General features: G+C 34.6%; 13 protein-coding genes and 3 pseudogenes across 14 annotated transcripts in view; 6 read left to right on the top strand and 10 right to left on the bottom strand.

Annotated features, from left to right (window-relative positions):
* Nucleotides 1-1,821, top strand: part of LOC120216564 — a gene marked incomplete at its 3' end in the record, with an annotated part of 4,901 nt that extends 3,080 nt beyond the window's left edge. The window contains exons 6-9 of the mRNA XM_039213935.1: nucleotides 56-713; nucleotides 820-901; nucleotides 1,333-1,380; nucleotides 1,627-1,821. Of these exons, the coding sequence (XP_039069866.1) occupies nucleotides 56-713; nucleotides 820-901; nucleotides 1,333-1,380; nucleotides 1,627-1,821 (983 nt within the window). The remainder of the gene's footprint in view (nucleotides 1-55; nucleotides 714-819; nucleotides 902-1,332; nucleotides 1,381-1,626) is intronic.
* Nucleotides 1,822-2,922: 1,101 nt separating this feature from the next.
* LOC120216603 lies at nucleotides 2,923-5,591 on the bottom strand. 2 transcript variants are annotated; one of them, XM_039213968.1, is made up of 7 exons: nucleotides 5,268-5,590; nucleotides 4,849-5,022; nucleotides 4,555-4,635; nucleotides 4,120-4,202; nucleotides 3,494-3,582; nucleotides 3,189-3,266; nucleotides 2,923-3,112 (listed from the first exon to the last, which is right to left on the bottom strand). In XM_039213968.1, exons 1-7 carry the CDS (start codon nucleotides 5,273-5,275, stop codon nucleotides 3,062-3,064), a joined length of 564 nt encoding a protein of 187 aa, XP_039069899.1. In that variant the 5' UTR covers nucleotides 5,276-5,590; the 3' UTR covers nucleotides 2,923-3,061. The 2 variants fall into 2 exon arrangements, with proteins under 2 accessions (XP_039069899.1, XP_039069898.1); XM_039213967.1 differs by having other exon boundaries at nucleotides 2,923-3,266; nucleotides 5,268-5,591.
* Nucleotides 5,592-25,366: 19,775 nt separating this feature from the next.
* Nucleotides 25,367-26,656, top strand: LOC120216563 (cyclin-D5-1-like). Its single transcript, XM_039213934.1, has 5 exons — nucleotides 25,367-25,640; nucleotides 25,743-25,829; nucleotides 25,920-26,205; nucleotides 26,297-26,430; nucleotides 26,516-26,656. The coding sequence occupies exons 1-5, from the start codon at nucleotides 25,401-25,403 to the stop codon at nucleotides 26,654-26,656; spliced, it is 888 nt and encodes a 295-aa protein (XP_039069865.1). The 5' UTR covers nucleotides 25,367-25,400.
* Nucleotides 26,657-53,704: 27,048 nt separating this feature from the next.
* On the bottom strand, nucleotides 53,705-55,353 carry LOC120216602 (U-box domain-containing protein 4-like). The gene is made up of 2 exons (XM_039213966.1): nucleotides 54,207-55,353; nucleotides 53,705-53,855 (listed from the first exon to the last, which is right to left on the bottom strand). The coding sequence occupies exons 1-2, from the start codon at nucleotides 55,188-55,190 to the stop codon at nucleotides 53,778-53,780; spliced, it is 1,062 nt and encodes a 353-aa protein (XP_039069897.1). The 5' UTR covers nucleotides 55,191-55,353; the 3' UTR covers nucleotides 53,705-53,777.
* Nucleotides 55,354-60,326: 4,973 nt separating this feature from the next.
* LOC120216601 (mitochondrial outer membrane protein porin 2-like) lies at nucleotides 60,327-66,969 on the top strand. The gene is made up of 6 exons (XM_039213965.1): nucleotides 60,327-60,501; nucleotides 60,576-60,643; nucleotides 61,661-61,771; nucleotides 61,893-61,979; nucleotides 66,009-66,217; nucleotides 66,456-66,969. The coding sequence occupies exons 1-6, from the start codon at nucleotides 60,453-60,455 to the stop codon at nucleotides 66,760-66,762; spliced, it is 831 nt and encodes a 276-aa protein (XP_039069896.1). The 5' UTR covers nucleotides 60,327-60,452; the 3' UTR covers nucleotides 66,763-66,969.
* A 1,853-nt stretch (nucleotides 66,970-68,822) lies between these two features.
* LOC120216600 (F-box/kelch-repeat protein At5g43190-like) lies at nucleotides 68,823-70,065 on the bottom strand. Its single transcript, XM_039213964.1, has one exon. It carries the CDS (start codon nucleotides 70,026-70,028, stop codon nucleotides 68,931-68,933), a length of 1,098 nt encoding a protein of 365 aa, XP_039069895.1. The 5' UTR covers nucleotides 70,029-70,065; the 3' UTR covers nucleotides 68,823-68,930.
* Nucleotides 70,066-75,838: 5,773 nt separating this feature from the next.
* Nucleotides 75,839-76,877, bottom strand: LOC120216551. The gene is made up of 3 exons (XM_039213927.1): nucleotides 76,701-76,877; nucleotides 76,130-76,235; nucleotides 75,839-75,880 (listed from the first exon to the last, which is right to left on the bottom strand). The coding sequence occupies exons 1-3, from the start codon at nucleotides 76,805-76,807 to the stop codon at nucleotides 75,866-75,868; spliced, it is 228 nt and encodes a 75-aa protein (XP_039069858.1). The 5' UTR covers nucleotides 76,808-76,877; the 3' UTR covers nucleotides 75,839-75,865.
* Nucleotides 76,878-79,560: 2,683 nt separating this feature from the next.
* Nucleotides 79,561-81,700, bottom strand: LOC120216599 (F-box protein At3g12350-like). The gene is made up of 2 exons (XM_039213963.1): nucleotides 80,584-81,700; nucleotides 79,561-80,136 (listed from the first exon to the last, which is right to left on the bottom strand). Exons 1-2 carry the CDS (start codon nucleotides 81,487-81,489, stop codon nucleotides 79,687-79,689), a joined length of 1,356 nt encoding a protein of 451 aa, XP_039069894.1. The 5' UTR covers nucleotides 81,490-81,700; the 3' UTR covers nucleotides 79,561-79,686.
* A 361-nt stretch (nucleotides 81,701-82,061) lies between these two features.
* LOC120216572 (exocyst complex component EXO70I-like) lies at nucleotides 82,062-84,631 on the bottom strand. The gene is made up of 2 exons (XM_039213939.1): nucleotides 83,728-84,631; nucleotides 82,062-83,375 (listed from the first exon to the last, which is right to left on the bottom strand). The coding sequence occupies exons 1-2, from the start codon at nucleotides 84,511-84,513 to the stop codon at nucleotides 82,062-82,064; spliced, it is 2,100 nt and encodes a 699-aa protein (XP_039069870.1). The 5' UTR covers nucleotides 84,514-84,631.
* A 3,209-nt stretch (nucleotides 84,632-87,840) lies between these two features.
* LOC120216574 (NADH dehydrogenase [ubiquinone] iron-sulfur protein 4, mitochondrial-like) lies at nucleotides 87,841-89,471 on the top strand. Its single transcript, XM_039213941.1, has 5 exons — nucleotides 87,841-88,025; nucleotides 88,153-88,241; nucleotides 88,613-88,742; nucleotides 89,130-89,159; nucleotides 89,260-89,471. Exons 1-4 carry the CDS (start codon nucleotides 87,858-87,860, stop codon nucleotides 89,139-89,141), a joined length of 399 nt encoding a protein of 132 aa, XP_039069872.1. The 5' UTR covers nucleotides 87,841-87,857; the 3' UTR covers nucleotides 89,142-89,159; nucleotides 89,260-89,471.
* A 568-nt stretch (nucleotides 89,472-90,039) lies between these two features.
* LOC120216561 lies at nucleotides 90,040-90,792 on the bottom strand. Its single transcript, XM_039213933.1, has one exon. It carries the CDS (start codon nucleotides 90,790-90,792, stop codon nucleotides 90,040-90,042), a length of 753 nt encoding a protein of 250 aa, XP_039069864.1.
* Nucleotides 90,793-113,609: 22,817 nt separating this feature from the next.
* On the top strand, nucleotides 113,610-125,040 carry LOC120216598 (annotated as a pseudogene).
* Nucleotides 125,041-126,827: 1,787 nt separating this feature from the next.
* On the bottom strand, nucleotides 126,828-131,529 carry LOC120216597 (peptidyl-prolyl cis-trans isomerase FKBP62-like). The gene is made up of 13 exons (XM_039213962.1): nucleotides 131,107-131,529; nucleotides 130,918-131,004; nucleotides 130,575-130,832; nucleotides 130,380-130,460; nucleotides 130,204-130,284; nucleotides 129,903-130,097; nucleotides 129,413-129,502; nucleotides 129,152-129,327; nucleotides 128,113-128,235; nucleotides 127,875-128,021; nucleotides 127,363-127,490; nucleotides 127,151-127,271; nucleotides 126,828-126,983 (listed from the first exon to the last, which is right to left on the bottom strand). Exons 1-13 carry the CDS (start codon nucleotides 131,309-131,311, stop codon nucleotides 126,858-126,860), a joined length of 1,818 nt encoding a protein of 605 aa, XP_039069893.1. The 5' UTR covers nucleotides 131,312-131,529; the 3' UTR covers nucleotides 126,828-126,857.
* Nucleotides 131,530-132,234: 705 nt separating this feature from the next.
* LOC120216575 lies at nucleotides 132,235-132,980 on the bottom strand. The gene has a single exon (XM_039213942.1). The coding sequence runs from the start codon at nucleotides 132,933-132,935 to the stop codon at nucleotides 132,471-132,473; it is 465 nt and encodes a 154-aa protein (XP_039069873.1). The 5' UTR covers nucleotides 132,936-132,980; the 3' UTR covers nucleotides 132,235-132,470.
* Nucleotides 132,981-135,228: 2,248 nt separating this feature from the next.
* Nucleotides 135,229-136,533, bottom strand: LOC120216560 (annotated as a pseudogene).
* A 3,707-nt stretch (nucleotides 136,534-140,240) lies between these two features.
* On the top strand, nucleotides 140,241-141,726 carry LOC120216559 (annotated as a pseudogene).
* The last annotated feature ends 2,453 nt before the right edge of the window (nucleotides 141,727-144,179 follow it).

The raw sequence follows: 144,179 nt of genomic DNA, 5'->3' as shown, positions 1-144,179 counted from the left end.
GATCTTATCCTTGTTATTTCTTGACAATGTTGTATGTTGACTAACTGTATTTTAGGTGGTGTTCCTGTCTCCGGTGCCTCCTCCCAAGTATGGAATTATCATAAACCTGCAAGTGATCTGCATTCTGCACCTGGGAGCATGCCATGCATGCCTATAGCAACACAAAGTCTTGTTCCTCCTCCACCACCACCACAACTTCAGGCACCTCCATTTATGCGACCTGTTTACCATCCTTCAAACAGTTCCTGGGATCCCCGAGGTTTTAATCATCAGGTCACTCAGAATCCAATTTCACCTGGTGTAGTGCCTAATACTTTTCATTGCAGTGCTGTTCCATCTCCCTTTGTTTCTGCTTCTGTGACTCCACTTTCTCAGATGCAAGGACCACCTATGCAGCATTTTGAGCAGGGATTTTCGCATCCTGTTATCCCGCCACCTTTATCATCGATGCCACCCCCACCACCAGTTCCACCTCTATCTCCGCCGCCATTACCTCAGTCATTACCACCTCTGGTTCCCCCTCCGCCTAATTCACCTCCTCCGCCTCCTCCACCCATAACAGAATCAACTGACATGGGTTGTTCTGAACAGTGTATAAAGTATCAGTGGCAGGGCTCATTATGTAAGAGTGGGGCTCAATATTGCACAATTTATGCTCAGAGACTAGATTCAGATCTTTGCAAATATTCAAACGCCAGTTCTGAACCCGCCGAGTAGGAACTTTGTTCTCCTTTCCCTTTAATTTTTGACCTTGTCGTGATTTTTGTCAGGAGTAGAGAATAATTTCTATTGTAACTAAGCTCTGTTGCATGTTTACAGATGGCCTGCCAAACTAGACATGACCAAACGCACGGATTTCCGGCACGTCAAATCAACTTTCACCAACACCCCACCACATAAAGTGCGTCAATAATGTTCCTCCCATATTTCAAGATTATTAATTATTGTGGAAAGAGCTGAGATTAATGTTCCCCAATATCTTCCTTTTCTATTACTCCCTCCGTCCCATTAATTTTGGCCATTCTTAATTTTTTTAAAAGTAAAAAATTTTAAACTTTCACCATGATTATTTTAAATATCTTAAACAATTAAATTTTATAAAATATATATTTGAAAACTACTTGATTTAAGGTTTTTAAAATATATTTTTATCAATAATAAATTTTAAAAAATAATAATAAATTTTAAATCATAATGAGTTGAATTTAAAAAATTTAGACCAGAAAAAAGTCAACAAGGAACATATTTAATGGGACAAAGGGAGTATTATTGTTTATGACAGATTCTTCTGGTTTTAAAATGTAATCACGGGTGATGTTTTCTGTGGTGCAGAGAGAAGTTTGTTGTCTGATCCCTTGTTCTGCAAGTGACTATAAAGGCGTAAGTCATCTTATGTTTAGAAACTTTACCCTAATTAAAATATGTGAATTTGTGTTATTTGCGTATTAGATTTCGTGTTCATGCCTCTTGATGTTTTTCTGTTCTCTACTACTACCTCTAGGCTTCAGCTTGAAGCAATCTTATGTTTAACCAAATGCTCCCTTCTGAACAATTTATTCATGCCGAAATGTTAGAAAATAATGATCTGGCATATTCTTGAAACTTTCTCTCTCTCTCTCTCTCCAGTTTCAGGATTTTATTTCGTACTTGAAGCAAAGGGATTGTGCAGGAGTGATTAAGATTCCAGCAATGAAATCCATGTGGTCCAGGCTTCTATTTATTCTTCCATACTCGCAAGAAGCATGTTCTATGCTCTCGGTTGTACCACCTAATGCATCTGATTGCCTCATTGTCCTGGTTTTGCCCAAAGAAACAAAGCTTCATGGCTTACTTCTGGAGAAAACCTTGTTCCAGTCTAGATCTTCGGGGATGGCATGATACCCCTGCATCACCTGCAGATTGGTTAGAACCCAGAAAGTAGGAGAAAATCACCACCAACAATGAAGCTGCTTATCTCCATGTACAAAAGTCTTTTTTTTGCCGCCTGATAGGTTATTAGTTTTGTCAGGTACATAACAGAACCAACGTTTTTGTTTTAAACTTTATTCGATAAAAAAAAGGTCAACTGTAATTTTGTTAGTCTCATTTGGTATGTTTGATTCCTTTATAGAGGAAATGCTTCTCGTGTTTATGTGGAAAAAGGCTGAAATTATTTTAGCGCTATTCAAAATTGAATTTTTGTTATTGTATTAACATGCTTTGAGTTTAGTTGGTTAATGGAAATTATAAACAAATTATCTCTTTAGCCTTCTCTGATTATGGCAAAGGGATCGTAGTTGCATGTCTAGAAGTTTACGAGGTTATTCAGAAGATTATTGAACACTACATGAAGATGTGCTGGGCTTGCGCACTACTTCCCTGGAGACAAGATCTGCCGTGCCAAGTCTTCTACTGTGAGAGAGATGGAATGGTGTTGGTCAAGGCCAAGGGAAAAGGTAACTCGTTGCGAATTGTGAATAGAGTGTGCCCCCCCCCCCCCCCAACACACACACAACAAAAGAAATAAGGTTGTTCGAAAGTAAGTACAGTTAAATTTGAGTGTAGACATATCCTGTTTAGTCAATTATTGTAATTCAGTGCAATTGGAACCTTTAACTACACTTTAATTTATATGAAAGAGTAAGAATTGGATAATTATGTACATAATTATACTTTCCTTTTATTATTATCATCATCATCATCACTATCACAGTTTTAAATAATGTATACAACTAAAATAAATAAATGTTTTGTATATATAAATTGTTGAATACAAGTATTAATTGTAAACATTAACTGAGAACCAAAAAGGTCATCTCACTAACTTCTATGAAAGACAAATAGCACCGTGAGCCCAAAACACAGCGAGTTGATCAAGTCATGAATATGCCTTTAAAATAATCACATAAAAAGTACAAGAATATTGACATTTTATCTGTTGATTATGGAGTCATTTCCTCAAGATGGTTCCTAGTTTCTCAGTTACACATATTTGAATTTCAATATATTGGCGTACAAAGAATATAAAAAAGGCGAGCATGTTAACTATTGGTGGTCCTGCCTTGGCTTGGCAGGCAGCAGCTTAAGAATCTTCATCACCTCCATTAACGGAATAGTGCCCAATGTTTCTACCCTGAATACACAGAAGCATTCACAATGAACTTCACTAATACAGCATTTGGAAAATCAACTTCAATGAAGATACTTACTGCAGATAGCATCCGCTGCTTGTTCAATAGCTGGGTTCTTGCTTTGTTGAGGGCAGAATTTGGAGACTTGTACATTCTCTGTGCCACAGAATCGGAAGCAAACAGATATATTAGTTTCATATAGGGATGACAAAATTCAAACCGTCCGATGGATTCCGAAACACCCCACTCCGAATGGAGCGGATTCTTTCTACTTTTAGAAACGTGGATGTGAAGAGGAACGGGATGGAAATTTTTTCATTCCAGACAGTGGGTACAGAACGGTCAGGATAAAAATGATAATAAAGTAGAAAGTACGAACCAACCTTTTCAACATTGGATATGTTGTCAAAAGAAATGACCAAGCAGACACAACTGCTGTTATTACAGCTGCAGAAGGCTTCACAAAAACAACCTACAAGTCGAAAAGAAACGATCAATCCACAAGTAAAGAAAAAGAACCAATAAATTACCTTATATGGCCCTTGATAAACTATCATATCCATTTCAATCAGTGAAAATCAGGCATATATACTTACATTAGAACCTAATTGCCACATAGTTTGCATTGATTTTTCTGTTTGCTCTGGATCAATGCCCCCAACAAACGTGATGATAGCCAAACAATCCAGTAACTAAAATAAGAAACCAGATCGTGTGAAGCCAAAATTGGTAGAGCATCATAATACAAACAAAATATTAGAAGTAGAATGAACTCCTATTCAATTTCTTACTCATCGAGGCTGTCTTAGAAGATTCAGAACCAGATTTAAACGGCTGTGAAAGAGGAATTATTGATTCTTCCAATATTTCCCGAGCTTTATCTCCCGGACCCACAGTTAAGGCCAGCAACCCTACTCAGAAAAAGATAACAGCTTGAGCACTTACTGAAGCCTTGTGTTTTCTTATCTGGCATGTGTGCATGATCATTTGAGAAAGTATTCAAGCTAACCAATGCTATGGGATGCCAAAGATATCTCTTTGCTTGACCCCTTTTTGATGGAATTCAAACATTGATGCAGTAATGTGGCAAATCTGGAAAACAGCCAAAAGTAATAATATGACCATTAGAAGAAGCACATGGATACAATTATTCAAACCATATATTGCGTATCATGAGAAACATTTTCACCTACACTTACCAATGTGCTTAATAGTAGAAAATCACAATCTAACAATATGGAATTTGAACAACTAATTGCTCAGTCTCACTATAAAATGTTAATCCTAGCTTTTTGCATGCCCATTTTTTAGGAACCAACTAAGATATACTATCAGCTCATCACAGATTAATAAAATTTCATAGAACCGTGGCCTTAATCCTCTATACAATTCTTCCAATAGCAAACTACAAGCCAGATAAAATATTTAGAAAAGAGGAACTCACTTCTTCTCCACGAACTGGTGCTGCAAATTGCTATTGAAAGCCTCGATAATCACGGACAAGGCCTTCTCACGTGTAGAACCCCTTCACCAACAAGAGATAAAAACACCAATTCAGCTACAATCAACTCAGTAGCCTAATCATTCTCAAATTTTTACTAATTTCGAAACCTAGCAAAGTATCTAATTTTGACTAACATAATGGCGTTCATTTCACCACAGAAAACAATTAAACCATTCAAATGCATCAAATCACATGCAAAAGAAGTTACCGGAAAAGTAAACTACTAATTCTAACCTCTTTTCATACAGAGCGTCAACAGCTTCATCAAGTAAACTATCCTTATTAAACTCTACTTCTTCGATACCAGCTAGCGACATTCGATCAGAACGCATGGCTGACGATGAACTTACGCTGCAAGTATCATCGTCACTATCTAACATTGCCGCATTCTTACGCTGAGTTTTACTTGCCAAGTTAAAAAAATCCTTCTATTTAGGGGGGGGGGGACCTTTAACAGATGAAACTAAAAATTAACGACAAACACAATCCAAAACGAGTAATATAAAACTCATTATGTGAGCTTTGACAAAGACATCAACAATCAACAGTTATATCATTTAGGGAAGACAATAAAATAACTTGGGGAAAAAGAGTTAATCAAATCATTCTACCCAAATTAAAGAGAACAAAAAGAAAAGAAAAGCAATCTTACTTTACCCATGCTGGAACGACTTGTGTTGTACCTTTTTACTTTTTATGTCAGAAAAGGGTAAAAGGTTGACTAAGAATCTGATGATGAGAAGGCATTGAAATTAAAAATCGATTAACAAAACAAAACTGAAGCGAAGAAGAAATCAACAAAAGAGAATCCAATGAGGATAAAGCCATTAAAATTTATCTTAATTTACTTTGGCGGAGCGATTTCTTGAAATTTATAAAGCAAATGGGAAAATCCTAGCCAGTAGTTCGTGATCGATGAGCTGGTATGGTGGCTGTCGATGCCTGGATTGGATTGGAAATCCCACGCGCCGAATGGGCGACGAGGCGGGAATAGGGATTTTTGGGTTGTTTTTTGTTGTGGGGGTGGAGCACGTGGAATTAGGATTAAACACGTGATTCATAATGTGTACGCGGATGGATAGGAATCTGTATTTGTAGATTTTTAGAATTTGAGGTGAAACAAGCGGCTGTCGTATCGTAATTCAAAGCAAGTTTGAGATTTGAGAAATTAAGGAACTACTTATTAATTAATAACATAAGGGAATTTACTAAAGAATCCCAACTCGGCCCTTTGTACACTTTTATGGTAATTGTGTCGGAATCGTCATTTGATTGAGTCTTGAAATTGGACTTCGACTTAAGAAAATAGATTAGGAATCGTAACCGATCATTTATTTTAAAGCAAATGGGTTGATCGGATACTTTATTTCTTACCTAGTCTGTGTCTTACCAGAGATGTGTTGGATTCGGGATTCGGTTACAGTCAAGAAAGGATTATCACCCTTAAACTTCCCTTTTGGTACTATATAATTTTCAGTTGTCTTTGATTAAGAAAGTTCAAAGCTTAAATTAAAAGGTAAAATAACGATCCAAAAATTTACATCTGATTAACTGAAATACCCTTAAAGGATAAAAATATTAGAAGAGGAAAAGAAAAAAATGAAAATGAATAAAATAAAAAAAATACAAGACAAATAAAATACAACAAAAAAATAAAAAAATAAAAAAAATAAAGAAAAATAAAAATAAAAATAAAAAAAGAAAAATAAAAATAAATAAATAAATACGACAGAGAAAATAAAAATAATAATGGTAATATATATAATTATAATAAAAAAACCAAAAAAGAGAAAAAAGTAAAAAATAATAAATAATAAATAAAAATATATATAAAATAATAATAATAATAATAATAATAATAATAATAATAATAGATAAGAGGAAAAAAAATAATAAAAAAACAATCCTAACCTAATACATCACTTCACCGAAAAAAAAAATGAAAATTGAGTTAGAACAATTTGTCCAATTCCATGGTGGCCACGGCCAAGGAGAGAAAAAATAGGAGGGGGCCCTAGGAAGAAAAAAATAATCTGAAAAAAATATGTTAGGTAATATCTACATATATGTAATATAGTACTTAATATAAAAATAAATAAATAAATAAAAACAATAATATATATAACGATATTTAAATAAAAAGGAAAAAAAATAATGATAAAAATAAATATATATTATGATATTAGTAAAACAAATAAATATATAAAATTAAAATATGTATATATATATACATAAATAAAATATCTAAAAATATGAGAAAAATATATAAAAATAATAAAAATAAAAATAATAGATATATATATAATATGATGTAATAAAAATGGTCAAAATAATTAAAATATATATACAATAATGATAGAAAAAAAATTAAAAGTATGTATATATATAAATAACGATAGAACATAAAAAATAAAAAAAAATAGCCAAATGAAAATAATTAATATATATATACATAATAATAAGAATAATAAAAAAATATTCATGTAATAAATAAAGGACTAATATAAAAGAAAAGCTAGAATTGGGGCCAAATTTGAAAGACAATTAGCGTTGGTATTACGCATTAGGGGAAAAATTAAATGTTTTAAAACACGGAGTGACCAAAAAGAGATTTCTCCATTTATTTTAAAAAACACGTGGATCCCTATGAGGGTATGGGTCGGGTCGGTCGGGTCGATGGGCTTAGTATTTAAGTTACTTTCTCTTTTAATTTCTCATCTCTTTCATTTTTAAAACAAAGAAAACCCCATATGCTCTCAATTGTTCTTCGGCCATGAAGAACACAGACCCTGTTTCCAGAATCTGACTACCCTACGCCGCCAACACGAAAAAAATTATTTTCTAAAAGCTTTTCCCCTCCTCGTTTCGAAAATCCAAATTTTTTTTTAGATCAAGCCTCGAGAAGAGTATATCTACGAACGAAGGTTCGAAAAATCCCCTCTTCCTCTGTCATTGGCTTCTTGTTTCGAATCAACCAAAAAAAGGATATGAACATCACGCATGCAATTTAAAATCAAACCAAAGGTAAAAAAAATATTACCTTTTTCTTTCTTTACTTTCGAAGGTTTATAAGGTTTGCTTCGATTTCTCGTATTTGCTAGTATAATCGTAGGATTTTTTTCCTCTAGTAATTATCCCTGATTTTCTGTGAGATTACATTTATTTATAAGTAAAAATAATACTATTTTAGACTACTTTGAGTCCTAGTAGAACTCTGACTCTCGTTTGTTGGTTGTTTTGGTGTTGTTGTGTTCGTGGGTTGTTGCTGGGTGAGGAAACCGACGAAAGACTCGGCCTTGTTGAGTAGGTGATGCGGCATCGCTTGGAGGAAAGGTGAGGAAACCCTAAAATATGGTATGTTGTGAACCGTTGGATCTCATCTAGATCCAACGGTCATCGCGATTGGCGGCTGGGACGAGAGAATGGAAAGCTAGGGTTTCAAACCCTAGCATAGTGGGCTGTTGTACTGGGCTTGGCATGCTTTTGGGCTGTCGGGTAGCATTTTACTTGCCTTTGGGCCTTTACCATGTAAACCAAATGAATAAATATGTTATAATTATAATAAATAATATGATATGTATACATTATGTAATACACATAAACCATATATTATAAATAATAACACATAAATGTAAATGTAAATGCCACATGGATGAAAATATGTGTCGACAGCTGCCCCTCTTTTCCCATAGTCGTGTAACGGGTGTAGGGCAAAGATTAAAAAACACATTTTTCGTCTAACATGAATATATCAAACACCATCCATATAGGGGTCAATCCCCATCGAATATCCTCTGTTGTAGAGTTGAAATCCGATGCTGAGACTGATTTGTCAATTTGAATTGAATCCTGAAATGACTCCCTTATCGTGAGGTTGAGTTGTAAATGGCTCCTTAGTTGCGAAGTTGGGTCCATCTTGAAATGGAATTTAAGCAGTAATTCAGAATTTGAATCGGAATATGGTTTCTCGTTGCCAAATTGTAGTCAACTACGGTCTTCTTCTCGGTTTAAAGACCTTGGTTTGAAAATTTGACTGGAAAATAATTCTTTGACTCCACCAAGTGGTTGATAGGCACTCAAGCTGAATGAGATCGAACTTGAAAGGTCTTCGTTGACAGATAGCTTTTCTCGACTTAAGCTATGCTGTCGGAAAACAGTTTCTTGTCACTAAGGCACGGCTAAACTAGGTCTTCTTCTTGACTGAAAAACCTCAACTTGAGCTATGCTACAAATGATGTACCTTTGAGCTGAGCGTAATCGAACTCAAAGGTCTTGTGTTGGCAGATAACCTTTCTAGCCTTGAGTTATGCTGCAAATGATGCGCCTTGAACTGAGTGTAATCGAACTCGAAGGTCTTTTGGTGTTTCAAGAGAAACATTTTCAAAGGTTTTTTTTCAAGAGAAACTGTCTCAAGGAAGACAAAATTTTATTTCAAGAGAAACATATTCAAAGATTGGTGTTTCAAGAGAAACTGTCTCAAGAGAGACAAAACTTTGTTTCAAGGGAAACTGTCTCAAGAGAGACAAAATTTGTTTCAAGAGAAACTGTGTCTAGAGAGACAAAACTTAGTTCCAAAATAAATTGTCTCAAGGGAGACAAAATTTGTTTCAAGGAAAACATATTCAAAGATTTTGTTTCAAGGGAAACTGTCTCAAGAGAGACAAAACTTAGTTCCAAAAGAAACTGTCTCAAGGGAGATGAAATTTGTTTAATGTAAAACATATTCAAAGATTTTGTTTCAAGGGAAATTGTCTCAATAGAGACAAAATTTGTTTTAAGGGAAATTGTCTCAAGAGAGACAAAATTTGTTTCAAGAGAAACTGTCTCAAGAGAAATAAACCTTTGTTTTGAGTAAATTAGTCTCAAGTGAGACGACCCCTTGTTTCGAGAGAAATAATCTCAAAGGCGATCGACAATCTGCTTGTTCATGTATGTTAAAGAAATCCTTTCAGAAGTTCTAATCGTTGACTTAAGGAAGTCAAATTTGTGGATGACATGTTTGCTGTGACACTAAATCACTTTATCGGGCATAATATCCTTCTTTGTGAAGTTGAAATCGTGGATTTGTGGATACGATATCCTCCATCGTGGAGTTAAAATCGTGGATGGCTCCTTCGTCGTGAAGTTGAAATCCAAGTATTGTATGTTGTTTTGGGTTGGATATCATTCGTTGTGAAGTTGAAATCCAATCTCGAGAAAGTTGGTTTTGAGTTGGATATCCTCCGTCGTGGAGTTAAAATCCAATTTCAAACAAATTATGTCGCTTTGAGTTCAATATCCTTCGTTGTGAAGTTGAAATTGACTCTGAACGAGACTCGGAAAGTTGTTTGTTGACAGTCAATCGCCCTTTCACTGTGAAGCTGAGCTTGTGTTGTCTCGAGTCCAATATCCTTCGTTGTGAAGTTGAAATTGACTCTGAATGAAACTGAAAAGTTGTTTCTTGACAGTTAGTTGCCCCTTCACTGTGAAGTTGAGCTTGTGTTGTCTCGAGTCCAATATCTTTCGCTGTGAAGTTGAAATTGGCTCTTAATGAAATTGAAAAGTTGTTTGTTGACAGTCAGTCGCCCCTTCGCTGTGAAGTTGAGCTTGTGTTGCCTCGAGTCCAATATCCTTCGTTGTGAAGTTGAAATTTACTCTGAATGAAACTGAAAAGTTGTTTGTTGACAGTAAGCTTTTCTCGACTTAAGTTGTGCTATAAATTTCCTCTAAATAAAAGGATGACCCCCATTCGCGGGTCTAAACCGATCATAATTCTTTGGATGGCCCCCTTCACGGGAAAGCCAAATTTTGTCAGCCGGATATCCTCCGTCGTGGAGTTGAAATCTGGCTTAAAACGTGAACTGGATTCATTCTGAATTAGATCTCAAACTCGTCTGAAATTGATTTTAAGATCTGTCGATCTTTCAATATGTCAAATTAGTTGAGGTGTAGCTCCTCGCTCATGAGTTAAGCAACTACCATCGATTTTTTACAAACTGTTTTGAATCAAGTATCTTTCGCCTTGAAGTTGAAACTTGACTCTAAAGCTGCAAAAATTATGTATGTGAAAAAAATGATAAATGTGATGCTCTAAAATGTATGCATAATGAATTAGTTATTGTGTTATTCCTCGGACGAAATCTCATTTTTTTTGTCTGCTGGTTCCTGCATGTGGAGGAAATGTCTTCAGAATGTTTGATAATTCGCATCAGGATGTTGAATCCCCAAATATGCCCTAATATTTGATGTTGAATCTCCAAAAATGCCACAATATTTTATGTTAAATCTTCAAAGATGCCCCCAATGTTCCTCATTTCTTGCTTCAATATTGATTCTAAGCATGAGTTTTGTGTCTAAGAGCCACATGTCATTTACCAAGATCCACTCTAGAGAGATTGTCTTGTTTGAAAAAATGTTTTTCTTTCTCTTTTATTTTCAAAGTTATGAAAATATCAATTAAAAGAGTTTCGAAAAATGTTTAATCAGAAGTTTTGAAAATATTGCCCCTTTCATGGTTTTACAATTGAGACGAATCATAAAACTAGAGTTCATTGGATATCAAAGAATTAATTACATTGTTAATCTTTCAATAAATTATAGCTATTTGACATGTGCCAAATCAAAGCTATTTTTGGGAAATGGTTAAGTAAGGAAAGGATAAAAAGTCTCAGGTTATCGTGTTTGGTCAAAGGTTTGACATTTTTGTTTATTTAATGCTCAAAGGTTTGATGGGGTAGCTTGTATGCTCCTTTACTGGAAGTGTTCTCCGACTCCCAGCTTTCATGGTTACGTTCGGATTGTGCGATGCCTTATCAAGGAATTTGTACGATCGCCTCAGCTGCTCAATTTTTTATATTCGAGCCACCTTTTTAGGTTTTTAACTTGAATCCTCCTTTGGTTTCAAGATATCATTCGGAATTTACATCTTGAATCCCCCTTTGTCATTTTTCTCTATCATACATTAATTATTTTAGAAAACGTTTACAAATAAAGATTAATCCTGATGGGCGGGATGAAATCTGAAGATAGTCTCTTCTGTTCAAAAATCCATGTATGATTAGAAGGGACTTTTAAGGCACGTAACGTAAGCCATGGTTTATGGTTATGAAAGAAAATGATAAATAGGCCCAAACAAGTGTTTCAGGGTATTGAACCAAGGATCAATTCATTCTGATGCCTTCAATCCTGTCTTGCTCAATTTGAATCTAGTCATATGTGTTTCTCTTGATTTTCCATGATCTTCGAGTGAAGTGATTCTGGAATGATTGTGCTTGATCAATCTCATAATTTGAATCTCAACGCGTCATTTGAATCGAGTGAATCTTTGCATATGCATCTTGTATTCTCTTTTCTTCACTTTTTCTTTTGTTTTTGTTTCTCTTTTTTATTTTCTCTTTGTTTTTCTCTTTGTTTTTTCTCTTTTTCCTTTTTGATCGGATTGGATCTTCGCACTTGGCATTTGACATCTTCTTTGGATTGATGTCTTCACTCACGTGAGCAAATTTCTTCCACTTTGCCCCCAGTGTGGAGGGTGATACTTGGTTAGGGTTGAATCAGAAGAAAAATACTATAGGATCAAAATGAGACACAAGGGATATAAATTTTCTCCTGTTATGAAGCGATAAAGAAAGAAAGTCGTCCATCATTTCATATTTGGAAGTCTTCACAGAAGAGGTATCCCCAGGGGGATAGATTTTCAGGATTAATTTTATTCAAATGAAAACAGTGTAATTAATGCATGATAGAATTATTTAGAATGAATTCTTCTTTCTGCTTCTTGCTCTCAACATTTCTCAATGTTCAGGCTCCCTGCGAGATACCCCGAGTTATGTCTTAGAAGAATGCACATGTTCAAATGAACAACTCAATGCCTTAGGTTTTAATGGTATAAAAATGTAAATTTTGAGTTTAAAAAGACAGTGGTGTGACTTTATTGACTCAAAGAAAGGTTCAAAAGTTTCAAAGGGTGGTAATGTCAAAATCTGGTCTTGTGGTAATGATCATGAATTATTTTGCCATATGTCAAAAATTTATAATTCTTGAAGAATTAAAAGAATCCTTAATTCATTTAATATTCGAAGAACTAAAGATTAAAATTTGTTTAATTATTCCACCTTAGAAGGTAGCACAAATTCAATCGTTTAAAAGATTAAGTAAACATGAAAGATCAAAGACGTGTTCAAACAAAACAATGCTCTAAGTACAAATGGTATATGCAATGCCTCCTTTTTTGACTGTCCATGCCCTTGAATCTATCAGGTTTTGGATCTTACGCTTCGGTGCCTTATAGCTCTTTGAGGAGTGTCTGAAGCTTCGTATGTGGTAACTGCACACAACTTCAACATCGCAGCCCTTAGGATATGGGGATTCTGTTCTCAAATCATCCTGCAAGCTTTTTCCTACAATCAGCTGATCAGGCTCCCACTGTATTAATTTCAGTTTTTTTTAATTATTAAAATCTCGCTTCCATGTGGTGTCACGTGATTAGGACCACTTCATCGAATCCTCCATGAAGAAATTTCATGTTTATGGAAATGTTTAAAAATGAAATGTATATGCAAAAATGCGTGAAATGCTCGAGGCATTGATCCGAAAACATGTATGTTATTATAAATAATCCTTATTAGGGACAAAAATGTTTTATCTTTTAAGAGACAAAAATATCCTGACAAGTTGACTAGTCTTCTGCCTTCGTCTGTGACAGGTTGAATAACCTGTCGAACCGCTCCGACTTCTCTGGATGAACCGTGCAAATTTTGAGTTACTTTTTGTACTAGTTCAAGAAGTCTCAAATGACTGCATCTTTGGCATTTATCTTTTGTTGAACTTGTTCCCAACAAATACGTCATTGGAGCCCTTAATTGATAGGATCTATGTGAAGTTCATTTGTCTATATCTTGATTTCGTCAGCAATGGTCTCCAATTTCAGCTATCGTTTTTCCATTTTTGTCTTTGAAGGGACTCCCAAGATCAGTAACCTTTATCTTTCCCTTGCAACCTCTGCTAGTCAGTTATTCAAAGATAGACTTTCATTGTGCTTGATATAGACCCGGTTCATTCTGAGTCATTTATAATGCAACAGAGTGATATACTCTTCAATTGAGGGCACCACGTCTTCTGGATTAAATGTGACACATAGTCGCCTTGTAGACTGTCCTCTGCATTTTCATCTCTTGTATTACAACCCCTTTGTCCATTAATGCAAATTATTTATATTTAACAAACATGTTTTAGTGGATCAACACCCTTTTTGAATGATATACATGATAAAAAAGAAGAAAAAAAGGAAAATGAAAGAAGAAAAAAATTAGTGAGACAAGGATAATTAAAATAATAATAATGAAAATAAAAAGTCCTACCCCACATGATATCTACCCAACATGCTTATTATTCCTACCCGGATATGATCTCTATCCCGTAAGTTGATTTTGAACAAGTCTTAACCGCATAAATTTCTTGTTCACATGCTTTGAACATAAAATAAAACAGGAAATGAACTCAGGCATCTTAGGGTTTGAAATGAGATTTTGGGGTGGGCTCTAATTCCATGTACTCTTTCGGTTTAGGTTCTAACAAGGTACCCGAGTTCTCCTTGTTGGTGCCCCTTGGGCTTTCCAGACCCTTAGTCCTAAGCCTATTACAAGCTTGTGTGAACTAAGTTAAACTCGAGAGGACACATTCTCTTTTGTCTGTGCGGTGAATAAATTCACACGAAGACATAAGATATATGAATCCCGAAGGCTACTTGCTAGGCATGTGCGGTGAATAAATTCACGTGAAGACGTCGCTTTTACCCCCCACTTAAATAGGGTTCAGAGCTCGAGTTTAGAGCCTTAACTGAAAAACAAGCTCGGAAGGCTGAAATCATTAGAAAACAGTTAGTACAAATATTTACTCGAAATTATAATCAAAAGTAAGCAATAAGAATCGAAATGTTACCTTAAAATTTAAACTTACATTTTTCGTTAAAAAGACAACTGGAAATTACCTTAGCCTGACTCACTTATATGTCCCCAGCAGAGTCGCCAAACTGTCGAAATCATCTTTCGGTTGGGCCCCGGAATTGGGCTTCGACTTATGAAAATGGATTAGGAGTCGCCACCGATCATTTATTTTAAAGCAAATGGGTTGATCGGATACCTTATTTCTTACATAGTCTGCGTCTTACCAGATATATGTTGGATTCGGGAGTCGGTTACAGTCAAGGAAGTGTTAGCACCCTTGAACTGCCCTTTCGGTACTATGTAATTTCCAGGTGTCTTTGATTAAGAAAATTGAAAGCTTAAATTAAAAGGTAAAATAACGATCCAAAAACTTACATTTGATTGACTGAAATACCCTTAAAGGATGAAAATGTTAAAAGAGGAAAAGAAAAAAATGAAAACGAATAAAATAAAGAAAATACAAGAAAATTAAAATATAGCAAAAAATAAGACAAAATAAAAAAAAGTAAATAAAATAAATAAAAGAAAATAAAGAAAATAGAAAAAGAAAAAGAAAACAAAAACAAAAACAAAAACAAAAAAGGAAAAGAAAGGAAAAAAGAAAATAAATAAATAAGACAAAGAAAATAAAGAGAATAATGACTATATATATATAATTATAATAAAAAAAACCAAAAAAGATTAAAAAAATAATAGATAAGAGAATAAATAATAAAATAATAATAATAGATAAGAGAATAAATAATAATAACAATAATAAAACAATCCTAACCTAATACATCACTACACCGAAAAAAAATATGAAAATTGAGTCAGAGAACAATTTGTCCAATTCCATGGTGGCCACGATCAAGAGAGAAAAAAAAGGGGAGGGCCCTAGGAAGAAAAAAATGGTCTAAGAAAAATATGTTAGGTAATATATATATATATATATGTAATATAGTATTTAATATAAAAATAAATAAAAAAATAAAAAAACAATAATATATATAATGATATTTAATTAAAAAAGGGAAAGAAAAATAATGATAAAAAATAAATATATATATTAGGATATTAGTAAAACAAATAAATAAATAAAAATAAAATATGTATATATATACATAAATAAAATATCTAAAATATGAGAAAAATATATAAAAATAATAAATAAATAATATATATATATATATATATATAATATGATGTAATAAAAAATGGTCAAAATAATTAATATATATATAATAATGATAGAAAAAAGAATTAAAAGTATATATAAAACGATATAACATAAAAAAAATAAAAATAGCCAAATGAAAATAATTAATATATATATATATATATATATATATATATATATATATATATATATATATATATAAGAATAAAAAAATATTCATGTAATAAATAAAGGACTAATATAAAAGAAAAGCTAGAATTGGGGCTAAATTTGAAAGACAATTAGCGTTGGTATTGCACATCAGGGGCAAAATTGAATGTTTTAAAACACGGAGTGACCAAAAAGAGATTTCTCCATTTATTTTAAAAAACACGCAGATCTCTTTGCGGGTATGGGTCGGGTCGGTTGGTTCGATGGGCTTAGTATTTAAGTTACTTTCTCTTTTAATTTCTCATCTCTTTCATTTTCAAAACAAAGAAAACCCTATATGCTCTCAACTGTTCTTCGACCATGAAGAACACAAACCCCATTTCCAAAATCCGACCACCCTCCTACACCGCCTCGCCATACGGTGGCAAAACACGAAAAAAAAATTATTTTTTAAAAGCTTTTCCCCTCCTCGTTTCGAAAATCCAAATATTTTTTTGAGATCAAGCCTCAAGAGAGTAGATCTACGAACGAAGGTTCGAAAATTCTCCTCATTCTCTGTCATTGGCTTCTTGTTTTGAATCAACCAAAAAAGGATATGAACATCACGCATGCAAGTGAAAATCAAACCAAAGGTAAAAAAATATTACCTTTTTATTTCTTTACTTTCGAAGGTTTACAAGGTTTGCTTCGATTTCTCGTATTTGCTAGTGTAATCGTAGGATTTTTTTTCCCTCTAGTAATCGTCCCTCATTGTCTGTGAAATTACATTTATTTATAAGTAAAAACAATACTATTCTTAGACTACTTTGAGTCCTAGTAGAACTCTGACTCTCGTTTGTTGGTTGCTTTGGTGTTGTTGCGTTCGTGGGTTGTTGCTGGGGGTGAGGAAACCGGCGAAAGACTCGAACTTGTTGAGTATGTGATGTGGCGGCGCTTGGAGGAAAGGTGAGGAAACCCTAAAATGTGGATTATTATGAACCGTTGGATCTCATCTAGATCCAACGGTCATCGCGATTGGCGGTTGGGACGAGAGAATGGAAAGCTAGGGTTTCAAACCCTAGCACGGTGGGCTGTTGTACTGAGCTTGGCGTGCTCCTGGGCTGTTGGGTAGCATTTTTCTTGCCTTTGGGCCTGTACCATGTAAACCAAATGAATAATTATGTTATAATTATAATAAATAATATGATATGTATACATTATGTAATACACAAACCATAAATTATAAATAATAACACATAAATGCAAATGTAAATGCCACATGGACGAAAATATATGTCGACAAATTGAGAGAACAATGACCTTCTGGATGCGGGAGTTCGTGGCCCAGTATTCAATTGAAGTTGTATCCATGAACAATGTCATCTCTCGATCTTTTGGTAATAAAATTTTAAATTTGTAAGTAATTCTAAAAACAAAATTTAATATATTTGTTTTTATTAAGTGTGATGATCACAAAGTAGTATTTGTTTTAAATAATTTCAATCATTTGAAAATTACGTTCAAACGCCCTACTATATTCATTGGTTTTTTAACACATGACTTCCAAGAACAACAACGATTCCTTAAATCACTAAGATAATTCGATTTGTTCAATTATATTTGTACATTATAAAAGTGATTCTTTGTTATATTCACAATATTAGATCTAAACATTATTTAAAAATTAATATCTTATTTAATTAAATAAACTGATAATAAGAATATCATTACTTTAAACAATATTCTTATTATCATTGGTTCGCCTACATATCTTAATTTCCCAACCATACTCGTCTCTATTGATTTAGACAAATCATTTCTATCCATTCCATCTCATGTATAGGGCTGTAAATGAGACGAGACAGATCGTGAGCTACTCGAGATAGACTCGATCAAGGCTCGATAAATACTCGGATCGAATGGACTCGACTCGAGCTGGAGCTCGAATCGAATTCTTAACGAGCCGAAACGAGCTACTTGATACTCGACTCGAAAAGCTCGTGAGCAGCTCGAAAATATAATATATAAGATTATATTTTTTTAAAAAAAATTATTAAAAATATTAATATTTATGTATTGATTTTTTTAAAGAGAATACATTAAGATTTTCATGAATTTAATGTTCAGGTTCGAGTTCGAGTTTGAGGCTTCAATCGAGTTAAGCTTAAGAATTTTTTTTCTTCATTTCGAGTCTTTTCGAGTTGCTCACGAGCTTCAGTTCAGGATTTCGAGTTCGAGTCGAGCTTGAAAATTTTAAGCTCGTGAGTTTTTGAGTCGAGTCGAGCTCAATTTCAGAGTTTTCGAGTTGAGTCGAGCTCAGCAATACTCGAACTCGACTCGGCTCGTTTACACCCCTACCCATGTATGTGTGCCCCAAATTCGGACTCGAACACTGTGCAAAGTGCAAAGTGCAAACTGTCTTGTTACAAAGCCGGTTGTTTTCACGGGTCGGAAACGCCTAAATACTATTGGATTCAAAGGCCCAAAGCTTGGAGCTGGACCAATAAAGCCCACTTTTAAATAGAGTTTGTATGAGACTCTCTCGTACTTGGGCCCTCTTTTGCTACAATCGGCATTGCGTTTCACCGATTTCTATGAAAATATTATTGGTTATTCCTTTTCAGTGGCACAAGAAATGCCGTTTGGGTAACAACAACGAGAGTGTCTCACCCCGACGCACCTTCATTTTGTCACTGGTGATTTAACGTCCAGTTGGAGAAACGTGTTCAGTGAAAGAACATTTTTCCTTTTACACCGCCTTAGCCATTCACTCTTTTACTTAAAACTCGTTCTATGTTATTTTGTTGGTGGACCATTTCAACAATACTAGAACACAAGCCGAACAAAGATTATAAAATTATTTTTATTTTTATTCATTTTACTTTCTTAATTATATTTGACGTTGACTGTATTTAACCTCTCCAGTTAGTTTTATTTTAGAGGGTTTAAGTTGGTTATTAAATTTAAATTAAATTATATAACCATAATGAAACGCATTTCCCATCTTAGGATGCCTTGGAGCATGGGGTAATAGAGGGGAAATATAATATTGGAGGCAAAAGCGAAGAGGCATGTGAGCACGCTGCCAAGAGGCCAGAGGGTGTTTTGGGAGTGGGATAAGTTGAGACCAGTCAAAACTTTGGCAATCCCAAACTCCTTTACCTAATCCCTCACTGACTTGACTGTCATTGAAATATAAGGTGAGAATCACAGGCACTTTTGTTGATAGAGATGGCATCAAAGTTTGTGTTTTTTTGAGTTATTTGACTGACACCAATTTTCTTTAATATTCTCTTTCTGACATCGTTTGACTAATATTTCTTGAAGTAATACATTTTCTGCTGAGCTGGTAAAAGCGGATCCCCGGGGACGCGCTTTACCCGTGTTTTCGCTGAGTTGGATGCCACGTGTGGAAGGCGCATCCCCGGGGACGCGCCTTTCGCCAGCTCGACTGCCACGTATTTTGTTTAATAATAAATATTTTATTTTTATTATTATTATTATAAATTAATAATATATTATGTAAAATATTTCGATTATAATGTAAGAATTATCAAATGTATTTTGTTAATGTGTGTTAAAGGTGGAGTGAATTATCTATATTAAATATGATATAACAATATATGAAAACCAGTTTTGACTTTATTGTAGTTATAGGAAAAATGTATGAAATTATAATATTACACATATGGTTATATTATTATTTTTGATTTTGATTATATTATTATTTATGTATTTAAAAGTTAAAAATAATTATTTAGGTGTACATACATTGACAAATTATATAAATGCAATAACATTAAATTATTAGAAACAAAAACATTCATTTAAATACAATATTAATTACATAAGAGTTAACGGTTATATGATGATAACAGAGCTGGACATTTTTTTCTATTGTGTCCGATGTTTCTACAATGCCCACATCGTTTTTGATCTGTTGACTTCTCCCGAATATCCATATCACAATGTATTCTAGTAGATTTTGGACGACCTGAGTCTCTCAATAGCAATGGATCTGGTATAATTGTAAGCCAAGTTTGAATCTCATTTGGGTCTCTTTCGTTTCCTATGGGCGGAAACTCAAATTCATATACCTTGAATACTTGTGAAAGTTGGTATACGGGATCAACATAATTTTTGTAGTCCAAATGCGAATGTGAGCAAGCAGCAATGACATGAGAGCATGGATATTTGAGTGCTTGAAAGAAACCACAATCACACCACCTCTCTTGCAGATTAACTCTGAAAGAGTTAGCTTCAATTCCTTGCAGCGGACGTGGCATTTCGGTTACACGAAACAATTCACAGGTGCGAGAAAAATTTGTAACTAACATCCCATTTGATGCAGCCACTTTTTTCTGTAAATCAACTACTAGTCTTGGGTGGTAAATATGTCCGTTTTGCATCCAAGTAAGAGCTTGTCCACCGAGCTTTGCAAAGAGTTGACCCAAACGAAAATAAGTCGTTTTAACCAACGCCGTGACTGGTAAATGACGCGCCCCCTTTAAGGTTGAATTTATTGCTTCAGCCAAGTTTGTTGTCATATGACCATAGCGATACCCCCCGTCATATGCATTTGTCCACATTTCTTTGTTGATGTCCATAATGTACTCGCACCCCTTCTTATTTTTGCCAAACAACTCTTGTAGCATCGACTTAAACCTTTGAGGTAAGAGTTCGTAACCTAAGCCATTAGGAATATGTAATAGTTAATATGAAGTATAAATAAGTAATAAGAAATTGATAGAAAAATTGGGAAAAAGTAACATACCCATCCGCACGACTAACTGACGTTCATCGTTCTTCTTGTATTTTCCGTAATAGTTTGCAGCAATATGACGGACACAATAACGATGTTGAACATGTGGAGGTCTATACATTGTACCCAAAGAGTCCATTGCTGCTTTTATCCCGGCTCCTCGGTCTGAAATAATGCATACTCGTTCCCTGGTGACAACATGTAAACGTAAATTTTTAAGGAAAAAAGCCCAAGACTCAGTGTCTTCTCCTTGAACGATGGCAAACGCAACAGGAAGAATATTGCGGTTTCCATCTTGGACCACAGCCAATAATAAAACTTGCTTGTATTTCCCATACAAGAAAGTATCATCAATTTGGACAACTGGTTTACAGTACTTGACTGCATTAATACACTGAGGGTAAGTCCAAAAGACACGGTAAAATTGGCAGCGATCGCGAACCATTCGATCATTCACGTAATGATGTTGAGTTTCGAACTCAACAATTGTCCCGGGATTAAGTCTTTGCACAACATGAAACCAACTGGGCAGCTCGTTGTAAGAGGAATCCCATTCGCCATGAAGTTTGCAAATGGCATTCTGTTTTGCCAACCACGCTTTTTTATATGAGACAGTGTACCCATATTGTGACTGTATAGCAGAAATCAACATTGCAACAGCTATATGAGAGCTTTGCTTCACAATGGGCATGATTGCTTGACAAATAATGTTGGAGTCCAAGTTGGGATGATCCTGGTTTATACCTATTGTACAACATGTATGAGGACCGTTGTATCTGGTTAGTTCCCATAAGTTGTTCTTCCTCTTCCTCTTTGATACACGGACCATCCATTGACATCCGTTGTCACGTTGGACACAGTAGCAGACATATTTCTCCGTGTTAGATCGATCAACTCGGGACTGAACTGAGTTACGAATATTGTAACTCTTTATTGCCATCATTGCTTCCTCCTTCGATGCGAACTCCATTCCAATATGTAAATTACCGTCATTGACTGATGATTGAAGTCCATAGTTACCAACATCAGGAAGATCTGGAAATTCAGGCTCATACATTGCATCATAATCAACCTCATACATATGTGCAGGAAGTTCGGCTGATGTTTTATTTATCGGAACGTCATCCTCATCATCATCAGAATGTACGTTAAACTGTGGTGAGTCAGGTTCAACGAATAATCCCGTTTCAGCACCATCTGCACCTGGCTCCCGAAGAGGTTCTTCTGGTAGAGATGAGGGTTCCTCTGATAATCCAATGTTGAGGTCAAATAAGTTCCCGCTTGCGTGTCCTCCCCTTGAACTTGAGGCCATTGTATCATGTGGGATGTGAATAGACTGTCGTCTCGTTGGCGTTTTCATATGTAAGTCGAAAACATTGGCAGATGAATGTCTGCCCCTTGAAGTAGAAGAGATGTTGCCATATGGATTATTGGTGAAGCCACGTGGGTTGAGATCATAAGCAGTTGCAGATGAATGCCTTCCTATTGAACTTGATGGCATGGTATATGGCGTTGGATCCGCCATTAATGATGTGAAATCATTACAGATCAGTTGTGTCGGGCTATCAACTTGATCAGTTTGATATGCAATGCCAAAGTGAGAGGAATATGAGAGACCACGAGTTACACGAACCTCAATAAAAGTGGCATACATTTCAATAAGAGATTGTGAACTCCCCATATGAGCATCAACCATCATAGAAACATCATCATCGTTTGAAAGCTGAAATGATGTATACGTGAGCGGAAAAAGTTCAGTAGGAAATCTGTACTGAAGTGAAGATAGTCTTCTCTGGCCTGCTACACGAATCTTTAACAAAATTTTTGTGATTAACTCCTCAATTGTGATGTTTCTCTTCAAGGTTAAGGGGATATAATGATCTGACTCAAAAATAACCCCCTCTTCAGCTTCCTTAATTAGTCCATCATACAAAACAACAGCAGAAAGACGACTCATTTTCAGAGAATTTGAGAATTTAGATCAATACCTAAATAATATAAATTATAAAAAATATAAATTAATATAAATTCATAATAACTTTAAAATAAAAATAAATTTAAATATTAACATTAATTATAAAAAATATTACCATATCGCTAAAATGTCTGGAGATATGATTAATATCCAATCGCAACAGCATTTCGTTTTCCATTATAACTGTAGACAAAACAATATAATTAGCAAAAAAAATTAATAATTCTAATAAATAATAATTATATAAATATTATTTTAATAAAAATAATAATATTTACATAAATATATTAATATAAAAAAATAATAACTATTTAAAAAAATAATAACATAAAAATAAATTTCTTACCACTAATAACAAATTTAAAACTCAAATAGTTAGAGAATTTGAGTTATATAAGAGAGGAGAATATGATTTTGGTGTGAAGAATGAGGGAGGGTCGAGGGGGTTTATATAGGGGAGTATGAGGGGTAGTTAGGAAAAACGGATGGGGGCATTTATGGCATTTAATTGAAGGCGCGTCTCCGGGGATGCGCTTTCCACACGTGGCAGTCGAGCTGGCAAAGGCGCGTCCCCGGGGAAGCGCCTTCCACACGTGACATCCAACTCAGCGAAAACACGGGTAAAGCGCGTCCCCTTTGCCAGCTCAACAGAAAAGATGCTACTTCGAGAAATATTGGTTAAACGGTGTCAGAAAAAAAAATATTAAAGAAAATTAGTGTCCCGTGTTTTTTGTGGGGTACAAGTCTTGTTTGTCAGAAGGCACCTACCCCAATCATGCAGGCCAGGGCTCCCCTTCCTTTCCGTTTTTAGCTTTTTCTTGCATTATTATTATTATTATTATTTGCTAAATTTCGTCCCCAACATTCAATGCCAGATCTTCAAATCACTAGGATTGCCAAAGCTTTAACTGCCGACTTGAATTGATCTTTCCAGTTAAATCTTGTTGGATTAAGGAGACATGCTCGTTTTTACTGCCATTTTTTTACGAGTTGGATTTGCTATTATTGTTCGCTTGTTTTAGGTTTCCTCGCATGGGGTTCTCTGGGGTTCCTGAGGTTCAGCAGTGGGCGCTGGATGCCTTATATGTCAACTGTTTATCACACAAGCATCTGTATGGGCTTAAATTTACATTAAATGATGCCTGGCTACAAACAAAAGGGTTTAATTAACTTGGCAAATTAAGGTCCACCCCAAACATAGGGGCTGCATGGGAAAGTCCACAACATTCACCAAAAAGATTGGCACACGGCATAAATCCAACTACCCAGCAAACACTGCCTTTGTGCCAATTAGGCGGCAACCTTCTCTTCAATCAACTTTTTTAAGGGAATACCGATAAGTACTAGTGCTTTCCTTTTCCCAAGCAGTGTGTGAGCCCATTTTTAGCTCACTCTATGTATGAAGTGGATCAAGGGACCCATCTTTACGCCATGTAGCATCATAGTTGGAAATCATTGAAAGATTTTCGGATATATGATCCCATAATCAGATGACCTCTTTGCTCCAGCCTTCAATGTTACTGTTTTGACCTGGGCAATTTCATGCGAATGACGTTTCGGTGTATGCATCGTCTTTATTGCATCTAAGGGCCACCTTGGACGGACGAATTTAACCATTAAAATTGACTCAAGAATGGCAGATGGGAAACCCTGGTGGTAAACATAATTAATTACAATCACACGAAATCCAAGAGAAGATATTGGATTGTAATGGGTGTCTAAGTTGAAGAGTTTTGATGTCATGTGTGCATGTGCCATGACTTCCATGATTCCGTTTTATAAGGCTAAGCTCGTGTATGAACTGGAGAGTTTTAATTTGTTTTGGATTACATGATGTTCCTAAAATAGATAAACCCCCATAACAAGCTTCTCTCTCTCTCTCTCTCTGTCATATTGAAAACTAGAGAATGATACAAATGACTTCTGTTGAAAGGATCGCTTTCACATGCATCCAAACATTAGTTCTACACTTTCTCTGTCAATATTCACTTGCATACTAAAAATTGAAATTTATAAGAGTTAGAATTATTAAACTAATCAATGGATAGTTTGGCGTTGGATTTGTCATAACCATTCTAACTTTTAAATCTGAAACGATGTATTTTTTTTATTTTGATTTTAAATGGAATCATATGAGATAAAAATGTTATAATCATTCTATTACGTTGGATCTTAGAAAAAATAACATTCTCTTAAACCATTTATATTATTTGATGAGTTTATTTTTATTGTTGAATTAAAAACATTTAATTTTAACTAAATGATATATTGATGTAATATAGTTCGCTAACTGTATGATACATTAATCATAACCTATTATTTAATTTTTATTATAAATTAAAAAAACGAAGTCCATGATGTATGATATTGACAAATGTCGATGGGTCCTAAAGTTACTAACTCCATCTGACATCATTATTCCGTGGTCTTATTGGGCAGTGAATTAAACGCTCTTTTAACCAGCGTAGCCCAACAACCGTTCGTTCTATTCAATCGTCACTCCCAGTTATACCTCTGTCCTCAATAATAACAAAAGCAACCCGACATTTTATTTAAGGCGGGGAAAAAGGGTTGGATTTAAAGACAACATACGATGAATATTGCCCAACAATTCAAACTTCTTTTCTTTCAGTCTCTAATCGCTAAAATAGTAAACATTTCTGCTAAATTATAGGGCTTCAATCAAATATCATATCTTCTTTTCTTCTGGTTGTTGATCATAATTCGAGATTGGTCATGGTGAACTGTATTTCGTTATATCATGCAAGTATTAGCTGTTGTTTAATTTGATACCGATTTCCAGATTCTTTTCTGGAAAGAAAAGCAGGATCTTAAGAAATGCTTTCTAAAACGGAAGGTGATGCTTCGTCGTCTGGTCTTCTTTGCTTAGAAAATGAGACCTTTTTGAAAGAAAAGGTAGAGTCAGTTGACGAGAACTACATTGCTGACTACCATGAAGAGTGTCTGCAGATGTTATTTGATAGAGAAATGAGCTTTGGGTTTAAAAAAAGTGAACCTTTGGTGCTTTGCAACTACCTCAAACATGTTCGTTCGGAAGCTATAACGTGGATCCTGAAAGTCGGTTATTTTACACTCTATGCCTTTTTGCTTCATTGATTTTTTTAGAATGTTTAATTAGTATTGATATTCTGTATTTGATTTTTTTTTAAACTAATCCAGGCAAGAGCAGCATTTGGGTTTCGTTTCCAAACAGCTTATTTATCTATGATTTATTTTGATCGATTCCTTTTCAGATATTCCATTGATGTAAGTTCACATACTTTTACATTCCCCCAGTTTTTTATTCCGTAACATTTGTTTTCTTGTTGCTATTGTTTACTTGGTGTTGTTTTGCAGAGTGAAAAATCATGGGCAATGCGGTTATTGTCTATAGCATGCCTTTCATTGGCTGCAAAAATGGAGGAGATGGAAGTTCCTGCACTTTCAGAGTTTCAAATAGAAGGATTCAACTTCGAGACCAAAACTATTCAGAGAATGGAGCTTTTAGTATTAAATACTTTGGAATGGAGAATGAGTTTAGTCACCCCATTTGCCTTTCTTCATTTTTTCATTACGGAAATGTGCAAATCATCACCACCAGATATGAAAGTGATTATACATCTCATTTTGTTTACAATGAAAGGTAGTTCTCATTCAAGCCATCAATATTTTGAATCCGTTCAGATCCTGTTCGAGTTGATGATCCTTTTTTGTATGTGTGTTTTTGAATATAGAGGTCAATGTAATGGAACACCGACCTTCTGTTGTTGCTGTTGCCGCTATACTGAGAGCATTGAATCAAAGATTATCAAGGAAAGCATGGGAGTGCAGGATGAATTCTGTTTCTTTTTCTGGATTTCTTGAAATTGTGAGTCTTTTTATTATTTGTTTTTTAATTTATTTTGTCAGTTTTGGGATTACTTGATTCATAGTTTTGGGTTGTTCTGTCACAGGAAGATGTGTTTACATGCTACAATTTGATGCAGAAAGTAGAGATGGGAAAATCTAATATGCAAAAAACTGTAAATTTGCCAGACTTATCATCAACCAGGGTAACCGATCCCTTGGCCGATTCTTCAACTTCTGCCAAATGAGCACCGATTAGCTCTGTCTGGAAAAATACCATAGATTTCGAGTAAGATACACAAGTATTTACTAGCGGACGGCTACTGATAAGTAGTGGTCTCTACTCTTTAATGAGTGTGTTGTTTGTATTGATTGCTTCATCGACATGGTTTCAAGTTGATCGAATGCTCAGAGAAAGGAGAAACGGAGATGAATAAGAAAAAATAAATAAATAAAGAATTGGTCAGAAAATGTGGTCTTGAAAGCTGCCGGCAACAGTCATTTGAAGCTTACTGTTCTCCCCCCTTCTTTTAAATCATTATTTTAATCTTTATACCCATCTTTTTTGGCTTTTTTCAGTATGGGATTTAATATAATTTCTCTGGCAACCCTACCTTTTGATGGGATGCTTTTGTTTGTGTAGTTGGAAAGTCTGATAACAATGTGGGATTTCCTGAGAGTGAGGAAGTTTGTTTGATTCTATGCATGATGTTGCATGTTGACCTATGGAGGAAGAAAAGTACTTTGTAAAGTTATGTAATTGAATTTTGCATGCAATGGGCTAATTTTTTTTGCCAAGTCTTGTTACAGTTCCATCTTTTTATAAAATGCCTTACCCTTTGATGTTACTTTATGACCAGCCAATAATTTGAATTGTTGATATATACTATACAGCTGATAATTAAAAGGACGATTGTCCCCTTGATATGACAAACCTTTTAGCATTCACTTTTATTCCCTAAAATTTCTGTTTCCAACAAAAAAGCTTGGAATGATACTTTGAACTTTGAAACCAAACCGGGGCACATAGCAGGGCAATTGTTCCTTCATATAGACCGTAAATAGATAAGTAGAAAACAAAAAGAAGCCATTTCCTAGTAAGATTATTTGACTGAACTAAAAGGATCCGAGGAGAATAGGTTGGCTTTTCTGCAGATGGTTGTGAAAGTGAAAGTGTGATTTTTTATTATTTTTGAGTAAAAACTGTTCCATGCGCTATCCGCCTCATCATCAAACATCAAATCTGGAACAGTGGAAAATCTTGGTCATTTTGGGCTTACATACAGAGCTTCAACATCAAAACAATCTGGTTGAGCTGATGGTTCGTATGTATATGATCTTTATATGCCAAAATTGAACAAAAAAGCATGTATTATTGAGCTTTGGGTCCGCTGCAAATCCGATGATCAACCGTATTATACTAGGCAATAATATTGTACATTATGTATTATTAAGTTTAAAGCTTAGCTATCTGTCGTAACCGGTTTTCGTCCGGACACAAAATTTTTACTTAGCGGGAAAAGTGATGTGAATAAATGGTTTTAAAATGTTTTGGGAGTCGTCATCGGCCTTTTGGGTCAGGTAGGTCGAATACCTAAAATTATCTTTTAAAATAGTTTTTAAGAAAACATCAGTTAAAAGATAAACTGGTCTGTGTTTTAACCAAAAATTCATTTTTTTAATAATAAAATGAATTCGTGGTCGATTACGTTTGGGGAAGGATTAGCACCCCCACAACGCCCAAAATTGGTACTCATTAATTATAAATTGTCTCTATTATTGGAAATTTAAAAATTCAAAAATATATTTAATTTGTAATCTTGTTATTTCAAATTTATAATTTTAAGAAAACATTTCTATTAATATATATATATAATTGATAAAAGTAAAATATTTATCTAAAAATATTAGAAAATGGACATCCATTTACTTTAAGACTGTCCTTTCTTAATATTTAAATAAATATTAAAAATAATAATTTTCTCTAATAAAACAATATGTTTTTCTGGCTTTTATAAGTAAAATATTTATTTATTTTTTAAATATCAGAATAGGACATCTAGTTGCTTTAAGACTGCCCTTTTCTTTGATATTTAAAAATAAATATTATTATAAAATTATAATATTGTATTTCATGTAAATATTAGTGAATAAAACATAAATAAATAAATACAATACTATATTTAAAGTATAGGATCAAAATAAAATTAATACTATATGGTATTTTATTATTAATATAATATTAAGTAAAAAAAATAATGATCAAAATAAAAGAAATTGAAAGCAATAATATTAAATTGCAAAATATTAAAACTTATGGTTAAATTAAAAATATAAGTGACTAAAATATAAAACTCAAAATCCTAATTCGAAATACATAAAATATGGGTATTAAAAGTATAATTTAAACATAATAATAATATGTGACTAGAATATAGAAAATTAAAACTATAGGTGTAAATAATAAAATAAAACCTTATGGTAAAAATAATTAATGATTAAATTATAAGCTATAAAACTTAAATGGACTAACTCGAAATATTATAAAATTTGAGCGCTAACAGTGTGATTTAACCTATATTAGTTATTCGGGATTGAAATATTAAATATAAAAATATGAGGGACTAAATATGATATTTATCCTAAATATATAAATATTTACTGATTAATGACTAAAACATAATATATTAAAATTCGAATACCAAATTAAAATAAATAAAAATAACTGGTGGTGACTATTTTGTAAAGATTACAAACATGGAATACCGCAGAAGGGGTTTACCCCTTAGGAAATTACAGAAACACCCTCCCCCAAAACGGCGTAGATCTATAATAATACCTTCGGTATTTCGAAGGTTTTGTTGGCCTGTAGCGTCTCCGATCACTGCGTGGTCTCTTCGGTAAACTTCTTTCCTCTTTTCTCTTTTATTTACTGTTGTAGGTTGTTGTTGGTTGCTCTGTTTGCTATCTTTGGTATCTGTTTCGCTCTCCGTGGTTGCTATCTTCTCTCGGGTTTTCTGCTTTTTTTCTCTTTTGCAAGGTTCGGTGGCTTTTATAGCCACCATGATGTTCTGTTTGGACCGGTCCCGAGAGGAAAACCTCGGTGAGTCACCAAAGCTAGGCTGGTGACTCATCGTAGGGATGGTTATGGGTTGCCATCTGGCGTTCTGGAGTCTTCCTTGAGACGGCGGCGTGGCAGCAAGGCGTCGTCAGCAGCTGGTTGGACCATCTGGCTTGGGAGGTGTCGGCAGAGGCGGCTGCTGAGAGTTCTTGGAGGAGGCGACATCAGTGCTAGGGTTTAGAAACCTTAGCTGAAACACTAAATGTTTAGGGTTTATTTTTGGTTTGGACTAATAAACGGGCCTTGTAAATGGGTTTAGGGTTTTGTAATATTTAATTTAATAATATTAATAATATATATATAATAATAATAATATAGTGAAAAATTAATGTCCACAGCTGCCCCTCTTTGCTCATTCTTGTGTTAACAAGAATAGAGTAAAGACGAAAAAGATAATAATTTTTTCATTTGACTTCTTTTGAGTAGGATGGAAAGGTTGTAAACATTCTTTCCAAATGTCTTATCATCTTGCACTGTATGTCTTATAGATGACCCGGAGACTTTAAAAAACATCAAAAAACTCCCGAAGGTTTTAAAAACATCATGCACTGAAGGGCTTACAGATGACCCGAAGGTTTTTGATAATATCATACACTGAAGGGCTTACAGATGACCCGGAGGTTTTGAAAACATCATGCACTGAAGGACTTACAGATGACCCGAAGGTTTTTAATAACATCATGCACTGAAGGGCTTACAGATGACCCGAAGGTTTTTGATAACATCATGCACTGAAGGGCTTACAGATGACTTGAAGGTTTTTGAAAATATCATGACTTGAAGGGCTTACAGATGACCCAAAGGTTTTGAAAACATCATGCACTGAAGGACTTACAGATGACCCGAAGGTTTTTGATAACATCATGCACTGAAGGACTTACAGATGACCCGAAGATTTTTAAAAACATCATGCACTGAAGGGCTTACAGATGACCCGAAGGTTTTTGAAAACATCATGCACTGAAGGGCTTACAGATGACCCGAAGGTTTTGAAAACATCATGCACTGAAGGACTTACAGATGACCCAAAGGTTTTGAAAACATCATGCACTGAAGGACTTACAGATGACCCGGAGGTTTTGAAAACATCATGCATTGAAGGACTTACAGATGACCCGAAGGTTTTGAAAACATCATGCACTGAAGGACTTACAGATGACCCGAAGGTTTATGAAAACATCATGCACTGAAGGGCTTACAGATGTGGGAAATAGTTTACAAAGTAAAAAACTATGAAAATCATTTTCTTACTATTCAACAATTTCATTTTTAGAAAAGATTAAATGAGAAATTTTAAAAATCGTTTTCTCATTGAAATAACTTGTTGATTGGGTAACATGTCCCAAGATAATGCTCATTCTTGTGGATTGTGTCCATCTATTCTTCAGATGTTTGCGTGATTCTTGCATTTATGGTTTAGAATACCTTTTTCTTGTAAGGTATTTTCATCATGAATCTTCTTGTTCATACGAAGATCTGTAAAACTTCATGTTTGAATGCACTCAGATGTATCAATGTAATGCATTGTCTATTGTGTAAATGATGTTCTTATGAATGCATGAATATTGATGCAATCTTCATTTGACTTCAAAGTGGTGAACTTGGTCTTCTTTCATTTGATCATTTATTTCCAGGGTTACCTTTGGCTATCAGTTTAGCAACCTATGTCATAAAGTTGAAGAACCATCTGATCAATCTGTATATTTGTGTCTTCTTTGCTTGATTTAAGTCTCAGAAGAAATGTTTCATTTATGGAACTCTTACCGTAGTCAAAACTATGATCTTGTTGCCCTATTTTTTCATGAATAAAACTGACTTTCTTAATCTGGACTTGTGTAGAAATCTAATAAAGCTTTCATCTTTGAAAAGAGAATCTATCATCTCTGAGAAAATCTATCATCTTTGAAGAATGTAGATGTAGATGTAGATATACCTGACTCAGTAGGGATTAATTAGGAGATCAACATCTGTTTTGATTTGACTTTTGAAACATATCTTAAGGAGGATTTATCCTAATTCCTTTCATGTCTCCACATATAATTGGATCTCGAACAAGGCAGCTTGGATTATATCATGTCGAGATGCTTAACAATAATCTGTTGTTCGACATTAGTTGACTCAACTAATTTCTTGTTGTTCAAATTTCTGCTTCCCTTCTGTGGAAAGAAATCTTCATCATATCTCACTTCTGACCTTGGGGTTGAAGAATACAAACTTCATCTTGGATCCATAAATAGAAATACCATATGATTGCAACATTGGTTCAGTACCAGAATAACTGGTTTGTAAAATATTTGACAACACATTCATCATCTCATGTGGTTTCTGCTCAGATGTTTATAAAGTATTTGACAACCATTCATCCTTTCATATGACTTCTGCACAGATTTATCATCCATGAAGCTCTTTGCATATTTGTTTAAAGCTTTTGTATGATGTCACAAGACCTCTTGAGAACAAAACTCAGGGGGAACACATGTGAGGTTGGTGTGTCTCATGACCAAAAAGTTGGTCAAATTCACAAAATATGCTAGTGATGAATTGAATAAGAGATTCCAATTGATCTTGATATCATCTCAGGTAAGTACCAGTGTGATACTGGTCACATTTTCTTTCATTACGAGTGTTGTAGGAAGTAGAAGCACATCAACTATAGGAACCATGTACAGAAGGATGTTCATGGAATTCTTGCCGCTGGGGATAAAACGCACAGGATAAACCAAATAGATGAAAACTCAGTTCACCCTGGCTGGTAATGATAACCCTGGTAACAACGGGAATAAGAATAACATAAGCTGAGCCTCTTTATTTGTTCAATATCATCAAGTAAACAAACACTAAACAGCTTCATGATCTCAACAGCATGATTGAAACTAACTGTCAGGAATCTCAAAGAAATATTTCCATTCATCACCGACACACAAAATACAAAATTCAAAGCCGAGATTTTGAGAAACTGAACCCTGGATCAAATGGTTTGCCTAGGGACCATCCTTATTCATGCAACCGTGATGTAGCTTAACAAAGAACATGTTGTCGTGTGACACATGATTTAAGAAGATTGAGTATTTGAAACCATTCTTGCTGAGTAGATATTAGTTCAACAATATGATCCTGATGTAACTGTCTGATGAACGAAGCAATCATGTATAATCAGCTCGACTGTCACTGCTTCATCATTTTCATTCTTCATATATTTTTGCCTCAATGGAAATATTTGCCCAAATTAATGATCTTTCTGTAAGATGATATGGGGTTTCAGCATACCCCAGCATTTGCTAATACAGACGTTCAAAATGCGACAACATTCTTGATTATGATTGAAAGGAGCTCTCAGCATGCCTCACTATTGGTTTCTTATTAATCCGAGCTTTCAAAATGCCCCTTTATGGATCTGATTGAAGTAACCTTTAAAATGCCCTAACATTTGCTGATACAGATGTTAAGAGTGTGCTCAACATTACTTCTTGCTGAAATGAACTTCCAATAATGCCCAAATATTCATATTACTATGAGCCTTCAAAATGCCCCACCATTCTATTTCTGGTTGAAATGGGATTTCAGGATGTCTCGCATGGATCTGTCTGAATTGGGTCTTCAAAATACCCCAACCTTCTAAACTGTAAGGCTTATTCTCAATGTCTTTTTGACTTGAATATCATGATCCCCACAAGGTCTAATTTTGCTAATGCCCCATTGCGGGTACTCGTGGCTCTATCCGTGCCCGAAATCTGTTAATCTTGAATGCTCTCATTCTAGTATTACAAAACATCATTGTAATCAAGTAATTTGAGGAATTCTCTTTATGTTGTCACAAACTTAAGAAGTAATCAATCATTCTGACAGAAATGTCTGAGATATGTGCCTCTTCTGAATGAGGTGCCCATTCTTTGGATCTGGAGGGATCTAATTGGACAGAATGGTGTAAATCGCTTGGTAATTTATTTCAGGTTGACACGGTGAACCTTGTTTTTAGTGAAGGCTCTTGAAAAGTCTACACCCATGCAACATATTGATTCTGATAATTACTCATCTGATTATGAAGCGATCTTTCAGGATGATTTCACAGATATTGATAGTTCTTCTGATACCGAGGAAATCCTAAATTCTGATTCTGATGAGGAGAATAAACTGTTATACTTGAAAAAAATGGGGTACTCAGAGGCTGAGGCCTCAATAGTCATGGAGAAATATGGTCCGGATTCATCAATTGCAGAGTTGACAGATTTTATATGTCGTGCTCAAATGGCTAAAGTTATTGACGCATTTCTTCCAGTAGAAGGTAGGAAGTCTTTATGTAATGACCCCAATTACAAGAAAAGGCAAAACCGAGCTATGATTTTTTTGAAAAAGAAAAAGTAGAGGAAGCTTGGAAAAGAAGCATCTTAATGAAGACAACCATGCATTTCATCTTCTAAATCTAATGATTGGTTTGGGGTTCCTATCGAATCTGATCAGATAACACAAAGAACACTTCCAGAAGATGCTATTGGGCTTCCTTATTTCTACTTCGAGAACGTGGCACTTGCTCCAGTTGGTGTTTGACCAAAATGTCACGGTACTTATACGATGTAGAACCAGAATTTGTAGATTCAAAATATTTTTGTGCCGCTGTACGAAAAAGGGCTATATTCATAATATGCCAATTGATAACATATTTCCTCTTATTTCGTTTCCTCCACGCACAATACATGATGTTTTTCTATTGACAACAAACTGGTGACCTTCCTGGGATCCAAGAACAAAGTTGAACTGTTTACAAACATGTACAGGAAGTGTCAGATTGATAGAAAGGATCCGTAAGGCTCTTGAAGTTTATGAAGATGAGCCACTTTCGAGTGTCCAGAAATAAGTTCTTGATGAGTGCTGAAAATGGAATCTGGTATGGGTTGGAAGGAATAAAATTGTTCCACTTGAACTTGATGAGGTGGAAATGCTTCTAGGTTTCCCTAAAAACCATATACGAGGAGAATGATCTGGTAGAGACATATTCTCCGGTGATATCAATATACTGTCTCTTTTTTTCTAGGATCATTGATGTAGAGGTTGTCCTTTACCGGCTCAGCATACCGAAAGAAATAAACATCATCAGGATGAACTAGAAGTTTTTTTATTGGCACCTTTTCTTGCAATGGCTGCTAAAGTGATTGTCTCTTCTGCTGCTTCAAGACATGTACTGCCATATCCCAATCTTTCCAAACCATGGAAAGGTTTTTTTGAAATGGTCTTTTAGTATCTCCCTTTAGAACAAGGTAATCATTCTTGATAAGTTGCTGATAATGTCATAGGAAAGCATCATAAGTTCAATTCTCTAAACTTTCTGGCTTCTTAGACCACTTGATTTCAAGAGTGTTTCATCATTTTGGTCTGACTTATTCTTTCTCTTCAATAGAGGTAGAATAGGCAACAACTTGCTTCAAGGACCTTCCTCATTTGAGACTGTCCTGTTTGAAAATGTTTTTTCTCCCCTTTTTATTGAAGAATGATAGAATTTTGTAAAGTATTGCCCTTTACAGGTTCACAATAGAATGAACTCATAAGACATGAAATTAATGAATATCAAATAAATCAACTACTCTTTTAACTCATTCAAAAATCATAGTCCTATGGCAAGTGTCAAAACTATTGACTGATTTAAGGTGTAGGTGGATTCTGGTAAAGTAAGGTCTCTCATATCAGTCCAGCATATATGTCTCTTTGGGTTAACTTGAAGAAATGATTGTTATGCTCATCTTGTATAGATACTTCTCGTTGTTATGCTCATCTCGTAGAGATACTTCTTGTGTCTGACTCTCAGGAATATCTTTGGGATGTGTGGTGCTTCATTAAGAGCTTAAGATCGTCTCTTAGGTCATTGTTGCACCATTCAATATTCGAGCCGCCTTTTCAGGTTTTCAACTCAAATCCTCCTTTGGTTTCAAGATGTTATTCAAAATTTACATCTTGAACCCTCTTTTATCATTTTTCATATCATGCATTAAAGATTTTAAAAACCAATTTTTGAAAATAAAAATCAATCTTGAGAGGCGGAATGAATTCTGAAGATACTCTTTTAATTAGATTCCTTCAATCTTGCTTTGCTTGACTTGGATCTGCATTGCTGGGAATTTTCCCATGAGATTCATTCATTTCCAGTATTTCTGGCATTTCTTGTTGAATATGAATCTTTGAACTAATTGTACTTGATCAATCTTGTAACTTGAGGCTTCATGAGTCATTCATCTTGGTTCAATTTTTTCTTTTTTTCCTTTTTTTTCAAGTATAATATTTCTTGACAGAATCTGAGTTTACTTGGTTTCTCAGAACTTTCCAATTCATTTCTGCCAAAATCAATGCTCCTCCGGAAAATGCCCATTTTTTACAACATATGACCCTTCCCAATTAGGCATCCATTTCCCATGGAAATCTTTATGTATAGGCAAGATGTTTTTAAACATTAGATCGCCCTCTTGGAATTCTCTCGGATGTAATTTCTTATTGCGATCTTTCATCATCTGTTTCTGATGCATCTGCCCATGGTAAATAGCTTTCAATCTATTCTCATTAATAAGGTTTAATTGATCAAATTGAGCTTGGATCCCTTCAGCCTCCTCCAATTTTAGCTCCTTTAAGATACAAAGTGATGGTATCTCAAATTGGTAAGACTGAACAATAAGGTGTTGCCCCAGTGATGTTCGAACAATATTTCGATATATAAGGCAAAAGGTAGCTTCTCGTGCCTATCCTTGTAAGTTTCAGTAGACATTGTAATGATTCTCTTAATGTTCTTATTTGCTCCTTCAATTGCTTCATTCATCTTTGGGCGATATGTCAATGAGTTTGCAAGCTTAAACTGTGCACAAAGTTCAGTCGTCTCATACATAGAAGTCTTTGTGAAAAGATGTATTTCTAGGGGGATGAATATTCAAGATTAACTTTCATTTACATGAAAACAATGTAATTAATGCATGATATATTTATTTAAATCAATCCCTTTTTCTTCTTTGAGTATGCCCCAATCACTCGAAATTATATTTGATAAGTTGGTCCATAATGCCTTATCTCATCTCTTCTTGCAGGAATATTCACGGATAATTGAAAGTTTGGTTCTTTTGAGGTCATTTGGTTTATGGTGGTTTTCTATTTGGAATGACAAAAGTGTAACTTTTGAAGTCGTGTATGCGGTGGAATGTAGTATCATAAACCAGTAAACATCTGGATTTGGTCTCTAAAAAATAGGTAGAGACATTCTTCAGAGTCTCAGATAATCGTAGTGTCAGGATTTGGTTTTGGTAAGGATCAAATAATTGGCGTTGGATGGGATATGGAAGATATAATTTTACCACATTCCAAAGATCTATAACTCTTGAAAAATTAAAAGAATATTTAATCTACTTGATACTCAAGAATTTCAAGATTAAAACTTAATTCTTTTCTCATAACCATAAAAGCAACACAAATTTATTTATTGCACAAAGAGCGGAGAAAAGGAACAAAAAACAAGTACAAACAAGATGCTGAAAGTAGAAAGGTACTACAGTGGTAGATATCAACTTCCACTTGTTTATCTATCATGCCTCATTATAATATTAGGTGTGTAATATGACTAAGGTTTTTGTCCTCATTTGCCCCCATTTCTTGATCATCTTTTGTGTCAATTTCTTTGGATAAACCCTTAAATGCACAAATCTTTGCTTCTTCCTGATCAGTCTCTATCATCATCTTTTTCTCCCCCCGAGTGAAAATTGGGCTCAATTTTATATTCAGAACAGCTTCCTTTGGTGATGAAAGTTTTGTTCTGATTCTGAATGCATCTTGCAGCTGTGATTGGAGTAGTATTCACCATACTCTTTATATTGCCCACTGCTTCACTTGTCCTCAGAATATCTGATACAAATGTTTGAGGTTTCTTCAGATTTAAATTTTTCCCATTCATTCTTAAACCGGTCGGCCAATCTCGAATTACCTCTCTTTTTCATTTCTTTCTCATTCTTTAGTATCAGAGAAGTATCAGGAGTTGAATCTGTCATACATACTTCATATTCCTCAACTTTGCCTTTTTTCTTTTCAATATCTTCTGTTGTATGATCTTCATTTGCCTTGATCGTGTTAACTTTATTTTGGGGTTTGAATCCCGATTGTTTGATCAAAATGGATTGACTGTTAACATCCACTCTTATGATTTTATGAACCAAAAGGTCTTGAACTTGTCTTTTGAAGTTATCGCAATTCTCGATGGAGTGTCCTCGGATTCTAGCATGATATTCATAAAAGACTTTCTCATTATACCATATCGGGTAAGGAGGCAACAAAGGCTTAGCCTGACATGGGCCAATAAGATGGGCTTTGAGTAACTCAGGATATAACTTGGTGCATGAAACTGAAGGTAACTTGGGTAGAATTTCCCCTGACATCACTGTCACTTTACAATTATTTTCTTTGCTTTCTTGAAGACCTTGTGATTGACGATCTAGATGTTTTCTTTGTTTAGATTTCTTCAATGGTACTGAAATTTCTTCTATGCTTCTCTTCAACTTGATCTTTGTCTCATCTTCTGGGGTCATACCCGATTTTTGGAGATTTATCGAATTTCCACATTCCCTGGCAAAGTTCTGGTCATTTGTTTCCATTTTATAATCTACATTATTCATAATCCCATTCAAATCTTTCACAACAGGATCCTCTAAGGGTTTCTCTCCATGGATTACAATATTCACCAGGTCTATCAATTTGGTCAGTTGTTCCTTTGAATCATCCTGTAACTTTTTTACTTGATCAGTAATCTTTTGTTGTGTCTCGATAAATTGCTCTTGTAGTTTCTTGATTCTACCAACCCTTGCTAAAATCTCATTCATGGCTATTATCCTTCTTTAGGAAGACCAAGTTAACTCCACTTTGATTCTGTCATGGAATTCTCCACGAATTATTTCACGTTGTCATGATTAAATGCATGTAGAATAGTTTGAAATAAAATGAAATTATGCAAATATGCAAATGCAAAAATGAAAATATAAATATAAACATAAAAATGAAAAAAAAATGCAAAATGTAAATGCAAATGTAAATATGTGAATGTAACAATAAAAATGCAAATTGTGCAATACAAAAGCAAACATAAAAGTATAAATACAAAACGAAAATGCAAATGCAAAGATGTGAAACGCAAATGCATGTATGAAAAGGTGTTACTCAAGAGTGATAATCTTAGAACAGATTTCATTGAACAAAAAAGTTTATGTGCATTAAACAAAACTTTTACATGTAGGGGATAGCTTTTACTCCTAATTTCTCTATTTCCCTTAAAAACCAAATTAACTTCCACTCATGCTCAGTTGTGGAGTTATCAATCTACCTTAACTCTCTCGTGAAGCCAGCTAAGTCCACCAGCTTATGAGCCACATTGTTTGCTTAAGCAGTGGCTTCCTTCATGATATTGTCTTTTTCCTTCATCTTTTGTGTTAACTCTCGAAGTTGTAGACAATGTTGTTCATTTTTTCCTGTGAGAGAATATTTGTGCTCAAGAAGTTCTCGTACAAGATCTCCATAATCATCTAAACATTTCTTCAATGTCTTGTTCTTGTCGATATTGGCTTTTAATTCAGTATCAATCTCATGCTGATGGATATGATATGATGCTTCCATATTGGTCATAGCACTATTCAACCTTTGATTGTCGACTTGATATTTTCTCGATTCAATGATAGTTGTATTGAGTCTTTCTTCTGCAATTCGTAAATCATGAGAAAACTTCTTGGCTCGTCCTTCATTTATGTTTCAATTATCCACTCTTCTGGGGTGTTTCCTATGCCAACATTCTGAAATGATTGACTGACCTTCTGGAAATCTTCCTGTATGGTTTCCATTTTGGTGCTCAATTTATCGTTTTCAATCTTCAAATGACGTATTTGAGCCTCGAACCTCGGCAAATCTTCTTCCTTCTGGACATATCTACTGATACTTTTACCTTTGAAGACTTTTGGTATTAATCTAGCAGGACCTTCAATTATCAAACTTGGTCGATCATTTATCATAAATTGTAAGGTTCCATGATCCAAAAGACTTTGGACTCGACGTTTGAAGGTAAGACAATTCTCAATAGTATGTCATTGAGCTCTGGCATGATATTCACAATAAACGTTGATGTCATACCAATTCGGATACGGAGGTTGGAATGGTTTTATGTAGTACGGAGCCACTTCTCGTGGTTTAATTAGTTTCTCATATAATTCTTTATATGATATAGGGATAACATCAAAATGATAACTGCCTTTTGTCTTGGATTGAACCTGAGTTTTAGACGTCGGGAGCAGACTAAACTTCGACGATTTCAAATTGCATGATTTCGTCTTATCTCTGGGAATTTTTACAGTTGTCACCATTTCTTGGGTATCTCCAGACGATTTGTGAATACGAATGATGACTGTCCGTAACTTCTCCAATTGGTTAAGATCCGAAGTTCCTTGCATATCTGAGATTGCAGGATTATGTTCATTGACCTTTATTTGTGCAGGAATCTCTTTTCCTTTGGCCAAAACAAATATTATTCCCATCATCTTGGATATTTGCCTCTTATTTCTCGTATCTTCTCTTGCTCCTTAATGAACACATGATCTTTAGGTGCATACCTCTCCTCTATCTTCGGAGTTCCCTCAGGATGCCATTCCATGGTTGCGTCATATTTTGTTAGATCATAAAACTTTTTGTCCATTTATGATTTCTTTCCAATTTGATGAACAGTCTTTCAAGTCAACACCTTTTGGTTATGCCATGATCATGCAATGCAGACAAAAGAAAATAAACAAATTAGATCAATGTAACATGCATGGAAAAAATAAGAAAAAAATAGAATAGTTAGTACCAACTAATGGAAGAAAAAAGATTCTATCTATCAAACTATAAATCCTAACTTCATGCTTTCTAGTTCCATGCTTTGTTTGGAAAAATTAACTTAACCCATGATTTCTAGTTTGCATGCATTTATTTAGGAAAAAGAAAAGGAAATAAAATAAATTAAAAGCTAGAGCTTATTTCTCCTTTGTGTACAACTACGGACAGAGGTTCAGTACAGTCTTAGATCAGGAGAATTTCTAGGGTTTATTATATGCAGGGTTTCAGTTCTAGGAGTAAAGGTACTCGAACTGTCCTTGTTGGTGCCCCTTAGGCTGTCAAACCCTCAATCCTAGTCCACTACAGACTTAAGCGGATCGAGTTCAATTCGAGGGGACACAATTCTCTATGCCTGACACGAAGAATAAATTCTCACGAAGATATAGAGCATATGAACCTCGAAATTTACTTGCTAGGTCTGACACGGAGAATAAATTCTCACGAAGACGTCGCTTTCACTCCCACTTAAAAGGGACAAGCTTAATTATAAAGCTTTATGTTATGCAATGCAATGTGTTATGTGTGAGGAGAAATATTCAAACCTTTGACAAATAAATAAATAATGAAATTTAATACTTGAAAATAAAAAAATAATATACATATAAATATTATGAAAATAATAAGTATATATAAAAATTATGAAAAGAAAGAATTATAAATTTAATAAATATGAATTTTTAATTTCAAATTGATAGAGACAATTTATAATTAATTTCAAAGCTTGACTGCTCCCCAGCGGAGTCGCCAAGCTGTTGTAACCGATTTTCGCCTGGGCACGAAATTTTTACTTGGCGGGAAAAGTGATGTGAATAAATGGTTTTAAAATGTTTTGGGAGTCGCCATCGGCCTTTTGGGTCAGGTAGGTCGAATACCTAAAATTATCTTTTAAAAGAGTTTTTAAGAAAACATCAGTTAAAAGATAAACTGGTCTGCGTTTTAACCAAAAATTCGTTCTTTTTAATAATAAAAGGGATTCTTGGTCGATTACGTTTGGGGAAGGATTAGCACCCCCACAACGCCCAAAATTGGTACTCATTAATTATAAATTGTATCTATTATTGGAAATTTAAAAATTCAAAAGTATATTTAATTTTTAATCATGTTATTTCAAATTTATAATTTTAAGAAATATATTAATTTATATATATATATATATATATATATAAGATATTTATTTATTTAGAAATATCAGAAAATGGCTTCTAGGTGCATTAAGACAACTCATTTCTTAATATTAAAAAATAAATAAATATTACTAAAACATTTCTATTAATATATATATAATTGATAAAAGTAAAATATTTATCAAAAAATATCAGAAAATGGACATCCAGTTGCTTTAAGACTGCCCTTTCTTAATATTTAAATAAATATTAAGAATAATAATTTTCTCTAATAAAACAATATGTTTTTCTGGCTTTTATAAGTAAAATATTTATTTATTTTTTAAATATCATAATAGGACATCTAGTTGCTTTAAGACTGCCCTTTTCTTTGATATTTAAAAATAAATATTATTATAAAAATATAATATTGTATTTCATGTAAATATTAGTGAATAAAACATAAATAAATAAATAAATAAATAAAATACTATATTTAAAGTTTAGGATCAAAAATAAAATTAATATTATATGGTATTTTATTATTAATATAATATTAAGTAAAAATAATAATGATCTAAATAAAAGAAATTGAAAGCAATAATATTAAATTGCAAAATATTAAAACTTATGGTTAAATTAAAAATATAAGTGACTAAAATATAAAACTCAAAATCCTAATTCGAAATACATAAAATATGGGTATTAAAAGTATAATTTAAACATAATAATAATATGTGACTAGAATATAGAAAATTAAAACTATAGGTGTAAATAATAAAATAAAAACTTATGGTAAAAATAATTAATGATTAAATTATAAGCTATAAAACTTAAATGCTCTAACTCGAAATATTATAAAATTTGAGCGCTAACAGTGTGATTTAACCTATATTAGTTATTCAGGATTGAAATATTAAATATAAAAATATGAGGAATTAAATATGATATTTATCCTAAATATATAAATATTTACTGATTAATGACTAAAACATAATATATTAAAATTTGAATACCAAATTAAAATAAATAAAAAATAACTGGTGGTGACTATTTTGTAAAGATTACAAACATGGAACACCGCAGAAGGGGTTTACCCCTTAGGAAATTACATAAACATCCTCCCCTAAAACGGCGTCATTTGGGAGAGGGTATTTAACCCCCAAATGGCCGACCATATGGGCCATTTTCTTTCTTTTCTCTATTTTGCTTCTCTCTAATTAGAGAGAGAAGCTCTAGATATTAGGCCTTCAGAAGAAGGTCGGCCACCACTCATGGTGGTCGAAAAATTACAAATACCCCTAAAACGAAGCCCTGATCCTCCCAAGGCCAAATCTGGTTTTAGTTTTTCCTAAAAAGTTACATATCGGAGTAGATCTATAATAATACCTTCGGTATTTCGAAGGTTTTGTTGGCCTGTAGCGTCTCCGATCACCGCGTGGTCTCCTCGATAAGCTTTTTTCCTCTTTTCTCTTTTATTTACTGCTGTAGGTTATTGTTGGTTGCTCTCTTTGCTGTCTTTGGTATCTGTTTCGCTCTCTGTGGTTGTTGTATTCTCTCGGGTTTTCTGTTTTTTTTTTCTCTTTTGCAGGATTCGGTGGCTTTTATAGCCACCATGATGTTCTGTTTGGACCGGTCCCGAGAGGAAAACCTCGGTGAGTCACCAAAGCTAGGCTGGTGACTCATCGTAGGGATGGTTGTGGGCTGCCATCTGGCGTTCTGGAGTTTCCTTGAGGCGGCGACGTGGTAGCAAGGCGTCGGTAACAGCTGGTTGGAACATCTGGCTTGGGAGGTGTCGGCAGAGGCGGATGCTGGGAGTTCTTGGAGGCGGCGGCAGCAATGCTAGGGTTTAGAAACCTTAATTGAAACCCTAAATATTTAGGGTTTTCTTTTAGTCTGGGCCAGCAGTAAACGGGCCTTGTAAATGGGTTTATGGTTTTGTAATATTTAATTTAATAATATTAATAATATATAATAATAATAATAATAATATAGTGAAAAATTAATGTCTACACTATCTTTGCTCCCCCTCTGAAGACTCACAAAGTACGCTTTATATCATTCAACAGAATAGGCCAAAAGAACAAGTTTGTTGCAATTTAAACAACCAATAATTCTGATCTGGTCGCTAGCACCCAATGTTGTGGCTTGATTCCCATGATGTTCGCTCTTTTGCTTGCCGACCATTCCTTTGTTGCGATGCCTTCGTATTGGCTCTGCTAAAGCCATGAATGTCCAATGTTTTCACTTTCTTATGGAATGAATTTCATGCTATTGAAAAAAATGATAATTGACCTAATTGGAGTTTAAATGCAATCGAGGTTTAATATATAATTATCTTACAGGGAAAACATCAGACTCAATACTATGCTATATGTTTGTGGCTTAGACCATTACATGTGTATTGTGAAGAGATCTCTTTGTTACGAAATACGGCTATCGGATAGAGCAAAATCGCAACTGATAATTTGAGAAAATAAAAATGAAGATAAAAGATACACAAAATTTACATGGAAAACCCCTAAATAATATAGAGTAAAAACCACGGGCAACGGTAGAAGAATTTCACTATGAGAAAATAGGGATTACAATTTCTCTCGATCTACCAAGGAGAAAACAATGATAATTCTCTCTTTATAAAAAAATGAGAAAACAACTCTCAATAAACTCTCTAAATTCTCTAGTATTAGAAGAAAGCTAGAATGCTTTAGGATGATTTTGAAGCTAAATGAGCTAGGGTATTTATAGTTGAAGCTTAAGGATTAATCTTATAAATACCCTAAATTGTAATGGCTAAATTTGCCATTTACCCATTACATAAATTCAACAAAATCAAGCTTGAATTTTGACCATTTCACCTTTCTATCTTTCGGTGGAATTATATATGTATATTTTCCCAACTTTCGGTGCTTTTATATCAATTTTCAACAATCTCCCACTTGAAGATTTGATTGGAACAATCATATCTTCACACCATTCTTTCTACCTTGTATTATCATGTTGCTTACGTTTCTGACAGACCACAAGAGGATCGAGACCAAGTAAATTTATCGGTATTGATCGTCTTCGTCATGAAATCTGCTATATTGTCTTTGGTATGGATCTTCTGCATATCTACCGTCCCTTCTTCCACCTTTTCATGAATGAAATGATACTGAACTCGTATGTGCTTTGTCCTTGAATCAAATGCTGGATTCCTTGCTAGATGCAAGGCGCTTTAACTGTCACAAAACAAAGAGACATACTCTTGATTGTGCCCAAGCTCCTCCAATAGCATCTTCAACCAAATTGCTTCTTTACTGGCTTGTGTAGTTGCTACATATTCTTCCTCTGTTGTGGATGTAGCCACAACTGACTGCAATTTTGAAACCCAGCTTACAGCTCCACCAGCAATTTTGAACACATATCCTGTAGTAGATTTGCTTTTATCCAAATCCCCTGCCTAGTCAGAATCTACATACCCATTGATTAGTAAGTTTAATCCTCCGTAATATAATGCAACATTTGAGGTCCCTTTGATGTATCTTAGGATCATTTTTATTTTATTCCAATGCTCTTTGCCTGGATTCGCCAAGTACCGACTAACCACTCTCACTGTTTGTGCAATGTCTGGTCTTATGCATATAATAATGAACATTAAACTTCCCACTGCTGATGCATACGGTACTTGAGACATCTCCATCATCTCTTCTTCACTGCTAGGACTCATACTGGAGGATAATTTGAAGTTAATAGGAAGAGGGGTAGAAATTGACTTATAATCTTGCATGCTGAATCGTGACAAGATCTTCTTCAAGTAATTCTTTTGTGAAAGCTAAATCTTCTTATTACTTCTGTCTCGGTGAATTTGCATCCCTAGAATCTTGTTTGCTGATCCCAAGTCCTTCATTTCAAATTCCCTAGCCATTTGTGCCTTCAATTCTTCAATATGATCTTTGTTGGGTCCTGAAACCAACATGTCATCCACATACAACAGCAATATAACAAAATCGTTATCACCAGACCTCTTGAAATAAGCACAAGGGTCTGAATTAAGTCTGTGGTATCCAAGGCACATAATGAAGGAATAAAATCTCTTATACCAACACCTCGGCGCCTGCTTTAGACCGTACAGAGATTTGTTCAACTTGCAAACCAAGTTTTTCTTTTCGACTTCTTCAAAACCTTCAGGCTGGAGCATATAAATCTCTTCTTCAAGATTTCCATGAAGAAAAGTTGTTTTAACTTCTAGATGCTCTAGATGTAAGTTCAATGTAGCACACATTGCCAATACTACTCGAACTGTTGTTAGTCAAACCACAGGAGAAAATATTTCATTGAAATCAATACCTTCTTTTTTAGCATATCCTTTGACCACCAGTCTTGCACGATACCGCTCCACTTGATCGTCACTATTTCGCTTGATTTTGAAGACCCATTTGTTACCAATTGGTTTCCTTCCTTTTGGTAGTGGCACAAGGTCCCATGTATTATTTTTATGAAGGGCTTCAATTTCTTCTTGCATCGCCATCTTCCATAGTGAAGTATCTGAGTTGTTTATTGCCTCCTGGTATGTTGATGGCTCACCATCCTCTGTTAAAAGGCAGTACGCAATATTTCCTTCTATAACATAATCTGAGTGCCAATTGGGACGTCTTCTCACACGATCTAATTGATGAGTTGTTGGAGCTTCAGAACTCTCTGGTTCTTGTTCATCATGTGTTGGTTCTGCTTCATAAGAATCTCCTTCTTCAACCTCCTTTTCCACATGTATATGTGTAGTCTCTGACTTTTCAGTGCTATCATCATCTTCTTTTCTTTGTAGTTTATCTTCTACAAAGATAACATCCATGTTGATTATCACTTTGCGGGCAGTGAGATCCCACAAACGATACCCCTTTACACCATCAGCATACCCCAAGAATTTTCATTTCCTAGATTTTGGATCCAACTTTGAAATTTCTTAGGAGTTGTACATCACGTACACAATACTTCCAAATACATGGAGGTTTGAATAATCAGTTGGTTTACCAGTCCACATCTCCATTGGTGTCTTCAGCTCTATTGCAGTTGATAGAGATCGATTTACCAAATAACAGGCGGTATTGATTGCTTCTGCCCAAAATGATTTTTCTAGGCTTGCAGCTCTCAACATTGCTCTTTTTCTCTCTAACAAGGTTATGTTCATCCGCTCTGTCACTCTATTTTGTTGAGGAGTGTTCGCCACTGTGAACTGTCTTTTGATGCCTTCTTTTCTACAAAAGTCATAAAATTCTTCACTTGTGTATTCTCCTTCATTATTTGTTCTGAAACACTTGATCTTATTTCAAGAATCAAGTTCCACCCGCGCTTTGAAGTTTTTGAAAGTTAAAAATACATCTGACTTCTTCTTAATAGGGTACACCCAACATCTCTTAGAGTAGTCATCGATAAATGAGACAAAATACTTTACTCTGCCTAGGGATGTAACTGGTGATTGCCATACGTCAGAGTGAACCAATTCTAGAACACTTTTGCCTCTAGAATTTGACGTGTTGAATTTCAACCAGTGATGCTTACTTGTTATGCAATGCTCACACAAAGTAAGTGATACCTTTGTTAAGCCTGGAAGTAGCTTTTGTTCCACAAGGACTTTCATTCCTTGTTCTGACATGTGTCCAAGTTTCTGATGCCATAACATAGCAGAATCTGAACTACATGAGGCAACATAGGCTTCTGTTTCTAGCAAAGTCTCTTCCTTCAGCATGTACAAGTTTGTTGCTATCTTTTCACCTTTCATCACCACAAGCGCTCCACAGAACACCTTCATGATTCCATTTCGTGTTTCAATTTTGCTTGCATTATTATCCAACAATCCGTAAGATAATAAATTTTTCTTTAGGCATTTCACGTGCTGCACATCTCGAACAATTTTGATTGTTCTGTCATACATCTTCAATTTGATGGTTCCCACGCCAACGATCTCTAAGGCATTATCATTGCAACTATACACTGATTCTCCTAAGACAAGTTCATAATGATGGAACCATTCTCTTCTTGAGGTCATGTGATATGTTGCTCCCGAATCAATGAGCTATATATCTGAAAATCTTTTTCTGCATTCCACGGTGGTTGACGCTTCACAACATAGAGTATCTCCATCATCTAAAGTGTTTTACGGTATTGCCTTGTGGATTGGAGTTTTTATTTAGACTCCAACAATCCTACTTCAAGTGACCCTTCTTTCCACATTTGTAACACTTTAAATTCTTCTTGCTCCTCGACTTCGATCTACCATGTTAGTGACTGCTACTTTGGCCACGTTCTGTTGATCTCCCTCTCATCGTTGTCAACGCTTCTGCTTGTTACAGATTTACTTGTCCGTCTTTCTTGTTCTTGCGCCGATTTTCTTCTTGTAGAACAATAGCTGCAACGTCATCGAAGACTAGACTGGTGACATTATTGTTTGTCAAGTTGATGATGAGTTGATCATACGAATCAGGTAGACTTTGAAGTAGAAATTTAGCACGTTCTTGTTCTCTTATTGTACATCTTAGGGATGTAAGCTGAGAAAATAAAGTGTTCAGCGTGTTTAAGTACTCTGTCACTGAAGTAGATTCTGACATCCGGAGAGTGTACAATTTCCTCTTAAGGAAAATTTTATTGTGCAACGATGTGGCCTCGTATAATTTGGTGAGATTATCCCATATCTCCTTAGTTGTCTTCTTCTCCTCGATGTTTGACAATACTTCATATGCTAATACTAGATGAAAGTTTGCCATAGCATTCCCGTCCATTTTGATCCATTTGTTGTCATCTATGAAATCTACCGGTCTTTCACTGATAGCTGGTATACAACCGTCTTTCCTCAGTATGACCTTCATCTTCAATTTTCATAATGGGAAATTTCTCCCATTGAATTTTTCAATATCAAATTTCGTTGCCATAGCTTCTATTACGGATAGCTCCCACTATTTCACTATCGTGAATAGTTCTCTGTAACCTTCAAAGAATGGGTAATACCTTCTTACTTTCTTATGTTGGAGGATCCACCTTTTGGTGGCAACCACAAAGACAATAAGCAGATATTACACACTCAAATCTGGCTCGGATACCAATTATTGCGGAAGACGGCTATCGGATAGAGCAAAATCGTAACTGATAATTTGAGAAAATAAAAAATGAAGATAAAAGAGACACAAAATTTACGTGGAAAACCCCTAAATAATATAGGGTAAAAACCACGGGCAACGGTAGAAGAATTTCACTATGAGAAAATAGGAATTACAACTTCTCTCGATCTACCAAGGAGAAAACAATGATAATTCTCTCTTTATAAAAAAGGAGAAAACAACTCTCAAGAAACTCTCTAAATTATCTAGTATTGGAAGAAAGCTAGAATGCTTTGAAATGGTTTTGAAGCTAACTGAGCTAGGGTATTTATAATTGAAGCTTACGGACTAATCTTATAAATACCCTAAATTACAGTGGCTAAATTTGCCATTTACCCATTACAAAAAATTCAACAAAATCAAGCTTGAATTTTGACCATTTCACCTTTCAATCTTTCGGTAGAATTTTATATGTATATTTTTCCAACTTTCGGTGCTTTTGTATCAATTTTCAACACTCTTCACCTCTAGTAATTAGATTCATTCAACAGAAATTACAGAAGGTATTTGGTTCTCTCTAGATAACTTACCTGCTATCTTAACACAACAAAAGTAGTATTTCTTTTCAACACATCAAATCATCGACCATGATTTTTTTGGTTTCTGGTGATGGAGGAAACCAAGAGCCAAAGAAAGAAATTATATATGTAATGCATATATAAAATTTTATCAGGCACAAAATTGTAAGAGAGAGAAGTATTGACTGATATCATAACGTTAACTTCCACTAGTGGATAGAACAGTTATAGACATAAGCAGACAGAGTACAAGATAGAAGCCATTAAGCGATTTCAATGGTAAGATAAAATGTTGTTCTCTTTAGAAGTTTTGGATTCGAATAGATACATATGCAAGGTTTAAATAAATAATTAAAAATATACAACAAGAAAAAAAAGCTGCATAAAAGTATTTTCCATCAATATATTAAATAATTATACAAACTTACTGAAGTGGTTGGTTTTACAGCATATACGATGGTTCTTCAGGCTCAGGGGTTTTCTGTAAAATGGTGTAAATATGTCCTTGCCTTATGGGCGGGTAGAGGCACAAAAAATTCCAATACAGCCCAATAACCGCTATACATCTTAGAAGCAATTCAGCTTGCGAATTTGAAGTTCTGTAAATTTTTAGGAAGCACATTTGCCATATTTGAATTTGAACCTTATTACCTCTCATTCTAAAATTCAAACCTTTTATAACAAGGAAAAAAGTAGTTTGTTATGGTACTAATATCAGATTTTTAGATGGTCAGATTTTCTAGTAATTAATCAGGAATCAAAAGAAATAAAATTGATATAAAGCTGAAAGTATTAACAAATAGGATCATCGACTATGATTTTATAGTAAGATAAGCAATTAAAAACCATTGTTGCTGACAATTTTATGCACAATATGATTTGTGATAAGCTGACTGTAATTTTGGTTGGATAAAATCATTACATCTCTAGTGTGTATTTTCTTGTATATAAAAAAGTATGGAATTATGGTTGGTTGATACTTGATTCATGAGTGGCAATAGCAAAATAGATGCAGATTCCCAAATCAAAGTGTATACATGTAAATGACTTGGTTAGTAACGCATTGGACTCAATGACCCTACAGAAGCTGAACAAACTTGCTTGGATAATCCTATGATTATTATTGTATAAATAATCCTTGTGAAGTGAAATATAAGGATTGAGATTGATGGCAGGTGGACCTCCAAAGTAGAAGCAACTATTTTTCATCAGATTAGAAAGGTCTAAGTGCAGAGTCTCGTACCCACCTAATAATCGAGTGCGGGGTCCCATTGACGTACAACACATCTACTAGGCCTTCTCCCTTGGACCCCAAATGAATGCTTCTTAAGTTACCAGATACACAGGTGTGTTTCTGAAAAAGAAAGGAAGATAGTTGTGCTCTTTTATGCCCACATGGAAAATCAAATTGAACAGTTAAGCAACACCGCCAAGTCAATCATTGTTCTTCAGGAGTAGGTGTTGGACCGAGGCATTAAACGAGCTCGGGGTCGCAGGTTGGTAACCTTTGGTTGGGTACCTACAGCAACATATACCGCATTTTCCCTTGCCAGCCATGTCACCCGACTTCAGGTGCTTTTGAAAGCTGCAATTAGATTCCTTAAAGTAGATGTTTATGTCTAGGTAAACTTATTTTTGAAGGGTACTGGTTGAATTGACACTAATATTTTACCAACAATCAATTAGTTTAATGTGATAAAATATTAAATCATTTAACTAATGTCATTCTAACAATTATAAATAGAGTTTCTAACAATTATAAATAGAATAAATTAGATTGAGAGGATTATCAAGTTAATAGTTACATTTCAGTTTCCTTTGAAAAAAGTCAAATCTTGACTTCCAACTTCCTCTACCTGTTTTCTCTAATCGACGGTTATGATGTCAACATCAGTATAGATCTGAGATATTTATTGTTAAGTGGAAAAACGATAATCACCAATGAACTTGCTAAATTAAGTGGGTGCCTTACTTTTATACAATATCTTACAGCTTAAGCACACTAGATGGAAACTTATGTCGCCACGTATAATATAAATCGTCTTTTTTTTTCCAGAAAAATAGCAGGAAAAAAACAATTATTAATTTCAAATAATTAGATATTACATTTAAAAAAAGTCATAAATAAAAAAACATAATTCCCTCTTGTCGGTGTGCCACCAACTATTTTCTTTTCGTCTTTATTGATCGGTGGCGAATTAACTTTAATGTTGGTTGTCGATCGTCGGTATTCTTTATTTTCTATTTCTTTTCTATATCGTATTTTTTTAATAAATTTACATGTATTGTACGTTTTCATATGCTTTTATGACATGTTTTCTTATGTTTTTGGCATGTTTTTCGGTTCTTTGGTCGTTTTTTATTTATATTTTTTTTTCTAAGGATTGATTTGACATCGTCACGACTGCTCAATATGGCGTTTATATATATTGTGATCTTCCTTGCTTTTAGACCCTCATATTAGATTTGGATACTCGATTTGCGTTCGTGAATAGTTTTTCACGTCGCTCGTGTCTGATTTACGATTTATCGATGGTCTTTTAATAGTTTGATCACCTTTTATGGTTTGTTTGCCAATGCGATCAGATTTGTTTGTATTTATCTTTGTTTGAGTTTCTTGGTTAGATTTAATCTTTCCTTATATGGTCCTTATGTGATCTTAAGTTACTAATTTTGTTTTAATGACTATAGGAATTTTTTATAATTGTTTGTTTAATTTGAGATTGTGATTGTAAATCTTTATTGTAATTTGGAATAATTCATATTTTGAATAAAATTAGTAGATTCTATAAAAAAAATCATAAATAATCATTTTAATATCAATAAGTCTAGGATGCATTGAGAAAATATATTATATTCTCACAAGAAGGAATCAGATTCAAACCCAACGATTTTTCGTTGTATTTTATAACGTATTTGGATATTATAACATAATTATATAAAAATATAATTACTATTCTAATAGAAGTTTTAATTACCGGACATATTTGATAAATGTAATGTAATTAAATCTTAATTTGTCAATTCATATTCAATTTTATAAATTATAATTACATAATTATATAGATTTAATTTCTATGTAATATTAATTATTATACAAGAAATTAATCTTAAATTTTAAAAATATTAAATATTGTATAATAAGATTAAAATTATTAGAATAAGAAAGATATTATATTATATTTTATTAAGGTATGACAATAATAATAAATTAATATTGTAAGACTAAATAGGTAATATATATAATAACGTTATATATATATATATATATATATATATATATATATATAACTCTATTAGTTTTACACTTTTTAGATGTATTGGATTGAGAGAAATCAAATATTGAGATTAATTAATTATTTTTTCAGCGAATATCTTCTCATTTTATAATGTTAATCTCAGTCTTTAATTTATGTCATTAAATGATAATAAAAATATATAAAACTAAAAGATTTTTACACAGTGTAAATAGATCTTAACCTTATATAATTATAAAGGAAAGGTAGAAATGTACCACACAAAATTATTAATTGGGTAAATTATGCATTTAGTAACAAAACAATCACTTTTAGTATCTAATCTTTTATTTTTTTTTCAAAATCATACCTAAATTTTATTTTATTTTCATTTTAGTACTTCACCGTTAAAAATTTTAATTTTTGTTTCAATTTAGTATCTCATTCACAATTTAACGTTAGTTTTGAAAATACTGAAAGTTGTGGTAGTAAAATGGATCAAAACTGATAGTTTATGTAGTAAAACGTGTTAAATTAACGATAATGTACTAAAATGAAATGAAAATTAAACGTTAGATATGATTTGAAAAAATTTAAGTTTAGGTACTAAAACGGACTAAAATTAATAATATAGGTACTAAATTTGTAATTTACCCTTATTATTTTTGTTATATAATAATAATAATAATAAACTAAAACTATGTTTAAAAACTTGTAGTAGTTATACTTAATAAAAATTATAAATTATAACAATTAACCAAATATATAATTACCGTATAATTAGATTTAAATATTCATTTACCATATATCTTTCTAAATGCACCATTAAATAATTCGTGAGGAGCTACTGAATTTATCAGAACAAAGGTAGGTTAGGTTGATATATGGTTTATGATGAAGCCCTGACAGGTGGCAGATGATAAGATTGTTAATCATGAGGAGGTACCTTTCTTTTATTCAATCATGATGCACACTCTCTCGTGGAAAAAAAATTAAACATTAAAAGTAGAAAATAAATAAATTATTCATTATTATCAAACAAAGGGAAAAAGGAACCACTAAAACAAAGCAGGAACATTTCTAGACCCATATTCGCTGTTTCACTTTAATCATTTCTTAAACTGAAAATTAACAACGAAAAAACACAGAGTTATTATAGTATTATATGATATAACACACTAAGCGGTAGTGACAAATTATATATGCTCTTTTTTTTTCTTTACTAAATAAGCCAAAAGCCAACCAAAACCCGAAAACAAGCCTACCACTCTCATCACAATAACGAGATTACTTTAAGATATTTACATTTCCATATATTTTTGTGTGAACTCTATTCCAGTGTTTCTCTTCTTTGATTTTATTATTACAATATCCAAGTGGGTGGTAGGAACAGTTTTATACTGACACATCTGAGCGCCTGGCAGCGTCGTTGCCGGACCTTGGTTGTCGTAGAAACTCTATCAGTGTCTCTGCCTGTCCAAATAATGCAAACAAAACGACAAGGAATCACTACACTCATTATAGACGAAACAATACAACAAAAACAAAATCAATGCCAAATCAACCAACCGATACAGTGAATTATGAAATTTGGCCTAGTTATCTGCCGAAACACAGCGTTGTGACCAGCGCGTTCGAAGACAGATTCATTTCGTTGGTTTCTTGAATTTTTATCCCAAAATGGCAAAAAAGAAAAGAGAAATGTTTAACTGACGTGGCAAAACATTGTCCACTCCTTTCCTCGCACTAAAAACCAGCCATGACACCTCTGACCGGATTTTACTCTTTCGAAGTTAAAACTTAATGCTGTTAATAGTAATTTACCTTTTGCTTGGCGCGATTGGTACCGGACTGAGACAAAGCGACTAAGGGAGGAATCGCTCCTTCGCGGGCCACCATTGCACGGAACAGCACACTGTCTTCGCAAATCTGTAACAAGATCGCTACGGCGATTTCCTTTTGCCTTTGCGATCCAACTTCAATGATTTCCACCAAAACAGGAATCCCTCCTTCTTCAACTAATGCCGTTTTAGCTTCCGGTACTGATACCAACACGCTCATAACGAAAGCCGACTTGTCAACCATGTTTGACCCGAAGTCGGCCATTAACTCCACCAGTGGTCTCATGATCCCCGCTTCAACGGCCCTGATTTTGTTCTCTTTAACCGTACATAGAGAATACAACGCCGTCGATGCGTCCTTTTTCCCTCGAATTCCACCGTTCTCTAGAAGATTTACTAAAAGTGGAATAGCTCCTGACCGTCCGATTGCCACCTTGTTTTCTTCTACCTGCGATAGCCGTAGCAAAGCACAAGCTGCGTTTTCTTTAGACGTTGCAGTTCCCGTTCTCAAAGCTCTAACCAGTGGCTTAATCGCTCCCGATGACGCTATAAGTTCTTTGTTCTCATCGCATAAAGAGAGATTCAAAATCGCCGTCACACCGTTTTCTTGAAGATAGGGATCAGAGGATGAAATTAACGAAATCAAAGGCCTTATCGCGCCTGCTTTAGCAATCTTGATTCGATTTTCCGGCTTGTTCTTCGCCAACAGTCTAAGCTCCAAAGCCGCTTGCTTTTGCTCGTCAATTGAACAGGAATCGAGATCTGATACGAGTTGCCGTATTAAGTCATCCGAATTCTCGGAATTAGCACAGGCGAGTATTAACCGCCGGCTCTGGGACGAGGCTGTTGGGAACTCCCCGGATCTATCGCTGTTACAATCACTGAAAGCTGTAGAATCGTCGTTGATACTCAAATCATTAAAGCTCCGCCCCATATACGTATAATTCACAGCACTCTCTGTCGCCATATCCAAGCTTCCACACTTTCACTGCATCAAAATCTCGCCGGTGTTTATAAAAAAACACGACTCAGGACGGGTGTTGAAATCGGGTTAACAAGATCCGAAAGCGAGGCGTTTTCGCGTCGCCTGACAAAGGGCTGAAAATAGTGAAAGAGCGATGGATAGGGGAGAATATAAGGGAATTAGTTACACCTTACAAATTCGACTGGTCTCTTGCAGTGGGGTTTCGCGGCTCCACGTGTAAATTTTTACCTTACCAGAATAACCATAATCCTGGTTTGAGCACGTGCAATGCGAATGGTGTCCCCTCTTTTAGCGCGTGCAGATAAGGTTGGGTTGGATATTCAATAAAGAGTGGCTTTCATCGAAGACCAAGCCGTTTCAGCTCATCGATAAAACAAGAAAGAGTGTTTCCCGGATTTTGAAAGTTTAACCGAGATATACGGAGGTAAATATGGGGCAAGATTTGTAGTACTCTGATACATAACAGAAATGTACGTTTCAGTACCCTCCTTTCGTCCTTTAAGTTACTGCCACGTAAAACACCATTTCCATGTTCTTATTTTATTGTATATTTTTTATATAGTATTTTGGGCAGGGTCCAGTGCCGACATGGATGCGCATGCTCGCTTGCATTATTCTAAGGTGTTAGTACAGCATATCAGATCAAGGGACGCAGCAGTCCTTTTAATCACGAAAATCAAGCCGTTGCTCTTGTTAATGCTGTTGGGTATAATTCCTTTCTTTTTCTTCTTTTCTTGTTGTGGGTAAATTAAGTCTCAAATTTGTTTCATACTATGACCTTCTTTAAAGACTTTTAAATAAACAATAACCACAATAGAACATGATAGAAAATTCGTAATGATTATAAAGTTCTGCCACTTACTAAAATGTGTTTTCTAACTACCAAGTATAGTTTTTATATTATTGACAATTTCTACCATAATTTTGCCAACTGAAGTACCACATGGCATATGGCAGCATTGTGCTTTTTCACTGTGCCTTTGAAGAAAATTATGACAGCTGCATGGCGTGGTAAGGGACCTTCAATTTTGTGTGGTCTTGAATTTCTGGGGTCGTACCGCACGGTCCAACTGTGATTTTTCATTTCAAGTTTTAACTGAAGACTTCTCTTATAAACAATTGAAAATGTTCACTGAAAATTAAAATTTTTAATTGTTTTAATGCATTTGATAAATCGTGTTTCAACACTTTTTTATCGGTTTCAAAATATATTCGACATTATTTTTAGATGAATACATCAAGCGTTAAGAGTATATGTTTACGCAAGTCGAAACTCGTTGCGTAAGTGATGAGATTTGAGCTTATATTCTTATGCACAAATCATATTTTATGAGCAAATATTATACCACTTAAATTATAATTTAAAAACATAAAATTAAGATCATATTTAATTTTTTAAATATTTATTTATAACTAACTTGTTTTTGAAACATTATTTATATTTATAACAAGCTTAATATTATATTTAAATAAAATTTTGTTATGTATATATAACACATTTTTTGTTTTGCTCATTGACGTAGAAATGCAATAGTGATGATGGTGAACTGTTGTATATCAGACCGAGTTAATACATACCGTCTGATAAGAATGATAAACTAAACTAAATTATTTTATTTTATAATTGCTTTTCAAGGTTAAAAACACATATATTTTGGACTTTCAAATTTTCAATAAAATAATTCAAGTTTCGAGTAAAACAGCAATAATATTTCCATCAACAAAAAATCTGGGAGTAATAAATTATTATTGATATACTGAATTGAATTTAGTTTAGTATGAGTTCATGCTAACCTCAGGTTCTGCTACTTTTAAATTCCAAATTGTATATACATAAATATAACAACGGTGTTTGGTGATTAAGAAAGTAGGCGAGTAAGTTGTAATCTATAATGATCCGTGGAATAAAACAAGGAGTTAATAGTGGTATATACTATAAAATATGTAAAAGGATAGTTTACCGGAAAATGATCTTCAAAGTTTGCTGCATGAATTTCAATATGCTGATGAAAGGCAGCTTTTATCCTTAAGATCTCTTGGGAGATCGGTTGATGGTGACGTGCTTACCTACCAACTTTATAATATTTTATACACATCCACTCCGATAAAACCTATAATTTTAGTTGTGTATGAACTAATAATGGAAAGTGAGAATTGAGAAAGCAAATATGTACTCCTAGTCAATCCCTGACCACCATTCCCAGGCAATTCGTCCAAGAAACTTCTCTAATGAATCGAGCACCGGTAGAAAACGAAAAAGGTCAATGGCTAAAATGAGCACCAAAGAGTAGAAGGAAAGTTGAGTGCATTGGTATGCATTTATGATGACCTTTCAGTGTGCTCCAATTTGCTTCTTTTCCCAACACTCGACCGCCTGGGAGTTGGACTGCTTAGTGCTCTCATGGGAGCACGAGAAGGATTAGGCTGTTTCAGGTGTTAAAAGTAAGTCGCTTATTGTTCTGTTCTTTAAATTGATTTGAAATGCCTTCATCTACCGTATTTGGAAGAATCGTAACAGAAGGGACTTTAAGGGTTCATCTAAGAGTGAAATCGAGATTTTTTTATTTTTTGAAGGAGCTTATTCATTTCAATTTTTATCAGAGAAAAATAGATAAAATTGACCCTATTGATGCTAAGCTTTGTATAGATTGGGGTCTACTCGGTTAAATATCGGTTTTTTTAAATAATCTAATTCTTTTATAGCGATTCCCGAATTTCTTTTGAATTTAATGTATATATTTTATCACAAAAAAGAAAATTAGAAAGAGTTGGAGTCTATAATGCTCATGTACATGATAATGGAAGACATGTTTTATGAGAGGAAATAAATTAGCAGCACTCAGCATTTATGGTAAATTTCAAATATTGTTGTGCTTGGAAACAATAAAGGTTGACTGGGTAAGGGCAACGCTATTTTCCATAATATTATTCCTAAAAACTATAGTCGCCAAATGGTCCGGCGTGGAAATGGTACACTTCAAATTCCAAAACCATAAAGTCTCCCCACGGTTATAGAAAATTTCTAAGCATGGATTTATGTCAATCATAGCTTTTGTTCGTGAGCCACCGTATTAAGGTTTTTCAACCGATTCTTTTTTAAGATACAACTTCTGATTAGCGCTGTAATGGAGCCTAATAGAGTTTAAGTATGGTTAAGTTTAACTCGACTCGAAAATTCTGAAATGGAGTTTGATTTGATTCGAAAGTTCGCGAGTTTAAAATTTTCAAACTTAATTAGAACTTAAAACAATGAATTGAAGCTCGAAAAAGCTCAGAATAAAAAAAAAAACTTAAACTTAACTTGATTGGAACTCAAAACTCAAACTCAAACCTAAGCTTTAAATACATGAAAACCTTACACTATATATAACAACACAAATGTTAATATTATTAATAATTTAATTAAAAAAATAAAATTTTAATATATTATATTTTCGACTTGTTTACGAGTTTTTCGAGTCAAGTATCAAGTAACTCGTTTCGACTCATTAAGAACTCGAGTCGAGTATTTATCGAGTTTTGACCTAGTCAGTCTCAAATAACCTACTATTTATCTTATCTACAGTACTACTTTCGATCCTGTACCTTGTGCTATAGTATCAGCAACGGCGTTAGGTTCGCCGCAGACTTGTCTTTATGTGCACAAGCCATCGTCCACTGCCTAGGTTGCTTGTAACCTACCTTAGCATCTGCACAAATGCTATGATCAATGCTATGAAACGGTCGAACGGGATTTTTTTTTATCGATACAAAAAAAGTTTAAGTTAGGAACTTAGGAATGGCTTCTCCAGTCTAAAATCAGGTACAAATTAATATTGCATTTATTATTTGAAGATTGTACGAGGATTTCAAAATCTGAAAGAAAATTCAAATATTGCATGTATTATTTATAGATTGGATTTATTCTTCTAGTTATTTGTTTTGTTTTTTGACATTACTTTTTAAAAAATTTCAACCTTTTTCTTAGTTGAACTTAGTTTTTTAGTCTATTATTATGTTTGTTTGTCTGTTTGGTTAGTAAGAAAATTGAAAAAAATGATAAGAAAGTATGGAAACATATAAGAAAACAAGGGAAATCTCGGATTGTTCAGGTCAGATCGGATTGGGTTGGGTTTTCAGTTCAAATTTCAAGCCGGATTTCGAGTTGGGTGGAACCCTTCATAATCGGAGGCGAGTATGGTGACGGGTAGATTGTAAAACTTTTTAAGTAGGAATCGGGTAGACCAAAGATCTGACCCTACCCAACTCATGTCTATCCCTTTCTAATTATCCTATTAAAATGAATCTAATTAAGTTCAGAATATATATTGACATTTTAAAATCATTACTTAGTTCATAAAATATTCAAATCTTATATCGTTTTAATTTTTTTAAATATTTGAAAAAAATATTTTTATTAAATAATTAAAAATAATATCTATATATACATGTTTTACCACTGTCACCTGATGCGGATACGTGTTCTAACATATACGTCTTCATTTGATCCAAACTTTAGAAACTCTAATCACTAAAGTATAAGGTGTTCATTTAAGAATTAATCAAACATAAATGTTACTTTATAAAATAATTTTAAAAAGTAAGCAAAAAGATATACAAAGTTCTTGTACTTTGAAAAAAAAAAATTATTGTGATATTCTATTATTTTTTTAATGTAGTCCTTTATTTTTTTTTTAAATAATGTAATTCTTTGACCAACATTTTTCGTTATTGATCAATATTAGTACAAATTCTTCATTATTATGATGCTCTAAATCAGTTATAAGTTTTTTTGTAAAAATCATTTTTATGATTTTTTTCCTTCAACAATTACTCATACAATCGAAAATTTATAATTTTGATATCTATCAACAACCATAAATAGTATTTTCTTTGTAACATATTTGAGAAATTAACTACATCAGTCGGAATAAACGAAATCATTAATTAATGACGAAAAATATTAATCTAAAAGTCACATTAATTTTTTTTAAATTAAAAGGTTATATTAAAAAATACGAATACTACATTAATTTTTTTAAATAACATAGATTTGTCTGCCCTTTTACCTTAAAAGTATAATTCGGTGAAATTTCGGTTGTTTAAATAAATAATTTTGAACTCCCTTAAACCCTCCGAGACGACATATAGGGTTTATGCAAACAGTATAACCCATTCGGCCAGTTCCAAAGTCGAGAAAAGAAAAACCTAAAGCTTCTCTCCCATTCTTCAACAAACCGCCCCTTTGAAATCCGAAGTTAAAAAATGAGCGAAGGACCTGGTCTCTTCTCTGATTTTGGCAAAAAAGCCAAAGGTAACTTTCACCTTCCTTCTGGTGCTTTTAATTTATCGAATAATTAGGTAACTATTTCCATTCTATTTTACAAGATCTACTCAACAAGGACTACACCTCCGACCAGAAGTTCACCGTTTCGAGCTCCACCTTCACTGGCTTGGTTTCAATAACAACCTTTTTCTCTTCTTTTATTTTTTAATAGATGGCAGTAACGATATGGTGAACGGTGATGCGCTTGTCAATTTGTCACGATTCTTGGTGTTTATTTTTCTGGATGATGAGTTGTCATTCTTTGAAATTTATCCTGATTGATTGTTTCTAATTATATCCTGATTGTTTTTACCAAGGGCCTGTTGCGTCATTGTGTCAGTTTGTTGATGCTATAAAGTACTTAAGATTTTCTATTGGACAACTTGTTTTTAAGTTTGTAGTAGCTCGTTTTCTTCATTTCTTTCGGTACCAAATTTGTATTTCCAATTTCGAGTTCTAAAAAGGTGAAAACTAAGTTGGTCTGGATCAGGTACCTCGTTTTTCCTTTTTTAAATGAGGTAATAAGAATTTACCGGGCTTTACGTGTTTTATAAATCCTAGGGCCAGTTATCCGTTGTGGCCCTTCTGGAAATAAATAGATTGCCACGAACTGCATGCTTCTTAAGACGGAATTTTGGATTGGGGCAAGATGTTGTCCTTTTTGGAGATCATCTAGTCCTGATTTTTTAGTCGAGAGAATAAATTTTGTTCATTGACTTGATTGGGCATATATAATAAAGATGGTCGGAGGTCGCTCAATTTTAAACTTACAGTCTTAAATTATCTTGACCCTTTGCCAACATGGAATTGTTTTGGCTGCAATCCCCACTTGGAATTGAGGCTTAGTTTCTTAGCTGAATAATATCTTTGACTCAGCTAAATTAGTTTGATTTACTCTTGCTCTGAAATTATTGTTTCTATCTCTTTTGTATTGGAGGTCTATAATTGCTTCTTGCTTTATGTATTTGTTTCCACTGCCTGGTTCGTTCTATCCTGCAAGTATCGCGGCAAAGTGAAATCTTTTTCAGGCCTTAATTAATTGAGCTTATTTTGAATTTATAAATTTTCAAGTTCTGCCTTCCATTTCTTATGCTACTTTGTGTTTATTTATTGATGGTAAACATTAATGTGATTTCTTAATCTTCAGGTACTTGTATCGAATATTGTGAATAAGGGAGGTCTCTCCTTTGGGGAGGTGGCAACACAATACAAGCACAAGAATGCTATAATCGATTTCAAGCTAGACACGGGGTCAAATGTTGTTGCCAACATTATCTTTGAATTCTGAATTCAGTTTAGATTATTGCTAATATTCGTTTATCTTTGAATTTTGAATTCAGTTTAGATTATTGCTAATATTCGTCTGATCCGTTGAGCAGATCTCGACAACCTTCACCATCACAGATTCACATCCATCTGCAAAAATGGTGGCTTCTTTTAAGCTGCCAGATTCTAACTCTGGAAAGGTATTGACTTATCATGTAAGCGTATATAATAAATGTATCCATGAAGTTTTTTGACAGTATAATTGTAGAAATCAGAGTAATTCTCTGTAATTTCTTATTCTTTTCAATATGACAGATTACATATTTATATACAAAATCTCTCTCTAAAGTAAGAAACTCTAAGAAAAGAAAAATAATAATCCTAGGATATGATCCCTTAAAATAAGGGATTGTAGAAATCTATTTACAAAATCATATCTCTATAGGAATGGTAACAAATCATCTCTATAATTCCTACACTCCCCCTCAAGTTGGAGAATATACATTGTATAATCTCAGCTTGAATAGGAATTTATTGAAAATAGGCTTTGGCAAAGCCTTAATAAGAATGTCTGCAATTTGTTCTTCTGAAGGAATGTATGAAAGTGTGACTGTCTTTTTGTTAACTTGATCAGCAATAAAATGCCTATCAATCTCAACATGCTTTGTCCGATCATGTTGAACTGGGTTCTTGGCAATTTGAATAGCAGATTGATTATCACACAAAACTTCAAAGTGATCCTATTGATTAGTGATAAGTTCTTTCAGTAGTTTAAGTAGCCAAATTCCTTCGCATATTCCCAATGCTAGTGCTCTAAATTCAGCTTCATCACTACTTCTTGAAACGACATATTGTTTCTTACTTCTCCAAGTTGTAAGGTTTCCCCAAACAAAGGTGTAGTAGCCACTAGTGGATCTTCTTTCAGTAAGGTCTGTGGCCCAACTAGAATCTGTAAAGATCTTAAGAGTTCTGTCTTGTGTCTTCTTAAACATTAAACCGTGTCCTGGAGTTTTCTTCAAGTACTTGAAAATTCTATTTGTTGCTGCCATATGCTCTTCAGTAAGATTAATCATGTGTTGACTTATCACATTTACAGGAAATGCTATATCTGGCCTTGTGAAGGATAAATAAATTAGTTTCCCAACTAATCTTTGAAATTTCTCTTTGTCTACCAAGGACCCATCTTCTTTGTTAAATTTCAAGCTTGCCTCCATTGGTGTATCAATCGGCTTACAACCAAGAAAACTAGTTTCTTTGAGTAAATCAAGTACATATTTTCTTTGGTTGATCACAAATCCTTTTGACCTTGCCACCTCCATTCCTAGGAAATACCTTAGCTTTCCCAAGTCCTTGGTTTCGAATTCCTTATTTAACAACTTCTTAAAATTGCAAATCTCTTCTTCATCATCTTCGGTAAGAATTATGTCGTCTACGTACACAATAAGGATAGCTTTCTTATTTGTAGAAGTTACCTTGATGAAAAGAGTGTGATTGGCGAGGGATTGCTTGTAGCCGTTTTTTAGAATGAATTTAGTGAACTTCTCGAACCAAACTCTGGGTGATTGTTTTAACCCGTATAGAGACTTGTTGAGCTTGCACACTTTGTTACTTCCTTCAACAGACTTTAAGCCAGGTGGCAACTTCATATAGACTTATAGTTTGCCATTAAGAAAAACGTTTTTTACATCAAGTTGATGTAATTTCCAATCGCAATTTACAGCCAAACTTAGGAGTACTCGAACAGTATTCAGCTTCGTCACAGGTGCAAAAGTTTCTGTGAAATCTATCACATATGTTTGTGTAAAGCATCTAGCCACTAGTCTCGCTTTGTATCGTTGGATGCTACCATTTGAGTTATACTTTACAGTAAAGATCCATTTATAGCAACAGCCTTTTTTCCTTGAGGAAGGTCCGTAACAGTCCAAGTAGCATTTTTCTCCAGTGCACAAATTTCCTCTTCAACAGCCCTTCTCCATTTTGAATTCTTTAGAGCTTCAGTTATGCTTGTGGGAACCTGTTCTTTATCCAAGTTTGTTGTAAATGCTTGAAAAGACAGCATCAATGATATATAACCAGCAAATTTTTCAATAGGATGCTTGGTGCACTGTCTAATCCCTTTTCTAATAACAATAGGGAAGTCATCTAGAGTAGGGGAAGTGGACTTACTGATTTCTTCTTCTATTTCGGCAGCTGGACCCAAATCCAATTCTCGGCAAGCATTAGATTGCAAAACAGCTTCAGGAATATGTTTTCTTTTCCTTGTATAGAAACGGATCTGTTTGATTGGTGTTGTTTGTGGAATATTTTGAATGGGAGTAGGTATATTTTCAGGAAGAGTATTTAAAGTGGGTATGAGTGAAGTAGTGATAGGTACTACTGGTGGATCAATGGGAGTAGTTACAGGTGATAAATCATTAGGTAAGAACAAAATTGGTGGCAATTCTGAAGGTTGAGAAAGAAGAGTAGGAGGAGATACCTGATGTGGCTGAAAATCCTTCCATGTCTCTCCTTGAATTTCAGCCTGAGTGAAATAGGGATCCTGCTCATAAAATGTTATATCCATAGTGGTAAAAAATCGTTTTGAAGGAGGATGATAGTATTTATAACCCTTCTTAAGTGAAGAATACCCAACCAGTACACACTTTAATGATTTAGGATCTAACTTGGACTTATTAGGAGCAATGTTTTGGATAAAAACAGTACAATCAAATATTTTAAGTAGAAGAATGGAGGAGATAGGTTTAAAATGGGGAAAGTATTGCAAAAAATATAGATTGAGGTGTTTGAAATTGTAAAACCTTACTAGGCATTCGATTGATTAAATATGTGGCAGTTAATAAGGCTTCCCCCCACAAATATTTTAGAACATTAGTGGTAAATAGAATAGAACGAGTAACTTAAAGGGGGTGTCTATTTTTTCTTTCGGCAATACTGTTTTGTTGTGAGGTGTCAACACAAGAACTAATCTGAACTATGCCATTTTCCCTTGAAAACGCACCCAAAAACTTAGCAAAAAATTTACTACCATTATCATATTTAAAGAGCTGAATTTAAGACCCAAATTGAGTGAGAACCATGTTATAAAATTGGGTAAAAACACCTGCAGTTTCAGATTTATCTTTTAGCAAATAAGTCCAAGTTATCCTACTGTGATCATCAATGAAAGTGATAAACCACTTACAATTATCAGCATTCTTCACCCGAGAAGGACCCCAAATATCACTGTGGATCAAAGCAAAAGGGTGAGAATGCTTATATGTAGAAGGAGAATAAGTTGATTTAGTATGTTTGGCAAGAGAGCAAACTTTGCAAGAAAAAGAATTTGACCTTTTATGAATGAATAGAGCAAGAAAAACTTTTGCAAGATAGTGAAAACTAGGATGACCTAAACGATAGTGCCATAACATAACATTATCAACTTTTTCTAAAGCGGTGAAAGATTTCGAGATTTCGATTTTATTAGAGGCAGGAAGAATGTAGAGACCATTCTGCAAGCTGGTCTTACCAATCATCTTCTTTAAGTTCAGTGCCTGCAAAGTTCAATTAATATCATTAAAAATTACAGAGCAGAGCAGTGCAAGTCGGTGGAAAGTTTACTAACGGAAACGAGATTGCAAGCCAGATTTGGTACGAAGAGGACATTTTTAAGTACAATCTGGTCATTGAGAATAACAATGTCATGTCCTATTTTGCACAAAGGACCATCAACCGTTTTGACAGCTTTACCAAAGTTTGGAAAAAAATTGCAAAACAAATCCTTATTACCAGTCATATGATCCGTAGCACCAGAATCGAGGATTCAATTAGGGACGACTGAGAAGAGAAAAAAACTGTAGCATGAGGTTTACCTTCTGGTTCTTTCATGACCAGATTACCTTCTGATTGAGCAGTAGAACCAAAAAAAATTTCTAGATTTGAAGTGATCTCCGGAGTAGGAGAAGAAGTTGTGGACATCATCTAGGTTTGAAAGAAACCATAACCTAAGCTCTGATACCATGTGGAAATCAGAGTAATTCTCTGTAATTTCTTATTCTTTTCAATATGACAGATTACATATTTATATACAAAATATCTCTCTAAAGTAGGAAACTCTAAGAAAGGAAAAATAATAATCCTAGGATATGATCCCTTAAAATAAGGGATTGTAGAAATCTATTTACAAAATCATATCTCTATAGGAATGGTAACAAATCATCTCTATAATTCCTACAATAATCTTTCTTTTGCAGTTGGAGTTTCAGTATTTGCATGAACATGCAGCTATGACTACCGCTGTTGGGCTGAAGAAATTGCCAACTGTTGATTTTTCTGCAACCATTGGAACTCCTGGCATTGCTTTTGGTGCAGAGGCAAGCTACATGACATCTTCTGGTGAATTTACAAAGTATAATGCTGGAGTGAACATGACAAAACCAGATTCCAATGCTTCAGTGATTTTGTAAGCTTTCCAGTTTTCTTTGGCAATTAGTTGTGTCATATCTTATAGCAATTTATTTCCAGTGCATTTTAGAATAGAATAAAGATTTGCATATATCTAACAAATTGGCAATATGATATTTGATTCGTTGCTGCAAGACATCAAAATAGAAATTTTCTGTTTTCCTCCTGAAAAGGGGATAATTTTAATGTCTACAATAAATGCTGTAATCAGTAGTTGCTCCTTCCTTTTCTTGCAGGGCTGACAAGGGAGACTCCCTAAAGGTGTCATATTTGCACTATCTAAATCAGCTGAATGGCGGAGCTGTGGTGGGTGAGATTGCGAGAAAGTTCTCCACAAATGAAAACACATTAACGGTGGGATGCTCATATCTTGTTGATCAACACACGCTGGTGAAGGCAAAACTCAACAATCATGGCCATCTTGGTGCTATTGTACAGCATGAGCTTAGGCCGAAGTCCTTCGTTACAGTATCTGGGGCCTTTGACACAAAGGCGTTGGAGAAGACTCCCAAGTTTGGTTTAGCTCTCTCTCTAAAGCCCTGAACAGGTATACTGATTTCATGATAAGAACAAACAACATGGCTGATGAGATTGATTTTCTTTCATGCCACTTTCACACAGGCATCTAGGGATTGAAAATGGAAACCACTAACTTTCACAAAGTACTTAGTTTTTGGATTGTTAAAAAACTTTGATCATAACGCATTATAATAAATTATTAATCTTATTAACTAGGCTTCTTGTGAACTACGTTAGAGTGGCATTTGATTTCTTTCGGTCCTGCTGGTTGGTTCACTTGGTCCAGCCAAAACAGCTCGACCATAGTAAATATTGTATATGGGCAGTAGCATTTCGAATCTAGTTTTGGAGTTCAATCTATACCATTTTGCTTTAAATTTGGAGCTGAGGGTCCAATCTAGTAATATAAATATACACAAAGTTATTTGATTAGATATTTTGGATGCTTTAATTAGTTGATAGATATTTTCTTTGGTCCACCATTTGTTTTAGTAGTTAATTTTTTCCATGGTCTACCCTATAATTTATCTAGTAATTATTGTAGCCAAATATAATTGGTTGTAAAATAGCAGAACTCAAGGATTTGTACCCCTGGACTCTGAAATTTGGAGTGATTAGTCTTAATCCTACAAACAATTGTCCAATTGATTCAACGCTGCCCCAAGGCCTAAGCCATGATGAAGCTGCTATTAATTTTTTATTGGTTTTTCTGTTGACAATAGCTGTTTTTTTTTTGGGGTGTGTGTGGATTAACCACTGGTAATCGATTTATAGATATTTTGCTCTGGTCCACCGTTTGTTTTAGTAGTTAATTTTTTCCATGATCTACCCTATCATTTATCTAGTAATTATTGTAGCCAAATATAATTGGTTGCAAAATAGCAGAACTCAAGGATTTGCACCTCCGGACTCTGGAGTTTGGAGTGGTTAGTCTTAATCCTACAAACAATTGGCCAATTGATCCAACGCTGCCCCAAGGCCTAGGCCATGACGAAGCTGCTATTAAATTTTTATTGGTTTTACTGTTGACAATAGCCTTTTTTTTTTGGTGTGGATAAAACACTGGTATCTGATCGATTATTTTGGATTGGGTTTTGCAAAGACCCATTATGGGGTCATCCTAGTAACTTAATTTATTTCATTCGTAAAGGTCAAGATTTAAATTCATAATTTTACTTGAGAAAATTAGTGTTTTATCCTATTAGATCAATTGATTGTTACTTGCTAGTGACATGGTTGTTGGTAATCATCAACTTGAAGTTGTTGCTATTGGTCTCTGTTTGACAATGTAATATTTTAGCTCATACACTTTGTCCCATGATTGGACTGAAATCATGTGATTGCTACATAGGATTCAGGTTGAATGCTTCTGCTGTTATAAATGTTAATTTTCGTTGTTAGACTAAATGCTTAAAGTTTGAAGTTGAATTAATGTTCTAGAAAGGCTGTACGTGTTTGAGTTTTCAAAGGAATTTCCTTGCAAGTTGCAACCGACCCGATTTCTTTGTCAAATTTTAGATGTGAAAAATCCTACTCAACGTAAAGGGAAAGCATGGTTTGATTATGTCAAATAATCTTTATCGTTCAAAGGATCTATTTTTGGAAGGATTTACCGGGTCTTAATTATTTCCCCCACTAGGATAAATCGGGTACTTGATTATATCTAAAACGAAGAATATATGCTGTTATACGTAATAATCTGAAGGAAAGAGAGTAGCAAAATAAACAAAAAAAGATACAATACTAGTAACAGTTGACTTTGGGAAACTATTGTTTGATTAAATTTTAAAAATGTAGAGGGGGAAAAGGAAAATAAAACTCGGCAGTTATCAACCTGAAATAGTGGTTCTAAAACCTCCTGCACTGCAATTTACCTTAGCATATAGTGCCCGAGTAGGGTCATTACATCTAAATAATTTGTTTTGAACATGGTTGTCACTGAGTCATAACTCAGAAACTGCAATCAACCGAATCTGACTGCTCAAAGGTTTCTCATTAAAATAATACGCATCTCATCACACTGAACAGGGATTTAACAAGCACAAGCAGGGCAACATCAATTTAAGAAAATATAACATGTTGAAAAATGCAAAACAGGGACCAATAGGGGGGGTGGGGCAAGCATCCAAGTTAGAAGGCGGGTTGGTGATTTGAAATTGTAGAGCATAAACACATTGATGGTAACAAGAAGCTCAAGTCAAAGCATACAAGTCGGGTAGAAAAGAGAACCACCTGAAACCACAGCTCCATTTGTCTGGGAGCGAAGGACACTTGGGTATCCAATGCCAAGTTCTCCTTGAAAGTTTGCAATACAAAACCTCCGGCCATGTGTGGCAGCACACACAGATAATACCCTGATGCCAAAAGCAATAAACGTGCTCATAGTTGTGGTAACAAACAGACACGAACTTCCTGCACATCAATTCTGGCAATCTTTCCACTTCCACCCACATCCCTCCATTACCCAATTCCCACAATCTCATGCTCCTCGAAATTCCATTCCTCCCGATTCCCCCTACCAAATACAATTTCCCTCCATCGGGGTCGCTCACCAGCCTCACAAATGTAAGCTCCCCAGGCATTTCAGTGTTGAGAGTTTCCCAATTCCCCTTTTCCAAGTCGAAGGACACAACGGAATACGGTTCAGGAGTAGCGAAACACAAAAACCCATTGAAGGACGCGCCTTCCTGATGGAAATTATCGATCAGGACTGGTTGAAAACCATCGTACTGTGTCCATGAATGATCCTTGGAGTCGTACACAAAAGCATGATTGGAAGAGAATTTAGAGCAAAGCATGAAGATATTATATCCATCCGGCGCGGAAACCAGAGTAAGCATTTCAAAGGCAAAAGGGGAGAAAGGGAATTGAATAACCCTGGAAGATTTGGCCAATAGATTGCAAACAAGGAAACAACACGAATTTGGGAGAGAGAAGCAGACAAGTCCATTACATGATGAAAGGAGATTGAACTGAGCAGCGCAAGGTGGCAAGAAAGAGAAGGGGAGGGCTAAATTGCGCCAAGCCCCACGGATGGTGTCATAGAGAGGGAAATGGCCATAGCACTGGGGATGGGAAAGCAACAAGAACGAAGTGAAATGAGAAGCAGATGAGTGTTTGGAAATGAAAGGAGGAGAGAACACAAGAGACTTGAAACGCTTACAAGTTGACCTCAAAGTCAGTAACGTTTTAAGAGGCAAAAAGGAGAGTATGTGCTCCAGAAGTTCCGGTGGTAACTTGCTCCAGATTCCAGGATCCATCTCTGCTGACTTGCTTTTCTCAGTTTTCATGCCTTCTGCACCCTAATTTTATTTAAGCTTCAGAAGAGACGCGACGCCGCTTTGATGTGATAACTGGTATGCCGGCCTTCAAGATGAATATATGGAGTACTTTAAAATTAAGGGTAAACTACGTAATTTGTCACCTAATTATTCTTATAGTTTAATTTTAATTATTTAATTATTTTTCTTAAAAATTATATCTTAGACTCGTCCGGAGATTATTTAGTGTATATATAATAATATAGTATAAATTTTGAAAATAATTTTGAAAAATATATAATATATAATTTTTAAAAAACGATTTTTTAAAAAAATATAATATATAGTTTTTTTAAAAAAATGGGTTTTGGAAATATATATATATATATATATATATATATATATATATATATATAAAATATAGTTTTTGAAAACATATTTTTAAAAACATATAATATATAGTTTTTTTGAAAATATTTTTGAAAAACATATAGTATATAGTTTTCAGAAAACGGTTTTTGAAAACAATATAATATATAATTTTTCAAAAAACGGTTTTCGGAAACATATATATAATATAGATTTTGAAAACGTATTTTTGAAAACATATAATATATAGTTTTAAAATATTTTTGAAAACATATAGTATATAGTTTTTAAAATGTTTTTTTTAAATATAATGTATGTTGCTAAAATAAATATAGCATACATATTATTTATATTTATTATTTATTATTTATTATAATATATTATTATTAAAAAAAATTCATTTTTAGGGGTCTAATAAGTCCAAAAGATCCAAAATCCAGGTTCAAAAGTGAAACCCAACCGTGCCTACAAGCCTAACCTAGCAAGCAAACCCGGTGAGAAGCCCATCCACAAGCCCACCTAACCTAGTGAGCAAGTTGCCAAGCTGAACCAACCCAATAGATTAGGGTTTCGGGAACCCTAGCACTAACGCCGAAGGGTGGTTAACAACTGAAGGGTCACCAACGACCTAAATTACATCGATCGAGATTCTCTGCGTTCAAATCAGGACAGCCTGAGACTGCACCATCCCGGGTCTTCAATAACAACGTCGTCCATCCAATTAAATCGGGAGACGGGGGTAAACGATCCCCCGAAGCAAACGAAAAACAACCCCGACTGAGGGCTATAAATTCCTCACCGGGGAACAAGAGAAGGCATCGAAAAAAACCCAGCAATACAAGCAAACAATCGTACAAGAGAAGAACAAAAAAAAATTATACACAATCAAATAAAAAAACCAAAACCAAAACAAGCCATATTACCAAAAAAACAACCAAAACAATGCCGAATAAGGTTTTTTTTACAAGCTCTAAAATACAATGCAACATTGGTCACGGTTCAGGAAGGGAGTGGCACCGAAAAACGAAAGATTTTCATCAGAAATAGGTAAAAAAACGAAACTTTAAATCTAGATCTACGCCGATTGGGACCTTTTTGGGAGTAATCGGGCTTCGATTTCATACTCACGGGGTGGATAGGAACATTTTGGTTAAGTTTGGGTAGCGGCGGTCCGGGCGGTGGTGTTTTGTCAGGAGGTGGTCGGTTTTCGACCGGCCAAGGGAAAGTTGAAAGAATATGAGAGGGGGAGGGTTTAACATTTGAGAGGGGGAGTGAAAATGAGTGTTTTTTTCTGATTTTTTGGCTATTTATAACGAGGGTCATATTGTAATTTTGAAAATTTTAAATTATTTCCGCAGTCTCTGGACTTTTTATATGTAATTCATTTTGGTCACCTATTGCAATTTTGCCTCTAAATTTTCAATGAATTCAATTTAGTCAATATTTGTAATTCATATTTTTGCAATTTAACCCCTCTAACTTTTTATTTTTCCTTGCAACACATCTTTAGTATTAATTTGGTCCCGCAATTTCATTTTTTTTATTTAATCCTTTAATTTTTTTTAAGTTTTAACATGTTCTTTCTTTTTTACTATCGTTAAACATTTTTACCTTTTTTATTTTTTGTAAATTATTCATATATTTTATTTCGCAACCTAATATTTTTATGATATTTTTAGGATAATTTTAATCAATCAAAGGTAAGTAGTTCGAATCAAATCTTTAAATTTCAATTTAACCTTCGACTTTTGCAATTAAGACAACCGAGAAATTAAATTAGTACCGAAAAGGCAGTACAAGGGCGTTAATCTTTCCTTGACTGTAATCGACTCCTGAAGCTGATATATTTTCTGGTAAAACGCAAACCAGGTAGGATGATAAATTAAGGTGTCCGATCAACCTAATTTTTCTTTTAAACAATGATCGGTAGCGGCTCTAACATGCTTCATTTAAGTCGAAGCCCAATTATGGGCCCACCCGAAGGACGATTACGATAATATCTAAAGTTATATTATATTTTTTGTTTCGATCATTTATAATTAAAAAATTAATGATGTTATTAGCTTATCGTCATGAGGTAATACTACACATCATTGGAAAAAATAAAAAATTATCATGTCAACAGTTTTATTTTTTAATAGTAGATGATCAAAACATAATCGAAATGCAATCTTAAATATGATTTTAAAAAATAATTAAGTGATCAAAATAAAATCGTGTATATACTTGTATGACTAAATGCATAATTTACTCTAAAATCAAATAGAAAAAGAGAGGATAATAGACAAAAACTATAACGAGTGTTGTACAAAGAATGAAGTTATTCACATTTCAAACCAATCTTGAAGCAGACAAAGAAAAGAGATGAAGACGGATGGACTGCAAGAGAGTAACAGTTGAGCCTCCATTGACATGTGGATTCCCCTATCAACACGCAGGAACCTTAAAGATAAGTATTGAAAATTTGACTAACGATTTACATGGGTTTGGATCTGGGTTTCAAAGTTCAATAAGAAGTGTCTAGGGATGTTCATTCGGTTAAAACGGTGGTCGACCGAATCGAAATACACTTATTCGAATTAATCGAATTTTTTTTTTCTTTAACCGTTAATCTAACCAAACTTTTTTTTGAAAGTATTAACCGAACCGAATAAAATTCGGTTAATTTTCGAATTAACCGAAATTATTTAGAATTTAATATTTTTAATTAAAAAAACAATTTACAATTTATTTAAATAATATCTAATTAATTTGATTCAAATATTTTGTATTTAGTTTTGAGATTATTTTAATTAATTAATATTGATTTGGGTTTTAAATAGATTGGGCCAGCTAAGTATCTTAAATATTATTTAAATATTAATTCGGTTAATTAACCGATTTCGAATCGAATTAACTGTTAACTGAATTCTAAAAAAATCCTTAACCGTTCCCCGACCGAACTAATTCGATGGCCGACCAAATTAACCGAACTAATTCAGTTCGATCGATTAATTCGATTAAAATCGAATTTTGAACACCCCTAATAGCGTCAGGCAGGCGCAAGTGGGTAGGAAATTAACACTAGCCTTCTTCATTTTAGGACAACAAATGATCCCTCCATTAAACGCCAAGAATGGATTAGGAGGCCTAATAACTCGGATAACAATGGCTTTTAACTCGAGCAACAGAATGCAAAAAAAAGGACATTGAACGTAATTATTTCCTTTGAAGTACAACAGACGGTAAAATGAAGAAGAAAAGTAATAATTGACAAGAATCAAAGAAGTGTGCATATACATACATACATATGATATATACAAGTGGAAGAAAGAAGGTAAAGATTGCAATGTGATATCAGTAATAAATCGGTGTAGCAACAGGTTCGAATCAATCAAATTATCCTGATCTTTAGGATGGATGAATTAGAACTTCTTAGATTGAAAGCTGTGTCAGATTGATCAGGAACAGCCCAAGCAAGCAATTGAAAATTACCGAACCTCGCTGTCTCCGATTCAAGCACAAAGAGAAGCGCGGTCTAGTCACACTTTCATTCAAAGACTCCTGATACAGATGCAAATCCCACATACGGGTGAAAAAAGTTAAGTGTTTTTTCACCTTAGTTGTTGAAGAATGTAGCTGACAGAAATACGGAAATGGCTGCCTGCCAAGATCTAGATACCAAATTTTATTCGTGGCCTGATGCAGAAATTTCATTAAAAAAGCCAGTCATTAGAAATTTGTTCACCCAAAAGTTGGCATACAACAGGTACAAATCCATCCATCACTGCATCTTTGTTTACCCAAGGCGTTCATTTTGCAGATTCATTATTTGAAGTCCATTCAGCTTGGTGTCGCTCACTGCCAATAAAACCAGAGCATTGTTTTAACAGCAGCATTTCTAGGGCAATTTAATCACATCCGGTTGCAAGAAGCTTCCTAATGAATGCTGTTCGATTAGATCCTACAAATCATGATGCGTGGATTGATTGCCAAAATGGAAGGGTCGTTGCAATTAGCAGTAGGCTTCTTTCAAGCAGCCTATGAGTTGAAGCTATCAGCTCCTGTTGAAGCCTTCACATGATGGGATTTTGATCAGTTAGCGCTAGGTAAGGTTGTTTAGTCGGTCCTACATTCTGTTATTCGGCATAAAATTTCTATTAAAATGTATAGCAACTTCTTAATTTTTTGCTACAGATTTTTCTATTGACACCATATGAGCAAAACTTGACTCGATTCAAAAAATCAATTAATTCAAACTCGATTAAAAAAAACTCTACTCAAAATGCCTTCAAATTGTACTGAAAAAAATTTAAGTTCAAATGGAGTTGTAAAATATAACTCACTCAATTTTTTTAATAATTAATGGATGAATTTTTAAATTAGAGTTGAATCCCTCAATTATGTATAATATATGTATATCACATGTGAAAAAAACAGACATATATTGTGTTTGAATCGAGTCGAGACCCTCTTCAATTATATCACATAAAAAACTATTTAAATTGAAATTAAATAATATCATAATATTACAAATATTGATAATTAAATTTAAACACAAACTCGAAAATTCGACTGGACTCGAAAAAATTTCAAGTCAACTCCGAGTTGTAAAATAAGACTCATCAACTCGAATAACTCAAATTTTTTATTTGACTCGACTCGATCGAACGATCGCCCCTAGACACCATAATTCTTTTTAAGTCTCAGGTTTCTTCCATAACAAAATTCTCTTTATTTCGTAGAAACCGAATTTCCATGTCACACGATCCAGAAAACCGGGCACATTAAAAACTACAGGGGCACAAAATTAGAGAGGGAAGAAGGGAATCTGTACAGGAAATCGATAAATTAGATAAGTCCAGGTTGAAATTGTACAGAGGAAAAAAAAACGTAAGGTTACAGTTTCAACCCAATCTTGGATTTATCATACATTACCACTGAAAATAGAGAACAAAGACTGAACTGTTAGTGCACCTTATCACTAGCTTATTGACAAGAGGAACTCGAACTTGCAAATTATGGTAGCATTAAATTTTATTTCTGCACGACAGAAAACAAGAAGTTTACAAGGTGAAAAATTAAATGAAATTGAAATGGTCCCAAAATCCTCCTGCCTGAAGCTAGAAGTGGTATCAGATGGAACAGATGCCTATTATAGTGTGAAGAAACCTTAGGCATAAAAACATGAGTTTAAGATGGAAATGATCACAGAACAGAAATTTTATTTCTGGTGTGTTAAAATTCTTGATGGTGATGTGCATAAGACTACCAATGTGGCATAAACAGAGTTATGGAGGAAATTGCTGAAAGAGATTGAATCCCTTTGGCGCATGACATTCAGGGTGATGACATAAAAAACCCATGTGGAAATCATGATGTGCATAAGAAAGAAAAAAACCACTGATGTAGAAAAACGAAGGAATACTTGATGGCAAATCTGTAACCAAAATTGTTGAATAAATAACCATGCAGAAAGATTTACCAATATACATGAGCAATTTCGGCTAAGAAATACTTCAACCCATCTGCCACTGCAACAGAATCACCAATCAACGAAAGTGTCAAATTTGTATATTTGTTGATGAACTGTAAATAGCATGGACACTAATTCCCAAAGGAAATTGGATTATTTATCAGAGTGCAAGAGCCAAAGGCAGCATGGCATGGGATTGGAGGACAAAAGTATCATTAAAGGAAAGACCATGCCACGATAAAACGGTGAAATTGAGAAACCAGTTATTGAAGCTACATTGGAATATTACTATTTGTTGAGAAACCACCTTCAAAACAGGTTCGCCTTTATTGGAATTTGTTGACTGCTTCGCAGCAGCTTGCAACTGTGCCCGTGCAGCTCTTCCTGCAGCTGACTGTTCGAACTGCTCTTGCCTGCAATTTTGATCAATGTTTTCAATTTTTAAAAAGATGCAATAAATGAACTGTTAGAAAGCTTCGCAATACCCTTATCATGCCTTTTCCTCTATTTGCCATCAAATCAGAGGAATATTCATCTTGCACAGCTACAAAGAGCAAAGGACTTCACAGCTATTAGTTCATGTAACAACTTGGATAAGGAAATCAAATCGATATTATTATCCAATTTTTCAATCTTCCATAACAAATTTGCAATCCCTAATTTCGGCACTGGATTTCTCTTTATATCAAAACTCAACAACCCAAAGAGTTTTCCAAATCGAACGGATCAGTCTTATATGGCCTCCTCGAAAAGTTTGGGAATTAATAAAAAAAATGTAGGAAACCTATACCTTTTCATATGCTAATCCGAATATGAGAGAAAAGAATAGCGAGTTGTAAAAGGGTTGAGAAATTAAAGAGAAGGGGGGATTAGATTACCTTTTCTGAGCGGCCTCTGCGGCTCTGGCACGAGCTTCGGCAGAGGCCAACCTTTCTTGCTCCTTTCGCTCTTTGTTTCCTCCGTCGAAGCAAGGGAAACACCCCATTGTTTTTTCCCCTCTTTCTCTCTCCTTTTAACTTTTTTACCAGCGTTACGCGCTATTTTATGGATTGCAGTCGCGTTTGCTTATTTATCCCTTTATTAAACAATTAGAGAACCGCCACGTCAATTTTTTTTTTGGTCTTTTCTGGAGCCGGGCCGTTAGCTGTTGGAGTTTCATAGATCTCTTTAAACTTAAAATATGAACTAAATTATGTAAATGGTAAAAGAATAACTATTATATTATTCTTTAAGATGCAAAATTCAAGTATCATATATATTAAATTTAAATATTCAATATCAAGTCATTGAAAATTCTATTAGGATATATATTATAATATATTTAATCTATATTAAAATTAAAAACTTAAAATTACATGTTTGTTATCGTGTTTAGGGATAACAGATGAGTATAATTTCGTAGACTTCGTATTATATTTGCTTCAATTGATGAGGCGATGGATATAAATTTAGAGGGTAGTAGACAAGTATAAAAGTAAAAAGTTATACTCATCGTGGGTAATAGATATGTTATGGGTTCGAGGTCTTACTCATCTACTAATTATCCACTGTATAAATTTTAGATCATTATAAATTTAATTATAATTTTATAGATTATTATGTAAATCTTAAGATTATAGGACATGACTTATAATTAAATCAAATGTTAGAGGATAAATATTTTTATAATAAGACAATCTGGTACAGACGAATTCGTGACCTTGGGTTTTTGAGTAGTAGGAAGAAAAGGGATGAAATAGGTGGACGTTAAGGAATTGGAAAAGAGTTTCTAGATTGGAGAGGTTATCTAGCGGAGAAAATGGATGAGATTGAGCATAATCTTGAAGGAGTTAAGAATAATCTTAGTGTTGAAATTCAGTTTCGGATGATTTTGAGAGAATGAAGAAAGATTGGGAGGAGTTGTATGCTTTTCGAAACAGAGGTTTGTAAATTTGAAATTGAATTTGAAGTGGGCTTTTTCTTTTTAAATGAGCTTCTATTTGAAGGTTATTCGAGGGCAGGAACAGAGGAAGACAAGAGCCAGATACGATTGTATTGGTAGGGTTGGTTTTCGGAGCCAAGAGTTTCATCCAAGCCTTCAATGCCTGGTTACGCATACCCATTTTTTTCATTTGGGAAGATAAGGCAATTCTTTCTTTTTTGCCTTCAGTTGCTTCGTTTTCTTTTGCTATCTCTGAATTCTGGCAAATCTTTTGAAGCCTATATGTTGAATGTGTGGAAACTGTCTTGATTTGTGTCTGTAAAAATTATTGGTTTCCTGATGTATTAGATGGGTGTAAAACTTTGTGTAATCACCAATTTTGGGAGTGTCGACACTTTGGAACTTTTAATCTTGTAGAGAAAATTGTATATTATCTATCAGATTTGATAATTTTCGCAACATTTTGTTTTTATTTTTGTTAACGTAATGTTCTTTTACTTTCCTTCACTGACCTGAGGCCTACTGGCACCATAGTTAAGCACGTAAGCTAGATGAATGTATGTTAGCAAGAATTGAATAGAAATCAAAAGTTTAGCCTTTCTTGCTTCTATTGATGGGATTTGTAGGGTTTAATTGCATATTTTTCTTATGGTAATAATTTATTTTCTTATAATTTTTTTTGTCATTGACAGTAAGATGCTCATGGAATTTCACTTATAAAGGAAGACTAATGAATACACCTGGACTAGTCATAGACGGATATCATAAATCTGTTCTCTAATACTTTTCATGTAGTTGCAGTATTGTTCCTTGCACTTATTGCGACATGTATAAAACAATGTTTGTTTTTGCATGGTTGATTTGATTTGGGCTGAATTCTATGAAGTTGTCAGATGTGATGCAAAAGAATAATACTTTTGCTCAGTTATTTTGCATGATTGTCAGATGTGATGCAAAGATGATATTATTGCTCAGTTATTTTGCCAGCATATATTTAGAATTATTATATATTTTAGATTTTTTTATGTATTTTTTTATTAAAATTATGTATTCGTCTTCCTCTAAAATAATATAATTCATCCCTTCCTAAAATTTTAGAAATTCATCTCTTATATAAAATCTTGTGTTCGACCTTGTCTCATCTCACTTCCAGCGGTGCACTTAGAGAATTAAGGTCAGAATTCATATCATTGGTGAAGATAAATTATTCTTTTTACAGTTCTCTTATATCATTAATACTGGTTGATAAGTTTTTGAATCTTTTATTGCAATTTACGGTTAATGTTTTCAGCTAGATCATGATATTTTTTTCCTTTTTTCTTTTTTAATGCAGGAATGAAAATACAGCTGCATATTTAGAATGATTTATACAAAGATTGGGAGAGAGTGTCTGAAGAAGAAAGTTAATGCAGCACAAGTTGCTGTTGAATCATAATTTCTGTCATGCATGTTTCATTTTTTGGTTACAAGATAAAACACTGCGAAAGCAGTGGTAAGATCAGCCTCTCAAGCCATTCCAGTCGAGGTTGAGGAGATCGTTCATCCCATCAGGTGGGTACTGTGATAACGAAAGTCCTGGCCTCCCATTTGTTCCCATTCGAGCCAAGGCAACAGCTACACCGTTAGCATCCCTGCATATGTGCGGGATCTTGACCTTCCATTGAAAGTGGATCAGTCTACGAATTCTTCGAAGGAGCTGTGATTCGTGCATCTGAGGAGGCGTAAACCGAATCGCCACTATATGAACTATTGATGTTTAGATTTACATTCATAGTCTCATTAATTGTAAATGATCTCAAGAAAAGAATGAAAAAGAATATAGAAGGAACTTGGGATTTCCATGGCCGAACGGCGCAAAGATGTGAACATATTACAAAATGTAATGTGCAATAACCAGCAGCACGACATCAAATTAGAAAGCAATTTGTATATGAAAAAAGAAATCAATGCAACAAATTCACTGAATCAAGGAGACGACCATCTAGGACGATATGTTTCAGGTCCATAACAAAATGATCATGAAGAAATCCAAACCCGAATGTCCCATTTATGTATTGCCAAATCCTTCCTTCCCCATGCTGGAGACCAGCAGATCCCAAGGATGGAAGTATTAAGTTGCAACTTGAGTTAATATGCAGAATGTGAGAAACCATCTCAATATCTGTCATGACAGGCAGACTATGATCCTCAGCTGCAAATGGCTGAAGATGCATGCGATTCTCATAGATATGTTCTTCTTCTGCAGAAAAAGGTGACTCCTCTAACATAGGTTCTGATGTCCAGAACACTAGTGTGTAGGATGATGACAAGTCCCCAATCGTTTGGCAGATTATGCCCCCAATTTCATCATATTTAACTAGATAAAAATTCAAGTTCTTGTCACCAGAAATTCCCTGCAATTATAAGCTGGATGAGAGTCAAATCTGGGCTGAAATAAAGAACAACCTGACATGATGGGAAACATTTATCAAACACTTCAGACAAATACATTCGTAAATCATATTAACCAAGTGCAATTGCAAACCGAATCAGATGATATCCCACAAAAAAGACCGCAAAGAAAGCCAGAGAAAACAAGGATCAATCAGTACTAACATGACAGCATGAGCTGAAAACTAGAATTCAATGAAATGTTAACAAAAGTCTTAAGGCAAGCCTTCACAAAAAACCTTAGAAGGCAGCATTACAATCATTCCCATTTTGCTACTCATCCTACCAAGTCAGACAATAACTCCAAAGACTACTACTACTTTATTAGTGGACAACAATATATATACAAACACAAGTTGTTAACCTAAGACATAAAACACAAATTGGAAAACGAGGAGTTTTCACAACACCTTCCAAAGACCCTGCAAGGGCTTATCTGGAGTAGGGGAGCAATCAACAACTTTAAGGAAATGCTCAGGCTCCCATTTCCTCATCCCTTGCCTTTCCTTCTCCTTCTTCCTCTGCCTCCTCCACGCTCTATCCCCAACGGGGCTCGTTCTATTTGCGAAATAAGTATACATTTCCGATACCAAACGGTCGGGTAAGCTTCCGGCAGTTCCACTCTCAATAACTTCATCACTATCTTCTATCAAATTCTTTGAGCTTGAACTCCTTGTCAACACATCTTTACTTTTACAACTATTCCAAAAGTTTAAATTTTCTTCTACTATAAAATGATCCTTACCCATGAAATTAACATTGGCTGGAACCAAATTTTGGTCCAAGCAGACAAATTCCAACCAGCTATCGAAATCCCCGGACGGTTTTTCAGCTTGGCCTTCTAGATCGAGAAAGTAAACGATTTGCCCACCTGGGGATATCCCCATCCACAAGAACGGTTCTTTCGTAACATGGTACGTTCCGTTTTTATAAGGACAAACCCTAGAACCGGAAACAAACGATGATCCCCACTCGAAAATAATCAACCGAGGACATTGACTTGAGAGGCCGGCTCGACCGCAGTGGCGCCAGAAGCCGATGAGATTCTCCCACTGGGTTAGGGTCTTGTAAAGGAGCTTGTAGGTGATTTTACCGCCACCCCATTTATTGATCTGGGTCTTGGAGCCCCACCGGCGTTGGCAAAGGGTGAACCAGAGCTTGATGTCGTTTCGACATAGCGAAAGGAACCGTTTAGAGGTGCAAGCGAAATTGGCGATCTCGGACAGGGAAAGGAAGGAGAGGATGCAAAGCTGGACGTCTTCAGGGAAGTCGGAGAAGGAAAATGAAGACTCGTTTGGGCCTTTGGGATCAGCCATAATTAGTTCAGGGACAAACAAACTTTGTTTTGTCTGGAGATAAATCTGTTGGTTTTATTTGAGGCGAAAGTTTGGCAAGGAAGAGGTTGATTTGAGTAGATTCTTAGAGATGAGGGAATGATTCCGATAACAGTTATCCACTAAACCGTTGTTTTGTCTTCAATTAAGGCAAGGAAACAAAACATTGGCACAAACAAATGCTAAAATGCCTACTTCGGTTGGGATTTGGAAGATTTTGCGTGCACTGCAATATTATTACCTTTTAGGTTGGGCTTCGATAAGCTTGGGCCTCTCAAAATAGGAGTCAATGAGGAAGGAGTTTTTTTTTTTGAAATACAATCAGGCATGACTTATGTATGTCAAAAATGAACACTATGAGGAAAGTCCGAAATTGTCTTCTTTTTTCAATTTCACGTTTTGTTTAATTATCATTTCAGGATGTTCCATAAAATCCAATTATATGTACGAATCTGTGTTATGAAAAAGTAAGCAATTTTAATTAGTTTTTCGTACAACAGTTTGAAGGGGGGAAATAAAACTATCAAGTACTAAAAATTCATTGATTCCATACATCAAGATCGTCTTAAATTCTTAAGCTCTCCCTCCATGGAAGCCGATTTCCTCCCCGGCACACTGTCCTTGGGATCTCGGCGCTTCAGTCTCCTGTTGCCGCTCCGATCAGTTCCGTTGAAAACATGATCCACCAATTCTTGCAAAGATTCGGGAGTAACATAAGATTTTCCGGGCAACAACTTTGAGTGTGTCTTCAAGAATTCACTATAAACAGGAACCACCAATTTCACTGTTGCTCCTCTTAATTGTGCCCTTAAATCAGCGTCAGGGATGCTATAACCCCCTGCATGCCTTTGTGAGATCTCATCAAAGCATTTGAAAAATGCTTCCAGTTTACCTCTCACAAAAGCCGCTGCAGCTTTGGTGTCTTGCTCCTCCGATTCTTCCTTCCCCAACAACCTTACTAATGTTCCCCATGATTGCCATTGATACATATACGCTGACTCCTCTGCAGCGCTCTTGTATTTCCGTTTCATGTATTGCTCTCCTAAAAGCTTCCCGAGTTCTGTATTCCTGCTTCTCATGTAAATGTACCAATACGTGTTCATCACGAATATGTGGGGCAAGACTTTGTCCCTGTAACTCGAACTCTTGGACGCGATGTGTCTCTGAAGAGCTTCCATGATGTTAGAGATGGCATCTTTGAGTAAATTCCAATCTGTGTCGGGTTTCGATAAGATGCCAGCTTTCCAGATCTGCTCTGCTCGTAGAACTTTAGCCATTGGTGCACTATATGTCTCTGTGGTAAGGTACTTAAGGTAATTGACAGCATATCTCACAAGTTTCGGTATTGAACCATCTTGTGGTGGTGCAAAACCATCGGAAGTGCCTTCGATTTGGAGGCCAAATTCCCAAAATACTTTGCTTGAAGCATGGACGAGTAACTTTTCGAGTTCCCTAAAACGTATGCAAATATCAGCTCCTGATTCACCTTCGAAAATCTCAGAAAATTCGGGTTTCATCTTTTCTAACGAGTCGAACATTTCCAAGAGTTTGAACAGTTTCTGGGGCTCGCTGTTACTCCTTGCAACACCTTCTCCAAAGCGGAAAAATACTGCCATGATTTTATCCGCGATCTTGACGAAACACTCTAGCCAAATAAGCACTTCGGAATGTCCTCCCAAAACTTGTTTGCACAGTTTTTTTTCTGATACAAAGACCGTTTTGACTGCAAGCTCGAAATGCTGTATCCAAAGAGAAATTGCTGTCTCCAGGCTCTCCCACTCCATTTCATCAATTTCTTCTGGAGTGTATTTTCTTAAGTAATCCGGGCTTAATCGCATCAGCGCTTTGGCTGCTCTTCTGTATCTCATCTGTTAATCAACCAAAAGTGTGACAAATTGAAGGATCCAAAATGTAAAAACAAAACTACTTGTTTGAACTATCTGTCTAGGCTCACTAGTCTAACTCGATGCATATGGCACACAAGCTTTCAGTTCCTCGAAGTTGAATTATACAATGACCTCATCAAGTTTCTTCCTTCTAGCAATCTGTTAAATCTCCTAAAATGTCAGCTTCTACATCTCTGTTTGAATCACATAATATTGTTTGCACCTTTTATAGTCATGGCATTTCGTTTACAAACTAGTAGTTTGTTGTTCTAGCCTGGGAAAATAACCAAAAAAAAGAGAAGTTGAAATCTAAAAAGCAAGATATTTTGCTTACCTTAACGAATATATCAATACATATATCCAAACAATCATTGGCAGCGAGGGTTTCTGCAATTCGCTTAAGGATTTGGACCTGCATTTCTGTGCCAATGTCGGGGACCACTGGAACTGGTTGATCAGCTTCTTCATCCGCTTGTTGCTCCCCTATGTTTTGATGTCTAATTTGCTGTAACATAATCTCGAATTCATCCTGCAGATTAAGTAAAGACTCGTCAAGCAACCCATCAAACTTCATAGCATCAACCTCAGATTCGTATAAAGCTCTAAGGGTGATTAAAGTCTCCTTCAATCTTTCTGTTCGATCTCGATCAGCGGCTTTTGTTCTGCTCAAGAATTCCACTACCTCTTGAAGCTTTTGAATCACCGGCTCTCCATCTCGACTGATTAAGTTAATAGTTTCGTTAAGCTGATCAACACATTGAACGTATTTGAGCAGCTTTTTAAGCCTCTTCCTTGGGTTTTTCTCAATAGATAGTTTGTCGGAGAGTTCAATGAGCTTGTGCTGAAAAGTTTCAGAGAGCTTGAAACTATGGAGGAGATCAAGAGCCGGAGTGACCGCTCTATTAATTCTGGTCTCAAGAGCCTTGGCAGCCATATCCAGGGACTGCAAAGGCGCAACTCTTTTTGCAGCTGTTGAGAGACTTTCATCTATATAATCAAACTTCTTCTCCATCTTTTCCAGGTCTTTTCCCATTTGAGCTGATGATTGTAGGAGTGTTCTTAGATCGGAGCGCGCCGATTCTAGCTTGAGAAGCGTTGAATCCACTTCGTTGGCTGACATTGATCTTTTCCTTGACAAACTAGCAGGCTACAATGATACAGAGACAGAAGAGCAGAGAGAGCAAATTGAGAGGTCGGAAATACTTGCAACCTTTCCTAGACTCCAAGAAACCAATGACAAGAACAAAGTGTTGGTGTTGGCAAAACAGGACGAGAAAAGGGTAAATAAGACTTCATCTCGATACACACCAAGAACAAATGGCATGAGCTGATACAAAACAGACAAATTTGCAAGAGAAAAAACTAAAAATGTTCGGCCGGTGTGCTTGGAATTTGTCCACACTCCAAATTCCAAAAAAAAAAAACAGCACCTTTTCTTGCTATCAAACCATCAATGCTCCTTGTGGGGTTTTTCTTTGTTAAGGTTTAAGCCCAAAAATACCAAGGAACTCGGTTTTTTCCCCAATACCCCAAGCGGGATAATTTTTTAGGGTATTAGGCCGGCCCATATTTTATTTTAGGAAATACGACAAATGTTACAGTGTAGATGACGAGTTTCCTCGAATATTATTTTTAATGGTCCTCCAATAGTGGGCTCCACGTGGGCTATCATTTTATTATTATTAATATGACTCGTCACCTCGACGTGATGGGTCTATTAAAAAATTAATTTTTTTATTTACATAATAAAATTAAAATATTTAAATTTCAAAAAAAATTAGGTGGAACTCATCACCTCAAATTCAAAATTACTAGCATTTTTGTAGTTGTTGGTCAATGGTCAGGCCAAAATTTTGAACAACTAGTCGTTTATAGCTGTTGAGACTAAGGCAATAAATAATGGTTTGGTTTTTTTACCCAAACCCTAAATCCAAAAAATACCAAAAAATGCTTTATTTGAAAATCTCGAAAAATAACAACCCGATAATATATGTTTTATCTGGATAACGTCCATGTTTCGTCGATCCAACGTTGGCCGAAAGATGAATGAAATATTCGTAAGCGGGGTATGACATATAGATCGTCGCATCAGCGGATGCTAATATATCTGCAATAATCTGATCTATTTTCGGCCATATATGTATGTGGCTTCAAGCTGCACCCAACGTTGATTGAGGCTTTGATTGAACGCTAGCGGCCCGAGACACGCACATTCTATTTCTCGAGTGGTGAAGCAACGATTAATTTAGAAGACGTCGCTCACCAACTCGGTGTTCATGTGAATAGAGCCCCCGTGGTGAGGAAGAACATTTACAACCCCGCGACATTGGTCTACCAAGTTTTGGGAAAGATGTCACCATCCGACGTCGACTATATCGAGAATGAGGTTATTTTCACGTGATAACGTGGTTGGGGTATAAATTCCATGTGACAGTCGACTATATCGAGAATGAGGTTATTTTCACGTCCCGAGCATATCTTTTCCAACTGATCGGAGGGGTATTATTATCGGATAAATCAGGTAATTTAACGCACACTTAGTATTTGCAATATTTGGAAGACTTCATTGTTTGTCGTAATACCAGTTGGGGCTCAACGATTTAACCTTTATGTACCATGAGCTTTGCAAGGCTGCAATTGTTCAGACGGGCCGAAAAGTCGATGTAGCAGGCTATCTTATATTGCTACAGTCGTGGGTTTGGTATCGATTCCTATTTTTTACGCCAATTACAACAATCACATTGAGTTTCCACTGACTGAAAGGTAATTGTTTAACTGCGTTTATTTAACCTTTTTTTAATTTCATAAATTTAATTTTTTTATTTGTTTATAATTTTTTTATTTTTAAATATTTTAGATAGCAACATAAAATATCAGAGACGTAGTTGGCGGGTGCCATTGCACGAGATATACGGATGAGGATCGACATCGCCATTTGATATGTGGTATGACATACAATTTTTTTTAACTTTATGTATATTAACTTTGATATTTAATATTTACAGTTTTTTTTGTTTTAGTATGTTGACGAGGAGATCAACAAGTTATTGCCAGTGCGATTTTTTTAGGAGTCCCACTTATGGTGTGTCGTGACGTCGTTATTGCATTATGCGATTGTTAAGTGGCACGACGCTGATAAAGTGATGCGATAATTTGCGTCGTATCAGCTGATTCTTACGTAAATCGTTGATATGGACGCGATCTATAGAATTGATACGCGTGAGAAACATAAAGAAAATTGACATGTGAAACACGCTTATTACATCGAGCTATGGAATCAGCATGAACTATCGGTCCCCCCGCGTAATGACATTACACAATTGGACCTAGATTTCGACCATTCTTCCTATCTCCGAAATTACGAAGCAAATAGGAAACAATATCTCACGACACGGGTAGATAAAGGAGAATGAGAACATCATCAGGCCACATGCACCAAGTCCAAAAAGAAAGAATCATCGTCATCTTCTTCCACTTCAGCATCTGCAGCTGAAGAGTATTATTATGCATCTCATACTAGTTTCAATTTTTATCATCCATATCATACTTCAACTGAGACTCGACCGACTTAGGTTGGAGGTTTATGGGATGCACCGCAATACACTCAAGCATCTTCGATAAAACATGCGGTTGCGGGTGAGTGGGCTTATATCCTATATGGTCAACAAAATAGCAGCCAAGTCGAATAAATTACGGCGATGATGGCGTCAAATACCATAAGTCCATCACCGTATTTCGAATGTGGATCGCAAAGTGTGTTAAGTATACCTCCTCAGTAAGATGATGACAACGACGAGGATCAAGACCTACAACCCCTACGTACTCGACGAGCCCTGCGGCATTATCATTCGACCACTCCTCGGCATCGTAAAGAACTTAGAAAATATAAATAAATTTTATTTGTAAATTCCATGTAAAAATTTATTTTTTGTAATTATTTATTTACTTTATATTTTTTAAAATATAAATAATTCATTTTTTAATTTTATTTATTTAAAAAATTTCCTATCCAAGTGACCATTGCTTATTTGCCCATTGACCAACGGATAGTAATTTCGAATTTGAAGGAATTCGTCACCTCGAGAGACAACTTCCATTTATTTATTTTTTGAAATTTAAAGATTTTAATTTTATTCTACAAATAAAAAAATAATTTTTAATAGACTCATCACATCAAGATGATAAGCCATATTAATGATAATAAATTAGTGGTTCATGTGGGATACACTACTCGGAGCCTACGTGCGGTAAAATTTGCCGTATTTTTCAAAATAAAATCTGGGCCGGCCTAATACTCTAAAAAATTGACCCTCTTGGGTATTGTGCAAAAAAAAAAACTCCATTCAACAAACAGAGTAGCCCAATAACCCGAACCCAAAGCAGAAAGCGCGAAACTTCTGGTTAAATCTCTTACGTAATCATCTTTAATCGACTTTGAGACTCTAAAACCAAACAGAGGGGGAAATGGCTTGTTTTGTGCATCGTGTCGGTCGGAGCGTAGTTCGAGCTCATCGTCCAGCTCAAGTTTTATGGAAACGCTGCTGCTCTTCGGATGCTTTGATGGAAATCGATACAAAGCCTGGTGAGGTTGGCATGGTCTCCGGAATCCCAGAACAACAACTAAAACGACGGGTATACATCTTTCTTTCTTTGAGTTTTTTTATAAGCAAATCTTGTGGAATGCATGCGTCTTTATAGCGGTTTTTAGGTTTCCCTGACTCGTTTATTAACGTGTGTTATTCGGCTTTAAGCATACCAGGTTATAATTTACTCTCCTGCTCGAACTGCATCACAGAAGGGCTCAGGGAAAGTTGGGAAATGGAAGATCGATTTTCTATCAACACATAAGTAAATCTTGTTTCCATTTCTATATATCGTTTGAAAATCAAAGTCTTGCAAATATTAATTCACCTCCTTCTGTAATTTTGTTTCCTCATTATTATGGAAAATTTTAATTTAGTTATATTTTAGAATTTTTATTTATTTTTTTATTGATTATCTAATTTCGGAGTCCTAAAATTTTATAATTTTATAACCTTACATTTTTTTTAAATTTCTGCTTTCTGTCCTGATCATGGGCAATTAATTTTCTGCCACTTGTAAATTATTATTATTATTACTATGAAAATTCTTCATTCATTTCATGAATGATAATATGATATTACGGGTAATAGAAACATTGACATTATTTCATTTCCTTCCGTCGACATTTTGTTTAGGTGGGATAATCCGTTAATGGGTTGGACATCAACGGGAGATCCGTATGCCAATGTCGGTGAGGCTGGACTTGAATTTGATAGTGAAGAAGCTGCAAAGGCATTTGCTGAGAAATATGGCTGGGAATACCAGGTATTTCCACCCCAGTTTTCACCTTTTCACTTCAATTCACGCATCAAAAGCCAAACAACTGCAATGCGATGCCATCTTAAAGTGTTGATTTCTATTTGTATTTCCCCCAAAATGCTGCATTGTTCTGCATACAATACACAGAAGTGCCTCGACGCGCCGCAGCCACTACTTTGACTCCTTTTATGCAATTATGAACTCCACTGAACTTTCTCGATTCCAACGGCAGTTGGTTACAGTCGGCAATCCAGAAATTTCTCATGAGAATGGATTCTAAACTTATGATTTCGTACTTGCATGTTTCAATTCTTTGTTGTATTCAATCTTAAAGTGTTGATTTCTATTTGTATTTCCCCCAAAATGCTTGGTTTCACATTGGTTTTTCTGCAGGCCAAGAAGTGACATACCCCTCTTCTAAAGGTTTGTCCCACTGTTTTCTTTGATTTGCTCATTTATCCTTGTTAGTAACAAATTAAATCCTCATGGGAGAATTTAATCGGTTTCTCCTTTATCATTCCAGCCCAAGTCATATGCAGACAATTTCAAATGGAAGGGCCCACCAGCGGATCCTGAAGAGACAAGAAACTCTCTGGAGTAACCTAGGCTATGAGGATTTTAATTTCCAGACTTCATCTTGTTGCTACATTTTTATTCTACTTTCGCTTCTCGTATATAATGCATATGCATGTAAAAGGATGATAAATAAATGACATAGCAAATTAGAGAGCTCCATATGACAGAAGCTTATGTTTACATGTATTTACAACAATAAAAAGTAAAATATATTTGTGGGTTTATGGTTGGATAAAGTCTATAGGACCTTTTCATTTAATAATGGTTGGAAAATAATATACATTGGTGGTCCAACTTTGTTTTATGCCAAGGTAGTATGCTCCGCCATTATTTTCATATTTTTTTGGGGTGATTGTTGAATTAAATTATAGAGCCACAAACAAAGATGAAGCAAGGAGTACAAACTTGGCATATATACAGACACCGACAGAAAAGTACTCCACTTTATACTTGATATGTAGGTCTCAACTGTACATACGGTTCTAGCTAGTTGGTATTTGTAGTGAAACATCTGTATACACTTAAAATTTGAGGGCAAGCTCGCCTAAAATGAGATGCGCTTCCTTGTGGACATGGATGGAACCTCCATGAGAAGAGATAGTCCTTTGACTGACATGTTGATCTGCTAACATCACAGAGAGCTTTGACTGAGCTCTTCTTCCCTTCACTTCCCCACTCAATCTTCACCCAGCATGAAAACCCGTTTGATTTAACTAGCAAACTCGAATCAGAGAGATGAAGTAGTACTTCCCCACTTTTTGCATGAGTTGCCTATGACTCTTCCTTCACATGTTACTATGGAGTCGAGCCATGGACATTCTGGTTGACCCACCATCTGTTTGTAAGCAGAATTTGCCAGTCTAACTTTGTTGTTTGAATCAGAAACTATGGCTGGCCAGGCCTCGGACTCAACCTCCTTTTCAACCTCTTCTGGCTTCTTTGGGGCTTGCGTTAGGCTTTTATTCTCTTTGATGCACCCAACACTGATAATGGAGCCCACTGGTTGAAGTCGAACCGGCTGAGGTGCTATAACGCTGCTGGTGGGAGGACTTTGGAGCTGATTCAATAGATCCATCTCTTCTGGAATTTTAGCCACTGTGTTCAAATCTATTACTGTCATTTTGTTGGTGACAAGGGGAACCGAGGGAGAACATGGAAGGAGGGGAAGCGTTATCAAACTTGCTGGCAGTGTAGAAGAACTGTCCATGCTTCCACCAACGGTTCCACAATTAGGAACAGAAAGCTGAGGAATTCCATACGGAAAACCCTGCAAAGAGAGGTTTTTATCGCGGGATGTTACAAAACTTGGCGAATAAAACTCTAGGATATTGGTCCTTGTTCTCTTGAGTGGTGCAGCTGATGATAAAGCGGCTCTACCTCTCTTTCTAGTCCTAGTTGGCTTAGCTTGAAGCTGAGGCCACAAATTCCTCAAATAAGGAGATTGCCTGGTTTTTTGAGACATACCTGAGCTCTCATTCATGGTGTTTGTGTTAGATTTGTCTAGAAATTAAGTTGACAAGTTGGAAATTTCATCTTGGTTGGTGGCCAAACTTTGAACATGTGAATTTCATATTTGGTGGCTAACTTGTACACATTGGAAAATTCTTTGGTAGGTGGCCAAACTTTGAACATATTGTTCTTAAAACTCAACTATAAATAGGCCTAAGTATTTCCATTAGAAATCATAAAAAAAAAAAAGTTCTCTCTTCCTCTTGTATTCTTCATTCTCCCACTTTGGAAATTCTAAAGAATTCCATTTGTTGTAATATTGGCGATATAGTGAAGTTATCATCCGGTGTGGTGCCCTAGGAGTAGACGATATTCTCGTCGAACCTCGTAAATTTGGTGTGTTCTCTCCTTTATTGTTTTTATTCGGTTCTTTTCCATTGTGTTTCAATATTCAATAGTTTGACAGGTTTATCCGCTGTGCAACCTTTGGTGGTTTTAATCTTGACATTTTAGGTCAATTTTAAAACTACGTTCGTGTGGGAAATAACCCGTTTTCCCTAACAATTGGCATCAGAGCTTCGGTTGAGGTTATCCTGGTGGTTCCGTTGCTGAAAAGATACAGTTCGTGATATTGAATATTGTTCGTTAGAATTAAAATGCCAAAATACGGATCAGTTGAGACATCAAGCTCTTCATCTGGACCGGTGAGGAGGGTGATGTCAAATGCAAATTTCTCGGTGGAGTTGTTCGATGGATCCGATCATTTTGGCATGTGGCAATGCAAGGTGTTAGACGCTTTATTCCAACAAAGTCTAGACATCGCCATTGAGGAAGAAAAGCCTGAATATATGGAGGAGAAAGAATGGGGAACAATCAATCGTTTGGCGTGCAACATGATTCGATCTTGTCTTTCCAGGGAGCAGAAGTTTGGCTACAAGAACGAGAATTCTGCAAGTAAGATGTGGAAAGCTTTGGAGGAAAAATTCCTGAAGAAAAGCTCTCAGAATCGTCTCCACATGAAGAAAAGATTGTTCAGATTTGATTATCAACCAGAAACCAGTATGAATGAACACATCATTGCATTCAATGAGCTAGTGGAAGACTTATTGGGCATGGATGAAACCTTCAAAGATGAAGATTTTGCTTTGATGCTGTTGTCATCTCTTCCAGATGAATTTGAGCACCTTGAGACAACGTTACTTCATGGTAAGGATAATGTTACCCTTAAAGATGTAACTACTGCTTTGTATAATTATGAACTCAGGAAGAAAACCAAGAAGGAGAGCAAATACGAACCAGCGGAGGCCATGGTGGCAAGAGGTCGCTCGAAAAGTCAAAAGCCAAAGTGGAGAGGGAGATCAAAGTCGAAGTCCAGACTGGGAAAAGATGAATGTGCCTTTTGTCATGAGAAAGGCCATTGGAAGAAAGATTGTCTGAAGCTGAAGATGAAAGGAAAAGTTGCTCCAGATATATGTGTTGCAGAGCATGATGCACATGACTCTGACATATCATTGGTTGCTTCATCAACAACATTCCATTCCGATGAGTGGATATTAGATTCGGGTTGCACCTATCATATGTCCCATAATCGGGAGTGGTTCTCCGATTTAGTGGAACTAAATGCAGGAGTTGTTTATATGGGCAATGACAATGTCTGTAAAACTGTTGGGATAGGTTCAATTCGATTGAAGAATCAAGATGGATCAACCAGAGTTCTGACGGATGTCCAATACGTGCCCAGTTTGAAGAAAAATCTCATCTCGTTGGGAGCCTTGGAATCCAAAGGCTCAGTAGTCACTATAAGAGATGGAGTTTTAAAAGTCACATATGGCGCACTTGTGATGATGAAGGGCATCAGGAAAAATAATTTGTATTACTACCAAGGTAGTACAATTATTGGAGCAGTTGCAGCAGCTTCCGGAGGTTATGATTTGGACGCAACCCAGTTGTAGCATATGCGGTTGGGACATGCTGGAGAGATATCCTTGTAAATTCTGGCAAAGAAAGGATTGTTGAAAGGTGCAAAGGCTTACAAATTGAACTTTTGCGAGCATTGTGTTCTAGGAAAGTAGAAGAGAGTGAAGTTTGGCACCACTATACATAATACAAAAGGTATTGTAGATTATATTCACTCAGATGTATGGGGTCCTTCAAAGACATCGTCTTTGGGAGGAAACCATTATTTTGTAAATTTTGTAGATGACTTTTCCAGAAGAGTTTGGGTGTATCCGATGAAGTCTAAAGATGAAGTGCTTCAAATTTTCCTGAAATGGAAAAATATGATCGAGAACCAGACTGGTAGAAAGATCAAACGTCTTAGGACGGACAATGGAGGGGAATATAAAAGTGACCCATTCTTTGACGTTTGCCATGTGTAACACCCCAACCCGTACCCAATCCGAATACGAGTATGAGGTGTCACATTGACTTTTCAAACCTTGACACTTAAAGAAAAACCCCGGGGAATTTAAAACTTTGTTTAAAACAAAATTACTTTAATTTACATAAAAGAGACCACAAAATACAAACTCGATCAGAGTGCTCATAATTAACAACTTATTACATGCCAACACTCTATACACAACAAAATACATACTTTATCGATTACTTCTAATATGATATTATAGTAATAATATTGTCCTTGCCACTTCTATTCTTGCTCTTCACGTTTCTTGGTACCTACGTGTAAATCACTTACACGCTAAGTCATAGACTTAGTGAGGCAATAAATAAATATGTAACAGTAGATTCATGAATATGCATTCTTACCATTTGATCATGATATTTCAATATGCATGTATATATTTCATATGACATATATATAATCAAGTCATGCACACATGAAACTTACCTTTTTGCATCACTTTAACTTTAATTTATATTTCAATTGTTGTTGTTGTTGCCCATGTATATTATTGAGAATAGAGGTATGTGAGTACATTGAGGTTGTGCACTAATGCTGTCACCACAGCTCGTATAAATTCCCTCATGGGGCACCGAACATTTGTTCAGTATTCGTCCCGAAGGACTGCTATATATGTCCCGTAGGACTACTACGTCCCGAAGGACTACAATACCCTCGACTCTTGGCATGCCAACTATACCTATAGCTCTCGTATCATATACTATGGACATTTATTATGAATATATTTCTCATCACTTGTTCTTTCTCTTCTGTCACATACCACATGTATGTGTAACCATATATTTCATATCATATCACATATTGCATATTCATATGTCATTTCATATATTCACATAGCTTATTTCATTTCACATTGGTCATATCTCATAGCATATATCACATATGCATATAATCATGTATATCATATCATATATCTTATGTTTCATGCTCTTATGTTTATGCATATCATGTATTCATGTACATATAAGAATCACACATCAAATAACATTTTAGGAGTCACTTCTTACCATAGTAACTCCATCATTGGCTCATCGCAAGCCAATGTTCGTTCAATAATATAAGTACAATTAAAATTGCACTCACCTTAGCCTTGCTTTGATTCGATTATAATCCTTTGATTATTCCGGAACTTGTTTAGGCTCAATATCTATATAAATATATCATTTCAAAACAACTATCAAAAGCCTAAACTTTAAACTTGATGTTAATAACTTAAATCGGTTTAATGAATAAAATTCCATTTTCTTATTTAGGGGGGAATCGATTCTCATTCATAGGGTATCGGTTCCCTCTACCCAGAAATTGTATTTTAACCCCGAAAATCATCAATTCTTCACTTAATTCTTTTATTTTAAACCCCTATCATATCATTAAACTCAACTACCATTACTTAAACCAACTTATATCCATGAAAATCATCTATAACTTCAAAATCTTATCCTTCATATGTAATTCAAGAATCATACTCAAATTTCAATATGTTCTAAATACAATTCTAACACTTCATATTCCTTAATTAGCATGATGACAAGTCAAATTTAACTTCAAATTCAACTTATCAACTCTTTTCAATGATTTGATATAAAAACTCGTTTTCTTAAATCTCTTATAACTTCTTCATCTTTTGATTATAAGACAACTTAAGCTTTCCTTAAGCTTAGTTATCATCTAATGATCAAAACCTAACCTTTAATTTAACAAATAACTAACAAATCAGAAAACCCTTACCTTTGCCTAGCTTCCACGGTTGGGAGAAGAATGAAGGAAGAATAAAGAGTTTTCAGATAACTCTTTCCCCCACCCCAACGTGATTCATTCATAATATTGGGAAAAAATATCTTTCATGCTAAATGACCATTTTGCCCTTTAATTCTTTTAATAATTACTAACAATCTTTCCAGATAAATCATTGAATTATCCAATTATTCTAATTTAATCACCAAATTCTGAAGTTTTACAATTTAGTCACTAACCCGTATTTTGGGGTGTTACACCATGAGTATGGTATTGTTCGACACTTCATTGTTAGACATACACCACAACAGAATGGGGTGGCAGAGTGTATGAATCGAACACTATTGGAGAAAGTTCGATGTATGTTGTCTAATGTTGGGTTAGGCAAGGCATTTTGGGTTGAGGCTGTGACATATGCTGGCCATCTCATCAATCGTCTGCCGTCATCAGCGATAGGAGGAAAAACATCATTGGAGGTATGGTCTGGAAAACCTGCTACTGATTATGATTCCTTACATGTATTTGGATCCACTGCTTATTATCACGTGAAGGAATCCAAGCTTGATCCGAGAGCAAAGAAGACTCTCTTTATAGGAATCACCCATGGAGTGAAGGGATTCCGCCTTAGGTGTTTAGACACCAAGAAGATAATTTGTAGCAGAGATGTTACCTTTGATGAATCTGCCCTAGTAAAGAAGGTAACAAGTGAAGCTATCCAGACAAGTAGTACTTCGCAACAGGTGAAGCATACTCCAAAACAGGTGGAGTTTCAGCAAACGATGATCCCAGAAGTTGATGCAGCTGATTCTTCAACTCCAATAGAAGAATCAAAAGATGAAGAGGTTCAAACCCAAGAACCATTGGAGACACCAGAACCACTTGCAGTTACAAGGCCAAGGAGAGAAATTCGTAGACCTGCTCGATTTTTTGATATGGTGGCCTATGCTCTTCCAGTTATTGATGATGATATCCCTATCACTTACCAAGAAGCAATACAAATCTTGGAAAGTGATAAGTGGAAAAGTGTCATGGATGAAGAAATGCAATCTCTCCAAAAGAACAACACTTGGAAACTGGCACAATTACCGAAAGGTAAAAGAGCCATTGGATGCAAGTGGGTATTTGTAAAGAAAGATGGATCTCATAGCAAGAAAGATGTTCACTACAAGGCACAGTTGGTAGCTAAAGGCTACGCTCAAAAGGAGGGAATCGACTACGATGAAGTATTTTCCCCTGTTGTGAAGCATTCCTCCATTAGAATATTGTTGTCCTTGGTAACACAGTTGAATTTGGAGCTAGCTCAACATGATGTAAAGACGTCTTTCTTGCACGGTGATTTAGAAGATGAGATATATATGACTTAGCCAGAAGGATACAAAGATGGTGGTTGTGAGAAATGGGTTTGTAAGTTGAACAAATCGCTATATGGATTGAAGCAATCTCCGAAGCAGTGGTACAAGCGATTTGATAGCTTTATGAGGAGGCAAAAGTATACTAGAAGTAAATATGATCATTGTGTGTATTTGCAAAAGCTCAAAGATGGATCTTTCATTTATCTTCTCTTGTACGTTGACGATATGTTGATCGCTTGGAAGAGTCAAAAAGAGATAGAAAAATTAAAGGCTCAGTTGAATTAAGAGTTTGAGATGAAAGATCTAGGTGAGGCCAAGAAGATTCTTGGTATGGAGATAAGCAGAGATAGACAGAGAGGGAAACTTTGTTTAACACAGAAACAATATCTGAGAAAGGTATTACAATATTTTGGCATGAATGAAAATACCAAACATGTAAGTATCCCATTGGATTCTCATTTGAAACTTAGTTCTCAATTATCTCCTAAAACTAACGAAGAACGAGTGTATATGGCAAAAGTTCCATATGCTAATGCAGTTGGGAGCTTGATGTATGCAATGGTGTGTACACGTCCTGACATTTCACAAGCAGTTAGAGTTGTGAGCAGGTACATGAATGATCCTGGAGAAGGACATTGTCAAGCTGTGAAATGGATTCTACGGTATCTCCAACAAACCGTGGATGTTGGTTTAGTTTTTGAACATGATGAAGCACTTGGTCAGTGTGTGGTTGGATATGCTGATTCCGATTATGCTGGTGATTTGGATAAGCGTCGATCAACTACTGGGTATTTGTTTACTCTTGCTAAAGCCCCAGTAAGTTGGAAGTCTACATTGCAATCTACGGTGGCCTTGTCTACTACAGAGACAGAATACATGGCAGTTTCAGAGGCTGTAAAGGAAGCAATTTGGCTTAACGGGTTGATGGAAGACTTGGGAGTTGTTCAAAGTCACATTAGTCTCTATTGTGATAGTCAGAGCGCTATTCACTTAGCAAAAAATCAAGTCTACCATTCAAGGACTAAGCATATCGACGCGAGGTATCACTTTGTGCGGGAGATCTTTGAAGAATGAAAGATTTTACTTCAGAAAATTGCGACATCAGAAAATCCCGCAGATATGATGACCAAGGTGGTAATAGTAATCAAGTTCAATCATTGTTTGAACTTGATTAACATCCTGAAAGTATGAACACCTTCGGGTGTGTGGCGCTTGTGAGAGCAATTAGAGGCACTACAAATTTGGGGAGTTGAAGAAGTTGAGTAGGCTTGGTAATTTCAAGACAAGGTGGAGATTTGTTAGATTTGTCTAGAAATTAAGTTGACAAGTTGGAAATTTCATCTTGGTTGGTGGCCAACTTATTGGAAATTTCATCTTGGTTGGTGGCCAAACTTTGAACATGTGAATTTCATATTTGGTGGCTAACTTGTACACATTGAAAAATTCTTTGGTAGGTGGCCAAACTTTGAACATATTGTTTTTAAAACTCAACTATAAATAGGCCTAAGTATTTCCATTAGAAATTATCCAAAAAAAAAACAAGTTCTCTCTTCCTCTTGTATTCTTCATTCTCCCACTTTGGGAATTCTAAAGAATTCCATTTGTTGTAATATTGGCGATATAGTGAAGTTATCATCCGGTGTGGTGCCCGAGGAGTAGACGATATTCTCGTCGAACCTCGTAAATTTGGTGTGTTCTCTCCTTTATTGTTTTTATTCGGTTCTTTTCCATTGTGTTTCAATATTCAATAGTTTGACAGGTTTATCCGTTGTGCAACCTTTGGTGATTTTAATCTTGATATTTTAGGTCAATTTTAAAACTACGTTCGTGTGGGAAATAACCTGTTTTCCCCAACAGTTTGCAGATAGGCCTATACCTTGACATGATTTCAGCTGTTTTAGCTGTGGAGGAACAAGGATTCAGCGTCTTAAACATGGTGCCTTCTTCCTTTGAAGTGGAAGATTTTAGACTGTCAACAGTCGGGCAGAAGAAGATAAAGAGAAAAAACGGATTGTGAACTATGAACCGAAGATTGATTGGCACTCGAGATGGGGTGGTTTTAAAGAGCAGAAACCGGGCCAATGAGAGCAAGGCAGCACAGAAACAAAGAGGCAAGAGAGAATTGACACTTGGATATTAATGGATGACAGGTACTTGTTTTAAGTACTTAGAAGAAGATACAGACGTGGGATTTGTAATACCAAATGGGTGCTTGCATGCTAACACATAATCATACTTAAGCCGAAAACTCTACACCTACTACATACGAACAACGCAGCGGGAAATCAAAACTTATTTTATTTTACAAGCAAGCCATCGCCACACTCAAAACTCGAACCCCTTTTACACCAATCAAAAACGCCCTCTGGTAGTCCTCCTGGTTACAACGCGTGTCTTTGGCCGCCATGCGTGGCTACACCTATTGGCTATTAGGACTGTTTGGTGGTTTTGTTTATGTTCTCGTAGTGCCACTTCAGGCTTTTAGGGTTTCATCAGTCGGTTGAGTTTGACGGTCGCCCACGTGTTAGCTGGTTGGAATCTGATTGGAGGGGCTTAGGGGTGGTCCGGGTGGAATTTTGATAAAACGTTAGCGTGCTCTTGTTCTATTTCTAAAATTTTTGCTGTTTAAGGCAAATGCATAAAATTTTCGGGTTTCCTAAGATTTATTAAATTGAAAATCTATTCATCCGCTTCTACCATAAATACTAAAATCGTTCCTAAACTTTGAAATGCTTCGATTTGAATTTTAAAATCATTCTTTGGAGGACGAGAAGTAAGAAAATGAGATCCTAATATTATTATACTACTAATAGATTATTGGCCTAGATTTAATATAAAATTAAGAAAATAAATTAAAAATTTATTATAAAAATGAATTAAAGTTATATATATATTATAAAAATGAAGGAGTATATTGTGAAATTGATAAAAATAGAATTAGGGTTTATTTCGTAATATTTTCGAAAAAACACTTTTAGTTAAAAAAACCTGTTTTGATTGCAAAATCAATGCCAAAGAAGTAAAAATTGAAGAAAAAAAAATCCTGGTAGAAGAAAATTCAACAATAAAAAACTATAATTTTATTCTTACTAATGTATGAGCTCCACTCAATTATAATTTTAGATTTTTAGATTTTTCGTTTTCAACTTTGAGTTTAGACGAAAATTATAATTTTACTCTTACTAATGTATGGGCTCCACTCAATTATATATTTAGAATTTATTTATAATTTAATATTAACATCCTCAAAACATTTATTACTTAATAATTTATTTTAATTATTTAAATGTAAATAAAATTCATGTTTATATATTAAAATATTAATAATAAGTTATTATAAAATATAATTTTATTATAATAATGTTTTTTTATTATAGTTTAAATTGATATATTTCATATATAATAATATTTTTTGAATTTATTTATAATACATATTTTTATTTTTAATGATTAAAATAATAAATATATCATTTAAATTATGTTATTTTAAATTTTAAATGAGTGATTGCGGTTGAATTAGAATAATAAAACACTCCATCTCATTATGAAATGGAATTAATGAGAGATACCATAGCTTATAGTTTAATAAATTCACTTTAATTTGCAAGCACTAATGGCAGATAACATGTAACACCCCCAACCCGTATCCGACCCGGATACGAATCTGAAGTGTCACATTGACTTTTCAAACATTTATTCGTATAAAATAGTGAGTAATTTAAAAACTTTTATAACATTTAACTTATTCAAAACGTTTACAAATATATCAGAGTTCATACACTATTGCCAATCTTACTCTCTACTACATACAATCACACTAAGTCGTGACTGGTAAATAACATACATATATTCTTCTCATACTGACATTCTTCTAAGAAAACTAACATCATTGTTCATGCATCCCATATTTGATAACATTATAACTCATCGTATACATATCACATTCAATATGTTTGTTTGATCTCTTTATTAGCCCATGTACACTATTGAGAACTTAAGGTATGTGAGTACATTGAGGTTGTGCACCAATGTTGGCACCACAGCTCGTATCAATTCCCTCATGGGGCACCGAACCTTAGTTCAGTATTCGTCCCGAAGGACCAGTCCATAGATTCCGAAGACCTAGGTAAATAGTCCATATGTCCGAAGAACATAGGTAAACAGTCTGTATGTCCCGAAGACATAGGTAAACAGTCCATGTTCCCGAAGAACATAGTAACAGTCCATATGTCCCGAAGAACATAGGTAAACAGTCCATATGTCCCGAAGAACATAGGTAAACGTCCATATATCCCGAAGAAACATAGTAAACCCTCGACCCTTGGCATGCCAACTATACCTATAGCTCTCTTATCACATAACATGGGCATTAACATTCATAACAGTTCAATTTACTTATTCATATCCTTTCTCTTATGAACATATATCTTTTCTCTTCGGTCACATACCATGTGTATGTGTAAACATATATCTAATATCATATAACACGCATCACAAATGCATGTATTCACATAAATCATTTCTTATAGCTTTATTCATATCATATTCATATAAACTCATATCTTATTTCACATATTTCCATATAACTTATATATCATAATCACACAAATCATAACATTGATCACCAATCAAATAACATTTTAGGAGTTCTTCTTACCTTCAGTCCAATGGTTCACTCTTTAGACCAAGAGAAAATTCAATTTCATCTTTTAATGAAGGTATGCATCGATGCACTACTGATGCATCGGTGCATAAAAGGTATTCGATGTAGTATTATTACTGGGATGCATCGATGCACTCCTTATGCATTGATGCACCGATTGCATTCGATGTTTCACTATTAATGGGATGCATCGATGCACTACTTATGCATCGATGCATGAATTGCATTCGATGTATTTATTTTAAAAGAGTGCATCGATGCATTACCAATGCATCGGTGCACAATCAAACAATTTCTGGGTTTTAACCTTGATGCATCGATGCACTATGAATGTGCATCGATGCACTCTGCCCAGAACCTCTTTTTGAACCCGAAAAGCATCCACTCTTCGCTCAAATGCTTCATATTCATCCCCTTTCATATTCCTAACTTTCATATACATGTTAAACTCATTTATAATAAATTATCTCGTCTTTAACCTTAATATCCTCTCCTCTTTATTAACTTCAAGAATCATACCAGATTTTTAACATGTTTTAAATCTAATTCTAACACTCCATATTCCTTAATTAGATTGATGACAAGTCAAATTCCTTCTGAAAATTCACTTACTAACTCTTTTCCAGAATTTCCTTAAGAAACTCATTTTCTTTAATCTTTCATAACTTCTTTATCTTTTGATTTTAGGACAACTTAAGCTTTCCATAAGCTTAAGTATTACCTAATGATCAAAACCCACTCTTAAAATTAACAAATAATCAGCTAACAAGAAATCTTACCTTTGCAAGCTTGGCTCTTTCCTTCTCTCGTACATGAAGAAGAAGAAGATGAAGAGAATATATCTTCATCCTTATCCCCTCTAACATATATATCCTTATCATATTTATTTTTAATTTATTTATTAGTTAAATGACCATTTTGTCCTCTACTTCATTTGATAATTACTAACAACTTTTAGGATTTATTTCCAGATAAATCATTGAACTAATCCATTCTTCTACTTTAATCACCAAATTCTGAAACTTTACCATTTAGTCACTAACCCATAGTTTGGGATGTTACATAGCATAACTTCTAGTTTAATAAAATTCATGATTTATATATTAAAATATTAATAGTGAGTTATATAAAATATATTTTTATTATAATTATATTTTTATTTTTATTATTTTTATTTTTATTATAGTTTAAATTGATATAATTCATATATAATAATATTTTTTTGGATTTATTATAATTTAAATTGATATGATTCATTTATAAGTGTAAATATAATTTAAATGATATATTTTTAATTTATAACATAATATCTATAATGAACATTTTATATTTTTAAACTCACATTTTAACAACAATTTCAAACAGTTAAATTTTAAATTGCACTTTTGTACAACACTTTTAAAAGTCATTGTTCAAAAACTATGCCAAATTAACCTTCAAAATTAAATAAAAAATTGAAATATTATAAATCAAATCACAAATTAGTTAAATCATTTCATTAAAGAATAAAGCAACATTATTTTAAATTTTATTTTTGGGTTGTTTAAACTTTTCTTAAATTCAATTTGAACTGAAAAATTAAATATAAATGTATAGCAGCTTGAATAAGTTAAATAATTCAACTTAAATAAATAAAAATTGAAAAATTATAATATATATATATATATATATATATATATATATATATATATTATAGAAGTCATTAATTTTATTCAAAATAGAAAATATTCCAAATGACAACAAGGATTTACAATCGTAAATGTAAATTAAGCATATAATTAGGGTAATTTCTTATAATCATTGAAATAAAACTAGCAACGAAGAACACATAAAGACCATACACGTGAAGATGAAAACTTAACCAAGAAACTTAAACAAAGAAATATACAAAACAGATTTGATTGCATCGACAAACGAATCATAAAAGAGAATTAAACTATTGAAAGATCACTGAAAAACCGCAAATCATACTCTAATGACATGAAAAACTATACACGAACGCATAACGAGTATTCAAATCCAATTTCATGGTAAAAACAGGGAAGATCAACAATTTGGGTGTGTAAATTTTCTTATTTTTTCTGTTCTCATTAACAAACTAAATTAAATTTAACATTTTCTCAAAATAATGGGTGTGCAATAACTCCCCTATAGAGCCATGTACATCCGTACCTGGCCACAGTGAGAGAGATCCTCCTTCATCACCCTCTAATTACATGAAAAGCTATACACAAACGCATAACGAGTATTCAAATCCAAATTCATGGTAAAAACAGGGAAGATCAACAATTTGGGTGTACAAATTTTCTTATTTTTTCTGTTCTCATTAACAAACTAAATTAAATTTAACATTTTCTCAAAATAATGGGTGTGCAATAACTCCCCTATAGAGTCATGTACATCCGTACCTGGCCACAGTGAGAGAGATCCTCCTCCATCACCCTCCTCCAGTTGAAGTTGCAGAATTGGTGCATAATATATATATATTCAAAATTGTGCATCTATATTTATTATAAAATTCTGTCTTTCTATTATTTATACACTTTATTTAAATAAAATAATTAAATTTTATGTATAAGATTAATAAATTAATAAATTTACATGAATTTATTTTATCATTATGTTTATAGATATTTAATAGTAGATTTTTGAGAAAAAAACTAATTTTATATAATTTTTTATTCAAGATATTGGAGTTTTTTTCTTTAAACTACATACGAGGTATCTAGTATTCATAACCGATTAAAGTTTGAATAGTTCATTTTTCTTGAAGAATAAAATAAAAAAAATGGATATACTGTACCAAGCTCACAGAAGCATCTACTACTAACAAGCCTTTTTTAAATAATTGGGCCGGACTTAACTTAACTTATCAAATCCACATTTATTCTCATACTTCATGAAATTTTTGTTGTTCCAACTCAACATTCTAACTTCCTTTATTTATAAATTGATCACTGATGTACCCATTCTTAAGCTCTTCTTATCAATCCTTAGCTTTACTCAAATATATGAATCCTCATCTTCTTCACTATGTCACATTATCATGATCAAAATATGCAACTGTATCCCAATCCTCCTCATCTTTGGTTGTCTTATCCTGACAACATCTTAAAATTTTATATTTCTATATATTTTCCATCACATAATCTGGTTAGTCAACGCTAACTCTTTCCATCTAAAATGCAACCCTTATTCTATCCACATTCTTGTTTATATATAAATTACTATTCCTTTATTTCAAACTCATAAACTCTGGATGTATATATCTTATATACTTGTCACTGATGCACTTATTCTCGATCTCTCTACAAATTCTAACCACATCCTTAGATCTTTTAACTTTCTTATGGTAACACTTGTTCACCATATTCTATCGTATCCATGAAATAATAAGAATACTTCATATCACTTTTCCGATTCAAACCTGTGAAAAATTTCTATCACTATTTTAATATGATTTCAACTTTCTGAAATCAGTCTTTGATCTTATGAGGCACTTCCTGAGGTGTCCACTCTTCCTCATGTCTGACCAGGGCAGGTGAATTGCTACTACCATCAGCTTCACCCCTTGCTTCCTTGAAATTCTCATCATCAGATTTCTACTATATTAAACTAATCATATTATATTAGCAAGACAACATACTCCTTACACTATCAGATCAGAAAATTTTCACTCTGTCTTGGCATGTACACATTTTATGAAACTTGGACTTCATTTTACGCCGAGAATCGACTAAACCTTACCTCTGATACCATTAAATGTAACACCCCCAACCCGTACCCAACCCAGATACGAGTCTGAGGTGTCATATTGACTTTTCAAACTTTGACTCTTGACAAAATTCAAAGCAAATTTAAAACTTTCATTAAAGTAAGAATCGACTAAACCTTACCTCTGATACCATTAAATGTAACACCCCCAACCCGTACCCAACCCAGATACGAGTCTGAGGTGTCATATTGACTTTTCAAACTTTGACTCTTGACAAAATTCAAAGCAAATTTAAAACTTTCATTAAAGTAAAAGCGGTTTAGTTACATAAATTGACCACAATAACCAGAATCAATCAGAGCATATTTAACTCAACCAATTAGTACATGCCAACTATATTCAAAATACCAAGTCATTTAAATCTTCTATTTTCTGATCTAAAATTATTTTTGTAAGGGAGATGCTGACCTGTCTTGCTCCTCTTAACCTTTCTTCTAGCTTTTTGGAACCTACGTGTGAAACATTCATACGCTAAGTCGATGACTTAGTGAGGCATAAATAAACTGATTATAGTATATCATAACTAATTCCTATTATACACAATTTATGTAATCATGATAGAATATAAAATGCTTCCAAACATAAACGCATATATATATATACATATTGTTTCACAAGAAACACACACACATATCATCATATAATTCTGATAATATATTTCCTAACACACAAAGCATATAAAGCGTATGTAATACATTTATCATTATCTCTTAATAGTCTTATTTTCGTTCTTTATCTTTTAGTATGATGTCTTTGTACCTATTCTTCTTAACCAAGCTATATACACGTCAACATCATATCGCATATATCATTTCTCAACATAAAGATTACAAACAAAGCACATAATATCATACAGATTCTTTTATATCATATTCTTTATTAGCTCATGTACACATGTGAGAACTATAGATATGTGAGTCTATAGAAGTTATGCACTAATGTTGTCACCACAGCTCATATAAATGCACCGAAGTGCCACGTAGAATTGCACCTAAGTGCCGCGTAGAAATACACCGAAGTGCCATATAAGATGTCCCTAAGGACCACGTAGAAAATTCCTTTAGATCCATATATATATTCCAATGACCAAGTATGTGTCTCAAAAGACCTCATAGATGTTCCAAAGGATACATATATGTCCCGAACGACCGCGTAGCCCTCGACTCTTGGCATGCCAACTATACCCCTAGCTCTCATGACACATAACATGGACATTATCGTTTATGTCATTTCACATGTTCACATATTCATATTACCTAGGCACGTAGTCTCATAGTTTTTGCACATAGCTCATTAACACATTTTCATATAATCATATAGTTACGTAGTTCACTTACACATAGATCATTTCCATATAATTCACATGTCACATATCTCTGTTCTTGTATTCATATAACAATAATATTTCAATAAAATTACTCAAATTTATCATTTATTCACATAATCAATTACTCATAGCATTTCCTATAGCATTTATTCACATAGAACATATACGCATAGTACTTCATATACAATATCAATTTATCATTTTCCCATTGAACATTATCACATAGATCATATACTTATAGTATTTCACATAGAATATATTTTCATAGCACTGAAATCAAAACAGTGCATTTAAAATACTATTTAGCTAAAACCAAAACATAATACAAACCATTTGATTCAAAAACATTTATTCATGTATAGTATTTCATCTAAATTGTATAGTAATGTCATATACTCATATTACCGAATAAATTCAAATAAATATATATCTTATGTTCATTTCAATCCTACCTAACTTATCTCATTTTCCATTTATACCAGTTTAATCTATTTGTTTAGTTAAATTTTACATAACTCCTATACCATAATTCTCTTTAAGTATACTTCTTCTCTATAACACTTATATTATAGTTTGACATCATCATTTATATTCAATTCCCTTCACTAATATATTATTCTATAATATAATCTTATTTAACTCATTACCCTTCTCATGTAGTCATATAAATCTATTATATTGATTATTATTATTGATCACATTTACTAGGTAACATGTATGGTAACCTATCATATAACCTATTTCACATTCCCAAGTAATCATATAGATCAATCATATTAATTCCTATAACTTATCACACTACATGTATTCACCCAAATCATTTAATACATACTATAATATATATCACATATACCCAAATCAAACATATGCATATGATCATACAATTTATGCTTTCTAATATAGGAAGTAGACTTGTCGCAAGTCTTATTTCCATTAAACATCATAAACTAACTTGTATGCACTCACCTGGCCTCACTAGTAAATTCCAATCTTTTATCTTTCCCCTTGATCGATCATACTTATCAATGATTCTGGAACTTGATTAGGCTCTGAATCTACATAATTATACATTTTAAGACAATTATTAGATACCTACACCTTGTAATTTGATACTATCAACTTAAACGAACTTAATAAACCCATATTCACATTTTTCCTTAGGGGTGCATCGATGCACTATAGGTGCATCGATACACAAAATAGCTTCGAATTCTCATGCATCGATGCATCCCCTTAATGCATCGATGCACCTTTAAAATTTGTCTTAGTGCATCGGTGCACACTCAAACTGCATCGATGCATTCTGGGCATTCGATGTTCTTCTTTTAAGAGTGCATCAGTACATATTGAATGAGTACCGATGCATCATTCCCAGAAATTGTATTCAAGCCCGAAAATCATCAACTCTTCACTCAATTCTTCTATTTTAAGCCCCTAACATATCATTAAACTCAACTACCACTTTATAAACCAACTTATATCCATATAAGCTATCTTTATCTTTCATATCTCTTAATGATTCTTAAAATTAAGAATCATTCTCAATTTTCCATGTTATCCAAACTTTGATTTAACACTTATAACTTCTTATTCACACCTATGACAAGTCAAATTCCATCTCCACATTCATTTATTAACTCTTTTTCAGAAATTCACTTTGAAACTCTTTTTCTTTAATCTTTCGTAACTCCTTTATGTTTTGATTTTTAAGATAACTTAAGCTTCCTTAAGCTTAGTTATTATCTAATGATCAAAACTCAACCTTTAATTCCACAAATAATCAAGAATTCATAAAACTCACATTTTCTCTTGAAGCTCACGGCTGGAGAATAAGAAGAAAGAAAGAAAGCTCTGGGGAATTCTCTCTTTTCCCACGTGCTTATTACCCTTTTATAAAGGGAAAAAAATCTTTCCTGAGAAATGACCATAATACCCTTATTACTTCCAAACTTTGTTATTAAATCCAACACCAATATTTTCATTAAATTCCCAAACTTTTAATCTTTCTGAGATTGGTCACTAAATTACCAAAAATTACATTTTGGTCATTGACCCGACTTTTGGGATGTTACAACCTTTACCAAACCCAATCAACACACACCTCCTCAACGGATGGTTGATATCAATCGATACTCTCACTCAAATAGATTCTCCAAGATTATCACTGCTCATTCCCATAACCACATTAACAAAAAGACCAATGCAATCGCCTTGGGTCATTCTCATAGCCTTATTCATGGATTTCAATGGTAAGTTATAGATTTTAACCCAAACAACCATTTTGTCAAATGAATAGTCGTCCAATCCTTTTCTCAAAATGATACGGTAAAAGCGAGAAAAAATCACTTTCAAAAGTCCACGGACTCCTCTTGACAACGAGATTCATCGCCTCATTTGAACTAAACTTCATATGAAAAAAATTAATGGAGTTCCAATATGTCTTCCACCTTTCTTGTGCTCTAAACAACACGAAAACCCCTACTTAGCACATCACCACATATAAATTTATTGGTGATGGCTTTGCCAATCAAGTAAATTGTAGATCATAAACCTCATCCACATCAAATATACCCTGAGCTAACACCTAATCGACCTCTAAAGCGGTGAAAGAAAGGTACTCAATTTGTCTTAGAATATGATCAGACATATATAAGAAATATGAAAAAGGAAAAATCTTCAAAAAACCACTAGTTCGATATAAAATAGCTTTATAGTAAAAGAGGGCCAACACCCTCATGAATTTAACATGTGGTAGTCTCTGAAGCTATAGTAGTAGAAATAGGAGACGTCATAACTTGAAAACTCAAGAGTTTTGTTCCAGTAAAAAAATTGAGATGTCTCATAGATACAACTCTAAAAAATAGGAGGAACCCACACATAATAAGAAATTGATCCGCACGTAATGAGGAATAGATAAAATTATGAAGATAAGCATTTTTAACACAAAATGCTAGGTATGATAACAATTGACTTAACATCATGCCATAGTGCTTGTTATATAGTATTAAACATTGCCATCATTTAGTATCCCATGCTAACGTAATTTCATGTGAGGCTGAAAACCTTTTCCAATACAAAAAATAGATTTATTTATTATCCAACATGTATTCCAGTTGTGTATAATCTAGTAGATATGAAGGAAACTACACAATAATTCAAATTCATTATGTAATTTAATAGCCAATTTAGTAAGAATCCTTTAACAATGTGATAAGTTAGCTTTCTAATTATGTAAAGAAAATGACAAGTTAAAACCATGTGCAAATAAACTTGGACAATCAATGATTTACATGCTTTACATGTAATACCCCAAATCCCGGGGTAGTAGTTCAGGTTGACTCGAGACCTAAAGATGGAGCTTAAAGGATTTATTAGAATAATGTGGATCTAATTAAATTGGGCGGGCTTCGCTTGGGCTCAAGTGTTAAGATTTGGGTTGATTTTTATATGAAATAAAAGAAAAATGACATAGAGTGTAAATCTCCCATTTTTCAAATCAAGAGCTAAACCCCCCTTTATTTTCTATGATATCAATGTGAACTACTCCCCATTTTCCTCATTAAACACTCTTCATCTTCTTTTCATTTTCTCTCTTCATTTCCCTATCTTTCAAGTGAATAAAAGATTAAAACTTTAAGGGTTTCACCACTTAGTAAGGTTTATCTAAGGTAAGGAAGCTATTCTACTTTTCAAGAGCTTCATTTCAAGTTCTATATGTTAAGCTTTAAGCTTTGAAGCAAAAATGGGTTTAGAAGGAGTTGAAGGACTTATAGGATTCTAATTTGTTTTGGGGTAAGGGGAAGCTTAAAAAGTTTTTTTAAACTTCTAAATGTCACATAATAACATAGTAACACCATTTTTATGTTATGATGGTAAAAGAGATTGGAGAGAGTTCCAAAGCAAGGGGTAAGGAGAAGTTAACTCTTGGGTATTTTGGACATTTTTTCAACTACCAAGACCTTAAGGTAACGTCTATATAACATTCCTAAACTAATTGTAAGCCCTTTTTCTGCATTGATGTAGCTTGCATTAGTTTTTGGAGGTTATAAGCATGTTTATGGCAAATCACGGATTTGTTTGTTTATAAGTGTTATAATGACTCCTTATGACTGAAATAAACTCAAATAAGATATTAATAACAATTAGGGACCTCCTTAGGGCCTTTATGATGGTTTAGAAATGATTTAATATGCCTAATTAGGACATTTTTTAGCATCAATATTGATATTGGATGAATAATATCAATAGTGTTCTTATGCAAGGCAAAAAAATCAAGGAATTTTATGCAACAATATCGATACTCATGCATAGAGTATCGATACTATAGGTTCGGTCTTGATACATGAATGAGGGGCTTCGAAACCGATTTTCCAGAGGCCAATTTTGGTGTCGATACTCATTAGAGTATCGACACCAAGGGCTAAGTATCAATACTCCCCATAGGGGTATCGATACTACCCATTCCTTATAATTGATTTCTAAGCCGTTAGTATCGATACTTTTGGAGAAGTATCGATACTCCTGGGTCAATATCGATACTAATGGATTCGATATCGATACAAACTTAGTTTTCAAATTAAATAATTATAGAAATTTTAGAAGCATTATTGAGGTACTAAAACCATTTTTAAATCCTCAAATAAGACATCAAGTGAGAACATAATTAATATTATGAATTTCATTTAGAAACCATATAACTTAAGGAACAATAATATTTGCCTTATGTGATGTTCGGGAAACAAGACGGACATCCGAATCACTCTAGAATAGGGACACAATTGTATATTAAGTTTTGGCCAACTTTAAGATAGTGCTTTAGGCGCTTCTTTGCTAACTGGGCGTAGATGCCCCAAGGTTCAACTGAGCAAGTTAGTCGGGTGTGCAATTATGATGTAGAATTTCATATTCCATCCTAAGGAGGATAGAGGGGTGTGTGAGCTCCGAGATGTAGCCCCTTAGCCGAGCCATGACGCCCACCTTTGTATGTATGATTTCTTTAGCATAGTTGTATGCTAACATTTATGTTATAAGCATGTAAATTAGAGTATGCATATAATATAATTTGGTTATTAGTGCGACATTGAGCTTGTGAGCTCAGCATTCAGAATTTGTTTCCGTGTGCAGGTTAGTGGAAGAAGCTTATGGGAGGAGTCATCGCCTAGACTTTATAGCAGCCAAACACCAACTTTTGAATACGTCTCTGCTTATTATTTAGTGGGTATGTATTATAAATGAACCCTTGTACGTCGAGTCAAAACGATACGTGGAACATTTTGTAAATTTAAATTCAAGTTAATTTGGGAGCTTTCGTATTTGTAAACAAGTACTATATATTTATTTTGTTGTTTATGACAATATATGAATTTGTGTGAAATAATATGTTGTTTTAAAATAGAATTTTTGGGAGAGTCATTCCGATGATTCGTGTGATGTCATAGTCTATTAATCTTAAACTAAATTAGGACGTTACATTACATGGCTTTTTAAAGGTTACATCATAATGTGAAAATAAAAATAAGTAAAGCCTGACACGACAACGTTATTTGTCAAATGAGAAATCAATAGCCATGGATGGGCACAAGTCATATTTCCAGATGATTAGGATAACTCCTAGACTCGTTGATTGCTCTGTTTTGAAAATCGGACCGGATTGATCGGTTTAATCGAGAATCGTTGTTTAGTTCGGTTTAATCTAAATCGTTGTTTAGTTCGGTTCAATCTAAACCGGTTGAACCGCTATTAGTGAACCGGCCAGAACCGCTGAACCGTTCGAACCGGACCGGCTAAAAACCGGAAAAAATCGAGAAAAACCGGGATTTTTGTTTTTTTTTTTAAAAAAAAAAATTAAACCAAAACAACGTCGTTTGTTAAACGAGCCAAGTCGAACTCGAGTATTGCTGAGCTCGACTCGAACTTGAAAACTTTAAAAGTAAGCTCAACTCAACTCAAACTCACAAGCTAAAAATTATCAAGTTCAACTCAAACTCGAAATATAATATTGAAACTTGAACTCAAAAAGGCTTGAACTCAAAAAAAAATTAGAAGCTCGATTGAAGCCTAAAATTCGAGCTTGATTGAAGTGAAAGAATAATTCACTCAATGCTCACCAAAAGGCTCCATGATTTTGAATGCCAAATTACCTCTATTATTTATAGAAGTTAGTTGTGATGCGCTTCTATGTTTCTTAGCAATGTGAGATTGTTTTGTTCTCATATTTTTACTCTTTAGACTTTTGGGACGCTCTTCTATGTTTCTTAGCCATGTGAGATTGTTTTTAAAAAAAAATTAAACCAAACAATATCATTTTGTTATGATTTTTTAACCCCAAATTTATTTTTTAATTATAGTTATATAATTATATTTATTATTTAATATGTTTTACCTTAAATATTATGTTGTAATTATTTTGAATCATTTTGTTTCACTTGATTTTATGGTTTTTAACTTATATATGTTATGACTTGCTTTGAATATGACTTGTGATATAAAAAAATTATTTTTTATTAAATATTTTTGGTATTTTTATTTAATTTTTTAAATAATTATGACGTCGTCCGGTTCTTTCGACCGGTCAGACCGGTTCGATCGATTGAACCAGTGAACCGATAGCATGACCGGTTCGCTAACCGGTCCGGTTCTTTTTATTAGGTTATTGGTTGTTTTAAAATCTATTTAGTTGTATATAGTTACATTTAGTCCATTTAGTTACATGTGATGGTGTTTTCTTGTTGAATTTTATTTATTTATGAAATTAGTGCTGCTTTAAAAGAAAGAAATTATTTTTGCGCAGTGATTTGCAGGTTATTTAAAGAGAACTTGCTGGAAGATGAACTTTTGATGCAGCATTATGGATAACATTTATAAAGTTTCTAATATTGATTTTATTACCACATCTTTCTTGCCTCTATTGGAAGCAAATGCAACGATGGATGGATAATGAGGTTTCCATCGCATCAAAAGCATTTTTATTTAAATATCGAATTTTATTAATTTCGTTTTTTAAAATTGAATTAATAATTTATTTTTAGTAAATAAAGTTATTTTAACTCTGATATTGGAATCTTTAAACTTTGCGAATGAAATTAACAAAATGATATAATAAATATGCTAATGATAATTTTATTGTGTTTTATAATAAGAATATTACAAAAGATAATAATAGTTTTATTAAACATGATTGTTAATAATTAATATGATTCATTAACGGTAAATATATTATTATATATAAAAGTGCATTTATTTTGAAATTAAAAAATAATTGTTTTTAATGTTTTCAAAATTATAATTTCCTCATTTACAATGAACATCTAAATCGTTTCATTTTCACCTTTCCTTTCAAAGGATTCAACAATTGTGAGGACAACAAAAATATGTAGCAAATCTTATTCGATTCCTCTTGGAAAGTCCAAATCAACATCAACCACTTGCAAATCCAACGGGCCAGACCCAACTTGACGTAACTAATGCCCAAATTACGTTTGGGAGCCGAATCGAACTGATCCAGCGAATTCGGATAGTAAATTCCAATGGTAATTAATAGCCAGTATGAGAGGTTTATTTGTATTCTACTCCACGGAGAGTTGAAAAGCGTAAATCTCGAGCCTCCGAAGCGAAGCGACACATTTTTCTTTTTAAATTTCTAGGGTGAATAAAGAAAACGGACGAGCCCAATCGCGAAAAACACCGGCAAAGCTTTCATCTCCGATCCTCAATGGAGGACGCCTATGCTAGATCTGTTTCCGAGGTACTTTACATTCATATTTCTGTAAAATTTTCATTCAAAGAATTCAACAATTCTTAACATCACGTTTTGAATTAACTTGTTTCTTTGAGGTTAGGTTTTGGATTTATTTGGACTAGACTCGACGAAAGGTCTGACTGATTTTCAGGTAAGTTTATACGTTTTCCCCCTGATCGGACTTGGAGTTAAATTTTAGTTCACTTATATTATCAGTTATCATATTAAAAACTAACAGCATTGCCAAATTTTTTTCCTTCTAAAGAATGGATTTTTTTGTTTGCAATTTCAGGTTTCACAACATGCAAGACTTTATGGTAAAAATGGTAAGATATTTTATGAATAATTTTTTTAGTTGTTTTTTCATGTCTATTGGCACTATGTAAATGTAGGTATTATTAGGGCCTCTTTCAATTATTATTTTATTTGTTTTTCATGTCAAATTGGCAATATGTAAATGTAGGCATCATTACGGGCTTTTTCATGATGAGTGTTTCCTTCCTCCTTAAACGTGCAGTAGTTTATTCCAAAATTTTAATCATGATCTTGATTCTTTAGTATTACAAAATTTGGTATTCATTATCTTTTTATCCTTCTTGTAATTTTTGTTTTCCCCCTTTCTTGGCATGCTTGGTTTCTCGTATCCAGTGCTTCCTGAAGAGGAAAGTAAGTACATTCAGAACACCATCTCTTTTTATGTTCTATTTCCAAATTTCTTTCTCCTTTTACTTTTTTGCACCATAATGTTTTTGTATCTGGTTGTTGTTATAAGATATATTTGAAACATAACATGTTACTTTTCTTAATTAGCTGCTGTGTCCCTTTTGGTTGGTTATAGTTGTTGCTATGCATTAACTTAAACTGTAACATTATAGTTACTTCAATTAGCTCCTTATATTTCAGTCAACTTTTGCTTCATCTAGCATTGGTTTTATGGCTGCCTAGATTTTTATTTATTGAATTTAACTCAAATTTCAGAATATTATATTCCATTGAAAGCAGAAAGCCTATTGACATAAACTGTAACATTAACGTAAACTGTAACATTACAGTTTCTCCAATTAGCTCCTTATATTACAGTCAACTTTTTCTTCATCTAGCATTGGTTTTATGGCCTGTCAAGATTTTTTTATTGAATTTAACTCAAACTTCAGAATATTATGCTCCATTGAAAGCAGAAAGTCGTTTGACATATATGTGGGCTTATTACCTTTTAGAATTAGCTTAAAAATATGTCTTTCTTGTGAAATCGGGACAATCTTCTCATCTATTGGTGTTTGATAAAAATGAGGCTTGCTGTGGGCCTGTGGCTAAGAAATCTGTTTGCTGCAGGTTGAGCCTCAGCCTATTAATAGGACTATCTTTTTTTGTGCTTTTGCTCCAATAATATATTTCTAGTATTTTTGCTCCTCAGTGAAGAATAAGGGCGGTTAATTATAGTAAAATTAGGGTTGGAAAGAGGCTGCCTGGGCTTGGGATTTTCCCATCCTATGAATCATGTCTATTATATCCAATTGGTGATGAGGAACAAGCAAAGTATTCAAAATTCAATTTCTTGTTGATTTGTGGATATTTAGTGGTGCTATCTATATTTCCTTTGTGCTTCAGAAATATTTTAGTGTAGATTGTGTTGAAGTCTGCTGTTTTATTTACTTATTTATTTTTGGTATTTCACATTACTGAATACAGGGGCTCCATTTTGGAAATTGGTTTTCAAGCAATTTAATGATTTGCTTGTTAAGATATTGATTGCTGCAGCACTTGTTTCGTTCGTTTTGGCTCTGATTAACGGAGAGACTGGCTTAACTGCGTTTTTGGAGCCTTCTGTAAGATGATCATGTTTGGATTTGCTAAATTTATTCCTTTTAATAATTTTCCAGTGTTTTGGTAATTTTTTTAAGTTGTTGAACAGAGAAAGGTTTGTCCTTGTCAAGACATTGTCAAGTAGTTTATTGTAGGCCATTTACCTCATCAGAGCATTCTGTCTGTCAACTATGACTAAAGCATATTTTTCTAAGGTGGCTATATGCTTATCGATCATGGCATGATTTCATTTGGACCAAAATACAAATTGACTATACAGATTGGCAACTCTCATTAGTGTTGTAGTTTGATTTCTGAATTCGTTTACTAGTCCAAGGAAATATGGATTCGAGTTTTCCACATTTATGGCCTGATTTATTGGTGCTTGTATTAATTTCCAGCTTTTTTACTCCTCTGTTGCCTGCTATTAACTGGATCGATCTTTTAATGATGATCTGGAGCCATTTTCATGCTTGGTTTACATCTATTGCTTAAAATAATATATTTGTTTGTTTAATTCACAGGTTATCCTCCTGATATTAGCTGCCAATGCTGCTGTAGGAGTAATTACGGAAACAAATGCTGAAAAGGCACTTGAGGTATGCTTGGAATCTCAAATCGGGTCCAGTCACGTATATTTGTTTTATAATAAAAAGGATGCCTTAAGTATGCGAAAGCTGGGGCAATAAACCTATGGTCATTTCAGGAGAGCTGCAAAAAGAGAGTGAAAGTATAACTGCTGCAAGGTGATAAACTGACCTGGGATATATCCCCATCTTTCCAATAAATCGATCATTTTGGCATAACCATCGCACCAAGAAGCATGTACCTAATATCATCCACCTTTGTATGATAAAGGAGATAATTCACTGGTCCCTTACTCATATGATATTTTGTATTTCTCTTTTACTTTTTTTTTTTCTTACAGGAGTTACGTGCCTATCAAGCTGATATTGCAACTGTGCTGCGCAATGGTAAATAAAATAATATAATCACATGATTTACGCATTGGTTTTAATGTGGTGGTATGATGGGGCAGTGTTTTATTTTATTTTTGTTAAATGGTATTTTTATATTACAAGAGTTATTGCAGATAAATAGTTTGCTTGTATGTTTTTCTTTGGCCTAAGTTTTTCTTGTGTGTTTGGACAATGATTTCATGGCTGATTATGTTTCTGTTTCCAAATAAACATAACTGAAATGTTAGTTGGATTCATTTTGACACTCAAAGTGGCTATTGCAGGTTGTTTCTCAATACTTCCTGCAACAGAGCTTGTTCCACAGAGGAATCCGTTTGTCGGAAGATAGGTGCTTTTGATCACTTAGCAGATTTTGTTGGGCGTTCATACTCTGCTGCTGAGTTTGAAGAGCTTCCAGGAATGCAGCAGACAGTGGCATTGCATCGTATGGCACTCTTGTCCAGATATTAAAGGTCTGGTTTATGTAGTGTATCTTGTTAGATGTTGTGAATTGTGATTATCTGGTCCTGTTATCCTCTCTGCTCATAATGTTTTAGTTATATTTTTCCTGTGTATATATTCATTCTGTTGATATGCATTTCTCTAAATTTACAGGGTTGAGCCTTCTCATAAAAGGATGCTAGTTGAGGCCTTACAAAACAAGAATGAAGTAGTAGGTTTCATATATAAAGTTTCCTCGTTATAAATTGTAGTATCTTTTATGTCAGATCGCTATTGACATTGCTGTTATTTTATTCAGTTTATTAACTGCCATAGGAGGAGGTCAAATGGTTATAGAGTTTTTATTATTATCTGAGCAATAGTCGTTAACGATGATGGTTGTAGAGTATCCAGGGAGTAAATTCAAGCAAACCTTAGTAATAAAATTGTACAACATTGGTTGTTGTTTTACTATACTCATACTTCATTTTATCTTCAATCTGTGGATCCTCCTTCGGGTTCATTGTCTATGTTGAAATGTAAGTAATGACTTTGTCAATAAATTTGAGGGCAAAATGAAATGAAAATTAAATCTCTTTTCATATCCAAATCCTCAAAAGCTGTTTTATTTTCAGTACCATGGGCCAGAACACTAGTTTGTGGTTGAACATTGGTGGTAAGAAAGTAGAACTTACAAAAGTAAAAACATATAATAGAAATTAGAACTACAAAAGCACTTATTGTTCATCTCATTTGTGTCCGAAGAAGTAATTAACTAGGTATAGCAGAACGTGTGTATTTGGTGTCAGCTATGGCACAGGAGAAGCTGATTTCTTAAAAGTGTTTTGACTTCATCCTTAATTGAAAGGTATATATTCTAAGAATGTAACTGTTGTTGGATTAACAGTTTACCTGTTCTTGTAGACGTGATATGTGTATCTGTGTGAGCATGTTTTATTGCTTTTTCCTCTATTATTTGTTCCAATTGCCTGTTTATTTCTCCAATGATTTTTGACAGTAACAACTTTTATTAGGTCGCAATGACTGGTGATGGTGTAAATGATGCACCTGCACTTAAGAAAGCAGATATCGGAATTGCCATGGGATCTGGAACAGCTGTTGCAAAGGTATGCATAATTTGCCTCTCTCAGGTTCATTTTCTTTTTTATTTTTATTTTTATGAGTGGTAGAATGTCTAAAATCACTATTTTTTTTTATAATCAACATAAAAACAAGAAATATGCACATTCTAATTGCACAATGATACCTTATTTCTACATTACTGTTTTTTCATCTACAATCATTCTGATGTTGCTAATATTGAGTGATTCCCATTTTACTTGATAGATGTTCAATTTGAGAACAGTTGCTCTCTTTGACTTGCTTCGTTCTTATTATCTTTATCCTTTCAATTACAGAGTGCTTCAGATATGGTTTTAGCTGATGACAATTTTGCTACCATTGTAGCGGTATGTTACAATTTGTTCCATTTTCTTCATGACATATTTGTATTTGTTTTTTTTTCTTTCTGTTTTAAAGTACATGCATTCATCACATTGAGGATGTAAAAATTGTTGTCTTTTCAATTCGGACAGGCTGTTGCTGAAGGATACTACAATACAAAGCAATTCATCAGATACATGATTTCTTCAAATATTGAAGTAGTTTGTATTTTTGTGGCGGCTGTGCTAGGAATACCTGATACCCTTGCTCCGGTGAGTATGTTGATTTAAGAAAATACTTGCAATTTGGCATCATATATCTTTTTTTTTTTATAAGAAAGGGAGGCCTCATTAAAAACCCCCTTCATATCCATTGAAATACAGGAAAGTATCTCAATGAACATTGGAAGGAGGAAAAGAGTGCCTCAAACTTGTGGGGGGAAAGCTCAAGTAAAAATCGAAAGCACTGGGTTAGTTGGCAGGCAGTTTGTAAACCTTTGGAAGACGGTGGCTTGGGAATTTTGAATTTGAATATCATAAATAGGGCTTTGTTGGGTAAATGGGTGTGGAAATTTGCAAATGAGAAAGATTCACTTTGGAAAAAGATGATATGCAGCAAACACAATGCTAGTACTTTATCTCTGTCAATTAGCAACGTTGTTTCGACTCAAGATTCCTGGATTTGGAAAGGAATTGTGAATAATTATATGAAGGATGATGATATTGGAGGATGTTTGAGGTCGAATACTAAGACTCAATTGGGAAGTGGCAAATCGATTTCATTTTGGAATGATGTTTGGGTCAATAACCTACCCTTGAAGATTCAATTTCCCAGGATATTTGCATTATCAAACAATAAAAGGGGTAAGGTGGCTGATTTTGGTTGCTTTGATGTAAATGGATGGGTGTGGAATGTTCAAACAAGAAGAAGCTTATGTGATTGGGAATTGGATCAATGGATTGAACTAATGGCAGCATTAAATTGTTTTAATTTATCTGACTCAATGGAGGATTTTCTTTCTTGGTCTGGGAAGGGGATGGTCTGTTCTCGGTGAAATCCTGCAGGATGGCTCTATCAAATAGTCAAGGAGGTGGTTTTTCTTGGAAAAGATGGGTTTGGTCAGGTTTTGCTCCCCCTAGAGTAGAAATATTCCTTTGGCAAATCATACACAAGAAATTGGCAGTCAGAATTGAGCTGAAGAAAAGGGGGGTTCCTATGGAAGACGCACTATGTCCACTATGTAAAAATAATGAAGAAACAGTCCAGCATCTTTTTTTCTCATGCTCAGTTGCAGGGGATATTTAGAACAGAATGTTGAAGATTTGGGACATCTATACAGCTTTGCCTAATGATCCACAAGTTTTGCTAAGTTCATGGTCTGATCTAAACAGAAAATCGAACATTTGGAAATTCATTCCGGGAGTAGTTCTTTGGTCTATTTGGAAAGCAAGGAATTCAGTAGTGTTTGAAAATTCTAGCCTTGATATAACCTCTCTCTTTTTCCTAATAAGATTTAGGTTGGCTAGATGGTTTCTAGCAAAGTTTCCTAATATCCAAATTCAAGTTGATTTGTTGGTAGGGGACCCCTCTCTAGTAGACAAGTTTGGTTACCATAATACTCATAGGAGTTCGAAACAAAGTTGGCAGCCTCCCCCTATAGATTTTTACAAATTTAATGTTGATGGGGCTGTCAAGTCTGATAGGATGAAGGGAGGAATTGGAGGTATTTTGAGAGATTGTAATAGCATTATCCTATCGACCTTCTCTGTTAGTATTGGTCCAGGCCCTCCTCCGTTGGCTGAACTAAAAGCTATTAAGAAAGGCCTAGACATTTTCCTATCATCAGATTGGGCGGCAAAGGGAAGATTGATCCTAGAAAGTGACTGTAAATCTGCTGTAGACTGGATTCTGCTGCCTAATTATGTTCCTAGTTTCTTCAGTTCACTTGTTGAGGATATTGTGTCCTTAGTTCATGAGAGGGCGATTATTATTCGATAGATTCCTAGGGGATGTAATTGGGAAGCAGATAAATTAGCTAAGGATGGGATTGGTTGATTGTAAGGGTATTTTTATAGGGTGTTTTAAGATTATAGTTTTATTTTGATGCCCTAATTGTATTGGTATAATTTATTGTAATAGTTTCTCTATTCAATAAACTAAGACACTATTTTCCTCCTTCCGATAGTTACTCTTTCCAAGAGCTAACTAAGAGGGAGATTTTTAATGAGGCCTATTATTCCTATCAAAAAAAAAATATTAAAACTCCAGTAGAAAATACAACGGATACAAAGTCCAAGCCATGCCAAAACAACAAAGAAACCTAAAAAACAACGCAACCTAAAACAAGCATTCAACAAAACCAATTAGTCCATCCCTTACTTCGCTAATTCATCCGCCTCCCAGTTGGCAGATCTCTGAATATGTTTTAGCAGAACACTCTGATCTAAGACGATAGCAGCAATTTCCTTTGCTAAATCAGCAAAAAGACCAGGACAAGCACCACGGTTTTTTAACCATTCCAGAGCATTGGCACAGTCACTTTCCACTATCAATCTTCCCTTATTGCACCAATCCAAATCAAAAAAATAAATCTAGCCCCGCCTTCACTGCCAGCAATTCTGCCATAATAGGGGGACCAGACCCAACCTGCTTCAAGAATGAACTCAGGACCAATCCTTCCGAGTTTCGAAGAAGACCTCCAATACTGCCACTAGACCAGTCTTTGTTCATCGCACCATCAGCATTTACTTTAAAAAAAATTCTTTCGGAGGAGGCGACCAAACAATCGGTGCTGGACACACGTTCATGCTGCTCTGCCAGAAATCAGCCAAGGATGGATCTCCCACATGACAATCAAATGGAACATTCACCTTTGGGTACTTTGCAACATACCAACCAGTCAACCTGAATCTTGTGATGAAAAATAGGTGACATGGATCTACCTCCCCCTTTTCAAAAATTACAATATTCCTTAGTTTCCACACCGACCACAATAAAGCCCCTGGCACAAACGTTCATATTTCCGAATGAGGCATTAACTCCATCCACGACACTAAGAGGTCTGCAGGATTGCTCGGAAGAATACTGGACACATTCCAACAACGCAGGAAAAGACTCCATAAATCCCATACAATTCTGCAGTTCACAAAAAGATGGGACACTGTCTCCGACTCCACGCCACAAAGAGGACAAAGAGTGTCTAAATTAGAAACCCCAAGTTTCAGGTGCTCGGATTTCACTGCCAGCTTCTTATGAACGCCTTGCCACACAAATGATTCCACTTTCGGAGGAGCAACTCCAACCCAAAATTTCTTCATCCAAAAAGGGGTAGATTCGGACTGATCATACAGCAACTTCATACAAGACCTCACAGAATAAGCCCCTTTCCCATTCCCGGACCAAACACAGCAATCATCATTAACCAATCCAGCTGAAAAATTACTAAGCAAGGAATTAAGCTCTAACCATTGTTCTAACTCCCAATCATCAAGATTTCTTCTCATCTTAACATCCCATACCCAACCACATCATATATCTTTAAATGAGGGGAGAAAAAAAAGGAACTATGTTTAGTTTAGAACACCGTCATTTTCATTGGTTAAAACAATGACAATGATGAGATCTTTACATCTTAGCATTACAACAGAATTTATCCTTCAGGTGTATTTGAGAAATAGGATTATTGTCTTAGGGGCTTTTTGTTCGAAGCTGAAAGATTTTTAGGTGATATGGTTTTTGTAATGGCTTTTATTCCCGTATGAGGGTTCGGTGTTACCATATGTACTTGGCATTATGTTTAATAAAATATGAGGCACTCTTTTCTTCCTTCCAATGTTCTTCAACATACTTCTAAGTATGTGGAAGAATACGAAGGGAGTTTTTAATGAGACCTCCAACTTCTATAAAAAAACAGAATTTATCCTGATCTGGCCATTTTTTTGTGTAATATACAATGATATTTTCATTATTTTCTTGATGGTCTATATAACAAGGAATTACATTTTCTATCAAAACACAAAATTGCAATTATTTTGATAGCCTTTCTAAGATTGTCATTATCTTATTCTGGTAGTTTAAATAGATAATACTCTTGATTTATTTATTTTTTTTGAAAAAAAAACGTTGTCCAGGTCCAGCTGCTATGGGTCAACTTGGTTACTGATGGATTGCCTGCCACTGCGATTGGATTTAATAAGCAGGATTCTGATGTGATGAAGGCTAAACCTCGCAAAGTACTGCTTTTATGATTTTCATTATTTTCCAGTAGCATGATGCTTTATTTGGAGAAAGGTTAAACAGAACCAATCAAGATTTTGTTTAAAATAAAACATGGAAAGAAGAGCCAAATTGTTTTATGTGTTTATGTTTCTTCTCTTAAATGATACATTCGTAGATAACTAATTTTTTGTTTCAATTCAGGTCAATCACTTTACTTAACTTGGGTTTGCAGGTTAATGAAGCAGTGGTCAGTGGCTGGCTTTTCTTTCGATATTTGGTAGTTGGAGGTGCATATAAATGCTGCTCTAATTTTTCTACTCTAATAATCTGGAATGCTTTATTTCTCTTCGGGGTGTCTTCTGAATTTCAATTTGCAATATCATTTTTCTTTGCTTCCTACACACATCTTTTAAGATTTAAATTCTTAGTGCTATAAGTTTCTTACATCATTTGAGATCGACTCAATTGAGAATATATTTTGTAAAATATTCACTATTAAGGATTTCCCCCTGGTTGATGTAGCTTATGTTGGCCTTGCAACTGTTGCGGGGTTCATATGGTGGTTCGTTTACTCAGAAACTGGTCCTAAACTACCATATAGTGAATTGGTAAGTTTCTGTTTTCTTTTATGTTACTAATGTGAAAAATTATTGCCCTTGGAATGGGCATCTCTTCTGATTGGAGTTTTGATGTTAATGAATTTGTTTCCTTGAGAATGTGTTTGGGGCATATATTGAAAAGGTAGCTGTTTCTTTTATTGTTATTGGCCTTGTTGTGATGTTTTGATTTATCTCTATTTTTTATTATGAACTGTGTAGGATATATATATGACATTTAATGACAAATTTAATGAATAAATGTATTGAAAATTTGTTTTGATGTGCGAACTTTCATGGTTAAAAGTAATTTGCTCTTTGTGGGATTTTCTGATGTTTTTATTTTCAACGCGATCCCTAACTGCATTTATATATCTTAAATTTCAGCATGAAAAATCTGAAGAATTCAATGTGCGGAGAAAAACAACTTAGTCTACAGTCTACACTTTTAGCTTTTAGATTTATGATCATAGGCTTATATAATCACTCTTCTATTATGTCTTACATATTTTTTTCTGAAGACTTGATAAGTTAATTTATTGCAGATGAATTTTGATATGTGCCCAACAAGGGAGACAACTTATCCGTGTAGTATTTTTGACGATCGTCATCCATCAACTGTGTCCATGACTGTGCTTGTTGTTGTTGAGATGTTTAATGCGTTGAATAACCTCAGTGAAAACCAATCACTTTTGTAAGTGTAGTGTTTCTTTTGCTAGTATTTGACCAGAAACTCTTCTTTTTTCGTTTGTGGGGGTGGGTTTGGGGGGATGAGGAAAGGCTCTGCACTAATCTTTTCCCAACTTTTCTAATTTTAGGGTTATTCCTCCTTGGAGTAATTTGTGGCTAGTTGCTTCAATAATCTTAACAATGCTCCTTCACATGCTAATTCTGTATATTTCCCCACTATCTACGCTATTCTCTGTAAGTTGTTTCCTCTGTGCGCTATTCACCTTGTTATTGAATTTGTTTCTATTTTCCTTTTTCTTATTTGTGGAAACTAATTTAATGGCATATTTATAGGTTACTCCGTTGTCTTGGAATGAGTGGACTGTTATCCTTTTTCTTTCTTTCCCTGTAAGTTCCAAGTAGCATAAACTTCTAAAACGGGAAACTGCATGGTGATATGACATTGCTTTATGTTGTACCATTTTTTCATGGTACACTCGTCACTTCGGCCATTAACTATTGGTGGTTATGGTATGGTTTTCATTGAGATGATTCGTTGTACTTATTTCTACCATTTTCTAATATCTGCTGCAGGTTATAATTATTGACGAGGTGCTAAAGTTCTTTTCAAGAAATTCCCATGGTAATGCTTACCCTTCCTTTGGGAATATATCTTTTGACCTAATGAGCAATCACCGTCCCTCTTACATATGTGAAAAGCATTATCTATTGCATTATATTTCAGATCGCTATTAGAAGAATGCTGTCACCATAAAATATTTGTTTGCTTTGATTTGTTGTAGGTATAAGGTTCAATCTCAGATTCAGAAGATTCGAGGCACTTCCAAAAAAGGAAATGAGAGACAAGTGATAATTTGCTTTGTAGAATCTTTAATCATTTTAGTATGTTTTGAGCGGATATGGGGCATAGCTGAGAGGTTTCTCCCCTTCAGAGATGCAAATGGAGGATAACTTGCTCAAGTTCTTGGGATTTTTTGTTTCTTTCACCGGTGCCTCTTGAAAACCAAGCCATTGTGACGAAGGTGATGATTTGGTGGCTTCTATATATATGATGACAGATGAGTTCATACGTCAAGGGCTTTAGGAAGGGAAAATGCGTTGTCTTGTATACCTCAGAAGCGGTTGTTACATTTAGGCTTTTTTTTAAAAAAAGTTATTCGCTAATACAGGAAATGAATATCATATCCTATAAATATGACTGTCTTAACTTATAATTGATGCCGAATGCCTTCATAGAAATGAATTTACTTTTGATTTCTGAACTCATGAATAGGTCAAAATATAAGCATATTCATCACCCAACTACTTTTTTTTTGTTTCTTTTTTCTGTTAGCGCAGGAACCAGCTTAATGAACCATGAGTTGGCATACAAAACAAGCGGGTCATCATGAAGAGAACTGGAATCTCATATTGTGGGGAACTAACATGCAAACCGGTGGATTGTTGAACAGCCAGCTAAGGACTGTATAGGAATAATTACTGCTTTCGCTCCCAAAAATGTAATTGAAAAGCACACTTCCTATCATTCTGAATCCCAGCTTCCGTGGTTCTAATCCATCATGTAACCCCCACACCCCTTCGTGCACCGGACATTGACCAATGTTGCGAGCGAAACAATTCAACCATTGATTACAGTGCACGCAAAATGCCTACGACAAACGCACAGCCATCCAACTCCTTGCAAGAGTATTAGAGATGGGCATGGGTCGGGTTGGATCAGATTTTCTGTCCACCCAACTCGACCCGAAAATTATAAATACTCCACACGACCCAAACCCGACCTGAAAAATGTACACCTTCCGTCCAATCCGAACCCAACTCATTTTTTATATAAAATCCTAACTCTATCTAACCCGAAATATTATTTTTGATATATAAAAATAGGGATTTTATTGAAAGAAAATAATATATAGAGGTGTATTATTGTAATTATTTTTAAATATATAATGTAAAATTATAATTTTTTTCGTGTCGAATAATTTCACCTTTTTCCTGAACCAAATCGAACTCGATTTTTTTTTAAATCTGAACTTATTAGATCTGGTTGGGTCCTATCCCTATCCCTATGCAAGACCAAGTGGTCACACAAAACCGACGACAAAAGCATAGCCGTCTGACCCCTTGACCGCATTGTCTCTATTAACCTTCACCCAACCTGGAGCTGCACAATTCCAAAAAAAAATGCTTTTAGCTCCATCCAGGGATCGGATAACTTCCTCAAACATTCTTGCAATTAAATCCACGTTCTTTAATGGAATCTTGAGGTTACGACGCAGCCAAAGTACATAGCATGTTCCCAACATTCAAAACTTTGTTTATCGATCCAAAAGAAAACGACGACGACAAGGACCAACTTAATCAAAAGTTCAAAAGTCTGAAAATTTAATTATGTAGTTTTACGTTTTTTGTTTTGTTTCAGGGAAATAAAATGCTATATTTTAGTCCAATAAGGTTAATAATAATTTGAAACGAAATTTTGAAATTTTTCGATCATCATCAAGAATGACCGACCATGATGTAATGTGTAAGACGAAGCTCGACGAAGATGATGATCAACAGCCCGAGCCAAAGTTTTTTCTCAAGAAAGCGAAATCTGCATCTTCACCCACATGCGATCCAACTCGTACCGGATTTTATTACTTCTATGTTTTATTTGTGTAAATTACAAGTCTAGACCTCATATTGTCGCATGTTGTTCAGTTTAACAATTTTGAATGATTTCTTTACTAATTAATTTCCAATTTCTTTTAATTTAGTCATGTTATTCTAACACTAACCTTTTGTTTTACAACCATTCATTTTTCTTAAAAAAAACGAGACAACATACTATTTTTTAAAGGTACCAATTTTTGGATGCAAACTATCTTTAAAAAAACATTCAAAAACTTCTTAAAACTATGATTTTATGAACATTCTAAAATTATCCATTTTCTCAACTCTGATCAACAGCCATTCTATCTTCAGAAGGTGTTGAAGGCTCCCGCACGCATTCCTTTTCCACTGTTGCTGCTCCAGCCTCTTCACTATTCTCATTCTCTGGTTTCTCAACCTTCAATTTCTGCCATAAAAATATTCAAATAGACTCATCTCGACGTTCGTTGAGAAACATTGTCCAACATGCAGTTCATCACAGATACAAGTTAAGGAGTTGATGCAGAATTCTTTTCCTAGGGATGATTGTTTGATCATTCACCACATATAAAAACATTGTTGAACAACTCTCACCTTTATGGGCACAGATGAGTCCTTGGACGCCCGTGCAAACATGTTGGTAAAGAGTTTAGCATCCCTCTTGTTGCTTTCAACTTGGAGTTGTCTCAGTGTCTTCTGAAGTAGTTTCACCTCCCTGGCACATGTAACAGTCATGATTATGGCAACTTGCCAATTACAATGAAACTTGCCTATCGGAATTTGGATTGCATAAGTTCTATATTTACCTGTTTTGGGGGTCGGCCTCAAGAGCTTTCTTGATGTCAAATTCAGCTGAAAGTAAATCTGAAGTTTCCATGTAGGCTTGTGCCCGCCTATATAGAGCTTTCACATTGTGGGACTCGAAATCTAGGACCTATAGGTAGATCATACTTCAGAATAAAATAAGACTTCTTTTCCAGCTAATCGACCAGGTGCAAATCTTTACGTGGGACTCTAAATGTGTATACGCATTCAGAAAGCCAGCGATAATATGAGATACACCCTCGTGGAGAGGCTCTTTCACTATCACATATGTCGAACAATAAAAAGCCCAAAGTAAATATATAATATAAGAGATGCAGAAGTAGATTCCCGATTTTAATGGCAAAAGAGGTTGTCCGTAAAGGAGGTTGATTTCTGTAAATTACTCGTTCATGCTCTGGATACCAGTTTCCAAGACATTTATTACCATTTTAACTAGGGGAATGATCAACCATTTCAATTCTATCAGTTTGGTGTTGGGAGCCAGGCGACTCACCTTGGAACATAACTGGATTGCCCCCTGGAAATCACTTAGTTTGAGGCTACATGCTGCACCATTCAACCAGCAAGAAATCCTCAATTCTTTCATTAACTTTTGCTCATCATCCCGAAAGAGTCCATCTTCACTGACATAGTCCACAGCCTAAAAGCATACGGGATAGATAGCAGGAAATAATTATTTGAACCATGAAGACTTTGTATTTCAATCAGACAAAAACAATGCTTGAGATTACCTTATCATACTTTTTTCCCGCTCGTTGGTAGTTCCCATTTTTGAATAGTACATTCCCTTCTTCTTTCTTTTTCCCAGCAGACTCAATTTTCTCTTTGCTATTAAGTTCCCATGGGGCTTTTTCCTATTAAATTCATTATGCAGATGCAAAACTCAGTAAATAAACATTTCTAACCTCAGCACCAGAACGACACAGTGGGCTGGGGATGAGATAAGAAACCCAATATACAAGGACAGTAGATAAAGATTTACGGAGAATTTGGACGCCACATTCCAAAACTAGATATAAGTGACTATAGAGATATTTGCTACAAAGTACTAAGGGCGGCTTGGTTCACGGAATATAAGATTACCAGTGGGAATAAAAGATTACTAGGAAATAGGATTACTGAGAATGTTGTATTTTGTGTTTGGTTGGTTTAGCAGGAATATAAGATTACCGTATTTTGTTAAAGGAATAAAAGATTATTGAAATGTATATTTGACCAAATTGTCCTTATTATATATATATTTTTTTAACAAGTTGAAAAATATTTATATATTTTCTTTAAGATATTTAAATTCATAAAATTTATATATTTATTTTTTTATAAAATTGAAAATATAAAAAGGTTTAATGAAAGGGTAAACTTTTATTTTAACCCCTGAACTTCATATAAAATTGTAATTATAGACTTTTTTTTATAAATCTAAAATAGTTTAAGGATAAATTTGTAATTTAACATTCGTAAAATTTTTATTATTCAATGACAGAATAAGGATATTTTTGAAAGAAAAAAATAATTTTAAGGGCATTATAATCCAAAACGTCGGTAATCCAACAATACTTAAGGAAAAGGAGGTAATGACATTCCCGGTAATATACCCCAAAAAAATCCACTATTGGTAATGTAAGATTACCGGGAATGACATTCCCGGCCAACCAAACGGGAAATGTGGATTCCATCCCCATGGGAATCTCACATTCCCCAAACCAAACACACCCTAAGGAACAAAAGGAGCTATCTTGTTTAACAAATCTACAGGGCTACATTATTCACCTTAACAAAATCCAACATTTCAACTTCATAGATTAGGTTTGAAGAAGGTGAGACTACAGCAAGTTCCCGCTCTGCAACAACACTACCAAAACCATACTCTGGACTAATTGTCAACAATGCTTTTTCCCCCTTCTTCATTGTTGCTGCTGCTCGGTCCAAACCCGGAATCACTTGTTCTATTTTTTAAATTGATAAATAGTTAGATATGGTCCAAAGTTTATTATTGACAATCTAGAAAAAATTTAATTAGTTTCCACTAACCTTCATCTGTTATAAATTCCAACGGCTGCTCTCCATCAATTCCCTTTTTCTCAAATACAGTACCATCTTCTAACCTAGCGGTATAGCTAACTGTAATTCAAGAAGAAAGTACATAAAGGAGCACCAGTCAAGAAATATTTAGAGCATAGAAATTATGCAAGGCCATGGCCTTGTGATATAATATAATGATCGAGTCGCCTCAATGAAACAATCAATTATCCCAACATTTCCTAAACAAGTTTATAAAAAAAAATTGTGTCCAATTTCATTTCTTGCTGAAAGAGCAAGCAAAGACATACACTTAAAGCTTACCCACCATAAACCTTTCAGATAATTCAATTTATCATCACATATCATATACCTTTAAGATACAATTCAGTGTTGATCCCTTACCAAGTCTAGGTGGAAATGGGAACAATATCACTACATATGAATCTAGTTTGATTTGGATGAACACTGATAAGATATTGTAATGGGTCACTGTACTTACTAGTCACTGCAGCACCTTCATTTGCAACAAGAGCACCCTCTCCCTCCCTCAAAATCTTTTTGAATACCTTACAATCACCAGTAACATCAATAACAGGCTTGAAAGACACCAATTCCAATTCAATGTTCAAAACTGAATTTGGTGTGATACTTGGGAACCCATCAGTGGCATCCTTCCCCTTCTCTCCAAAAGCATCTGCATTGTGCTCAATACATTATAAAACTTGGAAGTATTTGTCTCAAGGAATAAAAGTCGATCAAGACTAGAATTGAAGTAGACCAATTATCAGATGACGGCATACACTTAGGTTGAACGATTAGTTTAACCTTCTCTCCCCTTTTCATTGTTACGATTGCTTTTGTCAATGCAGAACAAAGATGACCTGCAAGAGCAGAAAGCATGTTGAAAACTTCCATTTATAAGAAGTACAATATCTCTTCCAACTGCCATAAAAGTCCGGGATTCAACTAAAATTACCGTCCTTCACATAGAACTCATTTCCTTCTTCGGGAGTTTTTGCAACAATAGTCCCATCAACAAGCGCGACTTGATACTTGACTGCATAAAGAAAAGGAAGGAAATATAAAAAGCTAACACTGTAAACCTCCAATTGACCACTTTAAAGCCAAAGCAAGTAACAGAAAAAGTGCACTATTTAAGAGTTCAATATACCCAGAACTTCATCCAAATCACTAGGCCGTTCATTCCTCTCTCCCTTCTCCATAATCTTCTTAGTAATACCACCATCTTTGCATATATCCACCACTGTTATCCAAGAAAGAAGTTCTACATCAAATTGAATAATAGAATCAGGTGGGACGCCATCACGACCTTCAGATCCATAACCAAGACCCGGAGGCAACGTGAACAATACACGTTCCCCCTTCTTCATAGTTGTAATTCCATGATCCAAACCACTGGCCACTTGACCTATCAAACCCATTAAAACATAAATTGAGGTAAATAAAACAGTTAATCAAGCAGCTCCATCAAGATTAAACCACCCAACACTCACCTTCACCAAGTTTAAAAGTCACTGGTTCACCATTATCCCTTGTGGAAGAAAACTTTGTCCCGTCAAGCAAAGTACCCACAAAATGAACTGCATAGTCTCCATCAGCCTTTACTAAAAAAATCAATAATTCCAAAAAAAACTTTTTTGGAGGGGGGGAATGAAGTCAATAAATAAACATAATGAAATTACCAGTGACTTCGTCGCCAAACTCAGGCGTTTCCCAATGGATACCATTTTTGAGGAGCTTTTTCTTGATACCAGTATTACCCAATTCTCTCTCCTCGCCCACCTTGAGAGGCGGAGCTGATTCAATTTCTTCCCCGGGTTCCTCGTCGAGGTCATCTTCACCCTGAATATCTGACACGTTGGTTCCTTTCCCTTTCTCCATTTCCATCGAATTGGGTACCCTTCTTAGCGAGAGAGTGAAGTAAATGACTTATGAGTTGCTCGTGAAATTTGGGGAACGATGGATGATCAGACAAAACACTGAATAAGTGAAGGTTGTTGAAATTAATGATGTGGTGGGACGGTGATGCCACTGTTGGGAAGTGTTCGATGTTCGGCCCTGTATCTGTGTCGCCTGCTTGGTCAGTTTGAGTTTCTGTAGGTAATGGCGATTACTGTTTTGCTTTAAAGCTTCTAGACTTTTCATTCGGCTCATTACCGGTTCGGTGGTTCATAAATGTTATCCCCTATATTGATTTAATTAAAAAAATATTAAAATACTTGTTTTAAGTATAATTGATATTGTATCGGTTAAACAAGCAAATCAAACATGTCGGCTAAATGAATCATAAGGTATTAAATAATATTATGTTTTAATAATCATATCATCAAAGATAATTGAATAACTTGAAATTTTACTGTGTTGTTGATATATTACTTAGAACGTTGCTCTTAATCATATAAGTCTTCTCTTGAAGGTCGTCGAGTCCAGTTCCTGGCAAGTTGTCTCTGAGTTGTGTTTTGCTTCCAAAAATGGCTGTGTATAAATAAAACGACGCTTTGGAAAAGAGAGTTTCCAGTTACTGGGTTAATTTTAGCCTTGTTATAGTCTTTTTTTTTCAGTTCTTAGTTGTGTATTGATTGCAGAGTGGATGTTGTGAGATTGGGTGTTTCTTGGTGTGACAATTCCTATTTCCTACTACCAAACCACAGATCAAATATGTATATATCCTTTCCTGATGCTACAGAAGATGATGATAGACAACTATCAAATATATAAGCATTAACATATATATATATAATATAACTCCACTACAATTAAGGATTTTGTTTTCAACAAAGTGATGACAAGTAAAACACAATTTCTTTTCATTCTAAAATGCCCTGCATGTACACATGTAATAGATATCATTTCCTTCAATTCCTTGCCTTTGATTTATTATCTTTTAGGCCATCATTGCCACTTTAGACTTTCTACAGATGAGGTCAAATTATACTGGTGTTATCCCAAATCTATCATATTCTGGAAACACAGCTCAGAACTAGAAGAATAACAAAGAGAGAACAGGAAGGGTTCTCTTTACTCCCCCTCAAATGCAATTACATAATCAATAGGAATCGAAAGTACTTGCTTCCGTGACACCATAGCTTTTGCTTCTCGTATACAACAAATCTCGCTTCTCATCCACAACAGCTTCGTTTTCTTTAAATTCACAAGGGTTTTCCTCATCAATTCTTCCCATCGCAACACTGGAGCTCTTTGGCAACCCCATCTGCACCCTCGATTGTTGTTGTTGAAAAAGCATCTCCACTTCGTTCCTATGACCCATGCTCCTAACTGACGCAGCCCTAATAAGCTCTTTAAGATCATCGTTGTCGATGGAGGCTGCCGAGCTCATACTAAAGCTCCTCGGGTATTGCCCGGAACAGCCACCCGAGACATGCCCATAGCTGACACTTGAAGCACAGCTTGTCAAACTTCTAACGTATAGATCCCTGGCTTTTCCAAACGCTTTCAAAGGAACGGTAATGAACCGCATGAACTTGTTATGGTTATGCCCTTTGCTTCTCATTCTGCAACTTTCTTTTCAGGTCGAAATTTGGTGAATGAAAAGTGATTAAAGAAATGGGGGGTTTTATAAAAATAATTGAAAAGTTTAAAAAAATAAATAAATGTTCGGAAACGAGTTAGGTTGAAGTGGTGGGGTTTTATAATATTTATATTTTCTCTTGTATACGGTTCGAATTAAAAATCCAAAATATTGACATAGGAAAAAAACCAAAAGGAAAAGAATACTTGCGTATTATATGTGTCTGGTAGTATTTGTAGCTAAGTCGTAAAATAAAAATAAAAAGAAATTTTAAATTTATTGTTTACGAACGTACCTTTTAACCATTCGCACTAAAGCGATTATTTTTTAAAGAAAGTTGAGCAAGTCCGTCACATTTTGAAAATCATTTACAACATTTTTTTTAAAAAAAAAAATATGAGAATCATTCTATTAATTTAATGGAAATTTCTACACCGCTCGACGAGCAGCGAGGAGCACTACTAATGACAAACAACATTAATTTAAGTTATAAAAATTAAAATTCTAAAGGGTTCAACGTATAATTATAAATTAGTAAAAAATTTAAAGATAAATTATTTAAAATAAATGGTAAAATATACCACTAACCACCTAACTATTACCACTTTTCATTTTGACCGTTATTTTTTGAAATTTTGTCAATCAAGTCACTCAACTATTTAAATGCATTCAATTAAGCCACTTGTCGTTAATATTTATCGGAGAAGCTGATGTGACAGTTAAAATATTTGGTATAATAACACATTTGGTCACTGTTACTTATATATTCTATCAATTTGGTCCTAATTTTAATAAATTAAAATAAACTTAACCCTCGAATCTTTAATTTTTAAATGATTTTAAAAGTTACGACATATTCTATATTTATAACAAAACAAAATTTTTACTAGAAATTTCATTTATGGTTCTAAGAAGCATCTTGTCAATGGCACCGTAACCTCTTTTGGTTTTAAAGAAAATATAGTTGACTAGCTCATGCATATAAAGTTCGCTGAACAAAATTTTTATCCTACTACTATTTGTAAATGATATTCTACTAAAAAATGTGATATAGTCTAACCTATAAAACTAAGAAATTTTTATCCTGTAAATTTCTAATAGAAAAAGGTGACATATATCTCTTTCACGTTTGACACAGTATTCCTTTAAAATTTTAAAAATTTATCTCATATCATAAAATTTTATACTGATAAGATTCTCGATGGACTTAGCATGGAAAGTTTTGCACAAGAGATTGACCTATATTAAAAGGGCGATAAATTTAGTTTGCTTTAAATTTAATATCATAAATTATTGCTTGAGTATTCATTTTTTAGAAAAAGGTTTAATATCATAAATTTCACGTTATAAATTTTGTCTTGTTATAAAGATAAAATATGTTGTAGCTTTTAAAATTAAAATAAAAAGTTGAATTTTGGGTCATTGTATATGTCACAATTTGATTTAAAGGTTAAGTTTATATTAATTTATTAAAATTAGGACCAAATTGATAGAATATATAAGTAATAGTAACCAAATGTGTAATTATACCAAATATTTTAACTGTCACATCAGTTTCTCCGTTAAATATTAACTGGAAGTGGCTTAATTAAATGTATTTAAATAGTCGAGTGATCTGATTGACAAAATTTCAAAAAATATTGGTCAAAAAGAAAAGGGACAATAGTTGGGTGATCATTGGTATAATTTACCCTTTATTTTAAATATTTATCTTTAAATTTTTAAATAATTTATAATTATACGTTAAGTCTTTTCGAATTTAAATCTTTTGAAATTAAATTAATAGTGCTCATCGTTAGTTGTGCTCATCGCTACCCATCAAGCGTAGAAGAATCATCATAATTTAAAAATAATTTAATGTTGCATATTAAAAATCATTTAATGTTGTATTTATGCTTTTAGATTCGAAATAGTATGATGGATTATAAACTACACAAATGGTCATTGAAATTTGAGTAAATTTTTTTTTTCCACTAAAATTTTAAAAGTAATAAATCAATCATTAACATTATCTATTTATAACAAATCGATCACTCACTGTTAACGTTGGTAACAAAATGTTTACTTGCCATGTTAACCAACTGACCTGCACAGTTTTTGCCACACAAGATAAAAATTTTGATCGGGTTTGACTATTTAGCTTTCCCCGCCATCTCTATCGTCCTAGGTTCATTACCCAGAGATAATCTCTGCCATTCATTGGAAACCTCCATCGCTTTAAGAAAATTAGGTTTCAAAGAATAAATAATTTCTAGCAATAAATAAGAAGAAAAATTCAAAAAGATCTTTTGATGTTCTTGAAATCCAAAGAATCAATACACTCTAATCCAGCTCTGTAAGGATTCAACAACTTCAAAAGCTCAGTTGCTTTCTCTTTGATTTCAATGTTGCACCCAACTTGTATCAACAAAAGATTTTGAAACGCACCAACTTGAAGAGCTTCCATCAACGCTTTTTCTTCATATTTGCTTAGCTTTCATATGGCCAAAACAGAGTACTTGGTTGCTAGTTCTGAAACACACAATATCTTCTTCTTCATAATTGCTTAGCTTTCATATGGCCGAAACAGAGTACTTGATTGCTAGTTCTGAAACACACAATATCTTCTTGATGAGAAATGATATTATCGGAGCGTCGTCGTAAGCAAATTCCATCCACTGTTTGGTCTTGCAGAATTTGCCCATAACACCTAAAGCCCTCTCACAATAGCTCTTTTCGAATTCGATTATGGATTCAACCAGTAAAGAAACGAGACCCATTTTGATAAATCCAACCTTTGTTTTCTCGTTTGATGATGAAATCGTGTGGTAAATCACCATTAGAGAAGCTTTCGTGACCGAAGGAGAAATTGGGTCTTTAATGAACTTGAACATGATTCCACTGCCTCCATCAATAGCGACCAAGTGTTCTTTGTATAGCTGGTCACGAAATAAACTCTTTAATGATGTTATTGGATTTCTGCTTCGCTAAAACGTCGTTTCGTTTCAAAAACCAGACCATGCAACGCAAAGAAGGTTTTGATCTAAGGAACAATTGAGCCTCTCGAGCAAGTGGAAACATCCAGTTCATTACATACAATATTCCTCCAATACATTGGCATTATTATCTAATTAGTCGTTTGTGAATGCGTTGAACGCATCGACGAGGACATCGACAGCTTCATTTGCGATAATGCATAACCTTTTTTGTTGGCTTTCGAGACCTCATTTTTTGATTTTATGAACGTAATTCAGATAGTCATATCAGTTCAATCATCTCTTTGAATCGATACTAAAAAATAAAACCTCAAAGACCTCGATTGAGTTTATAGGGATTCTCGGTGCACCACTCTTGGATCATTTTCCTGAGAAAATTAATGGGGTATCTGATCGAAACTTGTAAAGACTTCAAAATAGGGCAGGTGAAATGCCCATCTTCAAGTCATTTCTCGATCGTAAATCATCCCAAAAGTTATTGTCACCTGATCCTTCATAAGATCAAGAGTTATTTGGCAAATGAAATGCTCTGGGATCTCAAGTTCCTTATGATGCACTTTTTTATCTCTATTTCTGGGTTTTCTCTTCGTCCTACTGAAAATCATTTCCACGTGCTAATATATCAGAGCGAATGAATCCAAAGGAAAAAGGTTAATTTGTTTTTGATTTTGTGATGGGAGGATGAAGCTTCTTGAGATTTATATATTGAGCAGAATCTGGGATCTTTTATACGATGTTCAAAATGAATGGGGCGATGGAGAATTTAGTAGGTATTGATTGTCTCTGTTGGAAACGTCTCTAGTGGCTGCAACTTATCCTAGTTTTTAGGAGTTTGTTATGCATTATACTTAATCAAGTTTAGTTGTTATTTTTTTAGCTAAGTAGTTGCCATGTTTTATGTTAGTGGCAGTACATGGAAACATGGGTAGAAGCTTCAGCTTATTAGTTATTTGTGATGTATTTGAGCATGTTTTATGTTTTAATGTCTTTCATCTCTTTTTGTTTTTACTATAGATTGGTATCAGAGCTTACAGCAAGTGAGAAAGAAGTGATAAGCAAGACTATCCATCATGTCAACACTGTGGAAAGAAGGGTCACCCACCTCACAAATATTGGAGGAGGCCAGATGTTAGATACAACAAGTGTAAACTCTTGGGACACATTGCAAAGATATGCAAGTACAAAGAGCAATATCGGCAAAGTGAGGCTCAGGTTGTTGAGCAAAAAGAGGATTAACTATTTTTTGCTTCTTGTTTTGCAACTAGTATTGCAAATGAAAGTTGGCTGATTGATAGTGGTTGCACCAATCATATGACACATGATATTGAGCTTTTCAAAGAGCTTAATAAGGCGGTTGTGTCAAAAGCAGAATTGGAAATTGAGATTTCTTTGTTGTCAAAGGTAAATGTACTATTGCCATTGAAAGTAGTCTTGGTACTAAGTTAATTCAATATGTTTCTTATGTTCCTGAAATTAATTAGAACCTGTTAAGTGTGGGTCAGCTACTTGAAAAAGGCTACAAAGTTGTGTTTGAAGACAGGATGTGTTCGATAAAAGATTCAAGTGGGTCTGACATGTTCAAGGTCAATATGAAGGGAAAAAAACTTCTCTTTAAATATGATGGAGATAGAGTAGGCTGCTATGATGAGTTCGGTTACTAAAACTGAGCTTTGGCATAAGAGGATGGGACATTTCAACCACGCTGCTCTATTGTATATGAGGAGAAAGAATCTTGCAAGAGGAATTCCTCCTCTGGATGATTACTTAATAAGTTGTAAAGCATGCAGATTTGGAAAGCAAACTATACTCCCGTTTTCGAATTCAACAAGCAGGGCTAGAACAAAGCTACAACAAATACATACGGATATTGGAGGGGCTATACCTGAATTATCTTTAAAGGGAAGTAAATATTATATTCTCTTTATTGATGATTTTAGTAGAATGTGTTGGATTTATTTCTTGAAATTCAAGTCTGAAGTGGCAGGAGTTTTTTGGAAATTTAAAGCTTGGGTCGAGAACCAAAGTGGCTGTAAAATTCAGGTCATAAGATCTGATAATGGCAAGGAATACACCTCAGAACAGTTCAATATGTTTTGCGAAGATGCTGGAATTGAGCACCAACTCACTGCTCCGTATACTCCGAAGCAAAATGGAGTGAGTGAGATGAAAAACAAAACTGTAATGGAGATGGTACGGTGTATGCTACATGAGAAAGGGTTACCGAAGAAGTTTTGGGTAGAAGTTGCGAATACAGCTGTGTTCCTGTTGAATAGGCTTCCCATGAAGGCAGTGCAAGGGAAAACTCCATTTAAAGCATGGTATGGTTATAAACCTTTTATCCAGAATCTTAAAGTTTTTGGTTGTGTTTTTTCACTTATATACCTACTGTGAAACGAGATAAATTGGATAAAAAGGCAAATTCTGGAATTTGTATTGGTTATATCATAGCTTCAAAGGCTTATAGAGACTATTAGCCCAAAATTGGTAATATTCTAATAAGTCGATATGTTCATTTTGTTGAAGATCAAAAGTGGAATTAGAAAGATGAAGAAGTGAATCTAGTTCCTAATATTGAATCATTTGAGGATGAGAATATTGATGATCCTCCAGTTAGGGGAACTAAATTACTTTTTGACATCTATGAAAGGTGTAATGTTGGTGTTTTAGAACCGACAGATTTTTATATAGCTAAAGATGATCCAAGATGGATATCAGCAATGCAAGAGGAGATCCGTATGATTGAAGGGAATCAAACATGGGAGTTGGTTCCTTGGCCTTGTCACAAGAAGGTCACCGGAGTAAAGTGGGTGTTTAGAACCAAGTTAAATACAGATGGTTCTATTAGCAAGAACAAAGCCAGACTTGTAGTGAAAGGATTTGCTCAAGTGTTTGGGGTAGATTTTTCAGAGACTTTTGCTTATGTTGCTCGACTTGATATAGTCAGATTGCTTCTTGCATTGGTTGCACAAAAGAGATGGAAGGTATTTTAACTAGATGTGAAATCTGTCTTTCTTAATGGCTATTTGCATGAGGAAATTTACGTTGAACAGCCTGAAGGTTTTGTGGTGGATGGAGAGGAGAATAAGGTGTACTTGCTTAAAAAGGCCTTGTACGGCTTAAAATAGGCTCCACGGGCATGATACGCTAGAATCGATGAGCATCTCCTTAGTCTTGGTTTCGAAAAAAGTCCAAGTGAGCCAACACTATATGTCAAGCATTCAACTGTTGATATTTTAATCGTTTCTATTTATGTAGATGATATATTAGTGACTGGAAATAATGATGTGTTGGTTCGAAACTTTAAGGAATAAATGATGAAAGTATTTGAAATGACAGACTTGGGGATCATGGCATATTTTCTTGGGATGGAGGTAAGACAAGATCATCAAGGAGTCTTTATTTGTCAAAGAAAGTATGCTAAAGAGATCTTGAAGAAGTTTTACATAGAGAATTGCAAGTCAGTAAGTACTTCAATGAATAAAAAAAAGAGACTTTGAAAAGAATATGGTGCAAAAAAGGTTGAAGAGGATGTCTATCGGAGTCTTATAGGCTATCTAATGTATCTCACAACAACAAGACCTGACATTTTGCATGTTGTAAGTGTCCTCGCCAGATTCTCCCAAGCTGCTAGTGAAGAATATTTTATTGCTGCTAAACGACTGCTGAGATATGTCAAAGGAACTATTGACTATGGTGTCCTGTTCAAACATGGTCAAGAATTCAATTTTCATGGATTCTCTTATAGTGATCGGGGAGGATCCTTAGATGACATGAAAAGCACTTCAGGATATTGTTTCACGATTGGTTCAGGAATGTTCTCTTGGAGTTCAAAGAAGCAAGATATAGTGGCTCAATCCACTGTTGAAGCGGAGTTTATAGCTGCTACAGTAGTTGTAAATCAAGCCTTATGGTTGAGGAAGATTTTGAATGATTTATACTTGGAACAAAGGAGGAACACAGAAGTGTTTGTGGATAACCAAGCTACTATTGCAATCTCCAATAATCCAGTCTTTCATGGAAAGACCAAACACTTTAACATTAAACTTTATTTTCTTAGAGAAGTCCATAAGAATGGTGAAGTTTCTTTGCTCTACTGCAGCACAAATGACCAACTGACTGATATATTTACTGGTTGTAAATCAAGCCTTATGGTTGAGGAAGATTTTGAATGATTTATACTTGGAACAAAGAAGGAGCAAAGAAGTGTTTGTGGATAACCAAGATGCCATTGCAATCTCCAATAATCCAGTCTTTCATGGAAAGACCAAACACTTTAACATTAAACTTTATTTTCTTAAAGAAGTCTAGAAGAATGGTGAAGTTTCTTTGCTCTATTGCAGCACAAATGACCAACTGGTTGATATATTTACTAAGGCTCTTCCAAGGAGCAGGTTTGAATCATTGAGAAAAGCTTTAGGAGTTTGCAGTTACTGATTCAAGGAGGAGTGTTAGAAATGTCTTTGGTGGATGCAACTTATCCTAGTTTTTAGGAGTTTGTTATGAATTTTACTTAATCAAGTTTAGTTGTTGTTTTTTAGCTAAGTAGTTGTCATGTTTTATGTTAGTGGCAGTACATGGAAACATGGGTAGAAGTTTCAGCTTATTAGTTATTTGTGATGTATTTAAGCAGATTTTTACTTAAATGAAAATTATGTCTTTCATCTCTTTCTGTTTTTACTACAGTCTCTAGGTAATGAATTTAGGACGATGGAGATGGTAAGGGAAGCTAAATAGTCAAATTCGGTTAAAATTCCCATCTTGCGTGGAAAAAATAGTGTAGGTCAATTTATTAACGTGCCACGTTAGCACCCAAATTAATTATTGTTAATGGTGAGTGACCGATTTATTACTTTTAAAAATTCAGTGGAAAAAACGAAACCTTATCCAAACTTTAGTGCCCATTTGTGTAGGTTTACCCTAATCATATTTTAGAATAAACTACATAATTAATTATATTATATTTAATTTTAATTATCAAACTGCATTTTTTGAAAAAGTATTCGAAAATTTGATCAATTACACCTTATCTTAATGATACGACTGGATGTAATCACTGTAAATAGTCGACTATTTTTGCAGGCATCTGACATACATGTCACCATTGGTAGAGTCCCTGGAGGAGATTGGTCATGTGAGTGGGGAAACCCTGTTTGGAGCTACATACGACTTCCAATGGTCTCCTTTCCCATCGTTTGGGAAGCCTTTATGTACTCCAGCTTCTCAACGATTTATCAAACACTTGTTGCACTTTGAGCACTTTGGGGTGGCACGGTTCAAGAAATATTGGCTTTTTGTTTCGCAGCGTCTCTAATTAATCCATTGGTGGTAAGGGGAGAGCAAATTAGCTCCGAAAGTAATCTCTGTATGGCTACCAAGCTTTTTGGCTGGCCTTACAAAATGCTCTTGTGATCACTCCAATCAAGGCTTATCCAGCTCATGATATCCCCCAATTTTTTGAATGACATAGGATTTCTAGAAGGGGTGATTCCTTATAAATCACGAATCCTGCCCTTGACAGAAGCACTACCAGCTCACAATGATGGTGTCACCACAATAGTGAAGACCACAGAGACTTTGTTCTACGAGAAAGCAGGGTTGGATGAGCATCCAGAGGTGGTTTATGGGGATGGAGACGGGACGGTGAGCCTGCTGACACTCGAGCCGCGGTGGAATTTGAGAAAAGCAAACCACCTACACAGGCTACACTGATAGGAACCAGTAGTATTTCTCGTACTTCAATACTGGAAGAGAGTGCAGCACTTGAAGATAACACCAAAAATTTGTGCAATCAATTTTGAATCCCAGGTGAAGATCTCTTTTGGGTAGAACCATCTACCACAAACCTTCAGTCTCCAACCAAGTACATACATATTTTTTAGATATGCCGTTGTAACTAAACAAGACAATTTTATGTTTTCTTTTTCCACACACATCCTACAAACCAAAGCTTTCAACTTTGGATCTAGCATGAACACCAAAGAGAATATGAAGCTTGGCACATGGATTTGGGCTTTACTGTTGTTTTAGACATAAGAGTCGCCTAAGCTAGTGGCCTAAAAATGATTACGTTTGCCTTCAGAGAAAGGTAAACCAGCCCCATCCAACATGAGATATGCCAGAGTTTTTAAATTTCTCTATAAAGTAAGAATTTTTTACTTTGGTTGATGCTCTTTTGCGATACAAGTATGTGATGTTAGTGCCTATCTCGATATTATCTTTTAAGATAATACTTTTCGTGATTTATAATCGAGTATTTATACTAATTTCTAAATTTACATAAAGTTTACTCTTTTATCTTTATACAATTAATGACATGAATTTTTAAAAAAAAATATGATTTTCACTAATACTAAAAAAAAGTTTAGCCTTTTTCTTGATTAATTTTAATGATTTCATAAAGATCATATCCTTAATTCAAAAAAGATCACTTCCTCTCTTGGTTGTTATAAAACAGCACAAGTTATTATTTTTGTAAAAAAATTCCATTAGGATATATAAATAAAAGGGTAAACTACGTCAATGGTCACTTATGTTTGGGTAGTGTTCGTTTTCACCACTGATGTTTAAAAAGTCATGAATCGATCACTAACATTATCGTTTATTATAAAATAATCACTTGACGTTAACGGCCGTTTGTATGTGTCACAGAAAAACATAACTGGACCATTATATGTCGACATGAATAGTTGACCGCCACAACTTCAACTCAAGCCCATCTTCTTCCTCGACCCATCTTCTTAGTCTTTGTTTCTCTTCACTTTTCTTCTCCATAGCTTCTCAATAAAAAAAAAATTACAATCAACCCAAACATTGTCCTAAAAATTAATAGCATAATTTTTCAAATATTTATTTATTTTAATGGAACATACCCAAAATGAAGAAAGGCGCATGGGAGGAATCTAGAACGACGAGAAGCGTACCACGATGATGGAGTCTGCGAGGGATGTCGATATAAAGAGTACCTTCGAGGCCCGGTTGAATCAAATGGCAATGCAGATCAAGCAGGCTTGGGCTTCTTCGCAGGATGCTCGAATGGAGTCGAAGGCATATTAGGCTGTGTGAGGAGGAAAAGCGGGCGAAAATTCGAGCCCTTGATGCCCAGTATGCTCCCTTTTGTAAGCGGCTACCAAAATTCGACATATTCTTCATACATGCCAAGCCAAGTGATTCAAAATTTAGTGTTCCCGCAGAATACCAGTAGAAGTAGAGTAAACTTATACGAGTCACTTACCCGGAAACACCGCCATCTTCACTTGTAATTTGCTTCCTCATTTTTAGTTTCTTGGGTAATTTGGACTGGACTGCGCTAACGTCGCCAAGCTCGCCAAAACTGCTATCCATGTGCCTTTCTTCATTTTGGTTATGTTCCATTAAAATAAATCCCAATCTGAAAAATTACGCTATTAATTTTTAGGATAACATTTGGGTTAATTGTAAATTTGTTTTGTAGACACCCGTTTTTTTCCTAGTCTTTTTTTATTTATTTAGTTTTATATTTTATTATTATTATTATTATTATTTAATATGCATTTACATTATTTTTTTTAGGCTTAATGGGCAGCCCAGATTACAAGCCCAAGACCTAGTCTACCCAACCCACTCAGACAGGCCCAAACAAAGGATCCAACTCAGCTAGGGTTTCACCCTATTCTCCCTAACCGTCTTTAACACCAGCCGTTAGATCTGGAGGAAGATCAACGACCCACAAGCAACCCATATTAGGGTTTCAACCCTAAACATATCATCCAGTAGCCGCCGCCGCTTCAACTCCTCAGCTTCCTAGCCGTGAGCCGATCACCGAGCCTTCGCCGAGTTCCCGAGCCACCAAGACGAGCCTCCCTTCCGACCGTCTCTGTCGACGTTATCACCAACAGTGACCGAGACCACATCAGTCATACAAATCAAAAAGAAAACCCGATTAAAAAATCAAATAAAATCATGCAAGTACACAAGAAATCTCGAGGAAACAGAAGAGTCTATCTATCAGTCAATCCATCACAAAATCAGCAGAGAAGATATAACCAATGATACATGCAAAGATAAAAAGACAGAGAGGGAAATATCAGGGGACCATTCGGTTTTCCAGATAAAATAGGAAAGAAGAAATACCATATGAAGCATTTGAACAAAACAAAGAAAATATAGAGGTGAGAGGTGGAGATTTTACCTTTCTTGGGTCTTCGTCGGAGTCACTAATCGGTGGGTCTCAGTTGGGGTTGTTTCGTGACCCAGGGAGGTGGTTGTAGGGCTC

Source organism: Hibiscus syriacus, unplaced genomic scaffold (genome assembly GCF_006381635.1).
Source record: "Hibiscus syriacus cultivar Baekdansim isolate YM2019G1 unplaced genomic scaffold, ASM638163v2 tig00110162_pilon, whole genome shotgun sequence".
NCBI classification, from domain to species: domain Eukaryota; kingdom Viridiplantae; phylum Streptophyta; class Magnoliopsida; order Malvales; family Malvaceae; genus Hibiscus; species Hibiscus syriacus.
This window is presented reverse-complemented; position numbering and strand designations above follow the sequence as displayed.

Bases quoted from the DNA above. Each gene is read 5' to 3' on its own strand.
- LOC120216563 (XM_039213934.1), top strand. From the start codon at position 25,401: ATGCTTTCTAAAACGGAAGGTGATGCTTCGTCGTCTGGTCTTCTTTGC. The intron at 25,641-25,742 runs GTCGGTTATTTT...AAACTAATCCAG, and splicing joins CTATAACGTGGATCCTGAAA to GCAAGAGCAGCATTTGGGTT. The intron at 25,830-25,919 runs GTAAGTTCACAT...GTTGTTTTGCAG, and splicing joins TTTTCAGATATTCCATTGAT to AGTGAAAAATCATGGGCAAT.
- LOC120216561 (XM_039213933.1), bottom strand. From the start codon at position 90,792: ATGAATGAGAGCTCAGGTATGTCTCAAAAAACCAGGCAATCTCCTTAT.
- LOC120216602 (XM_039213966.1), bottom strand. From the start codon at position 55,190: ATGGCGACAGAGAGTGCTGTGAATTATACGTATATGGGGCGGAGCTTT. The intron at 53,856-54,206 runs GTAAATTACTAT...TTATTTGGACAG, and splicing joins CCAATCGCGCCAAGCAAAAG to GCAGAGACACTGATAGAGTT.
- LOC120216601 (XM_039213965.1), top strand. From the start codon at position 60,453: ATGAGCGAAGGACCTGGTCTCTTCTCTGATTTTGGCAAAAAAGCCAAA. The intron at 60,644-61,660 runs GTTTCAATAACA...CTTAATCTTCAG, and splicing joins GCTCCACCTTCACTGGCTTG to GTACTTGTATCGAATATTGT. The intron at 61,980-66,008 runs GTATTGACTTAT...TTTCTTTTGCAG, and splicing joins CAGATTCTAACTCTGGAAAG to TTGGAGTTTCAGTATTTGCA.
- LOC120216575 (XM_039213942.1), bottom strand. From the start codon at position 132,935: ATGAGAAGCAAAGGGCATAACCATAACAAGTTCATGCGGTTCATTACC.
- LOC120216574 (XM_039213941.1), top strand. From the start codon at position 87,858: ATGGCTTGTTTTGTGCATCGTGTCGGTCGGAGCGTAGTTCGAGCTCAT. The intron at 88,026-88,152 runs GTATACATCTTT...TAAGCATACCAG, and splicing joins AACAACAACTAAAACGACGG to GTTATAATTTACTCTCCTGC. The intron at 88,242-88,612 runs GTAAATCTTGTT...CATTTTGTTTAG, and splicing joins GATTTTCTATCAACACATAA to GTGGGATAATCCGTTAATGG.
- LOC120216551 (XM_039213927.1), bottom strand. From the start codon at position 76,807: ATGGGGTGTTTCCCTTGCTTCGACGGAGGAAACAAAGAGCGAAAGGAG. The intron at 76,236-76,700 runs GTAATCTAATCC...TCAAAATTGCAG, and splicing joins GCAGAGGCCGCTCAGAAAAG to GCAAGAGCAGTTCGAACAGT.
- LOC120216572 (XM_039213939.1), bottom strand. From the start codon at position 84,513: ATGTCAGCCAACGAAGTGGATTCAACGCTTCTCAAGCTAGAATCGGCG. The intron at 83,376-83,727 runs GTAAGCAAAATA...GTTGATTAACAG, and splicing joins GTATTGATATATTCGTTAAG to ATGAGATACAGAAGAGCAGC.
- LOC120216597 (XM_039213962.1), bottom strand. From the start codon at position 131,311: ATGGAAATGGAGAAAGGGAAAGGAACCAACGTGTCAGATATTCAGGGT. The intron at 130,833-130,917 runs GTGAGTGTTGGG...TGGGTTTGATAG, and splicing joins GACTTTTAAACTTGGTGAAG to GTCAAGTGGCCAGTGGTTTG. The intron at 128,236-129,151 runs GTGAATAATGTA...TGAATTTAATAG, and splicing joins AAATGTTGGATTTTGTTAAG to GAAAAAGCCCCATGGGAACT.
- LOC120216603 (XM_039213967.1), bottom strand. The intron at 4,203-4,554 runs GTGAGTTCCTCT...GCTGTTTTCCAG, and splicing joins CACCAGTTCGTGGAGAAGAA to ATTTGCCACATTACTGCATC. The intron at 3,583-4,119 runs GTTAGCTTGAAT...TTCGACTTGTAG, and splicing joins TTTGGCATCCCATAGCATTG to GTTGTTTTTGTGAAGCCTTC.
- LOC120216599 (XM_039213963.1), bottom strand. From the start codon at position 81,489: ATGGCTGATCCCAAAGGCCCAAACGAGTCTTCATTTTCCTTCTCCGAC. The intron at 80,137-80,583 runs GTGTTGTGAAAA...TTATAATTGCAG, and splicing joins CCTTGCAGGGTCTTTGGAAG to GGAATTTCTGGTGACAAGAA.
- LOC120216600 (XM_039213964.1), bottom strand. From the start codon at position 70,028: ATGAAAACTGAGAAAAGCAAGTCAGCAGAGATGGATCCTGGAATCTGG.